The sequence below is a fragment of the Vitis riparia genome, chromosome 4 (assembly GCF_004353265.1).
Source record: "Vitis riparia cultivar Riparia Gloire de Montpellier isolate 1030 chromosome 4, EGFV_Vit.rip_1.0, whole genome shotgun sequence".
Lineage (NCBI taxonomy): Eukaryota > Viridiplantae > Streptophyta > Magnoliopsida > Vitales > Vitaceae > Vitis > Vitis riparia.
The window spans coordinates 17,508,952-17,618,228 of record NC_048434.1 but is presented as its reverse complement, the minus strand read 5'-3'; the positions used below and the strand labels follow the sequence as shown (position 1 = coordinate 17,618,228).

At 33.1% G+C, this 109,277-nt stretch overlaps 7 protein-coding genes and 1 long non-coding RNA gene across 10 annotated transcripts; 1 reads left to right on the top strand and 7 right to left on the bottom strand.

Moving 5' to 3' along the window:
* Positions 1-7,176: 7,176 nt before the first annotated feature.
* On the bottom strand, positions 7,177-9,970 carry LOC117913703. Its single transcript, XM_034828760.1, has 2 exons — positions 9,289-9,970; positions 7,177-7,654 (listed from the first exon to the last, which is right to left on the bottom strand). The coding sequence occupies exons 1-2, from the start codon at positions 9,802-9,804 to the stop codon at positions 7,592-7,594; spliced, it is 579 nt and encodes a 192-aa protein (XP_034684651.1). The 5' UTR covers positions 9,805-9,970; the 3' UTR covers positions 7,177-7,591.
* Positions 9,971-11,726: 1,756 nt separating this feature from the next.
* Positions 11,727-18,841, bottom strand: LOC117913591 (biotin carboxyl carrier protein of acetyl-CoA carboxylase, chloroplastic). Of its 2 annotated transcripts, none has more exons than XM_034828596.1 (7): positions 18,549-18,841; positions 14,558-14,611; positions 14,316-14,482; positions 13,904-14,225; positions 13,707-13,778; positions 12,159-12,224; positions 11,727-12,051 (listed from the first exon to the last, which is right to left on the bottom strand). In XM_034828596.1, exons 1-7 carry the CDS (start codon positions 18,702-18,704, stop codon positions 12,028-12,030), a joined length of 861 nt encoding a protein of 286 aa, XP_034684487.1. In that variant the 5' UTR covers positions 18,705-18,841; the 3' UTR covers positions 11,727-12,027. The 2 variants fall into 2 exon arrangements, with proteins under 2 accessions (XP_034684487.1, XP_034684488.1); XM_034828597.1 differs by having other exon boundaries at positions 14,316-14,464.
* Positions 18,842-22,830: 3,989 nt separating this feature from the next.
* Positions 22,831-28,467, bottom strand: LOC117912930 (protein KRI1 homolog). Of its 2 annotated transcripts, XR_004651064.1 has the most exons (3): positions 26,469-28,467; positions 26,165-26,204; positions 22,831-23,174 (listed from the first exon to the last, which is right to left on the bottom strand). XR_004651064.1 is itself a non-coding variant. In XM_034827741.1 (2 exons), exon 1 carries the CDS (start codon positions 28,421-28,423, stop codon positions 26,504-26,506), a length of 1,920 nt encoding a protein of 639 aa, XP_034683632.1. In that variant the 5' UTR covers positions 28,424-28,467; the 3' UTR covers positions 22,831-23,174; positions 26,469-26,503. The 2 variants fall into 2 exon arrangements, 1 of the variants encoding a protein (XP_034683632.1); XM_034827741.1 differs by lacking the exon at positions 26,165-26,204.
* Positions 28,468-29,144: 677 nt separating this feature from the next.
* LOC117913524 (thioredoxin F, chloroplastic-like) lies at positions 29,145-33,711 on the bottom strand. The gene is made up of 3 exons (XM_034828518.1): positions 33,363-33,711; positions 29,599-29,698; positions 29,145-29,518 (listed from the first exon to the last, which is right to left on the bottom strand). The coding sequence occupies exons 1-3, from the start codon at positions 33,644-33,646 to the stop codon at positions 29,384-29,386; spliced, it is 519 nt and encodes a 172-aa protein (XP_034684409.1). The 5' UTR covers positions 33,647-33,711; the 3' UTR covers positions 29,145-29,383.
* Positions 30,311-33,356, bottom strand: LOC117913525. Its single transcript, XR_004651108.1, has 2 exons — positions 32,607-33,356; positions 30,311-32,452 (listed from the first exon to the last, which is right to left on the bottom strand). It is a non-coding gene; the product is annotated as an uncharacterized LOC117913525 (long non-coding RNA).
* Positions 33,712-52,984: 19,273 nt separating the features above from the next.
* Positions 52,985-65,631, top strand: LOC117912569 (aspartic proteinase-like protein 2). Its single transcript, XM_034827207.1, has 10 exons — positions 52,985-53,411; positions 55,302-55,431; positions 55,609-55,853; positions 57,253-57,477; positions 59,137-59,299; positions 59,389-59,462; positions 60,264-60,354; positions 61,176-61,251; positions 62,995-63,066; positions 65,313-65,631. Exons 1-10 carry the CDS (start codon positions 53,185-53,187, stop codon positions 65,462-65,464), a joined length of 1,455 nt encoding a protein of 484 aa, XP_034683098.1. The 5' UTR covers positions 52,985-53,184; the 3' UTR covers positions 65,465-65,631.
* A 234-nt stretch (positions 65,632-65,865) lies between these two features.
* Positions 65,866-68,651, bottom strand: LOC117912570. Its single transcript, XM_034827208.1, has 5 exons — positions 68,455-68,651; positions 67,851-68,077; positions 67,078-67,158; positions 66,644-66,994; positions 65,866-66,120 (listed from the first exon to the last, which is right to left on the bottom strand). Exons 1-5 carry the CDS (start codon positions 68,597-68,599, stop codon positions 66,019-66,021), a joined length of 906 nt encoding a protein of 301 aa, XP_034683099.1. The 5' UTR covers positions 68,600-68,651; the 3' UTR covers positions 65,866-66,018.
* A 15,645-nt stretch (positions 68,652-84,296) lies between these two features.
* Positions 84,297-85,079, bottom strand: LOC117913288 (F-box protein DOR-like). Its single transcript, XM_034828236.1, has 2 exons — positions 84,751-85,079; positions 84,297-84,696 (listed from the first exon to the last, which is right to left on the bottom strand). The coding sequence occupies exons 1-2, from the start codon at positions 85,077-85,079 to the stop codon at positions 84,297-84,299; spliced, it is 729 nt and encodes a 242-aa protein (XP_034684127.1).
* Positions 85,080-109,277: the final 24,198 nt, after the last annotated feature.

Sequence of the window (109,277 nt, the reverse complement as noted above, 5' to 3'; positions counted from 1 at the left end):
TCTCCGTATTTTTAACAATTTAAGATTCTTTTTTAAGAACTCAATATAAAAAACATGATGAAAGTTTAAAACAAATTTACGAGATTTTTAAGTGTTCTTTTATATATAAAATCCAAAAAAATAAATGGAAATATGGAGAATAGTTAGAGAGTTTTTGTATTTTATATAATTGAATAATATCAAATAGTTTTAAAAATTATTTTTTATATCTAAACTTTCAAACAAAATTTTATTTGGAAATAGCTGTGAAATGTTTTCAAAATTTATTCTTTAAAACTTATTTTAGAAAATTGTTTTAACACAAGTTTTCAACCACTTAAGAGTCTTGACTGTGTGATTTAAAAATAATTTTTTTTTAAAAAAATAGAAATTTGTTTTAAAATTTTTTATCATTTTTTAGTAGTTGTTATTTGAAAACATTGTTTTTTTTTAAATAAATTGAAATACAAAATAATTTTTAGAAATTGAAGTTGTTTTCACTAGTTTTTAAAAATAAAAGGAAAACATGATCCATTTGACCATATATTTTTAAACTTGTTTTTTGTTAAAATAAATTAAATTAAATTAAAGAACAAAAAATAGTTCTTAAAAACAAGGTTAAAAAAACATGGCCAAGGAAACCTAATTTTTGACTAATTCTTTTGCTTCGCAATAATCAAGTACATTGACTCTTTTTCAATTTGCTTTGCACTCTAAAGAGAGAGCATAACTAAAGGTGAATTTTCCTTTTTTTTTTTCCCTACCATCTAAAATGAATTCTTTACATATTTAAAGATTTTAGCATTACAAATGTTTTTTTTATTTTAATAATAAAATTAGAGGGGCATTTATTGATTATATTTTTTCTTAGTGAAAAACTTAATTATATTGTGTTTAAGATAAACTTAGAGTGTGTTTATCAGTAATTTTAGAAGTTATTAATTAAAAAAATTATGATAAAAATTACAAGCTTACAACTCTTAAGGTAAGCATAGCAATCAAGTGAAGTATCTGAAAACCTTGTACATATGAATCTTGGAGGTCATGTAAATAATGTGAGTTATAATTATCTATTGTAATTTTTTTTTATAAAAGAATATTTTCCTTTGATTCGATTCTTGAATCACAATGTATAGTGTGAATTTTTTTTTGGGATCGAAATTTATTAGGGTCTAATTTGGCTTATTCTTAACAAACTTTGTTAGTGATATTTAATGTATGTTTATAGATTTTTGGAGGTCCTGTGCTTCTACCTTTTCCTTTTTGGATTGAAGGAAACCACATAGAATTGGGGAATTAATTTTGACATCCTGAAATTTGATTGGCTTAATTCAAGGAATTTAGCTCTTTGATTTCATCTATTTAATTGCTTAATTTAGAAAATTCATCAATAAGTGGAAATTTTTATTTGTTTTATTTTCATTATTTTTTTAAGAGTTCCTTTTGTAGCCCCTCCAAATTTTGTCACATGTCACTTTTTGAATTTTATGATCCATGTTTAATATATATAACCCATCACTTATCAAACCCAAATTTGTTGAGGTTAAGAGATACTATTTTGATGATAAATTTAATGGTAATTTAATTCATCAAATTTTTATGTTTGCAAACCTACTTTTTAGGAAAACTAATGTTTGTTAAGTATTTTAGCTTGACATTGCTTTAGACCCAATAAGAAGCAAATGACGTCTAAATTAAATTTGAAGATAAAAGTATAGAGATGTAAACAGTATAGGACGAAGTCTGGTATTTGCTAGATCTATATATAAGGGGGTACTAAGGCAATGAAAACATATATGATAATCAACCCCAAAGTTAAAACATTGAAGTTTGTGCCTTTTTCAATTTTGATCTATATGGGTGAGGTTCAACTCCTTACCTTCCACCTCAATCCTATAGAACTAATGTACTTTGATTGTGTGGGCAATCAAACCTTGAGCAAGGAGGGAGAAAAAGAGAATTGGTGGTCGCTATAAGGGTTTCAAGAATGAGAGTGTAGCATAAGAGTGTTTTATGTAAACCTTTGTTTAGTCATGACCTATAGTGAAAGCTTATGCAACATGGTAACTTGGTGAGGTTATGACTACCTGATAACCAATGTCATGACTCATTATAGGTTTTATTATATATATATAACCATAATGTTTGCATACAAGAACATATGAAGAAAGTAAGGAAAAAAAAAATTTTTTTGATACAAATTAGTGGATTTCATTACCAATTTGATACAAGAAGGGAGCCTGGAGTAATTTCTATACATCAGTTCGACAAGGAAATCAAAGTTGCATTGGATTTAGAGAGTTTCACCTTTTATTGAATTCCATTTCGACACCAAAGGGTCATTTCAACAGAACATTTCGATATAAGGAATTGATGTTAAATTAGATGTAATGAGTTTAAGAGATTATTGAAATGAATTTCAATAACATGTCAATGCAATAAAGGTATTGAAATCACTCATTAGAACCATTCCAGAGATACAAGAAGTGTAGAGGATTATTGAAATGAATTTGGACACCAATTCATAGATTTTGATTCCGACTTTAAAGTGGAGGTTCTTAGTTCAATATATTGAAATTCATTTCAATACCACTTTAATATCATTTCAATACAAAATCATGAATTTCAATATCACATTAGAAGTATTTCAAAGGTCCAAAAAGTTTGGACATTTATCGAAATCCATTTCAATACAACGAAAGGTGATTTAGAAATATTTGATACCACAAGGGAGGTATTGAAATATTCAATACCAGTTGCAAGTACCAAAATTTCAAACCAAGACTTTCCCCATTCACCTCTTTCATATATTTTTGGACCTTTTAAGAATGATAATTATGTTTTTATGTTAGTTTTTTGTGATAGTATAAATACCATAGATGATACATGAGAATGGAGGGAGGAACTTTTGAGCTTGACGTAATCTTCGTAATCGTTTGCTTTTGAATAAATCTCTCATAGTTTAATTTAATTTAATGCATAGTGTTAATATGAGCATGAGTAGTTAAATCATCTCATTGGAGATGTAGCAAAGAAGGCAAATGATCTAGGATAGGGAGATGATAAGAAAAGGTGATACCTTTCAATGGTAGTAAGTTATTAATCTTTGAATTTTGTATCCAAGTTAAATTCTTTGTTATTTTGTCCCTGTTAGAGATACATAGAATGCATTGTTAGGAGTCTATTAGTGCATGAAGGATTATGATCAATGGTTGATCTAGTGTGCTCCTATGTGATTAATAATTGAGGAGAATCTACCAAATGAATATTGAGTTTTAAATGTCTTAAAGATTGAAACATTTTTATCAAATTATTTATTGTATGACTGTTAAAGAATGAACTTCAAGTTTTAAAATATGATTCAAGATGTGAATAATTTGTATTGGTGATTCGGTCTTGGAGAAGCAAAAAATTCTTTAATTAGTACTTATTATCTCTCAGTCCTGAGTCCCAAATCGAATTTGTGAAAATCACTAGACTTGTTTATCATTGTTTTCTCAATTAAAAATTTAGTTATCAATCCAATTACATTTTAAATTCAATCAATTTTCCATTTAAAGGTTATTACTTGATTTGATCTAGACAAGACAAGATTAGTTAAATTTTTTTGTTTCCTTAGGAAAATAATCTAGGATACTACAAGTCATGGTGATCTTTTCTCTAACTTTTCTTGACCAGGATTGCTATGTACTTAGGCTTCACATAACAAATAGAGAATTAGAAAACAATTCTAGTTAATCACATGTCCTTAGGATCATCTAAGGGGATATGTTATCTTAAACTCATGAGATATCATGGTGTTTGTATTAAATATACTTGTTGTCACTGACTTCCATCAATACTGACTCAATTTACAGGAAATATATGACCACCTTACGATCTTACTCATAAGTCAAAGTCATTATGGATTTTAGCATAAATTCAATATCTTCTCAAGGTTGAAAATCATACAGTATAGTAACTTGGTAAGATCATGACTACCTAGTAACCAATGTCATGACTCACCATAGGTTCTATTGAATGTGTAATCATACATACTAGTGCACTCATTATGGAAACCTTATTTTTTGACTAAAACAAGTCATTCCTCCAATTAAAAGGTAGTGCACTATAACCTCAAATGGATTACTTAAGTTCATGAACTAGTTATGAACAATTCATCAACTTATAATGAATTCATGACTTGGACCTTTCATGCACCCAAGTACTACCTAATAATCAATGTCATGACTCACCATAGGTTTTATTGAATGTGTAATCATACATACTAGTGCACTCATTATGGAAACCTGATTTCTTGACTAAGACAAGTCATTCCTCCAATTAGAAGGTAGTGCACTATAACCTCAAATGGATTACTTAAGTTCATGAACTAGTTATGAACAATTCATCAACTTACAATGAATTCATGACTTGGACCTTTCATGCACCCAAGTTATATACAATGCAAGTGATGCAAGGCCCGAAGGCATAATATAAATAATGCATGAAAAGGATAGTTAATGAAAAATTAGAATCATATTATAAATAATAACGAAATCCATTTATTATTACACTATGTTATGTTTTTAAGGGTTTTATTCTAATAAAATGAATTATCACCCAAGATCACGACAACATATGATCACTTTACGATCTTACTCTTTTGTGACTCAAAGTGATCATCAACCTAAACCTTAGCTCGATAACACTCAATATTTAGAGCACTTGCAATCAAGTATTTATGAGGTATTGCATGTCTTATTGATAACGTACTTGACATGCATCTGCACAAGTCCTATTCAATGTGTAAAACATGTACACTAACACATCCACCTCAAAGCATCACTCTAATGACTAAGACAAGTAATCTTACCAATTAAAGAGGTGATGTACTATGACCGCTACTAAATTGCCCAAACTCATGAACTGATGTGAATACACTTATTAAACCACATGAATCTTATGGTTGTGTTCTTTATATATCAAAATACAGCCAAACCATGTAAATGTACTTGATTGGGTTGAATACTCATGAAGAAAATATATAAATGAATATATTCACAAATATGTGGATAATAAAACAGAATAAAAATAAATCAATCTTATTCATTATTATTTAAAAAATGTCTTGCTTTCTATGTCTGTTCCAATGAGGTAGGGCTTACCCTGTCCCCACTCATTACTTTTATTCCCATGCTTACTCATTCCCCATCGTGGACTAGGTTGATTAGGACAAGGAATCCTTGTTAGGGGAAAATATATCCTATCCATGCTCTAGTCCTTAATTAAAAATATATCATCCTTACTAAAGTGTTCATTTATTCTTGGATGCCAGGCTAGAACAAATTCATAGTGTGGTCAGTGGTGGCATAAGAAATCAAAGTCCTTAAAACCCATGATTTATATTGTTTCATTTTCTTCTTGGGACCCTACCGGCTACCACTATGGAATTCAAATGGATGTCAAAATTTTAACCCTAGGATTATTCATCTTATTCATAGAGGAGGTTGGTATAACTTTTTTCTCCTACTAATTTGGAATAGCACATCAAAGTTTCATTTTTTTTCTTGATGTAATTAACTTGTCTTTATCTAATGTGGACATGTCACATATTCAAGCCACTCCTCAAGCCTACCCAAACATAATTTACAAACAAAAACAATCAACATGTTTATTTTTATATGATAGTACTTAGCATTTCCTAATAATAATAATAATAATAATTATTATTATTATTATTATTATTATTATAAAATTTATTTATATTTGAGAACTATGTTTTAAAAATACTTATTTTAAGAATGCAAATAATTTTGATATTTTTAAAAATAAGTTCATCAACAATTATGAATTCTCATATTGATGGCATGAAAACTTTAACTATGCTTCTTCTTTCTTTTAGGTTATATTTGGTTTTTTGAAAGTACTGAAAAAAGAAAAAAAAATGTAAAAGAAAATGAATTTCTTATGTTTAGTTTAATTTAAAAAAATAACGAAAGAAAATAAAATATAATTAACATCTATTAGAAATTTATGTATTTTTAAATTATTTAATCTTGATATAATGAAGGAAAATAAGTAAAACGAATTTGGAGAAAAATATAAAATAATTTATTAACTTTGAATCTATTTCTTATTTTCCTTCTTTTGTTCTCTATTTTCTTTTCTTTACATTTTCCTTCAAATTTTTCAACAACCAAACATATTTAGGAAGTTCCATCCCCTCAAAAATGTTCTACAGACAAGTGATCAACTAATTTTTTTCTTCTAAATAAAAAGTGGAATACCATGGAGTGAACTATGAATGGGAGGTTAGAAAAACATAAAAACACCTTAAAATTCTAAAAATTCACAAAAAAATGGGTTTTAGGGAAAAAAAAAAAAAAAAAAAACCTTGTTAAATATATTTCCTAAATTAGGAAACCATTTTCAATTCTAGAGAACAAAACTGTGTTTAGAAATATTTCCAAACAAACCCTAGATTTTCTAGGTTATTTTTCCTTCTCCCTTAACATGTGAACAAGAAATTTGATACCTCCATATTTTCCATTCTCCTTCATTTTCAAATTTCCAGTCCAACACGAAAAAACTACCTAAAAGATCTATAATTTCAATCCAATCCTAGAATTCCACAACCAAGAAAAGAATTTCTTTACGTTTCCACAAACCCCCATCACTACAAATACCAGAGATTCAAGCTCAAAACTTTCACCTCACTGAAGCAAAGCTGAGAAGCCCAGTTCCAGTATCTTAGTCTGATGAATTCCCGGCAAAAACACACCTGTTTCTTCATCTTCATTGCGGTTGCCATCATCGCTTTCAGTCAAGCAGCTGCAGTTGGGGCTGTCAGGGTTCAACCAAAGGAGGATTTCGCGAGGGTGAATCACTTGGCTGTTTATCCATCTGCGGAGTATGCCAAGGCCAGAACCAGTGTAACCACCATGGCCAGCTGGCTTGGCCGATTGTCAACTGGACCGAGTTCGCAAGGCCCTGGACACTAGGTCATAGAAATAAAAGACCCTTCAAATCATATAAGAATTTGAAGAAAGAATAGCAAATGTAACCGAAATCCATACGCTAGTTAAAAGCCTAGAATAATGTCCATGCTTGTATCAGAATGAAGTTCTTATCTGCTAATGTCATGCATAAAAGCTTATGGAACTATATGCATGTGATCCTGGAAAACTAATCCAATGATAGCAGGAAAAACAAGAATCCGGCAATTGCAAAAACCATATATTCATCTCAAACTTATTACAACAATACAGAGATACAAACAGGTTCCTCCATTTACAGAAGCTCAATACAGCAATCATATATCTATATATGTATGGCGATATGGTGACAACAAATAACACAAATTTCTGACAGATTTATTAGCCAAAAACACCGACCTCAAACCCACATCCCATGGCCATTTTCCCTTTTTTTTTTTTCTTCTTTTCTTTTCCTCTTCTCCTCTGTCTCAAAATTGTTCTACTTTTCCCAGCAAACACGAAGCACCTGGTTGAAAAGTCTGTACATAAAGCAATCAAGCACACACAGTCGAAGCATAAGACCAGCCAGACCAGACTCTCTGATGGTATCTAAGGCGGAAGATCTTGAACCTTGAACATCTCAGCCTCATAGTCTATGAAACAGCCCTCAATGCATTTCCTGGTTTGGCTTCATATCCAAGCTTTCCGGGTCGACTCTGAAATGGAAGGGAAACAATTTTTAGCACCTCCATGATTGAATAAAAAGATTTTGAGTGAAGATACAGAGGACAGCAAAATAATATTAGATGCTATAGAATTTGTTTCAAAACCATCAGCAAGTTCAAGACCAGAAACTATAAATGAAACTAGGGGTATTTACTCAGAATTATCACATACAAATTCTGAAAGGCATAATTTGGAGTCTGTTTGGAAACAGTTTATGAAAATAGTTTTTTGTTCTTTGAAATATGGAACAGTTTTCTAACTGAAAAACACTTGTAACAAGTCTTAGACTGAAAACAGTTTTTTTAAGAATTTGTTCTGAAAATATACTGTTTTGTAATCATGTTAACACAAAACTATCATATCTGCACAAGTTTCAGCACTGCTAAGTTTCACATAAGAATTGAAATTTCTCGAACGATAAGCTAAGTTATACTAAGTGAAGGGGTGTGATATAATCTAATAGACTAATCGTGAAACAAAAAGTTTAACACATTCATACAAACCATCACATTCCCATGAGTTGAAGCATTAATAAGTTCCAGGTCAACCTAAATTCTGATTAAAACAAAAGCCAAAGTAGTTCCAAAAAGGGGCATGAAATGAACTAATTGATGGAAGCAAAAGATCATCATACTGACACCAAACAATCAGACTCCATGAATTTATTTTGCACCAAACAATCACAGTCCATCAATTTTGTTTTACTAAATTTCATTATCAGATCAATACTCCCAACAACACCCCACAACCCCCCACAACACCATAATAAATAAATTAATTAAATAAAATAAAACCTAAATTGAACTAAAGGGAGGCATGATAAGAACCAAAAAAAAAAAATTCAGCATGTTCATGAAGAATCATGACTATTTGACGTATCAATACAAATTTCCCACCAAATAAGTTAAATTATACTAAAAAGGCATGGCAAGAACAACTCAAATTCACACAAAACCATCACATTTCCCTGAGTTCCAACATTGTGAAGTTCCATTCGTTAATTGAAACTCTTCAAAAACAATAAGCTAAACTACACTACAATGAATCAAACCCACTGCAATGAGGGGGGAAAAGGAATGACAAAAACTACCAAATTCCCACAAATCAAAATTCTCCTAAACAATAAGCTAGCCCATAAAAAGATGTAATTAAATTTACAAAAACCATCACTTTCCCAAAAGCTTCCTATCAAAATTCTTCAAAAACAACAAGCTAAATCATACTTAGAAAAGGAGCATGACTTGAGCTTAACTGCAAAGCAAAAACGAATCCCCAAAATTACACCGGACCATCACATTCCCACAAATTTCCGCACAGATAAGTTTCAATCATCAACCAAAAATCTCGGAAAACCCAATAAGAAACCCCAATGGCACTTAAAAAAAGCGATGACTTGAACTAAAAATAAATAAAAAGACACACACCAAATTTACAAGGAACCATCACATTACCATGAATTTCAGCATTCTAAGTTCCAAAATAGATCAAAATTTTATAAAGAAGCTAAATTATACTAAAAAAATTGGACAATTATATGAACAAAATTCATCAAATGTATACAAAATAACGACAATTTAGATCAAAATCTTCCAAAAGAAAAAGCCGAAAAATATGATAATCGAACCTGAGAAAGCTCCGAATTCACAATTCTGCCGTCTCTGAACACGAGCTGGGGCGGCGAATCCGTGACCTCAGTGCAATCTGGCGGAGACTCAAACAGAGAAAGAGAAAATTGCTTGTAAATTACGCCAACGTCAAAATAAATCAACCCCGAACTCGGAATATCAACTCGAATCCCCTTCACTGGAAACCACAAAAACAACTCCTGCGCCGACACGCCGGACATGCCCCCGATCTGGCCGTAGGAGAGAGTGCCGGTGACGTTGTAGTCGTAGTGGAGCTGGTTCTCGAACTTGGCATTGCAAGCGCAGCGGAGGAGAAGCTCGAACCGACCGGAGGTGGCGTCAAGGGAGAAATTGAGGACATTGGTGGGGAGCAGCCCGATGGGGAGGCCATTGTGGCGGAGGGCATCGTGGACGGAGACGGAGGATGCCGGAGCCAAGGAGCAGATTGAAAGGAGGAAAGAGAGGGCGAGAAAATACTGGAAAGTGATGGAAAGTGAGTAGTTGATGACAGCCATTTGCAGTAGAACGTGGGTTTTAAGGTGAGAAATTGGGAGAATTTATTAGGGTTGGGGTTTGAGAGGGTGAGAATTTATTAGGGCTAGGGTTTGAGAGAGAGAAAGGCGGACATGTTGTTCGGTCTGTTAGCAACGGGCAATGTTGTCCCCCCTCTCTCTCTCTCTCTATCTCTATCTCTCTCTCTCTCTCTCTCTCTCTATATATATATATATATATTTTAACCTTTCATATCGATAGGGTAACTCAAAATATAAGCATATAATTAAATATATATTTGTATAAACTTTTAAATAATATGTTGGAGTATTTCCAATTTGTTTATATATTTATCATATAAATTTTTTCTCTTAATTTTTAAGAAATCTTTGAAAAAAATTAAAGAATAAATTGAAAAACATGTGAAAGTAAAATGATGGTAAGAAAGGACAAGAATGTACCATTTTTAAAGAGTTTGAATGTGGACTCTTATATCTTTAAATCAATTTCTTAGAAATTTTAAAAATAATTTCTAAATTTAATAACATCTTCCACATAAAATGAAATTTAATATAAAAATAAAAATAAAATTAGGAATTATTTTTATTTGTGGGTTAAACTTTTTTAAACCTTAATAACAATAACATTTTTAGGCATAAAACTCTTGGTTTTTACTTTAGTTAAAAGTTGAAATAAAAATTATAATTTTTAAAAAATAATTTAATATCATAAAAATTTTGTTAAATATAAAATAACTTCTTAAATAGGAAAAAATAAATAAACATTTGACAAGAAACAACATTTTTGTAACTTATATACCAAACTCTTTTATAAATCATAAGTATTTTAAATAAAATTTACCAAACAAGTATAGAAATTCTTACTAAGATTTTTTTTTTAAAAATAAAAATTATTTTCTTAAAAATTGATGTAAATAGGGTCTTAATATTTCAAAAGAGATGTTTTAGAATGTTATTACCATTCACCTTTTCTTTCGTATTGTCGAGGAAAAAAAGCCTCTTTGATCAAAATATACATAATAAATCTCATTTATTGTATCCGATTATATTCGATTGTATTTTTATATTTTAATTTCCTTTATTTATATCCTTATTTAATAACTTATATTTTATCACACACATTTAATAATTTGTATTTAGAGTTGACAGGTACTGTTTCGATATAGACAAAAAAAAAAAAAAGACCTATTTTGCACTTTTTTTTTTTTTTTTTTTTTAATTCAACAATGCTATGATGGTCCCAACACATAAGAAAAAGGTTTATTTTTAAAACATAAGAATTTATCACCTTCCAAATAAATGAGGAAAATCATAATCATGCTTTGCCCCGCACCCCCACATAATGTTTTGGAAATGGCTATTGTCTCAACACCTACCCAACATATCCACTTGCCCATGCCTCCCAAAGGGGAAGATTTTCCTTAATATATCAGCAATGACCCCTCACAAAAGCTGTCCATACCCTAATAAAAATTCACGCATTCCACTCATATCATATCATAGCATATCATTCAAAGCTAGCCCCCATCCAAATATATATATATATTTTTTTTTAAATTAACTCCATTATGAAATTAACATTTTAAAAAAAAAAACACCTAAAAATCCCTCAAATATGAATCTTGATAGTAATTCTAAAAAATGTTTTTAATATTTCTAATATTTTATTGATAAAAATTTTCAAGTGTTAAAAATGCTTCATAAAATCACCGTCGGTTCTAAATTCTCAAAAAACTGTTTTTCAATGTAAAATTTATAAAGCATATTTTAAAGTTGGAAAACAATTTTTCCTCTCTCTATAGAATAAAAAAATTATTTCCAAAAACTGTTTCAAACAAACCCTAAATTCCAACTTTCGGATGTTGTTGGAAATCAAATGATACTTTGGGGTTAATCTTAGGAATCAAGTTGGATATCAATCACCATTAGATATGAAACAATTGGGCACTCAATTATTAAATACTAGTTTAGGTTAAGCATCATCCAGATACCGAAAAAAGGAAAGGAAAAAAATTGAAAAAAAAAAAAAAAAAGTTCCCAATGGGGTCAAGGATTCATCTAAGCCAATATTCTCATGTCCATTCTATACCTACTATCTCATAAAGCAAAACATTCTAACCACAATAAAACAAAGCCGCATCTCACGCTATTACCACTATAAGCACCTGCCTTCGGCTACTCTCCTCTCGTCTCGACCAACAACTTGCCTACCCAACTGCCAGACCTTCAAGGCTCGATCGCAAAAAGAGGCTGTAAAGTGACCAAAAGGGGAGCTCTTAATATATTTAATGTTTGTCTATAGAACAAAGGCAGATATAAATTGAAGTAGTCAAGTTGGGATTTCCGGGAAAACTCACTGTGTCAATGCTGACAGACTTGCCGTCATCTGCAAGGATCTCGACTATTGTTCCTGATTGATCAGCCTGGGGAAAAGAGTATATAAAATTGTAAATTAGCTACTGCAAATCAAATTTCTGAAAGGAAATTAGGTGATGATGGTCTAAATAGTAGAATGTTACAAACCAGAATGGTTTTTCTTTACCTTTATGAGAAAGAGAAAGAGAAAGAAAGAGATAAGCACGCCCTAGCCAACTAGGAATTAACATAATTTAGGTTGAGCACAACTTAGTTTATCATAATCTATGAACAGTTTTAACTTCTTTCCCAGTTTTATGAGAAATTTTATTTTTTTTGCTCTGCTGAATAGAGCTTGGAACAGGTACCTCCTCAATCCCATCCCAACCTTTTGTCACCTGAGCAGGCCACAGGTATAGTTTTAGCTGATTATCACTTCCAGAACACACCTAATCTTCCAGTTTGTTTCTCGTGAATGTTCAGCTAAAAAAGTTCAATTTAGAACTTTCATAATTATGAGAATGAGATTGCATTCCATCAGCTTCCAGGACTAAGTGATGATCGAGGGCTTCAGATTTATTTTACCTATTACTTCCACTGGTAAAGAAGACTTTTATGCTACAAATTTGTAAAAACAGAAATAGAATAGTTATGTGTCTGTTTGGATACACTTCCTATTTTTTGTTTTTAAAATCGCAAACTTCTATAAAGAAGTAAAATATCTTATCACAAAAAGTATAAATTTACCTTATATCTTTAAAAATTATTTTCAAAAATTTTAAAATTTGAGATAATAAAATTTTGTTGATACCTCAATTTTTTAAGCAGTATTTAAAATAGTTACTTTTTAAGTGTAAGCCTCTTGAAGAGTTTTTATATCTTACATAAAAAACAGAAAACAGAAAGTGTATCCAAAATTTAAACGAGAAGACAACAATCTACTTCTCAATCACTAACTCCAAACAGAAACAATCAAATTCTAAGAATTTTGAACTTCAGACTTGACAGAGCTCCAACTCTATTTGTTTCATCATGGCACTGATTTATCGACTCATTATTCTTTTTGAAGGCCCAAAATCTAACTCCATTTACATTCAGTCCTTATTCAGTTCTGGAGGTGAATCTCTTAGAATTTTAACTGTCAAGTTATTGTTATTATTTGAGTTTTTACCCTTATGAGAGTGACTTTAGAGGCCTAAAGATCTATCTTCCAATCTAGATAATAGCTTATTACTTTGTTGCCACTTGAGTCCCAAGCCCAACTATTAGGCATGGACTTCCTACAGAAAAGTTCACTCTTCACCTCATAGGATTGCAGATAACGATTTATATTCCACAAACCAAAGGGAGATCAATGCATAATTCTAGATCAAGTTAACATATCATCTGGTAAAAATAAACATTCAAGAAAGCAAATCTACTCGACCAGGCAAGAATTAACAAACTTCAGTTGAAGAAAGCAAAGATTATCTTGTATAGAAGTAAAACTTTAAATGTGGACTGTTGCAGCACATAATTAGATGGAGAAGAGAAGAAAAGAAAAGCCTTACTTCTATCTCATTCATCAATTTCATGGCCTCAATGATGCACAAGACTTTTCCTTTCTGTACTTTGTCCCCAACCTAAAATGAGAAAGGTCCTCATGTAAGCTGAATAAAAAAGTACTCTGCTGGATTAAATGGCCTATACCAATCATCCTGAAATGATTATTAAGATCGAACTAAATCACTAGCTAGAGAAGAATCACCTTCACAAATGGCGGTTCATTGGGTGCTGGGCTTCGGTAGAATGTGCCTGCCATGGGGCTTTTAAGACGTGGGTGCGATGAATTGGTTGACTTGGCAGCAGGTGCAGAAGGTACTGTTGTTGGGGCTGAAGAAGCTGGGGCAGAAGGCGCAGGAACAGCTGCAGGTGCGCCTACTGGTGCAACTGCTGCTGGGGGAGGGGAATGCATCATAACAACAGGAGCAGCTGATGGTGGTTGGGGCATGGCCTCCTTTTTACGAATTATTAGTTCACAGTCAAGCTGTTTCATCTGCAACTCCACAATATCCCTGGAATCAACAAGCCTGCAAGACAGAAAAACACGATTTGCTCTGACCATGTTTGGGAATAACTGTCAAATAGGCTACAAGGAGTAACAAATTGAGCTTGCTTACTTCACAAGACTTGCAACTTGAGTAATGAACTCAGAGATTGATTCCTCAGAAGCCAAAGCTGCAGGCGAAGGTTTGTTTGATGACTTAACATCCTTTGCTTCCACTACTGGTGCATCTGATTTGGCTGGTGTAGGTGATTCATCGACAACCTTGAATGCAACAGATGGCTTGAAAAGCATGCCCAGTAAGGAACAGAAATTTGAAAACAGATCCTCTAATGAAAACCATTGAAAGAACCCTACCTCATTCAATTGGGCTTTCACCACGGGGGAACGTATCAATCTAGACTGCAAACCCTACAATGTGGACATCAATTCCACTACCACATGTCAAAAGAAGAGCTCTATTGTCCTCAATTAAAAAAGGAAAAAAGAAAAAAATGTGACTAATTTAGCAAATACGCATAAAATAATATGTAAAATTTCATTGCAAAGCACAAATTGCCAAACCAACTAAGAAAGGAAAAATAGTTATGCTATTCAACATGGGCAATCATCCAATAGACAAGTATCTCTAGCAAAGGCTCAAAGAAACTTAATGAACAAATCTCATAGTTGAACAAGAGTGTAAAAAATGAAACTAACTAGGAGAGATAAAGGCTCTGTTTGGTAACTATTTTTTAAAACAATTCTTAAAAACAATTTTTAAGAACGGTTTTTAAAAACTATTATTTGATGTTTTGTTAAAAACAAACGAGAGAGTGTTCAATGACACAAAACAATCCGACCAAGCTTTAAAACCCTCTTTTTTGTACACTTTTGTGAATTGGGGTAGGGTGTATTTAGAGGATCATTCTTTATTCATGATTGATTTTATAGAGTGACTTTTGTCTAGTTAGGTGAAAGGTTTTTGTCTTTCTTTTTGCCTAGCTCTTGGGTGTTGTTTGTATACTTTGTGTGTACTTTTTTCGCCGCTTCTAGGCTTTACTAATACAAACTCTTATTTACCTATCAAAAAAAAAATTTCTTAAAAACAAATATCTTTTTGAGAACTTGAAATGTTTTTAACCTATTTTTTATATTTTTAAATATGTTTTAAAAATAATTTTTATATATATTATTTTATTTTTAATCATTCTCAATATTTGAATAATTATTTTTTAAAAACAACCTTCAGAAAACAAGTGAAAACAACTAAAAAATGTTATATGAAAACACTTTGTTTTCTATTTTTAAGAACAATAAATTGTTTTTTGTTTTCTAGTTTTGAAATGAGTTTTCTTACTTTTTTTGTTCTGAAAAACTAAAAACTGTTTTAATAAATAGTTACCAAACAAATCCTAAATATCTAGACAGAGATATTTTGGTTCCAATGGGCAATGCAACCAAGTCATACATTCTAATCCAAATCCATTTCATACTAGTCAATCCCTACAACTTTTTATTCGCTTCCAACAATTACAAGGGAATTTCTCAAGTGCAATCTAATGCCTAGTTGCTTCATCTCCCTAATCTCCTCCACCATAAGCATAAATCAAACTAATATCCTAAATCAGCTTATGTCCACTTTTGACAGCTACTAAAAGATCCAAGTAGTTGATGAATGCTAAAATAGAGGAAAATGTTTTTTGGTTATTGTTAACACTAGGATCTGTACTGTCAGATGTCAAAAGGGAATGAAATAGAAGGTTGAGTTAAACCAAAAGTCTCAAAGCTGCATTACATAGCAAGAATCACCAATGCAAAGTTGAAGCTTTACAAGGTCCTGAATCATTTATCATTTGTAAGCTTAAGGATCAATGTGTCATTGTAGCAACTAACACTCTGTGACATACTCTTGAAAGGCAACTGTAAGAGACATTGATGCATATACAGATGTGCCAACACTCCATCTTTCATCAGTAGCAAAAGGAGTACACTCTTACTACTGTCAAGGAGTTAAGGTTAAATAAGGGTCTGTTCAAGTTTGCTCATACAGTGGGCTTGTACTCTTGATGGTATTCATCAAGCCATACCCAACTTGCTGGAGTTGAGTGCATTTCACTGGAAAGGGTATACTGATAACATTAAAAAGGGATGTTGCCAATGCTAATAAAAAAAGACACCTCTTTTGTCCAAAGAGATTTCCACAGAAATTGTTTGGACCTTTAGGTGCCAAGTCCTGTATTTTTGAAGTGTTTGGACCTTTAGTTGCCAAGTCTTGGAGTTTATTTTTAATTTTTATATTTAAATAGCTGTTTTTTATAGGCTTGTTCATGTCACTCTAGCAATGACAGGGTTTTGTGTCTTTGAGGATTTCCTTTAAACCAATTCTAATCTATGGTTATAATTAGTTTGGTTCAAGGGCTAGAAGTAGGGCTCATCCATTCTGTGGTGCTTTATTATTATCTATTCAGGCATTTGGTCACTAAAATAAATATTCTGTGATGGAAGTTCTTTACAGGCAAAAGCTTAGCTTAAAACTGATCTGGGAAGCATCAATGCACCTTCCCTGAATGAGATCATGGTTTAACTAATGATGTGTTATCTTTTAGGGTTTTATAACCCATAAAGAGCTCATTTAGATTTTTGCAATGGTTGGACTAGTTTGGTTCAAGGGCTAGGATCAATTGATATTGCGATTTTACAGTTTCTGAACAGCTAATTGATCATCCCTTCCAAAGTCAGTGAACCTTCAACAGAGCTTTTACCGCTTAAAGATTTGTTTGAAGAGTGTAATTGCTTAGTTTCTTGTTCTTCTCTCAACATCTTGTAATTATACACTGATTTTCCATTTTGAAGCCAAAACTAAGCACTAGAACATGCTCATAAACCATATCACTTCCACAAAGTCCTTCTCTAGTAGCTTCTAGTCATCCCTAAACTATTCTACAGCGAAATCTACCCAGACCCTTCATGTGGGCTGAATTTTGAATGTCACGCATCAAAACTATTCTGAGAAGATGGTATATTTCTCATTTGGAGAATAACTCATTTCTTACTGCTTTCCACAAACGATTCCAAGCTTGGGAAAAGTAAGGTGGTTTAGGTTGTGAAGAAAAAACATTTGATTAACAATTGCCGATTTTTGGTTAAACCATCATGAAAAAAATTAGAAGTCCTGACAATTTTAATTCTGCCGTGAACGTTAATAAATTTGATTTCAGAACTGAATTTGGTTTACTCCATTTGCATCTTTCACATGCAAATACAACAAACAAGACACATCATCAGCACCTAACCTTTTCTTAAAAGAGTACACAACAGAACAGTCAACACAAAAATTGAACACCAATCCCAACAAAAAGAATACTGCAAAAGTTCCAAATAGAACAAGCCATGAAATTCAAATAAAACTCCATTCAATTACGAAAAATGCACAAAAGGAAAATAAGAAAGAAGAAGAAGAAGAAAACAAAACAATTTCTGGATCATAGATTTTCCCTTTGCTTGAAATCCAAACAAACAAAAATTTCAATGTTCTGTGCTAAATGCAAATAAGGTGAACATAAACATAAGATTCATGAGTCTTGCACAAATATAGATACATAAGTTTTCTTTCCCCCAATTTACGCAACAAGCAAACAGACAAAACAAAATATTCAGAAAAAAGGAAGATGATTTTGCAGAAATCACTCGTCAAGACAAAAACGAAACTTCAGTTTGGCTGAAGAGGAAATAGCGAAAAGAAAAAGAAAACACAGAAAAAAAAAAAAAAATAGAAGCAAAAATTGTATAAACACCAAATTAAAAAAGAAAAAAAAAAAAAAAGGGAACTTTCAGAACATAAAAGTTTGCCTTTCGTCAATTTACCAAGCAAACAAACATACCAGAAAAAACATTAGCAAAGAACGATCTCATAGAAACAAACCATCCGCTTGGATGCCGAGAAAGTATAGGGAAGAGAAAAATAATAAAACAAACAAACAGACTGAAAATTTGACTGCTGAGGTCCAAATCCAAGGCTAATTTCTTTCCCTCTCATTTCTATTTCGCCACACTTCTTTGGAAATCAAACACGAAGGAAAAAACAAAGGCGAAAACCCGAATCATAAGTGATATTCGAACTCTCAGCCCGAATCCACGTCAAATATTATTTCCCTTTCGTTCCTTCTCCGCCGCGCTTTCTCAAAAAGCAAACAGAAAACAAAGCCAAAAAAAGATCCAAATCCTGAGCGAAACTCGAATCCTAAGCTCCAAATCCAAAAACAATTCAACTGTCTTCCCCTTTCCTCTCCTTACATTCCCTCAGAAAAACCAAACACACGCTTTCACGAGAAGCAGAGACGAAGAGAGACAGAAATCCATATCTCACCTTGGCAGAGAATCGGAGACCAGGCTTACGAGGAAAAAATACTCTGGAGCGAGAGCAGCGCGAGTGGGGGTAAGCGAGCACGGCGGGCGCGGCGGCGGTGTGATTGGCGGCCTTGGTGACAGCAGAGGCAGTGGCAGTGGGAACAGAGGACGCCATTGCTGAGCTTGAAGAAGCTGGTTGGATTGCGAGCAAATGAGAGAAATCTGGGATTTAAAAAGAAGAAAGTTGGAGAGAGAAGGAGAAATAGCTGGTTTTGGTGAATCCGTCTGGGCGGTGCGAAGACACAGAACACGCACTTGAGGCTCGATGAAACCGAAGAGGGGGAGGCGAGTACAGATAAAAGGTGTCTACTCGCCCTTTCTTGCTGACACCTGCCCTCTCCATTTTAGGTTTTTTGGATATTGGAAGGCACAAGTTTGTTTTCTTTCTTTTCTTTTCGTTTTTCCTTTTTTAAGTAAGGAGGAAAAAATGGAAAGAATTTAATTTAATTTTTACTTTTCTTAATTTTACCATGTGAAAGCTTAGGATTTTTTTTCTTTTTTTTTTTTAAACATGGTTTGCAACAAGTAAAAAACATTAATTACATGATATGATGAGATCATAATAAAAATCACATTTTAAAAGAATTTTGAAATCATTATTTTAGCTGATGATATTTCATCCAAAATAATAATTTAAGATATTTTATGAAACTTGAACAACATGTTTAAATTAGTTCACGAGAACCATACTTGAGATATATCTATAAAAAAAAAACATGTATTAGATTTTGATTAAACGTCATTAAAAATCGTTATTTTAGTATAACAATTGACAATATTTTACTGGAAATAACCAAAAATATTCTTTGAAATCTTACAAATAACAGGGATAAAACATAATGGTATTCATCATAACTAGCGAATCATTACTTCAAATGCACTTAGTTAAAATATAGATAGAAAAGACATGCATTATTATGGTTAAAGATGTCATTTTAGTAAACAATATTATCATAACTAACAAATGATGTTACTTTGATGAGGTTATGGGAATCATAGTTAAGACGTAGGCAGAAAAGTCGCGCTTACGATTAAAAATCAGCTTTTAACAAACATTGGTGTTCAATTAGTAATAATCAAGATATTATCTGAAACTTAATAAATGATGTCACCAAAATAGATTAAACGAATCATAATTGAGATATAGATAGAAAAGGCATGTATTAGATTACGGTTAAAGATGATATTCTTTGAAACTTGACAAATAATGTTGTTCCAATTAGGTTAAGGGAATCATAGTTCAAATGTATGTAGAAAAGGCGCATTGGATTACGGTTAAAGATCACCTTTTAATAAACAACAATGTTCAATTAGGAATAACCAAGATATTCTTTGAAACCTAAGGAATGATGTTACTTCGAATAGGTTAAACAAAATTACGTGTTTTATAAGCTCATATGTGATACTTAGACTAAGGTGTTTCCTAAGTTCACAAGCAAGTACTTAGACAACTCAATTCACATGAAGTTGTTAAGTCGGCTTGTGGCTTGACGTTGCTAAGTCAATCTATGGTTTAATGTTGCTAAGTTAGTCTTTTTATGATCCTTAACTTGCTATGCTAAGTAACACACGTGTTACAAGAAATTTTACTTTTCCCATTTGATATGTACTATCATAATAAACATTTACCAATAAATAATCTCAATGCATGATAGTCGAGGAAAGGTATGTTGGCAAAAGTAAATCGATGAGAATTTTTCATCGTCAATAAAAATTTTTTAATGACAAACCATCCAATAGATTTAGTTTGAAATGAATATTTGTGTATTTTATATAATAATTAAATATAAAATAAAATTATCAAACATTTTAAAATAAAAAAAATAATTATACATGTATCATCATTTCTTTTATGTTATTGAATATATTCAAATTAGATAAATTTTTATAAAATGTACTTTTAAATTTTGAATATTATTATTGGATGTCACAAATTATATCACACAAATAGCAATTTCTTTAATATAACAACCTCAAATTTTCCATTGTTACTTTTTATGTCATTTATTTATAATTTTTTTAATATTTTTATGAGTTTTGATCAATTTTCATCTCATTAACATCTTGTGTCAAAATATCTACCAATATTTCTCACATTTTCCTACTCCTACATTGTTCTACTCCATGCTTATCTCCTCTATTTCCTTCATAGTTGGTTATTTATAAAAGGTGAAGTGATGTTGAAGAGTTGTCAACTCAGAAGCAAATGGAATGTCTCTTCCTTGAACAACTTACAATTTGAGGTGACTTCCTAAGATTGTCAATTGGCATGCATGCCATTTGATGACAAGTTTGCATCATTTCTCGAGGCATTGACAATGGTCCTAGCAAGCTTTGCTTGAAGAGGAATGAGAGATGAATGGTGAAAATGACAAGAAGTGAGTGAGATTTGGTGATTTGAAGTTCAAGTCTTCGCTAAGGAGAAGAGATGGAGAGTGAGAAATAAAGAAAGAGGGATTTGGGTAGGTTGCGGGGCTGTTTAGGCTTGAAAAAGTATTGAAAAAGCTTAAAATTGCAAAGAGGAATGTCCTAGCTACTAAACTCTCAACCTGGCGACCATTCAACTTGCTAGGCTAAGCGTAGCAAGATGACTTTTTTTTTGTTTTTTGTTTTTTTTAAGGGGAATTATTAGGAGGCATTGAGTTATCTTCCTTCTATGGTTACTAACCCTTCTAAAGTGCTTCGTCTAAGTCACCTTTTGCTATGTTTTCTTGCAAAACCTATACAAAATGATCAAGACACCTTATATTGAAAAAACATGATAAATTTAGTGTTATTGTGCGTTCAATGCCATGAGTTTACATAATTTAAGTGTGATGATAATGAGCAATTTTGCACTAATCATTAATCATCGAGCTAATTTTATCTTGCAAAAAGAATATGTTGATATAAATTATATGAACTTCAACTTAGAAGCATCAACAAAATAGGAGTGTACCCTACAAGTAATGTTATTATTCCTTCATGGATTTTGTCATTTGATCATTATTTTTTATGAGTTTAAGAGAAAATAATTCTTTTTAACATTGATAATATTAGGGTTGAAAATTACATTTTAAAAGAGTCTAAAATTGTTATCTTAATTGAATATCAACCATCCACAATTCATTGTAACAACCAAAGAATATTATTTGAAATATAATGAAATGTGTCATTTCAAGGAAAATATAATTAATTTTGAGAATTTTAGAAGTCTATTAAGAAACTATTTTTCAAAATATTTTTTAAAATTGAAATTAGTTTTAAACTTAAAAACCATGTCTAACAAAATTCATTATTGGTAATGATTTTTATTTTTTTTGAAAATTTGTTCTAAAAATAAATTATTTTCTAAAACAAATTTGAATCCTTTTAAGATAGTTTTTATAGTGTTTTGAAAAATAATTAAAAATATAAAAAAAAATGTTTTAAAAACTTCTACATTATAAATAAGTGCTTCATAGGAAATAAATCGAGAAAACTATTTTTCATATTTGAGTTTATAAATAAAATTTGATCCTAAAAATTATTTTAAGAAATATTTAAACTAATTTAAAAAATGTTGTCAAAAGACAAGTTAATTATCATTTTCTTTTATAGATTCCCCTCAATTTTAGGGATCATTTTCATGACAAGTCCTCTTATATCTACTATATAAAGTCAATGAGAATCTAAACAAACTCTACCAAATAGTGTAAGACATTTTTGTTGATCAACAACTCAACAACTCTTTTCTCTTATTTTTCAAGAAATAATATTAATGTTTTAAAATGGGCAACATTTCAACACCTAAAAATGACCCAAAAACTTCCATCAATTTTTTTCTTTCTCCCCCTTTTTTATAATAATTTTCTTGGTATAAATACCAAAGGTTTTAATTTTTGACCCACATGAATGTGGAAGCTGATCTATGTTGAATAACATCAATTTGTTCACATTTGAGATAGCTTTTCAACTTTGAGTAGAAGCCAAAACCAAATGTTCTCTTTGATAATTTGATAAAATTTTTGTTTTGAAAAATAATTGATGACTATTTTCAAAAATTGTTTTTATAAAACACAAGTTGTCCAACATATAACTCAATTTGCCATCAAACATATAAGAAAAATGTTAAGATACCGCACTAGTACTTATAGAACAAAATATCCAAACCGATAAATATTTATAGCGAGATCTAAACCGTTGAACGTACCAAAACCTTTTCAATAGATACCAAAAAAGTATATTAGCAAACCCAACATCTAAAATTAAAATGTAAATGATTTGGTTAAGTATATTAGTATATACCCCTATTCGCATTCAAACTCCATCCATCATTCCTTTAGATCATTATCTTCAATCCGTAACATCATCCGATTTGAGGATTAGAGGGCGTAAGGATCAATCTACAAACAAAAACCCATCAAAATATAGACCTCATCACTAAGTTAAGAGAGACATACAGAGAATTACAACAAAATTTGAAGTTCAATCAATGGAAGAAAGAAAAGAAGGTCAAGTAATAGAGGTTTGTTTCTTCCATCATGGACACTTGACTTCTTTCAACTTCCAAGCTTTAAGCCTCTTCTTCGGCAACAAGCTCGGAATTCCTCCTCGGTGAGCGGGTCTGCACATTCAAAGCCATACCACCCATGTTATGTCAATATCAATGGCCAAATGAGCCAACAGGAGCAAAAAGAACTTTGATCAAAATATACACGGAACCCTGTTCATGCCCATACAGGCTTGTACAAAATATTAGGATCAGTATGACAATATTTTTTAAAACAATTCCCATGATAAAGCAGTTCTTAAAGCTTTTAAACAATTGTTTTTAAGAATAAAATTTTATTTGAAAACCCAATCTAGGTTTAGTCTACCAAGCACTTATATGCAATGTAACATTTCCCATTGTTTCTTAAAATATTCTTAGAAAAAAAAAAAAAAAAAAACCAGAAACACCTATTTTCAAAACAAATTCTTGAAAAAATGTTAGGTAAAACATGCTAACTTGTTTTTTTAAATTAGAAAACTATTTTCAATTAGAAAAAATAATTTTTTTTTTTGATAAGTAAAAGAAGTATATTAAACGAAAAGAGGAAACACCAAAAACCGGTGCCCTCTAAGTATACAGGGAGAAAAAATAAAAATTCATTGCTTTGTTTTTAATAATAGTTTCCAAACAGACCCCTAGATATGCATTGTAAACTCAGTCATGGATCTAGAACTTGAGGACTTTCTCAAATTAATTTGTGGACCAAATTGATAAGGCCTAAATCTTAATTATTCTTAATTCAACTACAGGGACAAATATTTAAACTTTTTTCCTTAAAGCCAGCCCTTTAAATGTGTATTCAATACATATTGCATCCTATAAACACACAAAGCTAATGACTTGTTCATATTATAAGCATACAGACATTTTCTCAAGAGTTTCACTTTTCCTTCATTGTCTCTTTCCTATTGTTCTGGACTCCTTGTGTTTTGACTCCTTTTCTAATATGCGCCTCTTTTCCAATGTAAAACATAAGTGCCATAAACCGGCAAATGCTCTATGAACAAAATGGTTGATCAATCCACGGAACCAAGACACATCAAGGAAAACAGTAATAAAAAGTAACAAAAGGAATCCATAATAAACTAACGGCTAAAGCAAGTAATAGGCGATACAGACCAACTACCCAGGGCACCATGCATGAACATATGTAAAGCTAAAGATTCCAAACTGAGCTTGACCAGTGTTAGATGGGTCGAGACAAACCAATCTAGGACTTGTCAAGCTCAGTTCGAAATTAAAAAAACAAAAGTTTTAGATTGGTTGAGCCAGTCTGCAAACCTAACTCAGCATCACCTCATGATCTTATTAAACAAGAGAAAAACCTTTTGATCTCTTAATGTTCTAACTCTACCCCTCAAAAACTGCACTACGATTCTCAAAGGAAAAACAAACCACCCGGATTTTTTGAACCAGCTACTACTTTACCAAGATCGTACTATGTTATTATGGATTTGCAACAATCTAAAACAAAGGTCTTTTTTGATAAAATCCTCAATTTCCTATAAAAAATGAGCTCGATGCCTATGAACTTGGGGCCAGTGCAGCATAGATACTTCAAAAAAGGATTGCTGTCTGTGTCAAACAAGACACCTAGAGTACACCCATGACCTATACCTTTAGGATATGCACCTTATACAGCCTAAATCCAAATAAAACAGGAAGAAAAATCAAACCTGCTTCTGAGATACCTGGCATACATCCATGACCTAATCCCTTTAGGACACAGTATACATTCCAGAACAAATTCAAAAATAAGACTCCTTAACCAAATACAAATCATTTAGATTTTTTGTTCCCTTCAAAAATAATTGATGGGCCATTTATAGAAAATAAAATGCATAAATAAGGGTTTTGATTTTCAAAATTACAAATTATTTTGCCATAGGTTTGAGATAATTCAATCCAAAAATTATGCTTTCTGAAACAACTATGATATAAAATATTACATTTTCTTAATGCTGCATTTCCACCATATCAATATCCTATATTTTTAGAATTTATTGCATCCATGTGTCCATATCATGCTTATTGAGTAATACCAGTAGTTAAATAGACGGGGACACAGTCACCAACTTTCCTAAAAATTGAAGGAAGTACTAGGCCTTATACTTGTCAAATTGCACCTAAAGAGACAAATTAGTAATAACAGTAGTTAAATAGATGGGGACACAGTAGGAGAGCCTTGAACCCAAGACCTTCAATTAATATAGTTCTAATACCATGTTCAACTACCAACTTCCTAAAATTGTAAGCTCTTCACATTCTTGCCTGTAATGTAGACAGGGTAACATGTTGTAAGTTCATACTTATCAAAAAACAAAAAAATGTTGTAAGTTCATGTTTTACAAAACTTTTTCACAAAGGATCACTATTTTCTCCAATGAAAGTAAAGTTGACAAAACTTTGAAATTCCTATAAATGGAAAGTTTCAACCTAAGGAGGTGGAATTTGAAACCCACCCCCAACAATCAACAATAACCCTCCATGCTGCCTAAACCCCCCACCCTACCTCCCAAAACCCAAAATAAGTACACCAAAAAGGTGGATGCTGACAATCTCAATCTAATCAACACCTAAATGTTATTAGCGCTCAAGAATTCTGTGTTTCTGGTCTAAATTTGATCACATTGAGCAAGCCTCAAAAGAAGAGTACAGTCATAATTGACTTAGGACATCAACCCAATTTCTTTTGAAATACATATTTTTACTCCTCTAAAAGCTCAAACAATCTCATTACATATGTAGACTCTAACTAGGAAACTAAGTGACACATAGCCTCTCTGAAAACAAAACTTAGAAGTTACAAGCTTAGACCCCTGAAGCTGAGATAGAGTCTAATGCGATGAGAATTGGAAAACCCAAATAAAAGAAACAATACCCTGGAGCACCAACAATCATAGAGATAACCAAAAGTCATATCAAGGAATATCTTACTTTTTCTGATGAACGGGAATTGAACAACTTAAAGGTGAATGCAAGCAAAGTCAAAATAAGAGTGCAAACAGAAAAGCACTAAGGCCTAAAAGAGTAGACAAACTAGAAAATTATCCGGTGCTTACTGCTCAAGGCTCATCTGAATAATTCACTCCTAACAGTATCCTGTGTATTGACAAATAGAATCATATGGGTCAAAGGCAGATATTAAGCTTAGGAACTGGTAAATCAAACATAAAATGAAAAATCATAACCAGTTGAACAAACTATTCTTCCATGAAAGTTCTAATGCTTCAGGATGGACTTATTTTCCTTATATTTCATACCACAAGTTGACATGTAAATGCAAATCTACCTCAAAAGAATCAAGTCACAAGAAAGAAAAAATGAATCTTCAAATGAGAATTTTAAGTCCATTTGTGGAATTACCATCTCTATGGCCTCTTTGTAATTATCCTTGAGGTTCAGTGCTTTGCTTTACTCTTAGGTTTAGTAGGGATCTTCCCATATGCCATGAGCCTTGAGTGTGATAACTTAAGCTCTGCTTGACGGCGTCTTCTCCTGCTTGCATGGGATACATTGCCCATGTCACCATTTGATGCTTCCACCTGTGCACTCTCATCTTGCTTGGCATCCTTTTCCAAAGCTGATCTCTTCTGATCACCTTTCCACTTCTTCCTTCCAGCATTCTTCTTCCGATTCAATTTTGCTTCTTCAAGGAGAGATTTGTTCCTCGTTTTCTGTTCATACCTCTTCTTATTAGGCACCTTCCATTCCTTCTCCCTATAAGGAGCAAGCTTCTTCAAAGAAACATACTGATTCAAATCTGTGTCATCCATCATTAGAATCTCCTCAGCACTCAAACCAAATCTTTTAGGATTTACAGTAGTGTACTTGAACCGGGTCTTCAGGTCTCCAATTGTATCCTCATACTCCAACTTAGAGGTTTCTTCCAAATATATTTTCTTCCACTCTTTGGAAAGCTCATCCTTCTCCCTATGCTTCCTCTTCCGCTTCCCACCTTCTTCAGGTTCTATCTCTTCTTTCTCACTATCACTATCACTATCACTTTCAACATCCTTCTTTTGTTTCAAAATTTTTTCCCTAGCAGCTAAAAACCCGTCACCAGACTCACACACATCCCAATTTTTCGGAAGTCCAAGCAACTCATCTTCTTTGTCAAAATCGGGTTTCTCAAGTCCACCATCATCCTCATCACTATCACTACCAAACCCAGGGTCTGCATCATCGGCATTGTAGTAATCTTCGTCAAATGCCTCCTTCATCTTCCTATCATACTCCTCTGGATCAAACTCACCTTCTAAATCACCCTCGTTCACAGGTAGAACCCCATTTTCTCCAATACCTGCAATTTCCTTTATCTTATTCATCTTCTCCAGAATCTCCCTCTTCTTCAAATTCTTTAACCTCTTCAACTCCTCCTTCCTCTCCTCCTCTGCCCTCGCCATCCTCTCTTTCTTGCTCTCCCTTTGCGCCTTCCTTGCATTACTCTTCTTCCTCACTGACCCTTCCACAAACCGAGCATGCCCCAACACCCTATCACCCACATTCTCCTCATACCGAAAATTATACTTCTTCTCATACTCCTCTTGCCTCTCTATCTCCTCCTCATCCTCCGACACCCCCTCCGCCTCCTCATCCCCCGCGCCACCCCCAGTGTCTCCATCGCCAATCCACATTTTATTCAAGAAATACTCCTTCAAAAACATGGAATTCTCATCCAATTTGCCATCTTCCCCAAAATACTCATCCAACTTCTTCTGCATCTCACCATCACCACTCTCATCCTTCTCTGTCGCGTTCTCCTTCATAGACAACAACTCCCCGCCGTCGTCTTCCATCACCTCCTCGGCAGCGTCTAAAAACGCCCTTCTCAATTCCTCCTGCTCTTCAGCATAGCTCTTTGGCTTCGGTTTCTCAGTCTCTTCCTCATCGTCGTAGTCAGCTCCCTCCTCTATCAACTGCTTCGCCACCACATCCTTCAAATACATAGCTTTCTTCGATTTCTCACCCTTTACAGCTTTAGTTTCATCTGAATCCTTCACTTCGAACAATCTCGTATCCTTTTGCTTCAGACTCGGATCCTGCTTCTTCACCTTGATCAACGCATCAAAAAACTGCAAATCCTCTTCATCACCGTCCGACTCATCGTCGTCGGCGTCCGAAGATGATTCGGACTCCGACTCATCATCGTCGGAGTCACCGATGCCGGCGAGGCCTTTCTTTTTCAGCTCCTCCAGCTTGTGCAGATCTTCTCGGCGCTTGTTGTGCTCGTACCGGCGAGCGAACTCTTCGTCGATTTCGATCTTCGTATCAATGTCGTTTTGGTCGTCGTCCACGTCGGCGAAAAGGTTCGCGCCCATTTCGCCGGCTCAGTTCAACTGGTTTTCTAGGTTAGGGTTTCTGGAGATTTTTTAGACTAGTCTGTTAAGAGGGATTTGATTTGAGCCCATTGGCGGCCCATTACTTTTGGGCTCAGGCCAACAAATTTCGCACTTAGAGTCGCTTAATTTTATACATTTATGAGTTTATCAAATATTATAATAATCATGAAAATTTGGAAAAATTTTATTAATGTTGAAAATTAAAACAAAGTTTATATTTATTAATTAATCAAAAAATGATTTTAATTTAAAATTTTTTTCATTCGAAATTAATTGTCCACTAAAATTTATTTGTTAAAATTGTTTTAAAAATTATTTTGAAAAATTGAGCATTTTTAGAAAAATATTACTTCAGAAAACTGTTTAAATAATTATGGCCATGATTGAAAATAAATTTTCACATTGAATTTCAAAATGGATTGTGTTCATAAGTGACCATTGCTTTACGGATTATTCTCAAAAATTAATTTTTGAAAGCACAATAAATAATTTCTAAAATAATTAAGAACAACTAAAAGATGTTATCTAAAAACCGCAATAATAAAAATCAAAACCCGAGATATGAAAAAAGCGACTAAGATGTGAATGTCGCGACTAATATGTGAATGTCGCAACTAGACAGGGTACCTCTCGCTATTGTAGAATATCCTAGGAAGATTTCTAATAAAATCACAAATTGAAGAAACAAAAAGAAAAAATATCTCAAGGAAGATGTTGAACCAGGAAATCTTTTTCAACAAGATGAATTCTTACAACAAGAAGCAGATTTAGGGTTCTGCTGTGTTTCCACCATTGTTTATCAGCATTTCTACCCTTTTTCCCTTTCTCAAGTTCAACTGCCCAGAACATCACGAGTATACGTTACGTCTAAGTACAAATCAATTATTCTCTTACATTTTCATGGATCTTTACAGGAGTAACAAGATAGAATTGAGCTCTCTAACTTGATCTAACAGTCTCTATGGCGACAACCAAATCGTCCAATTTGGCCCCTGTAACTTCCTTTACGATCTTGCTGTCCTTCAGGATCTTGAAGGTAGGAACCACCCTGATTCCCAGCTCCTTTGCCAAAGTCTGCCAACAGTTCTCAGATGAATCAGTGTGAGCTCGTGCATTTGTATCAGGGAATTGGGATCAGGTAAAAGATTACAGACCTTGTTGTCTTGGTTGCAGTCCAGCTTTAGAAAGACAACGTCAAGATACTTCCCAGACAATTCTTGGAATTTTGGAGCCATCACTTTGCAGGGACCACACCTGAAGAATTTAAGCAACAATATGACATCAGGTAAATAATGTACCAAAAAAAACTGGATCAACAGATGAGTTGCATTACAAGTAGCATTGGCAGTTCTTGAGTATATGACTCATTTCCACTAGTAAATATGAAGTCTAAAGTTTGTTTTAATTGAGCTTGTCAACAAAATCATGTACTATCTCCATTTGTCCAGATTGAGGATGAGTTCACCATTTGCTATCAAAATCAACAGATCCAACAGCATTCACATAGAAGAAATCATTCTATTTGATCAATTTTTTTATGCACCTAAACAGTTTTACCATGAGTGTCGTATTCCTTCCATGTTGATATTGTTCGATATTGACCAAAGCCTACATAGCTTTAAAAGACTACAAAGCTAAAGTGTCAGAAATTTCTATTCCTACCCATCTGGAATGTTCACGGTTACCATCCCTACAAACAGAAATTTATACCCAATAAAAAAGTTGACATATAATCTATTTCCTATGGTGTTGGCCAGCAAATGATCCAAGGTAGCTAGATTGTTGGATCATAGTGCTGTAAATTCAAATGGCACTTAATGAACCCCAATGAATTTTAAATCCTATCAAGATAGGAATTATGCCCTAGTATATTGGGTGAAATCTAACTCAATTTAGTTCCAGAAAAAATACAGATGATTTATTTTTCTGCATATGAGATATATCTCACTCAAAGAGTGGTCCAGTCTCTGATTCATTTGCCTACACATCCATTCAAACCATCACAATGATTAAATACTTAATAAATCTGGGAAGAATATACGTACAAAAAGTTGAAAGAAGTTGGAAAACACAACTAGCTATCTGAATCTTGACTGTGGGGGAAACAGACACTTCAGTCATTATTTTCAACCTTCAATTATGGGGACCAGAACTAGGACGCCAAAACACGATTCAATGGGCATCAGTACTTCAGATGTCATTCCATCTCAGAGACATTTCCATAAACATAACAAACCACTTCTTATGTGTGTGAAACTGAAAATGGTAAGACTGAACCCAACAACTACATAGATTACTAAGAGGACGCCAAATTTCCAGGAGAATGAAACAGCACAAGTCAGCTCTTAGGAGCCTTAGGATGGTGAATAAGTAAATTAGTATAAAAACTCAAGGGAAAGAAGTACAGAGCATATAGTGATAGAGTCCAAAAACTAACAATTTGTTAACCAGTAACCAATTGAGTACAATTGATGTAAAATAATCTCTAATCTATGAAGCCTAGAGGCAGGTACTACAAAACCAACAAAATGGAGTTGCAAACCACAAGGTTTCTCCAAATTTTGATAAGGAGAAGAAAGATCATCACAATTCATAATTTTAATATTTTAAGGCTCCATGTGGACCACGAAAGTACTAAGGAAGGAATCTCAAATTCTATATTTGGCTTACCGTGATAAATATTAAGAAAAATCAAATATAATGAAATTTTCTTAAAAAGTTAAAGCATTTTCAATATTTATATAGAAGATGAAAGGATAAAAATAAATTTACAGCAACATGTGAGAAAACATGTATTGAATTTAAACTTATTCTGTTTTCCTTCACTTTGTCTTTCCTCTGTTTTCCCCCATATTTTCTTTCTGTACTACTCTCCTTTAAATTCTCCAAGATCCTATGGAATCCAAAGACTTTCAAGACAAAAATAAGACAAATGCGGTATCAAAAATATCCCCAAAACTTGCTGGCCACCACATATTAGTCCACTTGTGACAACTAACATTTTGGGACACAGATACTACAACATACACTGCCAGTGAAAGTGGGACCACAACTAATTGTTTCCCAAAAGATAAGGAAATGTCATATAATGTTTACAAGTTTGGTCTTCCGTCTATATACCAAATACAAAGAAGATTGTATACCCCTATTGTGTTTCTAATAAGATTTTGAAATAAATTCACTACTTTAGTAAGAAAATCAAGAAAAATATAAGTAAACAGAATATAAAATAAAATAATAATAATTCAACGTGAGGTAGTCCATTGGTATTGATAAAAGGTCAAGTCTTCTTTGCCCAATCAAAAACCAGGATTCTAAACCCAACCTAGACTGGTGAAGTGAATAAAATAATAATAAAACAAATAGTAATCAAGCATAGGTCATGACTAAACCCACCAATTCAAGGGATGATAATGAATGGTACCCATGATCAACCAAAATGCTAATAGAATTGGGCTCAGAGAACTCGGAATCAACTCCACAAACAGGTTAAGAGCACTCATTCTTCATACACAAAATCAAAGAAGCTAAAACAAAGCTCATTCCTCAAAAGCCAGGCAAACCAAAATTCAATCCTAAAAATCCTAACATAGAACAAATCCTCAAGGGCCTTGTACACACCGCCCGTCACACTATGGAAGCTGGCCATGCCCGAGGTCGTTACCTTAACCACAAGGAGGGGGATGCCGAAGGCAGGGCTAGTGACTAGAGTGAAGTCGTAAAAAGGTATCCGTACTGGAAGGTGCGGCTGGATCACCTCCCTTATTAGTGTATGGACAGCTATCTCTCGAGCACAAGTTTAGGTTCGGCCTCAATGGGAAAATAAAATGGAGCACCTACAGGGAAGTCTGCTGGTAGGAATTCCTCAGGGCATATTATGGTTTTTCACCTAAGGCTTCCCATTTTGGTCATAATTTCGATAGTAATTGGTTTACTTGTTACCTTACCATCCGTACGCTTATGGAGAGGTTTGATTCTTCCATGTCCGATATGCGATATGCTAGCAAGCTGTAGGAGTTGACAACAGGAGTATCCACAAATTGTATGAGAAAGATGAGAAGAAGGGAAGCATATATGTGTGGTATATATCTCATGTATATTGAATTGCAGATACAGAAATGATAGAATCATTTCTGCCCAACAATCAATGAGTGGATCATACCCTTCTATGCCTTCTTCCCCTAGTCTTGGAGCTAGGAACTGTGAAAGAGTGAGATAGACGTCCTGAAGGCAAAATATATCAAGAGAAGTACCCTGCAAGGATGAAATACCCTAAAGCAAGACAAGGGATAATGGGAACCGAGATTGTGCCCATTCCTCAAAATTAACCATAGGTTTCTTGATCCACAATCAAATATGCTTCACTCCACAGTCTACACGGTATTCATGTAGTTTTAACAATCAACACCAAATAAAATTGTTTCCATTTTAGTATCTAATCAATCACAAAGTATTGAATTCCACCAGAAACTACACCTTCAAACAGAAACCTAACCAATATTTGCATTCTGCATTCAATTAACTCAACCCAGTAAAGAAATTACTACTTTGTAATTAAATTTTCCCAAAAACACTACCTTAACGCAAATCGAATCGGAAATTTGACCTCCATTCTGTACCACATCACTGAGAAGGCAAGTTTTCCGAATCCAAAACAAAATTAAAAAAAAAAAAAACTTTCAAAATATTTACGCTTCTGAATTTAAAAATAAAATAAAATAGAAAAGAAACATTTTCTATTTTTGAAAGCAGAAAAGCTACTAAACAGTTCCCAAAATTTTCGGAATCCAAATCAACAGAAAACACCAAATCAGAAAAAATCATTTCCAGGACAACTTCAATTCACACTTCCAGAAGCAGCAAAAACACTTCCACTACACATTTTCAAAGCAAAAAACGATTCATCACACACACATACCACTGAGTGTACATATCGAGAACAACGGCCTTGTCCCCGGCGGCCTTGACTATAGGCCAGAATGTGTCCTTATTCACCTCGGTCACCTGTCCGACGACCGCCTCGGCAGTGTCGATGCTCGACGACCGCACCACAACCCTAGCCCTCCTCTTCTCCTGCGTCGGGACAGACAGCCCAACCGACGACGAAGAGGAGCAGGAGATCGCGATCGAGTGCGGCGCGGCCCACGATGGGGAGGCGGAGGAGCGAATAGGAGGAGGAGAGAGGGAGAGGCGGAGAGCCATTGTACCGAACCGTAGGGATTCTTTTGAAGGAATTGGCGAGGATCGAAGTGTAGAGTGGTGGAGAGTTCAAAGGGAACCGACTTTAAAGGTGGAAGAGAGAATGTGGGCTTCATATAATTTGGGGTTTGAAAGGACGGGATTACCATTCAGATAATGGAATATTTTGGGATACTTTTCGAAATGCGGGGGTGTTTTGGTCATTTTCGTTTGAAAATGTGTGGAAGGTATGCCAGCAATGTCCAAGATAAAATTTTTGGAATATTGGGGACCCACCCGGATTTTTTCTATTTAATAATAATAATAAATAAATAAATAATATGATGATTATTATTTAAAAACTTTATAGTATTGATTCAAGATAAAATTTATTGTTGCATGATGGTATAAAAAAATTGAATCAAGATATAAAGGTGTGCCATATTCAAAAAATAATATCTTAAATCAAGTTGTATAATTCCCTAAATCAAGCTGCAATATTCCAACATTCTCCCTCGAGTTAGTTCAAAGATGTTTATTAAACCTAACTTGCTAGTGATATTTTCAAACATAGAGCTTGTGACACCTTTAACAAAAATAGTTGCTAATTGTTCTTTAGATGAAATGGATGGTGTATATATTTGTCTTTTCTCCTTCATAAAATATTGAATAACTTTCACATATTTTTTTTTCTTATAAGAAACAAAGACAAAGAGATGGAAGTCGCGTTTGTTTTCCCAAGTTATCCTGATTTGGCCAATGGTATGGATGATTGAAAGATGAAACTATCTATGATGGCGTTGTGGCCTTATGAAGCTGAGAGGGTGACTTCAATGGCTTCAATGGGTTTATTAGATGTTGTTGTTTGGGGAAGTTATGGGCTTGGATATTAAATTGGGTAAGAATACCTACAAGATTATTAAATCTATGAAAGGTGTTTTTGGAATAAAATTGTTGACAAACACCTCGTGGCTTTTATAGTAGTATAAGATTATGATGTATTGGATTATGAACAATGCTAATATAGTCTCGTAGGCTCTTTAACATTCACTTGTAGTTCTTTAATAAGAATCCTTAGCCGCATAAGTTTACATATCCCTTAAGTTATAACTCTAAACTTAGCTTATACGCTAGATCTAGCCACCACTATTTTTTTATTTTTTTATTTCTCTAAGTTACCAAATTTCCACAAATAAATGTACTAAAGAGATGTGGATCCAAAATTAGTAACACTCCCCAATCAACATCAATGAAGGCTTCAACTCTCAAATTATTATTCTAAGATAACATTAACCATTACCAGGAGTTGCTTTTAAATACCTTGGATCCTCTATGCAACTTCTATGTGATTAAAATTATTTCCATTTAGATTTTTCATAACCTCTTGTACATTCTTTGGAATAAAATTTGAACACAAGTGGTGAAAGATTTATGAGCAATATTTCAATGATACAAGGAGATGAACTTAGAAATAGGATGCTAGGTGCAACTCCTTACCCATTTTCAAAGTGCAATGAGATTCTCAAGATCTGTACCAAGTTTTGGATTAGAAGGAAGAGATTCAGACTCACTTAATTCCAAGTTGACCATGAGACACAAAAATAGTTGCCTTAGTTTTATCATGTCTTTTTTTTTTTTTGTCTTGTGTAGAATCAAAGATGAAAATATTGGTTTTGATAGATATATCAATGTTGTAGTTGGGTTTGGGTGCCCAAGTGGGTTGACTCAACCCAACCCAATAAATGGGAGAAATAAGGTGAGCAGTTTTTGGGAGTTTTAAAACTACCTAGAAACTACTACTATTAAAAAAAAAAGTTTTGTTTTTCTCTTTGTGAAAACTCTCTCTTTGTGAGAATTCTCTCTCCATGAAAACTAGAGAGAGAAAGAATACGTTTTTTCCTCTCTCTTTATCTGAAAACAAAAATGAAGAAATATGTTTTCTTCTCTTCTCGTGAAACAAAAGAAAGAATACAATTATTCTTTATGAAGAAACTTTCTTTTAAAGTTATTCGTGTTTTTCTCCATGAAAATGAAGGTCAAGGCTTTTGTGCTGTGAGAAAAGAATGGTTCTCATATTTGTAGTTCCATTTATGACTTGAGACGAGAAAATTGGTTAGTGAAACAACTAATCTGGATATTGGGCATTTCAAAAGTAACCGAGAAGAATATTTTTTTTCTGAAAAAATAAACAAGGAAGATATATATATATATATATATATATATATTTTCTGGTTGTGGTTCCAAAAAAAAAAAACTAAAAAAAAATTGGGATAAATATGATTCTGGATATTGATCCAAGATTAATAATAATAATAATAATTAAAAAAAAAAGAGCAACTTGGAGAAAAAAAAAGTATAAAGTGCACCAACTGCAGGAGCCAAACAAATTGAAATGGATAAAATAAATAAATAAGGAAAAGACAAGAGCCACAAATTTCTGGTTATAGTTTCAGAAAAGCCCATTTCCAAGACAAATAAAGTGAAATATTTTTCTAGAATATTTTTTTTTTTTGAAAAAGTAATAATATGCTCACTTGAGACCCAAGTTCGACCTTTGATGCCCTTATTCCTATTACAATATTTTTTTACTTAGTGTCTAATATAAATTTTTGAGTTGTAGTCAAATTATGTTGATTTGTTCAAATATAATTAGACTATTAAAAAAAGAGGGGTCTTGAATAAGAGTATCCATTACTCATTTAAAAAAAAAAAATTAAAAAGGAATGAGGGATTGCCCATGAAGAGACTTGATCCTTGACCATAAGTGTAAGAGTCTTGTATTCTACCAACTAGGCTAAATGTTTTTTGTTCTCATAAGAAGATTATGGTTATTGAAAACAACATCTAGAGTTATGGAAAACATTGTGAATAATCCTAATATTGTTCATTTTAGCTTCAAAAGAGAAGATTAGTTCTTTTTCTACATGTTATTTTTTTATACTTTGTACATGAAATGTAAATACCTTATATGCAAGATATGACATGAATATTTATCGTTTGATAAATGAGTATATATTTCATTTACATGCATGTCTTCAGTTCTTTTATATATGTTATTGATACATGATAGTTGTATAATACTATTTTATGGAGTGGGAGGTTTTAGGCTAAAAAGAAAATTAAGTAATTTCTTGCCTAAAATTAGAAATACTTGCATAGATTATTTCTAATTTGTAATAATTAAAATTGTATATAGGAGTTGATTGGGAAGTGGACTTTTGTTTCTATTGTAATTTAAGGTTATTACATATTAGAAGATGATTAGAGCAAGTAAAAGTATCAATATCCATAAAAGTACCAATTAATAAGATTGTATAATATCTCTAAGTAGTTGAATATGTTGACTATAAGTAGGAACATCATAGTAGAATTAAACAAGAATGAGAAACTGAATGGAGATAACTACGAGGTTTGGTATCACAAAGTTCAGTATATCTTTGTAAAACAAGAGGTTCTTGATACACTAAATCATATCATGTAAAAACCTAAACAAGGAAACTTTGTTCAACATAGAAGAGATCAGAGTGCTTATATGGTTTAGAAGAAAAAGAGCTTTTTAGCTAGCATTACATTATTAAAATGTATGCAAGATGATCTCTTGATTGAGTATGAGGTTTACTAACTGCTCATGAGATGTGGCAAGCTCTAAAGGAAAAGTATGGTGGAATTTTAGTTACTAAATTGAGAGAACTTGTACTGAAATTTGAAAATTACAAGATGCGACCGAACCATACAATGAAACAACATCTAGGGAGATGAAAAGAATGATAAGAGGCGGTTATCAAATCTTTACCAAAGAGTTGTGAACATATGGTGGTGAATATGACACATGATAAGAGTGTCAAGACCTTTGATGATATAGTTTGCCATCTTGAATTGGAAGTCAAGCGACTTATGGTTGCTAAGCCTAATGAACAAGCTCATGTATCTAAATCCAGTTCTCGTAAAAACTTTCGGCTTTAAGTGTAATAGAAAATTCTTTAAGAAGAATAAGAGATTTGATGATGCTTCAAAGAAAGGAAAGATTGAGACATGCAAGAAGTTTAAGTGTATTAAGAAGGATAAGAGAAAGTTGAAATGTTATAACTGTGGCAACAAAGGTCACTTTATTTGTGAGTGCATTGGGTCAAAGTAGACTCGGTCCCCACTAACCATATAGCTAGAGACCAAGGAACATATGTACAGTTTCGACGAATTAGTTTCGATCCAAGATGAATCTATGTAGGAAACAACTCTAAAGTTAAGGTCAAAGGTATTGGAACATGTAAATTGGAGTTGTATAGAGAATGTACCATATTCCTACATGATGTTTTTTATATTCCGAATATTCAATGAAATTTGGTCTTTGTGTTAGTCCTTCTTGATTTAGGTTTTAGTTTGAATTTTCATGATTCAATAATGGTGTTTTATTTAGGAACAACATAATATGGTTCTAAATTTATTTTGAATGGTTTTATAGTTTTTGACATTTATAACTGTGTGTTGTCTAATACTAATTATAGTTATGATTCGTTGATGACTATTTCTAGAAATGCATGTGATAATGTGATCATATGGCATGCTAGACTCGGGCATATTGGACAAGGAAAAATGAATAGACTAGCTAGAGAAAATCTTCTTGGTCAATTCACTAAAATTGATATGTTAACTTGTGAATATTGTCTCCCCCCACAAGTTCAAGGGTGCTCCTAAACTTACCAACATTGCATTCATCATTTCTTTTAAGGTCTTATTTTTCATTTTTGCTACTTTATTCGACTCAAGGGAATAAAAAGGAGTAGTTTCGTGAATGATCTCATGATCTTCACAAAAAGAATTAAAGGGGTTGACTCATACTCTCCTACCCTATCAGTTCTAAGTTTTTAATTTTCTTACTTAGTTTATTTTCCACTTCATTTTTGTACTTGATGAAAGCATCTCTTGTTTCATCTTTATTTCTAAAAAAATATACCCTTGTATACCTTGAGTAGTCATCTATAAAAGTTATGTAGAATCGTTTACCACCTCCAGTCATTGTATTTTTTAGGTCTCCTAAGTCATTGTGTATTAAACTTAGTAGATTTAATTCTCTTTCAACTGATTTGCAAGATTTCTTTGTGGTTTTAGATTCTACACAAGAATCACATTTTATATGGTTTTCTAAGGACAATTTAAGGATTAAACTCAATTCAACCATTTCCTTCATATATAAAAAGATCACATGTCCTACTCTACCATGCCGAATATCACAAAAATCAACTATGTAAGCAGAAGAAGAAGATGCATTATTATTGATAATATCATAAACATTCAACATAAATAAACCCTGATTACAATAGCTCTTTCCCACAAATGCATCATTCTTGGTTAAAATTATTTTATCAAAGTCAAACAAGATCCTTACTCTTGTTTTTTTTTTTTTTTTTTTTTTAATAGTTGGGTTTTGGACCTATTGTTTTTGGGTTTAGGTTTTTCTTCTACTACATTAGCCTTAGAAGACAATTCCTTAGCTTTCTCAACACTGTCCCTATTTCGGTTTTGTTCCTCAATCCTAATATGGATTATGACATCCTCTAGGCACATCCGTTTCCTTTTATATTTCATATTATTTTTGTAGTCTTTCCAAGACTCTGGAAGAGTCTACTAAATAACCAGCCACAAAAGGTTCGGGCAATTTAATGTCTTCAATAGCTAAGTCATTAATCAACAAGTGGTAGTCATGGATTTGAGATGATACATCTCTATCCTCAGTCATTTGGAAATTTCTAAAATTCCCTATGAAATATTTCTAAGTTCCTGCATCTTCTAAATTTTTTTTTTATTCATTCCATCCCAATTTTTTTTTTTTTTTTTGCAACTTTAAATTGACAATAAATATCAAAAAGTTCATTAGAAAGGGTACTCAGAATAGCATGTCTAACTTGTTTATTTCCAGTTTCCCAGGTTGGTAACAAATGAGAACCATCTTCTGGTTTTGGGTCAGTCAAAATGTGTCCCAAGTTCACTACATCAATTGTAGAGAAAACCATTTCCTGTCATCTCTTAAAGAATGTCCCGTTGAAGGGATCAATTTTAGAGGTGTTAGGACGGGTGTGAACTAGGGCAGCTTCTATTTGGATATATTTCAAGATTGTTAGATTAAGGGTATGAAAACAAAAGACTAACCCAAAAGACACAAACAAAGAACATAATGAATAAGAAGAAAAACTTATCGGCTGAGACGTGACAAGCATTGTCCTTGAAATAGATCCACCCTCCTCGAAGACGAACTCGGTGCACTAGGGTACCAGTGGTCTACCTCCGAGATTCAACAGTCAGATCTCGCCTTGGGTGCACTCTGTAAGCGAGATGTGTACAACTCGATTTTGAAAAAAATCCTCCAGATAGATGTATGAAAGACTTTATGCAAAACTCTCTGAAAAATTGGTATTCGTATATAAAGAGTGAGGGGTGACCTACTTTTATGGGCCACTAACATAGTCCTAATGGGACTCTACTTATAATCAGGACATGACTCAAAGTGGAAGGGGAATCTACTTATAAGTGGAATAGAACTCCACTAGCACAATTCCAAAAGGACTCTTCCCAAAAATATAAAACTAATAGAATAAAATAAAATAAAAATAATTCTTAATAGAACTTTTCCCAAAAATATGAGACTAATAGAATAAAATAAAAATAAAAATTATTTACACTCTTTATACATGCTCTTGTATTGTGAGAAAATAATGGTTCTCGTATTCGTAGTTTCATTCATGACTTGAGGTGAGAAAATTGGTCAATGAAACAACCAATCTAAATCTTGGGCATTTTGGAAGGTAATCAAGAAGCCTTATTTTTCATCAATCAGTAACTTGATTTTATGGATATATCGGGACATATTAGAAAATATTGATAGATATTTTGATATAAAATATCAATAAGATAAAAATTAATCAAAACTCATAGAAATGTGGGAAAACTATAAAAAATGATAAATAAAAATTAATATACATATTTAAGTTTTCTATATATATATATATATATATATATGAATAATATTACTTTTTATATAATATATTTTGTGATATTTAGTAAAACACACTACTCATCCCATATATAAGAATCACTGATATATAAGAAATATTGATGCAATTAATATCATAATATCATAAAAAAAAAAAGATAAAATTTGAAAAATTACTCACCCTAAATTTCCATGCATGTTATCATGTCAAGGTGGGTTGATAAATTGTGACATCTCACTTTTTTTTTTTTTTTTTCAATCAGAAAGTTAGTCTTATATAGAATGATAGGAATAGGAACCTTTTTAGCTTGAGACTCAATCTTACTTAGAATGACAAGAATTAGAACCATCCAAGTCTAATCTTCTTTGTAAATTTTCTCCCCTTGAATATCGGTATGAGAGAAATAAGCTTGATCTTTCCAAAAAATCACATCTAAAGAAATAAACTTCCTTTTTGTTGGGGTGGTAGCATTTGTATCTGTTTTAGTTTGAGGAATACTCTAATAAAAGACACTTAAGAGCTCTAAGATCTAGTTTAGACTTATCTCTTGAATGAACATGTACAAACAAAATATAACATAACCAAAGATACGAAGAGGAATAGATCCTAAGAGATTGGAGTGTGGAAAAACACTCTTTAGAGTGTCAATAGCTAAATTTGATGTTAAGACCTTTGAAAGCATTCAATTTATGGGGTATATAACAATTAGAATAACATCTCCCTAAAAATGTTTCGAAACATTCCTAGAGAACTTCAAGGCACAAGAGACTTCCAGCTAGTGTCTATTTTTCCTCTTTGCTACTCAATTTGGTTGAGGAGTATTGTCATAAGATGTGTGATGAATGATCTCATGTTCAAGAAAATAGGGCCAAGGACATAATTTATTAATGTATTCTTCCCCCATTATCTTACCAAAAATATGAAGATTAACATCAAATTGGGTTTTGATCATTTGATGGAAACTTATAAAGTATACACAATCTCATATTTTTATCTTTAAGAATATGAATCCAAATGACACTAGTACAATCATCAATAAATGTGATAAATCATTTGAATCTTCCTAAAGAAGTAACATGAGAGGGACCTACACATCACCATGAACAATAGAAAAAGGAAATTCAAAATTTTATTTTATTTTTATTTGGAGGAAAGGGTACATGATGGATTTTTGCAAGCTCGTAACTTTCATACTTGAATTTAGACAAGTTTAGAGTAAAACATAACTTAGGATGCAAATTTCTCAATGATAAGAAACTCATATGACTGTCTATAATGTTATAGCCAAATTTCTTTTTCTTGTTTCCCACAAATTTCACTAATAAAGGCTTGAATATATTTTCTTTCTTTTGGATCTAAGAAATATAATCATACTCCTTCGACATTACCAATCATCCTCCCTGTAGTTAGATCTTGAAAAACACAATAATTAGGATGGAATGTGATAGACCAATTCAAAACTTGGTTATCTTGCTATTTGACAATAAATTGCAAGATATTTTTAGGACAAGTGGTATGGAGGAAAGGTTCAATAATGGAGAAAGAAAGATATGTGATAGACACCTGAATTTTCTTTTTGTAACAAGGATTATAAGACAAAAAGGAATTTGACTCAATCATTGGTTATATGATTAGTAGCTCCCAAATTTATGATCCATGAATCTATTGAATTGATCTTAGACGCTAAGAATGTAGAATGGATGTTACCTGATTTTACAAATGCACAAGAAGAAGAAGGAATCTCAAGTTGTTCCTTAGTGAAATGAAGCTTTTCTAATGTTCATGTAGTGTTCACCTTTTCCTTAGTAGCTCTTTTTATATCTACCATTGTGGTGTCTTGAAATGATTCATTGCTCTTCTCCTTTCGTCTATTTTGAGGTTTGCCATGCAACTTCCAACACTGGTCTCTAGTGTGTCTTGGTTTCTTACAATATTCACACCACAAATCATCTTTATCTTCACTCCCTCTTTGTGCAGGCTTAAATAATTAGCTAGGTGGAGTACCATCATGGATAGTCTTCAATGCAGAAACTTCTGGACCGAGGGCCCCATCATGGATAGGCTTGTACCATGGTATCCGGCTTTGTGGGCTTTGGCTTCTTGATGATGCCCAAAATATATCTCATCTTCTTCTAGCTCCTAATGTATAGCTTTGCAGATTGTGAGCACTTAAGAAAATTTGTTCCATTGAGTTTCTCTGTAGTGATCTACATAATTGGATTATCCCCCTTGGATCACCATCCTGTTGTTATCCTTTAAAGCTCTCTTTAGATCCTTTTTGGAACTCCTCTGCCATGTCTTAAAAAGAGAGGAAGATGACAACAAAAGAAATGTTTTCCAGCAATGAAGGTCAAAAAATGAACTCAATAATGAAGGCTGAGGGTGGAGAGAGGTCTAGAAATTTTTTCCAACTTTGATACCATGTCAGTTTTTTAGAGGAAAAATTATTTACATTATTTATATGTCTCCTTATACAAAATATACAACACTACTCTTAATAGAAAATAAAAGTTAGTTATCCTATTGTAATGCCCCAAACTAAATTTTATAGGTAAAATCGTAAATAAAAAAAAAAGAAAAAAAAAAGTGGAAAGTCTTTCCGCGTTAAAATCCCTAGTTATATAAATTAGATTTCTTGAATTCACTATACACATTTTTTGTTTACATGAATATCAGGGAGATCAAAGAACATAATATTGAAGATTTAAGAGTTTATATGATATGTCACATCAGATATGAGAGAAAGTTTATAACATTATATAAATATGAGTTCTTCTTAATTTTATAGACGTGTTTTAAAATTATGAGAGTTCCTTTTCTCAATATCTATACGATTGGGTGTGAGTTTTTACAAAACAAACTATAAGTATCACTTTCAACCATGATTGATCCCCTTGCAATTATATATCTTCTCACATTTTTCGTATAGGTTATGTTTAAATCCTCAAAAATATTATGGAGAGAAAAAAATAATTGATAATAAAAATAATTTTCTTCATATTTCATTATAAAATGAAAATTATGAAAGAAAATAAAATATAATTAAAAATAGTTAATTTTTTATTAAAAAATTAAAATAAGTAAAATAAATTTGAGACATTATTTACAAATAATTCATTAATTTTAAATCTACTTTTAATTTTACTTTACATTTTCTTTTTTCCAATGTTTTTGTCCTTTTGTGTTATTTCCTTGCACTTTCCTTATTCCTATGCCTCACGTGTTGCACCAAGTGCCCACAAGGAAGAATTCTTTACCTTGTAAGCATGTTGAGAATTTTCCTTTTCTTGGCATTGCTAAGGGTCAACTCCACTAAAGAAAGGAATGATTACACATTATTTAATTTAAATCTAAAGTATAGTCTAAAAATATTTTTTCCACATAAATCCATCATTATCATATCTTGACCTAAACCCTAGTTAGAAAACATTTTTCCACAAAAAATATTTCCGTGAAAAGGTGAATTAGGGTAAAAAAAGTAGAGGCCTCTCCCATCTTTTAACATTTTTTTTTCTTTAATTTTTTATGGTAAATATTTCTTAAATTTTTGCTTATTATTTCTAAATATTAAATTGATAATTAAAATTTCAAGATGAATATTCAAGAGGGAATTATTTATTTATTTATTTATGTGGATTGCATCACAAGCATGTTTGGAGCCATTTAATTTAAATATTAAGAAATTTCTAGTTTAGAATCTCACCTCCTCACTTGAAGGGGGATGGGATTTGGTTCCCAAAAACTTGCATTAAATTAAACACTGTGTACATTTTATTATTATTACTTTCCATTTCAAAAAATTCATATTCTTAATTTTTTTTTTCAAAAAGTAAAGTTTTATATTAAAAAAATATGAAGAGAATGGTATCATAAATAGTAAACACATATGCGGATTCTTATTTGTGTATTAATTCATTTATTTTGTTAAAAATAAGTTATATTGAAATTAGATTGACACAAAGATTTGTTCCAAAGTAAATTACTATATATGATTTTTTTTTTCTTTTTTTTGGAGATGTAGAGTCTATTTGATAATGATTTTAGAAAATGTTTTTAATTTTTGAAATACTTGAAAATTTTTATATTTCAAATATTAGAAATGCTAGAAACATATTAAAAAATTATTGTTAAAATCACTTTTAGACTATGTCAATTGAAGCTTTCTCCTACTAGAGTATTTAAAATGTAATTATATTATAAAATATATTCAATCATTTGTTATAATGCCTTTAAATAGTTAAAAATATATATATTTTTTCATTCACCCTTTTTATAGTCTTTTCTCTATATGATTAGATGAGGTGTGGTTGATCTCGATGGTTTGAATCAAATATACAACCATCTTGAATTCAATCTAAATAAAAAAATACTCAATCTGAAAACTCATTAACTCATATCGTTAACTTAAAATACTAAACCTAACATATTTTCAAAGTCGAATTAAGTTTAGATTGGTTGGAATAGATTTGGACTAGTCATATTAGACTTAGGTGCTGTTTATTTTATTTTATTTTTTTTACTTAATTCTAAATAGAACTTAAAACTAAATAGTATTTAATAGGATTAAGTATTAAGTCATTTGTTTTTATAATATTTTATTTATATTAAGTATTAAAAAATAAGGAAAAATCAATATCTTACTTTTCCATTTAGAAAAAATAAAATATTTTAATTTTTTTTATTCGACCAAAACTTTACAACAAATAGTGAAAAAAAAAATCTAAAGCCTAAAAACAAATTATTTTTAGTAAAAAGTTAAAAAAAAACAAACACCCTCTTACATCAATTGTATTAATAAGATTGATAAGGTTGCAAAGGCCAAATTTAGGTTGAATTTGGTTGAGTTGTGGTCAATTTTTTTATTGAGTTTTTTTTAATACATTTATATTATAAAAAGGAATAAATTAGTTTATTTTTCTAATAAAGCGAATCCATATAATAAAAGTATAACAAAGAAACTCTATGATAGAGGTTAGGTTTGAACCAAAGGCTTTAAGTCATAACTATCATTTTGTCATTTGTAGAGTAATCATTTTTCACTTGTTTTTTTTTTTTCTTTGCGAGATGAGAATTCAAGGATAAAAGATAAATAGTTCGAATAAGAATATTTGTAATTACACGAAGAAGAAAGGAAAGTTCAAGAAGAAACAATTACTGAATTTGTCACGCCCTAAAACTCACTCTAAGGGCATGACAGTCATTTCACACTTCAAAGCCCAAAATTTCCAGTTATTTCCAATTACCAAATTATTGTTTAGAGTAGTAGAACAAAAATTTTAAAATCTTCAGATATCAATTTTAAAAACTAACACATTAAACCAAGTGTTATTGTCCAAATAACTCCAAATTCAAATAAGAAATAAATTTTAAAATCTAAATAATACTAAAAATAAAGAGAGTTTTAACAAATGTCCTAACATGCCAATTTCCACTCCTCACCCAAACTGAGGGTACCTAGAAAATTATCAATAAATGGGATGAACTCAAAGCCCAATAAGGAATATTAACACAATTTCATAAATAAAATATTTTTAATTATACTTACAAACATGAAATATAACATATACTCTATTTATAAAATTTTTGAGTTAAACATGTTAATACATTTAAACTGTTCAACAAACATTTTCATATATACAAAAATCATTTCATATCCATTTCAAATCAAATACATTTCAATTGTTTTCACTCCGATTATCAAATAATAAATAATGTCTAGTTAAAAGGGATTTCACAAATGGGTGGCTAGCCTCAAATGTCCTTTTTTAAGGTAGATGGAACCAAACACTACTAATATTAGTAACCTCTAACCAAATCCTAAAGGAAAATCAATTACATTTCTCATCACATAAATGTAAAGGTCAACTGTTATATCTCATTGATAAGGATCGAAAAGTCAACTATTATATCCTGATGACAAGAGTTGAACAAACCATAGTCGAATTCTTTATTTTATTTATTCCAACTTACAAAAGTAGAATATTTCCGAGTGTTTCGTTATAAACAAAATAAATGTTATAACACATTTTTCCATGCAAAAATATATTTGATCCATGTTTAAAAGCAAAAATATCAATTACACATTTCAAACAATATATATAAAATAATTATTTTCTTTTGCAAAATCTATATTAATTTCCTTTACCTTAAAGGAAGTTTTCAAAATCATTGGAGAAAAGTAATTCTAAAAAGTCTACTCTTTATCTAACATAACATAGGAGAGAATAACTATTACTATTTGTCTAAAAATATAGGTTTGATAATCCTACAAATTTTTGGTATTCAAATTAATATTTTTTTAATTATAAAAGATAATTTAATCTATTCATATTTTAAAAGAATTAATAAATTTTTAATTCATATAAAATTTAAAATTTATTTGCAATTTATTTCTTGAGACACAATATAATTTAATTAAATTACTATTTATTTCACTAATTAAATTTTATGCTATTTATTAACTTACATCTATCATTAATATAATTATAATACCAAAAACTTTTCTCCACTTCCTTTTATTAATATATTCTATTCTCTCTCTTTAAATTTTTTCTTTTCACCGACATAACCTATATACACAACAACTCTCCATCATTGTTAATATAATTATATATACATATATTAACCATCAAACACACTCCTTACATGTCTTTATTTATTATTAATATTATATTTATTATTATTATTTATTCCCATCATAATCATTCTTCCCACACGCTCAATGCCATACCCTACATATTATATATATCCACAATCCACAATGCATCAAAACTTTATATGCATATAAATTATAATATACTTAAAGTCACGATTCTTTTTTCTTTTTTTTTTTCATCTAAAAATTTAAAAATTTTCAATTTCTAGAATTTTCCAATTTCCAACAATAAATCAACTCATAATATTAATTTTCCAATATTTTAATCTTAAAAAATAAACTTACATTAATCTAAATTAAAGTTTTTTCAAATAATATCTAACGTGAACTAATTAATGAATATAATATATTAATTCAAGATTAGAATATTACCTAGAAAAATATGAACTTTAAACTAGTCTTACGATCTTCAATTCTCTAATTTTGGTTAATAGGGTTTTCTGAATAAAAAAAAAATTGAAAAATCTAATTTATACCTAGATTATTAATTGTAAATTGATTCTTTCACCTTTAATAAGTTTAATTAATTAATTAATTATTTTGTAATTTATTATTTTGCTCCTAAAGTTAATTTTGGGGTGTTACAAAATTGATTGTAAATGTTACCACTACGGGTATAGATATTAAAGCTATGAAACAAAGGAAATAGCATAATACACTTCTTTTTTTCCCATTATTTTCTTTCTTCAAAACACTTTGAGGAGGTGACATGATTCCCCAAAACACTTTTGTTTTTTTTTTTTTTTTGGTACCATACCAAAACATTTTTTTTTCCATTATCACCGGTATAAAATGGTAAAATTGGGATATCCAAAAAGGAAAAAAAAAAAAAAAAAAAAAAAAAAGGCAAATGAGTTCTTTCTATTCACTTGGTGGATTTTAGAAGAAAATTTTGAAATTATTATAAAAGTAAACAATATATAAAGAAGGAAAATATAGTAAGTTACACTTCAAGTTCTTGACGTGTGAAAGAGAAATAAGTCAAGGAAAATGTATGCTTTTCCACGAAGAGGGACTTGCGAAAGTCAACTTTCTATCATAAATTTTAAAAATTTTCTTTGTACCATAAAAAGGACGCTGGGGGGGGGGGGGGCCGGGGGTGAAGTTGGTTCTCTATTACTTGAATTGCAAGGTATCTTTTGTGGAGCCTCAAAGTTGATATATTTAATACATTATTTAATGCAATACTCCATTTTTATTTGAATTTCCATATTAAATTTTATAGTCAAATAAAAACTATTATGAAACAGATTTTGAGCCTGTTTTTAAAAATAATTTTTTATTCTTTAAAATAAAAAATAAAAAAATAAGTTTGATAACTAAAAACAGTTTTTTATTTTTTATTCTTAAGAATAAAAAATATGATTTTTTTTTTAGTTTTTTTTTTATCATTTTCACTTATTTTCTAATAAATGTTTTAAAAAATAATTATACAAATATATAAAATGATTAAAAATCAAATATTAAATATAAAAATTATTTTAAAAATATTAAAAACATGTTAAAAATATTTGAAATTCTCAATAGATTTTTGTTTTATAAAAAGAATAATTTTCAAAAACTATTTTTTAAAATAATTACCATGACCTTTCTCTCTCATTCATGAACCCTATTATTTATTTATTTATTTATAATAAAATCAAACTGCATTTTGAAAATATAATCACATTATTTTTTTTCAATAATTTAATTTTAAAATGAAAAAAAAAAAAGATAAAAGAAAGGGAGATTTATCAGATAGGGTAAGGTGGATGTAATAATGACTAGGAAAGGTCTTTTACTTTAGTTTCTCTCCATGTCCATTTCGTACAATAAGATATTATTAAAATACCATAAATATTATTCAATTGAAAGCTTTTGAAATTGAAATTTAAAGCATTTAAAACACTTCACTTTTTTATAAGGTGTGGCACTTATTGACACCCAATTTTTATTTCTGAAAAATATTTTCAAAATAATATCTAATGTATATATTATTTTCTTTTTTACATATTTCTATTTTTATTATAATTTTAAATTAGAAAATCATGGTTTTATATTGATTTTGAGTAAGATAGAATGTTTATTTTTTCATCAAAACTATCTAAAAAGAATAAGAAAATGATGAAGAATATTTAATTTTTTATAATAAAATAATTTTTAAAAAATTATATGATTTTTCTATAGTTTTTCTTTTGTATAGTGTTTTTTTTAATGCATTGAATGGGCAATGTTAATATGTACATGTACTACAAAAATATATTATAGGTACAATATTATAAATATACTTACATTACAATACATTATAACAAAACCTGATTGGGAAAATTTTAAACTTTTTTTACAAAAGTGATAGTTTTTATGATCATACTATACTTCATAATATACTTATATTATGAATCATTTTTAAAATAAAATACAGTACTAATTTGAATTTACAAGACTTGTAATTTTATTTTTCTTATATATAAATTATTAAATAATTTGAATACATTAAGTGAATAATGTTAATATATTGATATGATATGTTAATATCAATGCCAATAGGGTATAAATAAGCATTTTTATAATTTTTACTTTTGTCATAAAATATAAGTACACATAAATGTATTATATTTACAATACAAATATATTAACATTAAAATACATTACAACATAATTTAATTTTATTTATTTATTTAAAAAAATTTCACATATTATATTACTAAATGAGTAGTTGTATGATATTCCATTGATGGGTACTTGTGAAAAATGATTGTTTGGTAACAAAGTTTTTAATTATATGTTATATATATAAAACAAAATAATAACCTTATGGTATGATTTTTATTTAAGAGATACTGAAAATTAATTTTTTACAAGTTTTCTAAAAAATCTCAGAATTTTTGAAAAAAAAAAAACTTGAAAAAAATTATATTTCAAAAAATTATTTTCTTATCATAAAATAAGAAAAAATTATATAATTTTTTATTTTATAGTATGATCATACTATAATTCCCTAATATACTTATACTATTTTTTACATATATATATATAAATGATTAAAGAATTCTATGCATTGAGTGAATTATGCTAATATGCTGGCATGATATGTTAATACCAACAACATCAATAACACTAATAGGGTATAAATAGATATTTATAAAATTATTGATTTTGTCATAAAATATAAATATGACACAAATACATTATACTTATAATACAAATATATTAACATTACGATATGGTACAACATAACTTAATTCATTAATTTTTTTTTTCATATACCATACTACCAAGGGAATATTGAGTGATATTTAATTGATTTGCTCATGAAAAATAATTGTATGTTCTATTTAGCTAACAAAGTTTTTATTTGGTCATGAGCAATTGATATGATTATATTTTACATGCGTAGTAATAACTTAAATTTGGTTTTTATTCAAAATATATTAGAAATTAAATTTCTTATTTTAATGGATTCTCCACAAAAATATCAAATTTTTTATTTTTTTATAAAGAGAATATTACAAATAACTTAATTCTTATAATAAAATAAAAATATAATTATTTTATTTTAATTTATTATCATCTTTTCTTTTACCTACTTTTCTTGATAATATACATGCATTTTATTTATTTTTCTTTTTTCTTTTTTACATTTTTTAAAAAATTCAACCCCTCTTAAGCAAAAGAGCAATGAAAAATAAAAAATTATTAAATCATTCTTTACTAATATACTAAATTGGTGTGTTCGTACAAAATAATTTATGATATTAATATAAAAGATTACACTATATTAATAATATACAATTTATTAAATTATTTTCATCCTAAAATATATATATTTTTATTTTTTATCTCTGACCTTTTTTTTTAGAAACTAATCTTATCAACGGTTTCATCCTAAATTATTAAATTTTTTCCTAATAATTCATTTGATGAGTCATCCTTTCTTGTCATTATCATCTTCGAATTATTCTTTTTGATAATTTATGGAATCTATTTCGAAAATCCACAAATTCAATACTTTATTTAACATTTTTTTCTAACCCAAAAGTCAAAACTCAAAATGAATGGAATTGAGAGAGTAAAGGTGTGGGGTTTGGAAGAAGAGGGATAGGGGGGTCAAAAGAAAGACACGTGAAGAGAGAATTATTGATAATGGGGGTGGGAACACGTGAATTATTAAGTGTCAAAACCCAAGTAAACAAAAGGGGAGAGAGAGAGACGCATGAGCCACATGGAACCCACCAATAAACCATTGAGCTGTCTCTCTATGGGGTCCATCTCCATCCTAAAATCCAGCCCCCCTTCTTTCTGGTTGGGTAAGAACTGTTTGAAAGCACAATAAATTCTTTCCATTCTAGGCCTTAAAAACTAATAAATATTTTATTTTGGGAAGGAATTATTGGTAGTATAAATTTATGTCATTTTTAAATTCTAAGTCTTTTTGGGGTTTTACAATTATTACTTTTTACATGGAGAACACTTTTTTTTTTTTTTTTATACTAAAATAATTAAGTGTCCGAATAATACATAAAAATTGTTTCACATTTTTCTTTAAAAGTTTCTTTTTTTAAATCAAAGTTTCACATCTAAGTTAGAAATCAGCTTTAATATTATTTATAATGATACGAACACGATAACCTACATCAAAATTGAGAATCTATTCTAATACAATTTATAAATGATCTATACACGATAGTTTAATTATACAACTTAAAAAATTATCAATATGATTAAGAAGAGTCATAATTTTCATCACGAGTTTGAAAAACAATTTTTTAGAATAATTTAAACTCTCTTTTGATGTTCGTAAAATAAAAATCTGTTTAAAAATCTAAAATATTTCTAATATGCCTTTAATATTTTTAAAAATATTTTTTTTTTTATGTCTAATGTATTATTTTAAATTATTTTATATATTTATATAATTATTAAATAATAAGTGAAAACAATGATAAATAATTTAAAATATTTTTTAAAAATAGAAAATAAGAATAGAAACGGTTTTAAAAAATAGTTGACTAACAGAAATTAAGTTTATATTTTACCATATTTCAAATGTACTTTACTTTTAATTTCGACATTTTTCTAAAAAACAATTATATTCTGGGAATCAAAAGTCAAAACCTTGTAGATTAAGTAAGGAGTAAATTTCCTCACACTAACATGGAGCCTCTATTTGATTGTATTTTTTGTTATTTGTAAGAAAAAAAAATCAATTTCATATCCTCATTTTTTTTCCTTTTGAGCTAAATAATTTTAAAATTAATTTCAAACCATTATATTTAATAATTTTAAATTTAATTAAAGCTTCTAAACACATTTTAAATCTTTTACTAAATATGCTTTTGTGTTTACTAAATATTTTTAAAAATAGTTTTTGGTTATTAAAAATAAAAAAATAATTTTTAATAATAAGAAAACCATTTATAATTTTTTATTAAAAATAGTTTTTAAAATTTATGATAAAAAATATAAAAAATAATAATTATTTAATAAAGATAAATTTTACTTGTCCTATCACCAGCTTTCAAAGTCAGGGTTTCGTGGAAATCAATCTACTTTGTACATTAAATTATTTCATAAAAAACTTTAATAATATAAATTAAAAAAACAAATCTCGAAACATAGAATTTTCGGGGAAAATGGAGATGAATAGTAGGGAAAGAGGGAAAAATTGAAAAAGAAAAAAAACCAGAAACAAACACACCGCAACACGGAAAATGAAGTCCAAACGAGATGTCCTATTTCTAGAGAGAGAAAAAAGCCGACGTGTTATCTAAATAATAACTTGTTATTTGCCGTTGAAAACGCGCAATGCCGACTTCCCCTGCTCAATCTCCCACTTCTCAATTCTTCTCACCATAAAACCCCCACGATTTTCCCAAAATAAAAGTGGGAGAAACTATAAAAGTTTCTATCTTTTTTTGAATTTTTTCAATAAATCTACCGTGATGGTGATGAAGATGGATCTGGGCAGATGGGTGTTGTGCTTTTGCTTATTGGCATTGTTCCTGCCCACAATTGTGTCCGGGAATGCGGTTTTCAGAGTGCAGCACAAGTTCAAGGGTCGTGGGAAGTCGTTGAATGCACTCAGGGCACATGACACTCGCCGTCACGGTAGAATTCTTTCGGCTGTGGATCTACCTTTGGGTGGCAATGGTCATCCTTCCGAAGCTGGGTCTGTTTTTCTTTCGTCAATTGTTGGGTCTTTTGGTTTAATTCTTTTTGACTTTCTTAATGAATTTTGGGTTCTTGTGGCTTTGATTAGTAATGAGTTGTGTTTGTTTTGATGATATATGTACCTAAGATCTCATTCTAGAAAGCTTTTGGTCTTGTAATTGATTTTTGTGGGTTGTACTTCTTTCTTCAATTTATGGGTCCTTTTGGTTTAATTCTTTTTAATTTTCTTAATGAATTTTGGGTTCTTGTGGCTTTGATTAGTAATGGGTTGTGTTTGTTTTGACGATATATGTACCTAAGATCCCATTCTAGAAAGCTTTTGGTCTTGTAATTGATTTTTGTCGGTTGTTCTTCTTTCTTCAATTTATGGGTCCTTTTAATTTAATTCTTTTGAATTTTCTTAATGAATTTTGAGTTCCTGGGCCTTTGATTAGTAATGGAGTGTGTTTGTTTTGATGATAAGAACCTATTTCTCGAAAGTTTTTGGTTTTGTACTCGACTTTTGTGGGTTGTTTTTCTTTCTTCAATCACAGGTCTTTAATTAATTTTTATTTAGTTTTATTTTTCTCATGGTTTTGATTAATATTGGGTTGCGTTTGTTTTGATGATATAGTTTGTTGTTTGATTAGATTGTCTTGATTAAGTCCATTGTTTGTTAGCTAAAACAATTGGTTCTCTTGAGGCGAATTTATGTTGGCTGTTCTTCTTTTTTCAATTATGGGTTAAAATATTTTTTGGAAGTGGGTTTAATTTTAAATGAAATTTATTTTCTTATGTAGTTGTTTGACCTGTTTGGATCAATTTCTTGGTTCTGACATAGACTATTAGCTTGAATTATCTCTTTTGAGGATAATTTGTTTTTATTCTTGAAGATATGAAATTTTTATGATATGTTCTTCTTCTTTGGTGTGTGGAGGTGCATCTTTCACAATCCTTTTAATTTTAGTTTCTTATGGTTTTGATTAATATTCGGTTATGTTTGTTTTGATGGTGTATGCCGTTGTTTGATATGATTGTTTACATTCATTCACTGAAAATTTATGGTTTTGAGAGGAATTTATGTGACTTCTTTTTCTTCCTGATCTTTAAATTTTGGGTGCTTTCGATGAATTTTTATTTTGGAGAGTTTATTTCTTTTTTATTTTAAATCAAAGTTTCTTATGTTTTTTTATTTTTTATTATTTATTTATTTTATCCTTACTTGGTTTTCTTAGTTTTAATGATAATATAGTTGTTTGACTTGATGTTTGGATCCTCTTCTTGGATTGTTAGTTACAGATAGAATTTCATGGCTGCCTGGCAATTTTGGTTTTTGTGACTAATTTTGGATAAAATTATTTATTTTAAGGAAAACTTCTTTCTTTCTTTTAAAAGTCTTGAAATTTGTTGTGATTTTTGATCAATATGAGTACAGTTATCTTTTAATTTTTTGATTCTTGGAGTACAACATGTTTAGTTTTATTTTTTCAAAAGTTTTGTTACGATTTTAATTAGTATCGGTTACCGTTCCTTTAAATGTTATATGATTGTTTTTTACTCAATGCTTAGATCCAATACTGAGTTTTTGCTTTTCTGGTGTTTGAAATTTGGATTTTATTGGTATTTATTTTTCAATTCCTATTTGTCTCCATTACATAAGAAAAGAAAAGAAAGTAAATATTTGAAATTTATATTGTTTTTATTTCCAGAAAATTGAAAACCCAGACTGGTCTAAGTAAGCTATACAAATTTATTAGGGCTTATTTGAGGGGAATTTTCTATGTCTATTTTGGTTTCAATAATGAGACCTTGGAGATGCAAAATTTTGATTTCTTTTATTTTTTCCTTCATTTACTGAATAATTAAAAAGTTTTTGTTGTTTTTCTTATGTTTGGTCTGATTGATATAGGCTCTACTTTGCTAAAATCGGGATTGGAACTCCATCAAAGGACTATTACGTGCAAGTTGATACAGGAAGTGACATATTATGGGTTAATTGTGCTGGATGTGACAGATGTCCCACAAAAAGCGACCTTGGTGTATGCATCTTTAACTTTACGGCTCGAATTTGATCTTTTGATTTTAGATTTGAAGTCAGAACTCTAACATTTACCTATATAATGTTCAAATTTTAATTTACAGTTGTGATATTTTTTCTGAATGATTTCAAAGTTTGATCTTCTCATGATTTTCTTTTGCCCCAAAATGTACTACAGGTTGATCTAACTCTATATGATATGAAAGCCTCTACAACTTCAGATGCAGTTGGTTGTGATGATAATTTTTGTTCCTTATATGATGGTCCACTACCTGGTTGCAAACCGGGGTTGCAATGTCTATACAGTGTTCTTTATGGAGATGGGAGCTCAACCACAGGCTACTTTGTGCAAGATTTTGTACAATACAACAGAATTTCAGGAAACTTTCAAACCACACCAACTAATGGGACTGTAGTATTCGGGTGAGTCATGGTTCTTCTATAAGACACCTCAGTGTCACATTATGAATGAATGTGAGAGGTTCTGTGCATGTCTGAGCTGTAAAGTGGTTCAGTGTTGACAATGTAACTTAAAAGGCATATGATGTGTTTCAAGCAGGGATACCATGATCTGTTTTTGAAAAGAAAAAAAATGAAAGACCAATCATATAAAAAAAAAAATGGAACTGGCAGATAGGGTGCTGGGATAAGAACAATTGTTTTTCAATTGTAATAAGCTTATATCATGCTTAGTATTGGTCTCATGAAAGGGCTTCATCTAGGCTTCAAGTGCCATAGTCGTGGCCATGGATATTACCAAATAAACCACAAAGCAACTCCCTTGAAATGGTTAACTACTCTACACCCATATTGTTGTGTTAGGTGTATTTTTGCTGAGCCAAATAGCATGACTAGCAATGCATGCAAGCTTTACCATATCCTGGAGGCTGTATTCTGTTCATCGTTAAGCTTCTATGCATCTAATCATATCCACTTCTCTAGCCCAGATTATTTAGCTTTGATTATGACTGTTATATATGCTAACATGTAGATTGTACCACTCTGCAAGGGCTTTGTTCCCCCTTTCAGCATTTTTCTTTAGAAATATCCTCTTTGCCTCTTGGAAAAAAAAGGGAAACATTTAGAAGATATGATTTCTGTGAGAAGACAACTAAACTGTTATTTTCTTTGTGGAGGCAGTACTGCTTTTCGTGCCACAAGAACCATCCCTTTTGGATATAACAAGTACTGTAACAAGTAACAGCAAAGATTGCAGCTTCTCTTAAAAAAAAAAAAAAAAAAAAAAAAAAAAACTAGGAAAAAAATAATCCAGGACTTAGAATTTTATTTCCTCGTACTTTTTAAGGGTCATTCTATTTAGTGTTATAATGTACAGATTAAAACTAGGAAGTCCTATATCAATGCAAAAGTTGGATATAATACCTTGTATGAGGTGCTTCCTCTGAAAGACACTTGACAGTGTTTAGTTAAAATGTCTCTAGTTTTTTGTCATTGGAACAAAAATTAATCATCCCCAAAAATTTATCTATTTCAGTGCAGCCTGCATTCTTTCCTTGCATGATCCATAGAAACTACCTTTCCTAGATTCATTGGGTTTTTTCCTCCAGTAGCGAGTAGCTATCATACTGTCACAGTCAACCTAATATTTAAATTTTCAAACACTATCTTTCCTATCCTGAGACCCATGATAATTCTCATGATAATCTTTAAATTTTGCCTTCTTCTCTCACTAAATGTGTTTGCATGCTTCATTACAAGTTTTCAATTTGGCAGTGCCGCACAGAACCTATTTGTTTGCTTTTTTAGATGGCATGAATTATTTTCTGCTTATATTGATTATGTTATCTTTTTTCCAAGTTAGATGTGGAAATAAACAATCTGGGGAGCTAGGCTCATCTTCTGAAGCACTTGATGGAATACTTGGTTTTGGACAATCAAATTCGTCTATGCTTTCACAGCTAGCTTCATCTGGAAAGGTGAAAAAAGTATTTTCACACTGCTTGGATAATGTAGATGGAGGTGGAATTTTTGCTATTGGAGAAGTTGTGGAACCAAAAGTAAACTTAACCCCGTTGGTACAAAATCAGTATGTGATGCTATCTTATTTTTTACTTTTCTTTCAATATTTTGAGTTATTTAAGTAATTGGGTTCATAATGATTTCACTGTAGCTGCCCTGTTCATAGAAAATGTTAGTATCTATGTTGAGAAAAGCTCTAAGTTTGCAGTTCAGTGAACGAATACAATCAAATATCTAGAATAGCTTTTGCCCCCTTTTACTCATTTCCTTCCATTTGTTAATGACATAGGGTGTGAAAATATGCCTTATTCTTTTCCTATCTGCACAGATATGGATGGAGAATGCATTCACGTAGAAGGAAAGCATATTAATCATCCAACCCCTTCGAGTGGTTACCATGATTTTTATGTCAAGTGAACTAATTTTGTAACATGAAATGAATGAGATGGGGACAACCAGATTGAAGCCAAAGGTAAAAAAATACAAGGGATCATGTTTGTGTAGCAGATAGTGTGATGAATAAGATGGTAAAATTACCTAAACCAAATCAAGACCCACTTCAGACGAAACAATCAGGTTCATGTCATTTTGAATGGGTCCATGAGTCATGGCAGCAGATTTGCGATTAACGTTGACCTTATATTTTCCTCTTTTGTAGCCCTGGATGGTTCTACCTTATTAGTGCCATCACTGGGTCGTTCTATTGGACTGTTCCTTTTGTGGGCTGACTCTTAGAGACTTGGACTGCTAGAATTTGGGGTTGACACATATATCTTGAGGGGCTACATAACCAAGACTGGATAAATGTGAAATTGTATGACAACATTTATTCAGAAAAAGGTCAATGAAGTGATAGTTGTAGTTGTCTCCTTAATTTTTCTGTACATGATGCATCTACTTGGAGAAATAACTGATTCTTTCCTTCCTTTGGGTATTAAACCTATGTAGAGGGATTATGGTCACATAAGGTATCCTTGTTCCATCTTGAAATTGACTATTAGCAGATGCCTAGTTACCCATGTTTTTAAGGTTATATCTTTGTAATGCAATTTGAAATAATTAACCACTTAGATTACAAAATTTTTTTCAGCTTCCTTTTTTTTTTTTCCTCTTTTGGATAGAAAATCAGAAAGTGTTGTTGATGAAAGCAAACGGATGAGGATAAAAACAGAAGAATAAGAGATTTTTTTGGAACCATGTACTTGTCCTCCTTCAACTTAACTGATGTCTGCTTATCAGGGTTATCAGCATACTACCCATGTGTCTTAAAATTCCACCACTACTTGGTAGATGAATTGTTTGGAGTGCTTGAAGAGAAATTATGAAAATATGATTAGTAAGATGTGCTTGAAAAGAAAGGAGACATTGGCATTTATTTGTAATACTTTGTCATAAAGTATGTCGAACTGAATCTACCTTTTAGTATTGATCTCATTTTTATTGCTTGTAGTGTTAGTACATGTTTATAAATATTTATAGGATATTTGCCTGGTCCTGGCCTAGTTACCTAAAATGGGCAGTTTAATTTTGAATTGAATTCCTTGTATTTTTTCTATTAGTAATGTGAAGTTCTTTGTCACGTCTTTAAAAGGCTGAATTCATTGTTAATGCATTTAGTAATTTGTTCTAATACCTTTCTTATTGATGCTTTAGTTTTTTTTCACCTCAATTAGGTTGGGTTTTTACTTATGAATTCTGTCATGATTGTAGTTTTATTTCTCTCTAGGGCACATTACAATGTTATTATGAAGGAAATTGAGGTGGGTGGTGATCCTCTTGACGTTCCCTCAGATGCATTTGAATCTGGTGACCGGAAAGGCACAATAATTGACAGTGGCACAACCTTGGCTTATTTCCCACAGGAGGTTTATGTTCCACTAATAGAAAAGGTAGGTGGCATCTTTCAAAGTTCTTTATTAGAATCAAAGCATGAAGTTTGTATTCTGACTTCTTACCATATATATGCTTTCTTTATTAGATTTTGTCTCAGCAGCCTGATTTGAAACTACACACTGTTGAACAAGCATTCACATGCTTTGACTACACTGGAAAGTAAGGACCAAACCAAATTCTTCACTAGTTTTTGTTTTATGATATGCTATCAGTGGTCCAAGTTGGAAATTTATATTAACATCTAGAATATTTTCTTGGTGCTATGCTTGAGGTGTGATAGGGTTTTTAACTTGTTCTCTCTCTCTCTCTCTCTCTCTTTGTTTGATGGTTGAAGAAAATATACTTAAAAAACCTCCTCTAGAGGGGCCACAAGGTCCACAACTATGCACAAAGGAGTATACCTGGATTGCGCCTAAAAATGAGATTTAACAGGAAAGAAAAAGAAAGTAACTAACTTTCCCAAGAGGATATTAGAAATGAGCATAGTGCAACAGTTAATGGAATCTGAAGCTTATAATTCCAAAGAACTCTGTTGGTTGACATAGAACATGCTACTTCAAAGCTTCTGTTCAACTCTCTTTCAATGATTTTAAACATTGTGCTTTTGTTAAATAAAGATGAACTAATTCACCTTGGATATAAAGACTATAATAATGGCCATAAGATTCTTTCTTCACTTAAATAAGAATGTACCTTGTGCTATGTGAATTAAACGAGGACATTTCATTTGAATAGGTTTTCCTACTGGTAGCATTATACATGTACTGTAGTACCAGTACATAAGCAATTAATTTAGTATAATATTCATTTTCATCTTGAAAGTTGCCTTGGTTAAACGGGAGCCAGATGATTTCTGAGTGTATTGTGTGCGTGTGGAGTTACGTAAGCAATTAGTTCAGTTACCACATTGAGAGTATTCCAAGGATCCTACTTATTGATTCTTTTCCAATGCACTTGCAGTGTCGATAACGGATTTCCAACTGTCACCCTTCATTTTGACAAGTCAATTTCTTTGACAGTGTATCCTCATGAGTATCTGTTCCAAGTTAAGGTAAGTGAAATGGGTTCCACAATTTAAGTGAGAATCCTCGACTGTCATGCCTCTTTTTATGATGTGCCTGCAAGGTTGTTTCTCTGAAGTTCTTCACATTCTAATACTGTATAGCATACATATCTTGTGTAAAATTTAGTAGTTGAATATGAACTCAAGCATGTCGCTCTGAAACTGTGCTTACACCAAAGCAAAAATAGGTTCATATTTATTTCTAAAGCTTCTTCTTGTAAAACCTTTGGATTCTGAAGTCTTTCCAGAGTTATGGTTTAAAATTAACCTCTCTGTTAACAAAAGGATTTCCAATTTTGTGACTCAAGTGGAAGATTTCCAGCTTTCTTCAGTCGGGTGGAAGACCAAAAATCCCTCAATGTATACCTTGTTGTGTGTGCATTATTCTTAGAATTGGTTGAGTTGCTTAAAAAATCATGGCATGTGAAGGGCACATGCTTTCTTGGTTCTTGGAAATAATTAGTGTTTGAATTATTAAAATATTTATTTGTCATTGTGATTTGGACCATTACACATACTGGAGAGGCAGACAAACATGTCCTTAACAAACCAACTTGAACACCAGAAGGCAGAGCAAATAGATTGAGAAGCTTGAAGCCATTATCCTGCACTTGAAAGCCTGATACCATGTTAAACAACCACTCCCCCTAAAATCTAAAGCTGTTAGGGAATGCGCCAACAATTTGTATGAAACTAAAATTCTTTATTCTTTGTTTATGATTGTCAAGGACAAGGCATAATCATATTAAACGACAAAGCTTTTCCTTAGTGTTTTTTCAACTAATGTGTTTGTTACAATATTTGCGCAGGAGTTTGAGTGGTGTATTGGTTGGCAGAACAGTGGGGCACAAACAAAGGATGGAAAGGACTTGACTCTTTTGGGAGGTATGAATTTAAAAATTGCATGTTAATTCTAAATTCCAGTAGTGATTTTCTTGATCAATCTTGTTGTGCTAGATGCCTAATATTTAGCCTTATACCATTCATCTGGGATATATTGTATACTTGTTCAGCTATGTTAATATATTCCCTAGGCATGTTCATCTGGGTCATGTAATTGAATCATTGGATTTGTGTTGGGAAAGGTGATCTTATTTATTCTCCAAGATATAGAATTTCTTTGCCTCTCTGGACGCTCCTGAACTTTTCTATAATCCACTGTGACTGGAAAAAGTATGTTAATCTAATAACTAATAATTTGATTAATATCTATACCTGTGTGATGCATTTTATATCTGCACAATAAGTCTGTTGTATTTAAGACTATTTGAAAGTTCTGGATAAGGAAATTATAAAGTTCTGGATAAGAGAAAGCTAGTTATAAACCAGGAATCCAATTTGCTTCCTTGAGAAAGTTACCAAATTTTATAGTATTCAGAATTTGAACAGTTATAGATACAACTACCCATATTTGTTTGTTATTAGGAAAATAAAGGTAGACAAATCATCAGAACAAGATATGTAGAAGCAAAGATTGCTAGGAAGAAAATTAATTCAAATAAGAAGGTATACTCTTGATGCGTACATTGAATTGTGAAGAAATGGAAAAAAATATGACAAGTATTTCTTGTAAAGAAAGTTGGATATTTAATGATACCTCTAGATACTGGATATATTGATGGATAAATTCTTATCAAGCATTTTAAAATCTTTATTTCAACTAGGAACTATGGAACTTTCCTTGTTGACTGAGACTTTGTCTTTGTTGTGCATGAGTAAAGCATCCCTGCTGACTTTATTTCATCATGTCCTATCTCTAATTTGTAATAATTACATCTCACATTTTGTTTTGTGTGCTTTTCAGAAAGTAACATGAAACACTTCACTAATTTGAACCCGATGTCCTTGTTTTGGCTCTATACATGTTTTATGGACATGTGCTTTTCTTATTGCTTTACCATGCTTCCTTAAAACATATTAGAAAACTAACACTCTCCACAATAGTTCTGTACCCATCTGCCTTTTCTATTGGTTGTCCTAACTTTGATTTCCAAAGCTTGCCAGCATGTGGGCCTGTTTGTTTTTGTTAGTTTACACAACATGGTTGTCATCATAGTGTTCACCTGTCATAGTTTTTTTTTTTTTTTTTTTAATTTTTGAATGACAGAAGATGCTCAATGTACCTGCCATTTTGGAAGTTGTATGGGACAATACAAGGTTTTCCCACATCGGGAACTGATATCTCGTCCCCATTGTCCTGTTGAGGAAGATGGGGCAAAAAGTGTTGCCTCATGGTTGCTAGGAAACTTTCAAAGGCAATAATGTGCTAAGCTTGTTTCTAAATATTGTGAGACTGATAGAGGAAACACCTCTATCTCGTTTATTGTATGTGACACAGTACTATTGCCGCTTCATCATCAAAATAAGACAGATTTCTTTTGCAAAGACTTATATCCTAAATTTAATTTTCCAGGATGCTTTCAATATTCTTGTTCATTTGCCTTTTATATAGTATTCATGATGAATCTTATTTGTGTCTGAAAATGGTGGCACCACCTAGTCATAATCCACTGAAACCCAGATTTGATTCAGATGGATTTCCATTTAAAAGGAAAAAGAAATATTATATGTGGCAGGTTGTGTATGTTATTTCATCTATTAATTTTTTCCCATTTTCCTTAAATGCAGATCTTGTACTATCAAATAAGCTTGTTGTATATGATCTTGAAAAGCAAGGAATTGGATGGGTTGAATATAACTGTAAGTATTTTGAACTGTTCCATTACTTTTCATTTATTGTTTGGTTTCATGACCAGCTCCCATCTCCTTTTCTTGTAAGCCATTTTCCTTGCATTTGGGCCATTATTCTCGTGTTTGGGTTTGCATTCGATCCTTTAGAGTTTTGTATGATTGAATATAGGTAATGCTATTGGTGATTTATATTTGCTAATAATGATTTTGACAAAACGAGCTCATCTCTCTAGAAATAAGTTTCCTTTGCCCTTTTTTTTCTTCCCAATGGTGGTCGGTCCTTTGCCTTTTTTTTCCCCCATTATTTTTGCTAGATTTGAACGCAGGTTTGCTTGGACAAAAGAGAGGCTGGTTGGCCACTAGGCTGCGCTGACAATCATAAGACATGTGATTTTAGTTGATAAAATTGATCCGTTCACCAATAACCTGCTTACAACTAATAAAATAAGGTATTATGTATTAGCTTGGCAATTATTAACTATATATGTAAAATGAGAAATTCTAAAATAAATTTATCCACCTTTAGTTATAGCATGTAAACATAATTTTTTTCTTTTGATAAAACAACGTAGTAATTTTTAAGATATAGAATACTAGCTAAATATGGATTAAATTATAAAATTTTATTTCAATTTTGAATAAATATTACTTATCGAAAAAATTTTTTTTGAATAAATATTATACTTTAGTGATTAATAAAATGATAAATATTGGTACATTTAAATTTTATCTTTATCATTATTTAATTTTAATGTTAAAAACAACAAGATGAAAATATCTTTAAGTTTCTTAATTTACATATATATTTTAAACTTATAATTATTTTTAATTTTAATAATATATATAATATATATTTATGATGTTATGGTGATATCATGGTTCGAACACGATTAAACTATGGTTTAATCAATGAATCATGATCCAATAACTTTTTCAGTTCAATGACTAATCCGGTTATGAAAGCATTACTATTATCTCCGGTTATGAAAACATTACTATCATCTCTTTATATATAGTTACAGACTTTGTGTTAAAAGGGTAATGACTCTCTTCCCCACACCTAAACCCAAGCCTCATAATACCTTATATCTAGCCTATCCTAAAGTAGGACATTGCTTCTAGATCTTTTTTTATTTTTATTTTTTTAACACTTGTTAGCACTTGCTAGACACTTTGCTTAAGAATTTAGCAATCATCCAACTGTTTTTAACTTATAAGCATTTGCAAGCCATTTTACTTAAGAATTTAGCTATCATCCAACTCTTCCCACATGAACAAAGGTAGCAAAGTGAGACTGATCTCATAGTTCATCAGTTTCTTCTTTTGGTTTCCTAGATTGGGAAACACATTTTGTGGATTTCTGAGCTTGAGGCTGTGATCTCATTGCAGAATGCTTTTGGTATGCCTTCATTTCAGTGATTTTTTTCTTCTTGTTCTTCCTCTCCTTTTTGTTTTTGTTCCTCTTCCTTTTCTAGGAGGTGCCTAGATGTAGTTTATACTCACTTCCTTTCTCCTTTAGTAACCTTTCATCCTTCAGTAAAAAATAATTTTTTTTTTTTTTTTTTAAGTAGCATACTATTGACACCGACATCATCTCTGACAAAGAAAAGGTTAAAGCTTGGTTGAGAACCATCGTTATAGGAATCTCATTTCTCTACTGCTTTCTCACTTACTGCTTCTTAGATGTGCTTAACTTCCATGTGTGTCAATGGTGCCTCAAATCTCTGCCTGATCTTTAGGCACTGAGATTATATGTTTCAGCCCTCCAAAAATGCTTCTCCTTCTGTCCAAATGACACAGGAAGCCCTTGCTAACTAACATGCTGTGGTTACTTCTGGAATGGGATGATAATATTCATTTAGTTCTGAAATTGGGTTGGAAGAAGTTAGGATCCTTCTGACCCGGTAAAAACTTTTGGTTAAACAAACGGTTTGTATTTCTAACGTTCTCCAGTTTATTCAAAACCTTGTGCAGATTTGTTATTTTCAATTTCTTACCCAGGTCTGTATTCTCCATAGTTTTTGAAGAGGACAGCTTTAATGGTTCTGACCTCCAGTTACTCTGTGTCTCAATCATGTACCAATACCTGTAAAAAGTTTCAAATTAAGTTGGTGGAAAAGAGAGGATTATACTCTTGAACATGAATGACACGGGGGCAACCCATATATTATAAAGAACATGTTGAAGACAGTCAGATAGAGATCCCATTACATGAAATATGCTGCCTCTCTCAACCTTTCTATCATTGACTGCAGGCTCTTCAAGCATCAAAGTGAAGGATGAACGTTCTGGATCTGTATTCCGTGTAGGTGCCCATGATCTTTCTTCCAGTTACAGTCTGACTAGTGGAAGCATTTTGATATCATTGTTATTACCAATTGCTATGCTTCACAGTTTTATATATTGAATCATTGGGATGAGTAAGATGGCATCCATTGATTTTGTTGTACCATAATTTGTTTTTTCAACATGCGTGCTTGATATAATTTTTTGTTTATAACAATGCCTCAGTCATGTGTACTGTGCTTTTCTAATCACAACACGGTCCAAAGGATAGTTTTCTTGCCAAATTTCCATATGGGTTCCTTGGTGTGACTCTTTGAATTTGAGGTCTACTATCCATTTCTTTGTTTTACCTGGGAGTCTACCCTATTTCCAAATTATATGAAAAACAAAACTATAGCTTTCAACCCTCATGCAAATATGGGGAGTCTGGTATATATTGTCAGCCAATTGCCTCACTGACTAAGCTTTTGGGTCGGATTGATAGCTTCACAACAAGAAGAAAAAATGAGTGAGGTTGAGTTGTATTCGACTGGCGAAAAGAATAGTTTCACCAATGTTTAGGATAAAACAGAATCGGTAGGAGAAAAAGGGAATGTGATCCCTATATGTTTATTGTTACAATGTTGTTATACAATGCTGGTTATTACAATTACAGAAGGAGATTATAAGCAGGTTTTACAAGGTTGTCCTCAGGAACTGTACAACAAAATAGAGGACTGCTAGAAACAGTGCGATCTGATAGAAATCTCGTTGAAAACTGTCATCTCTTTGGAAGAACTGAACCAAATCAAAGCAAGCAATGACAAAACCCAGTAAGGATGAATGAAAATAAACATCGTGTTTCAGTTGCAAGTATGCAGATTAAGATGAGATAATGCATTATGTTCCTATCTTACTTTCTGGTTTTCTTCACATCTTTCTGTACAAGAATCATGGATATGTCATATTGATGAATGAAATTGCCATCTTTCTCTGCATAACACTCCCTATTCTTTAGGAGTCTTACACTAAATGTCATTGTTTAGAGTTCTTGTTATAACTTTGATAATATCATAGGATGCACGTAAATTACTTCCAAATCTAGTTTTCTTTTCAGGTTTTTTTTGGGGGAAAAAATGCTTTCGTAATGTTTGGAAGGCATCTGAATTAGAGAAAATATGCCATTTGAGCAGTTCATAGGACATGGATTTTCCCAGAAATTTCAACTTCGTTTCAGAAACAGTTCTCCAAACAGGAAAAGAACCTAGACGCCGCTCAAATGATTCTGATTGATAGTGAAAAAGGGTAGGTGGTTGGTTACCTTTGTGGGATCACCAGAAGGGTCAGGATAGATTTCCAGGTTTTCTTTTTCAGTTGAAAGACGGCTCCCCCAGTTCTTGACAGAGTCGGCAAAATCTTTCCCAGCCTCAGTTGCAGCAAAAAGGCGACGAGAAGCCCAGAAATACGCCTGAGCAATGGTTGATGATGCTGATAAATCCCAGAACTCTTCGTGCTCAATCACCTGGCCACTTATCTGGTTCAGAGTGAACTGGGAGTTGACTCTAATTATCAAATCTCCTCCAATACTAGCCAGTAGAGATTTAGGCTTCCCTTTGATCGTCCACTTGATGCTCAGCACACTCGTCGACAGCATCACCATCTCCTGCACAGTCTGTAACAAAAATCTCATCCAACACAAATCATGAAAGTTGATGATCTTGCAAGACAAAAGCAAACCTAGAATTCATTCCTCACCACAGACGGATCATCTAGAGCATCGGTCACCCATAGCCGTCTCTTGTACTTCTCACGACCCGTAAAACTTCTAACTGGGTCCTGCAATTAGAAAGAAAGTTCCAGTTCCATTCTACTAATAAGCAAACTGGTATATACCATAAATCATTTGAATGGAGCTTAGGAATGATCAGTACTGGACGCCAAGGTCTATGGTAGGTTACATGTTCATGAACCGAAAGAAGTGGGTTTGGAAGTAAAAGCGTTAATGGTGACAGAGTCTTGCATTCAGCACAATATGCAGAGACATGAGGTTGCCTCTGATAGGGAATGTGTCCCATGTATCAACTGAAAATGGAACTTCCCCACATGTAACTTAGGTTTCTCCTCTTGAGTAATTATACTACTAACCGAAAACAAGTACAAAGAAGGATGAGATACTAATCGAAGAAAGCAAGAATAAAAAGTGAAAGGTAAGGCCCTCTCTACTCAAATGACAGCAATACCTAGCTTTGATGCCCCTTAAGGCCACCTGACTTGTTTAAGAAGGAAGATTTCACCCCATTTGAAACAAAATCTGAAGAAAAAGACCCAGTATCCAATCTTAAGGTTCCTAAAGTAGGACAAGGTTAGGTTTCCTTGTTTGAACGAAGAACCCTACGAAAAACAAATGCCTTCTCAAAAACTGTTTTTGAAAACATTATCAAATAAACTAAAAGAAATTTCATGTGAACATAATGCAAATGTGATAAAAGGGACAGGAAGGGGAGGAGAGAGGAGCATTCTAGGGATACCTTGTACTTGACTGAAACCGCAAAGGTTCCCAGGGCGCGGTTGCCTTCACGAAGCTCTAGAATGTCGCGGGCGAGTTGCCTGGCCGTGGATTCCACAAGGGGGCTGCTGATGCATTCAAACTCATTGCAGAGCTCCCCAAAGTCCATTCCATCCACAATCTTATCGGCCTCTGATCTTTCACTTTCTATTGACACCTCTGCTGTCCTCCTATTTGAATCATTTGTAACTGCACATCATTCCAACTATTTAAGTCATTTGGGTGGTTGATGAACCAGTGGCCATTAAAATGGATTTGTGTTCTAGCCATGGCTTCTAACCAACTGCAGCCCAAAAAACAGAGAGACTCAAATTGCTTGGTCGTTGGCTAATTTGAGACGAACCCTTTTCATTTTTCTGAATCATTCAGCCAAATCCAACCCATTTTTCAAACATTTTCAATGGGTATTTATCCAAATTAGAAAAATTACCGGTGCAAAAACATTGATTCATTGGTAACACTGTCCAGATAAATTGAACTCTCATCTTATTCCCACCCATTCTAATCATGTAATAACTCAAACTCATAGAGCAAGATAAAGAAGAAGCACAGAGAGGAAGAAGAACCTTTCAATGGAAATGGGTGGTGGAGGTGGTGATGGTGGTGGTGGAGAAGGAAGGAGGCAGTGGGAGGCTGCTTAGAGAAGAGAATGCAGCTGAATGGCCGGCAGAGGCTGCCGGCGGCGGAGAAGGTGGTTGCAGAAGTGCCCATTCTGCCACCATCATCTGGGTTCACTTGGATGGAACTTTTTCTGTTTTTTTTTTTTTTTTGGGTGATTATTTTTTCTTTGGCGGATAAGGTTTCTGTGATAATGTTTGTGTGAGGTTGGAGATTTTGTGCATGGTCCAATCAGACCTTGCCACGTCAGGTGGGTTCTTGGCACAATTTTAAATTGGAATACTATTTTGCAATTCATCGTTGCATCAAATGTAATTTTATTATATTAAAAAAATAATAATTTAATCTTATTAAATTAAATTTATATTTATAACAAAAAAGGAAAATTCTCAAATGTCTGATTGTTGAGTTACTTAGCGAAAAAAATCGATCACTAATGAAGGCACTAACTTTGGAAAATAAATAAATATATCAAAGAAGCCTAATAACAAAATCTTGGTCAATGTTGAGTTACTTAACACCCAGAAGGATTTGAACCACAAACTACAAGTTAGGTGGGCAAATGTCTGCCATGCATTATAAGACCCACCATCGCATTTAACAAATTTTGGAGTTTATTTGAAAGTGATTTCGGGTTTTTAGCTAAATACAATTAATTTCTATTGGTTTGAAAATTCATCAATTACCTTTTTTTATTTTGAATTAGAAAGGAGGTGGGTGAAAATATCGAATGCAAAAGACACGGGATGCATGTAATGAACTTTTAAACCAATGTGATTTAAATGTATTTCATGAAAGCTTTAGGGGAGGTAAATGAAATTAATTGTTTTTTTGTTTTTATATATATATTTTTTTTAGAAAAACGTGTTTGAATTTTTTTTTTATAAAATAGAGATTCATATGAAATGATTTTTGTATAATCGTAGATGAGATTGGAAAGCATCTAATTAATATAGATTCATTTTAATAAAAAATCTTGTATAAAATATTTATTAAATTAATGTGTTATTATAATATTAGATTTTCTTAAAAATAAAAAAATTATTAATAATATTTTTATAAATATTCTAACTTAATAGAAAAATTCATAAAATGTAGACTTCATAAAACACTATAGGTTATGTTTGGTTCCTAGGAAATTTGAGGTAAAATGCAAAGGAAAGAAAATACAAAGAAAAGTAGGAGGAAAGAAAAAGTGAAGGAAAATAAAAAATAAATTAAAAGTCGATAAATGATTTTTTTTGTTACTTCAAACTCATTTTATTTATTTTAACTCATTAATATAAAGATTAAATAATTTAAAAATACATAAGTTTATAATTAGTTTTAATTATATTTTATTTTCTTTTATATTTTTCATAGTACAACAAAATATGAAAAAATCATTTTCCTTTACATTGTTTTCTTTCTTTAGTATTTTCCGAGAACCAAACATAACCTATACCAAATAGATGAAGTTGACAAAAATGTGAGTTAGGAAACATGAGATGTTCGGAGAATCTAATAATTATATCTGATTTATGTATTCTCTAATATTATCTATAATACTGTTGGATGATTCTTTCTCATCCGAAGACATATTTGACTGAGCTATGTTAGAGCTTTGACCCAAAATACTATGTTTTTTAAAAAAAATCCATAAAGTACCCCCATTTCCAAAATAATGTCCAATCTAATGTGTTTGCGCCACGTAAATTGCCATGTTATAAAACCGTAGTTAGTAACTACGGTTTTACTTTTTAAAAATAGTCAAAACCGTAGTCACAAACCACAGTTTTAACTTTAAGTTTATTGGTGACTACGACTTTGACTGTTTAAAAATAGTCAAAGCCGTAGTCACCAACTATGACTTTAACTTTAATTATATATATATATATATATATATTTAACTTTAATTTTTTAAAATAAAATATTATATTATTTTGATTTTATATTGATTAAAAATATGTAAGTGGTGTAATAAAAATATTTAACTTTAATTGATCTCATTATTTAAAGAATAGTAATATATGAAATTAAATAATTGATGTCTTTAATTTGATATAAAAATATATTTTGATAATTTTATTAAAATATTTGGCACTACACTCAATATAAATATAATTAGTTATAAATATACTATTTTATACCCGCATAATGAAGAATATTATATTACTTTGTAACTTTGTGCAAAAATTAAAGGCAATTATGCACTTGTACAAAATATAATATGACTTCAAGTGGGTAAATAATTGGAAAATTACTTAAATACAACAAAAATAATTTTTTTTTTCCATTTTTCTCCTTTCAAAATGGGATCAAAATGGAATGGAAAGGTTTAAAATGTTAAACTTAAAATGCCAACCTAAAAGAATTTGTTTTTCCACTTCTTAAAATATAAAATTGTAGAAAGAAAATACCTTTGTTTTTCCAATCAATTCACTATTTAGTTTAATTGTTTTGGTAAATAGATGAAAATGCTTTTGGAATATTTTTGTAAATTCATTGATAATAATAAAAATGTTTCTTATTGGGTACTAATGGGAGTTTTGAGCAAAAATGATTTCTTTAAAACAGAAAATTCATAAAATAATTTTATTCTCAAAATAATTTTCAATGTGATGTGTGTCTTATTCATGTGGGTATTCATATTACAAAACTGTAATTGACAATCATGATTTTTTATTTTTTATTTTTAAAAATAGTCAAAATAGTAGTTGGTGATCATAACTTTAAATTTAAACCTAAAACCAATTTTTTAAGTTCAAATTTTAAATCATGTGAATGTTCAATTTTTTTTAAAATTATTTTGATTGGAGGTTTAGATTGTAAATTTTTTTCAATACATTATTTTTTCTATATCATTATAGTGTTGTTGTAACTAATTAGTTATAAATATAATTAGTTTAAATTTAAACCTAAAACCAATTTTTTAGATTGTTAGATTGTTAGATTGCTATATGTAAGTGGTATATATATAAGTTCAATTTAAGTTTAAAATTTATCATATTTTCATTTAAATATATAATAATTTGTTCATAATAAAAAAAAAGTTAACAATATAATGCAAATGAAAATAAACACAAAAACTAAAAAACAGTCCTCAATGAGTGCCACATGATGAAGTCTTCCTCTTTCTCTGCGGACGCCTATGATAAAGAGACATCTCTATGGAATCTATCTGTGCAATCTGCCATGTCTCAGTATGTATAGGTTGAGATGGAGCTGATGGAGGCAAGACTTGACATCTACGTGGACCACGACGTCTCCTAGGTGGACATACATCTAACTGTGTAACATATGTAAGGGTATGATGCATGGTAGTCTCTATGGGAAGACGTGTAGGTGATGGTAAAGTGGTAGATGGTGGGGCGATCTCAGGTACAGTGATATCTGATATGGTAGCATCTAGAAGAGGTGATATAGGAGATGGAAGAATGACATCTGCTGTAATGGTAGCTGGTGCAATAACATCTGGTATAGTGGGCTTGAGCAAAGGAGATATAAGTGATGATGGTGAGGTGACATGTGGTGTAATGGTCTCCTCGAGAGAAGGTAGAGGTGATGGTAGACTAGTAGATAGTGGGGAAGTCTCTAGTATAGTGACATAAGGTATAGTGGCCTCTGTGGTAGGAAATACGGGTGATGGTAGAGTGGTATCTAATACGACATGCCCTAAGGGAGAAGGTCTAGGTGAAGGTGATGGTAGGGGTGAAGGGGGAAGTGTGGAAGCCTCAGGTGCAAATGGGGTAGATGATGTGGATGGTGCTAACATGGTCTAAGGTGGATGCATAGATCGTCGAGGCTGTCGACTAGCTCACCCATCATCTCATCTACTACCTCTCCCTCGGCCTCGAATAGGTTGCATCCTAACTGTAGTGGCTGACACAGGTGGGCTCATGGATAGGTATGATGATGTAGGCGACTGACGGAGTGAATGTATGCGATGCTCATCTCTAATAACATGCAAAATATCAATAGCAATCTGATGAATGTCGCCTAATGCACCTGAAGTAGGCCCAGCAGATTGACTAGCAATCTCAACCATACCAGTGATCTAAAATAATAATAATAAAAAGTTAAACAAACAAAAATGATTTTTAATTAATTATAATTTAATAAACCATTTATAAATTAAAAAATCTTACCAATAACTGACTAGCTGGTACTGTACTATGATACCTCATCTGATCTCTATGGAGAGGGGGGTGTGATCAAACGTCGTGTAATACGTCGGTACCACTCCATATATGGAACATGAAACTGCATAACATCCACCATAGGTGGTGCCGTCGCAATACGCTCCTCACGACTACCCCATAAGGTAATATACTGTGCATGGAATGCTCCCCAATCATACTTATGTTGTCATCGTCTATCCATGGAATGGAGGTCTAGCTCAATGGAACAAGATGGAGGTATCCCTTGTTAAAGGCCAAACTGTAGCAGCACTCGCTCCAGTCGATGCCACTCGACAATGTCAAAGCAAATAAGAGGTGACATCGTCCGCCAAATCTCTTGGTCTGCTAGAGATATCGCCGGAAGATGGGCAACTAAGTCTCCCATGTAAGGCTCCCATAAAACCTGTTAAAATCAACATTTGACATTAATACTGAGTACAGGTTTATATGGTTAACAATAGCACATTACATTTTATATGTACTTGGTCATGGGTCTGTGCATCTAACTGGTCTCGATAAAATGTCAACACACGTGATGGGTTTTGAGCCCATGATAAAGGTACTCTCCACCTACATCCTAACGGATCAACTGGTAAACCCTCGTGTAACAATGCCTCATCCTATAATCCATGGTCTAACTGCTCAGTTGGTAAATCATTGGTTGCATCATGCTGTAAATGATGGGCTGCTGGAGGGGTTGGTGGTCGACCAAAATCAGGGTGATCCACGTGGAGTCTCTCCCAAGACCACAACTGGAAAAAAATGTAACATTAAAATTTTACTTAAATTATAAACTTGAAGCAATTAGAAATTTTAATCTAATGTAAATAATTAATTATACCTATAATAGTGTGACACATCCAACAATATCGGTGGCACCATCCAAACTCGCTCGACACAACTCCCTATATAGGTGTGCTAATACTGCACTGCCCCAACTATACATAGATGTCTAAGTCAAGTCTTTAAGAAGTGGGAGATAACACATATGGATGTGGGTACCCTTCTTGTCTATAAATAGCGCTGAACTTATGAGTCCTAATATGAAAGCTCGTGCATACCACTCTAATGTGGCATCATCTACATCAACTGGTGGATGAGAGAACTGGTGACATAGCCATCGTGTTGATATCGCTGATCCTTTAATATCAGATGTAAGGGGAGTCACTCCTAAAAGTTCATAACATAGCAGTGACCAATCTATGTCACATGTGCCAGTGATGGGAAGCCCACGAATACGAAGTCCTAATATGACAGCAACATCCTGTAAAGTAATGGTCATCTCCCCAACAGGTAAGTGAAATGTGTGTGTCTCAGTACGCCATCTCTCAACTAGACTAGTGATCAATCCCCAATCTAGTGTAATGTGTCCAATACGGTATACACCATAAAATCCAGATTGAATAATATAAGGTCAAAGACGAGAATCCATCTCCCACTCCCACATAAACCTAAATATATGCTGTCGACAAGTCAAGACTGAAGCAAGCTGTAAAAATACAAATATATCAGTTAGATAATAAACTGCAAATATTTCCATTATTTAATGAGATATTATGTGTTTTCATTTTCATATACATACCTGGCCAGAGTCAACTAAATGAGACCTGTGTCTATCCTGTAGAACCAAACAGACATATCTAATGGATCTAGATCAGAACTATGTCCTCTATACTCCATATCTGTAACAAAATTGTGAAGATAAATAAACAATACTTATTGTTTTAAAAAAATAAATTATTTCTAATGGAAAATTTTTAAAAATTTATGGAGTTTTCCTTATTTTAAGTATATATCAATTTTATAAATTTAAGTACATAAATTTATTTATGACCAATAAACAAGTCATACTAGTCTAAATTAAAAATAGAGATACAAATACAATTGAGCATTTTGTTAACATTTTTGATAGAAAATTTCAAAATTTTGACAAAGTATTCCCTATAATATGGACATTATTCCAAATACAAATAACCTGATTATGCAAATAACATCAATATTTATAATCAAACCAAAGCCAATAATTGCATAAAGGTAGTATCAAAGTAGCTTACATCACAATATCCAAGAAAATTACATGCATAAATCACATAGTCTAATCAATTCTATTACTATTTTGACAAGAACGACGATTGTGGCCACTTTGTTTGCATAACCCACCTATAATAGAAGTCTTGCCCTCTCTAACATCCATTTCATTAAGCAAACGATTCGATTTAGGTCGTCCACTTGATGCACGTTTCATCGACTTAGAAGGCACGATAATCGGACCATCATAAGGAGGCCACTCATATACATTGAAAATAGGATGGAAGAAGGGTGCCCAAGAATTATAGTACGATTGTGTACTATAGTAGTGTTGAACAAGTGGTTTAAAATCAATTGAACGAAAATGACATGCTGCTAGAATATGGCTACATGGGAATCCATATATGAGTGTTTTACCACATGTGCATGCATACTCCTGTAAGTTGATGCGATATGTTCGACCACGAGTTGAGCTACTCTTAGTACCCTTATTAGTCTTCACATGGAATTGTCCTCGGATATGATCATATAAAACAATCTCATGAGATCCCGCCTTAACCACATTTGCCTTAATCTTAGCATCGACATATGGAGTGTATTCCTCATTTGAAGCAAGTCGATTAGTACCTTGTTCCTTTCTCACAACAAAGTAACTATTTAGTTGAAAAATGTTAATTAAACCAAAGCAGTTATGGGTAAGCTACGAGCCCCTTTAAGCATACTATTGAACACCTCTGACATGTTTGTAGTCATGATGCCATACCTTCGACCTCCATCATGAGAGAGCGCCCATTTCTCAAAAGAGATTGCTTCCAACCATTGTTGTGCGGCTGCATTAATCCTCCCAATTGTGTTCATATGTTTATTGAATTTTTCAATCTTGGTTGCTAAGGCTGCTCTGCACATCAGATTTTTCAATATTTTATCCTTGAATCGAGTCATAAATTTACTAGCAAGATGACACATACAAACCTTATGATATGCGTATGGCTCAGACCAACCAAGATGAACATCGCTCATTGTAGCCATAATGCCTGGATGTCGATCTGATATAACACAAAGTCCCCTCCTATGAGTTACTCTGGTTCTAATACATGTCAAAAACCAGCTCCAACTATCAATATTCTCACCCTCTGTTAGGGCAAAAGCCAATGGGAATAACTGATTATTTCCATCACAACCCATAGCAATCATTAAAGTGCCTTTATACTTGCCATACAAATGTGTACCATCAATACTGAGTACAGGCTGACAATGCTTGAATCCTTCAATAGATGGATGAAATGTCCAAAAAACTCGCTGAAATATCTCTGTATTCTCCATAATACCAGGAAATGTTTTTGAAATAACAACACATCCTGGATTTGCTTACTTTAAGGCAATGAAAAAATGTGGCAGCTCTGCATATGACTTATAAAAATCACCAAATAAGTTTGTAAGAGCTTTAAGCTTCGTTTAGATGCCTTCTTGTATGATATTTGGTATCTGAATTTCTCCACAATACTTGCTTGAATAGCAGCCACTAACAATGTGAATTGTGCCTTAATCATTCCTTGGATATGAGTAGCAATCAAGTTGGAATCTAATTGTTGATGGTCTCGATTCAAGCAAGGATTTACACATTTGTGCAGACCATTGTATTTATTGATTGCAAATGAAGTTGTACCTTTTACAACCATAGCACGGAGTTTCCATGGACATTGAAATTGCTTAGCCTTCTTGCATCTTAAGACTAACAACTTTGTAGTTGACTCAACAACAACGTACTCTTAATGTGCACTAATAGAGTACAACTTCGTAGCATGTTGTAAATATGCTTTTGAATTAAAAACTTGGCCAACCATGAACTCTCCACCCAAGTTTCCAATATTAGTGTTCTCCCATGGCGTCCAATCACTTGAAACGGCATTACCAATGTTTTCTACATTTTCAAACTGTAATGATGGTGCCGAGTGATACTGAACAGGGGAAAAATCTATTGGGTCCTCAGGATCTGGGTTATTTGACATATCACAACCTTCCCCATCCATAGAGACATATCTCCTTTGTTCAACCTCCATTGCTTCGTGAAGAGCTAAGAAAGATGAAACAACATTAACATTATTATTTTCCTCATCAATAAATTTGAACACCCCATCGCCTTCATGTTGAATATCTTATGCTCTCTCACTTTGATCATCACCTTCTTGGGATTCACATTCTTCTTCATCTTCATCTGCTCTACACTCATAAGTCATTGCAACAGGGGCACTACTAGGTCCACAACCATACTCAAATTCCTCAACATTATCATTTTGTCCGAGTAATAATTGTGTGAAGTTACCCAATAATTGCCCTCTCACCCGTGGTTGTACTGGCACTTGTTCAATATACAATTCAATTTTGTCCATTCCAAATGTGTTAACCAATTTCAACATTTGAGATAAACTATTATCATCCCATATTGGACAAGGTTGAAACCTATTTTCCCTTTTTAAAGGATACCGACAGTTGAGGATTAATTGAAATTGTTTTTTGTCAATGCCAGTTCTCGAGTATATCATAGATAACAAGTGTTCGTAGGTTGAACTAACAGGCACATCCAAAGGCACAATTACAACTTCATCCCCAATATACTTTACATCTGTTTCTGTCCTCAACATTTTTCCTTTATAAAAGCAAATCATAGGAACAATAGATTCAGACATGATTTACCTACAAAAAATACAATATCAAATGGTTTAATAATTAATGAAAATAATAGCAAGAGAAATTATATATAATCTTTTAACATGTGAATACACAAGTATATAATAAAACACCTTCTTACACATTAAGGGGAAAAATATAAATCACTTAATAATAATAAATTTTTTTATTTAAATAGCTATCTATGATACAAATATAATCATGGATAAATGTTTTATAGAAGTTTAATTTAAAACTTAGATAGTGGGTTATAAATCAATAAATTTTGAGTTAAACAATTACAATAATCTTAAAATTAAATAAAAAATAATCCACCAATTTTTTTTAAATAAAATATCATATATTAAAATAAAATTGAATATTATCAAGTATTAAATAATATATAATTTAAATAATTATGTTATTATTCATGAATCACTTGATATTTGATTAAAAATAAAAGTAAAAAAAAAAAATTAAAAACTAAAAATCAAATAAAAGTAACCCACCACAGAAAAATATATTAATAAAATATAAAATACACAATTATAAAAAAAATCATTTATATATATATATATATATAAACATTATTTGAATATTAAAAATGCAAACAAATAAACATTTTATAAATCTATTTAATATTAATTTTAAATATAGGGAAAAAAATCATTTATAAATTAATATTAAACTTAATTTTAATTTATAAATCTTAATTTTAATTTTAATAAAATTGATGCCAACATAAAAGTCGATATTTGATTAATGAAAAAAATGAAATTAATAAAAATAGAAAAATATATTAATGAAAAAAATACTCGGATTTCGAATTCACTAGAAATCAATTTTGACATTAAAAAATCAATAAGATCTATAATTTATCAAGTTAGGTTGAAGACCTTAAAATTTCATCTAAACTGATATTTAATTTTACTTTAAATTTAAATCCATTAAAATATCAAATTATGAATTTTAATTCCTTTGATCAATTATTCACAATTAAACTTAATTTATCTTTAACTACCTTCTAATAGATCTTATAATGAAACTATCTCATCTTATCATTATTAAATATTTGGCGAATTTCTTATAAACCCAATGTTAAGTGGGCATGATCTCATGTTCTATATTCAGAGTTGAACACTAAAAGTAATGACATTAAATCTGCTCATAACTTTCAGTCTTAAAAAATATGCATAGAACTAAACCATTCTATTGATGAATTTCATCATTTGATTGGAAATTAAACTTATGTCCTATATAATATTCTTCATTTCTGTCATTCTTCTCTTTTTTTGGTAAACAGAGTTTTCTAGACAAATAAAGAAAAACCAATTACCCTACAAAGCAGAGAAAAATAAACAATGAATATGTTCCTTCTAAAAGTAGCTTGTCCTTCAAATGGACCAATTAATTTTACAATTAACATAGTTGGCAAGTAGGAAAGTGAACCAAGCTACATTTTAAATTTCAGAAACAAAGGAGCAATGCAATCTGTACAACAATGGACCATCACATTTGTAAACACGTTTATTAATTTTTAACATATAATTTAGAATTCAAGAAATAATCCAATTACCACTAAAAATTACAAACTAAAACTAGTTCAAAATGAATATTATTTATTCTCTACACTTCATTATATATATATATATATATATATATATATATATATATATATATATATATATATATATATTTTTTTTTATCAATTTTTATACTAAACAAATGAACTTCAAATAATGTATTAGATCAATTAATGAGTAAATTTTTAAAAATAATTTGGAACTAAAAAATATGCTCAGTAAATACCAAAAAGTGATTAGACCAAAACTATTTTAGAATGAGTCACAACTTTGGTAGTGCATGTAATTATATTTTTATGAATTTTTTCGTTAAGCAAATAAATTCAAAATGAAGTGAGATTTCATGTTTTATTTTTTATTTTTTAAAAATAAATCTATTAATTTTTAAGAATAATATGAAATATGTAAAATTTATCCAATTACTTACATATTGAATCAATATCAGGCAGCTCCTATATGTTCTAGGTTTGGGACCAGGTCAGGGGAAGGCTTCTACGGACCTGAGTTTTTGACGCCTTGTCAGGTGAAAATTTGGTGAGGGGACCTGGTCAAGAAGAAGAGTCTTCCAAAATTGACGCCTTCACAGAAATCCTTTTCATCACTAGGTTCACGAAGATGCCCAATTGTGAGGAATAAGAAACAATGGGAACCTAACATCCATACCATACCCCTAAAGTCATGGAAGCCTCAAGTATGAGGAATTCATTGATTAATTAAATACTATTAACAAGCATACACAAATTTTTGTTTGATCTTTTATACCGACAAATTTTAAGATATGGGGCTTTGACTAAAAAATCTCAACAACGGGTATGAACATTTGGATACCACAAAATAGAAGGAAAAACTATAGAATATTTAATTAAACATCATTAAAATAAAGCAAAAATATTTTTAATGAGAACTCTGTTTTTATTTTTATTTTTATTTTTTTTGCTGTTATATTTATCCTTTGTTTCTTATTCTCAAATATTTTTATAAAAATACACTACCAACAAAATCAAAATTTTAATATAATTATCTTTTAAGGTTAATTTCACTCACATCATCCCAGGATTTGGCTAAATACACTTTATCCCCATTGATTTGAAATTTCATTAAATAGGAGGAGAGGTGACTGAAAATAATACTTATTTTTTTAATAAGAGAGGAGGTGACTAAAAATAACAAATGAGAAAAATAAGGAAGATATTTGATCAAATTTTAAACCAATAAGGATTAAGTGTACTTAACCAAAACTTCTAAGAAAACTAATGAAATTAACCCTTATCTTTTCAGAAAGTTGAAAATATAAATAAATTAATTAAAATCAAATGACTTGCTTTAAAGCAAAATAGGAGTATCATATAAGGATCTCATACCAACACTCATATCATGTCATGTCCATACAAATACAATGGATGAAACTAGAAGATGCAGGTACCAAAGGAGCACCATATGCAACTTGCTTAGCTTGATTAAGACATCTGAACTTTGCATGTCCTTTACTTGGGCTGGGTGTTTTGGCCACATAAGACTAAGAGAGGGCAAAATTAATAGGGCCATGGAGTTCCAAACAATAACACATCCAAAGGGGTAGCTGAAGTTTGAACATATATATATATATATATATATATATATATATATATAATTTGAGTATTTAATGCAGCCATGGCACACGAAAGTGAATTTTTTAGGGTGTTGAACCACCTGGAAAGGTCTAGCTCTCTATTAAGGAAGGTTGAATTCAACCTAAATATTCATCAGTAGATCCCAGCTTAGAGAAAATACAGATCCATTCTTAATTTTATTTTTGGTTATTTAGGATAAATATTCTCCTGTTTTATTTTCAAGTGGTCCGAAATTTATAGTAAGATTAAATATCTTTTGTAGGATATATATATATATATATATATATATATATATATATATATATATATATATATATATATATATATATATAATTTGAGTATTTAATGCAGCCATGGCACACGAAAGTGAATTTTTTAGGGTGTTGAACCACCTGGAAAGGTCTAGCTCTCTATTAAGGAAGGTTGAATTCAACCCAAATATTCATCAGTAGATCCCAACTTAGAGAAAATACAGATCCATTCTTAATTTTATTTTTGGTTATTTAGGATAAATATTCTCTTGTTTTATTTTCAAGTGGTCCGAAATTTACAGTAAGATTAAATATCTTTTGTAGAAAGCCTTGCAATACGATTAACTCATCTGTGGGAAGTCCTATAACTACTTAATTTCTGTTCGATTCTTTACGTGGTTACTTTACTTTGAAGCTCATGTTGTTGGATTGGGGTGTCAGGTTCTGAGGACCCGGTGCAAGAAGAAGAGTCTTCCAAAATTCAAGCCTTCACAGAAATCCTTTTCATCACTAGGTTCACGAAAATGCCCAATTGTGAGGAATAAGAAATCTCTTAGCTTAAGATAAATCTAACCCTTGAAAAGTGGAGTACTCCTATTTTTTCTATTCCTATAACAAAAATCACCACTCCTCTCGTTCATTTTTGGAGTTTTTTTACAGTGGTTCCCTCCATTTTTGGTATATTTAACAAAAAAAAATCCATGTTGGCCCCCATTCCATATCCGTTTTCTTACTAAAAAACCATTTTTTCTTTCTGATAAGCTCACAATCAAACTAAAAATAAAAATATCAAACACATCTTTACCAAATAGAACCCAAACACATCTATAACAACAACAACAACGTGAAAACCAAACGGATTTACAAAAAAAAATTAAAATTTACGATAAACTGAAAAACTCATAAATCTTACCTGACCAATGACTTCCAAACTTTGAATTTGAGCCAAGGATGCAAGGGAAGGATGAAACTCTAAAGAGACGAAACCCTAAAGGGAAGAAAGGTAACTGGGAAGGAAGAAAGGTAATTGGGAAAATGAATAAACCTAATCGGGAAAGGGGGAAAAGGTAAAGGAAAGTTAAAACCGTAGTTGGTGACTACGACTTTGACTGTTTTTAAAAATAATCAAAGCGGTAGTCACCAACTACGGTTTTAAACTTAAAGTTAAAACCGTGGTTGGTGATTATGATTTTGACTGTTTTTAAAAAATAAAACCGTAGTTACCAACTACAGTTTTATGACGTGGCAATCTACGTGGCACAGACACATTAGATTGGGTATTTTTTTAGAAATGGGGGTACTTTATGAATTTTTTTATTTAAAAAGTAGTCTTTTGGGTCAAAGCTCAAATAAAAGTGTAGACTCCCATTTTGGGGCTTGTTTTTCTCATATTCATGTAGCTCATTTTTGCCAAGTGTCACAATTCTGGGTGGCCACGTGTCAACTCATGGATGACTGCTAGGGAATCACAATAGTGCTTTTGAAAGGCAATGAGAGGTCGACATGTGTCAAGAATATTATGAGAAAAGTTGCAGGCCGTTGCAAGAAATGAGCGTATTATGTTGGCAGAGGGAGGTGATTTTGTTGCTGGGTTGACATAGATATTTTGGGGAAGAGGATTGAGCTTGGAGAGCAAGCTGCTTGAGGGAGGCGTTTTTGGTGGTTGCTTTACAGAGACATTTTTTTTTTTCAGGAGGGAGAGGTAGCTTGGAGAGAAAGTTGGGATTACGAGAGAGAGGGTGAGACTACCAGAGAGATTATAGAGGGAGCAAAGCAAGCTGGAGGAAGAGTTATAGGGGACATTTTCATTTTCTTGGGGAGAAAGCTGGATATTCAGAGTTATAGAGAGGGAGTGAGGGATGATATTTTCTGGAGGGTGACAAAAAGACTGAGAGGGGAGCGTTTGCTGTGAGAATGTGAGAAATGTGTTAGTTGCTGGAGATTTTTGTTACAGAGGAGCCAAATATTCTGGAGGAGAAGGAGTTGAACCATTTTCACTCGAGGAGCTCAGGTATGAACACTACAGACACTTTCGCTTTGGATTTCTTGGTGTTCTTTCCTTGTCATTGTTGATCTTAAGTGTTGATCGTTGGGTTTGTTGTACTTAAGCTCGCATTACATTTGCTCTATTTTGTCCCCTCTCATACTCTTTATTCTTCCCTGTAAATGGCTGGATTCTTTTTTGAGTTTGATGTTTGATAGTTATATTGTAGACTTCCAGTTTGTCTCATCGATTTTGAGCCCATTCATTACTCATGAAATTTTTAGGGTATTGAACCACCTGGAAAGGTCTAGCCTTGCAATACGATTAACTCATCTGTGGGAAGTCCTATAACTACTTAATTTCTGTTCGATTCTTTACGTGGTTACTTTACTTTGAAGCTCATGTTGTTGGATTGGGGTGTCAGGTTCTAAGGACCCAGTGCAAGAAAAAGAGTCTTCCAAAATTCAAGTCTTCACAGAAATCCTTTTCATCACTAGGTTCACAAGGATGCCCAATTGTGAGGAATAAGAAATCTCATAGCTTAAGATAAATCTAACCCTTGAAAAGTGGAGTACTCCTATTTTTTCTATTCCTATAACAAAAATCACCGCTCCTATCGTTCATTTCTGGAGTTTTTTACAGTGGTCTCCTCCATTTTTGGTATCTTTAACAAAAAAGAAAAAAAAATCCATGTTGGCCCCCATTCCATATCATTTTTCTTACAAAAAAACCCTTTTTTCTTTTTGATAAGCTCACAATAAAAAAAATATATATATATATCAAACACATCTTTACCAAATAGAACCCAAACACATCTATAACAACAACAATAACGTGAAAACCAAACGGATTTACAAAAAAAATTAAAATTTACGATAAACTAAAAAACTCATAAATCTTACCTGACCAATGACTTCCAAACTTTGAATTTGAGCCAAGGATGCAACAAGAAGGATGAAACCCTAAAGAGACGAAACCCTAAAGGGAAGAAAGGTAACTGGGAAGGAAGAAAGGTAACTGGGAAAATGAATAAACCTAATTGGGAAAGGGGGAAAAGGTAAAGGAAAGTTAAAGCCGTAGTTGGTGACTACGACTTTGACTGTTTTTAAAAATGGTCAAAGCCGTAGTCACTAACTACGGTTTTAAACTTAAAGTTAAAACTGTGGTTGGTGACTATGATTTTGATTGTTTTTAAAAAATAAAACCGTAGTTATCAACTACGGTTTTATGACGAGGCAATCTACGTGGCGTAGACACATTAGATTGGGCATTATTTTAGAAATGGGGGTACTTTATGGATTTTTTTTTTAAAACATAGTCTTTTGGGTCAAATCTCGCTATGTTAAATATTAATTGCTTTATCTGTGTATTCTTATACTAAGCTAATATTATTTACATCATTAAAGTTTTCGCTACCACAACAATTACCACAATTTTCAATCGAGATTGTAAGTTCTTTAGGCATGAATTGATACCCTGGAAATTTTCTCGTATTAAATACTAAATATTAACTATAATAATCTAAAGTCTGTAAATTTGAAGTCCTGAATGACGCAAGAGATTTGGTAGAGGCAAAACACTTCATCAACCCAGAAGATGAAAATGATCTCACCTTCAAACTCTTTCTCTCAAAATCATAGTCCAACACATAGAACTCAAAATCCGAGGGCAGGTCTGGAATCAGCGCCAACTCCCCGTCATGGGTTGCCTTCAAATCCATGGAATGAAACTGGGACACCATCTGTTTGAAAGTATTCCACTCAGAGGGAAACACAATCCTCATCTCCCTGCTCCAAACCCCATTTTCATCGTCTTCCAATACCCATATGCTCAAGCTGTCACCCTTTCCCTCCAGCAGGCCGTTGAAATCCATCCAGGCCAGACGCTCACCGAATTTCTCCTGCGCGCTACACTGGTCGAAGAGGAAGAGATCATGGCGTAGCGACGGAACAAATCAAAACCTCTCGCTTCCCACACCGAAAGCCACCAGATTGATCTTCTTCCCCCTACGCCAGTACAAGCTTCCACCCATGCAATACCCTTTTTCGGAGAACCGATAAGTGGAATGATCATAGATGACGTCCCTCCATTGTTGGGAGCCCAAGGTCAGGATCTGGCAATTCCTGTTTGGCTTCACTTCGGCATAGATTTGAATCCTTGTTTTGAAGATTTTGTGGGTGTTGGCGCAAGGGTCAAAACCCAGATGGAAAGATGAGTTTTGGAAACGATTGTACTTGGATTGGGGGAGGGTGATGGTCTCTCTGCTGCTCGCATTGCAAACTCGAACCATCTCGCTATTTATCAAGCATATTAATCCATTTACACACTGTATCGCATACGCAAGACTGAAAAGGTGTTGATTGAATGATAATGATCGATTATGCTGTTGCTTCTACTGCTCTTCGGGATAAATTGAGACCAGTATAGTGTTGGGCGCACCGGCCGGAACATACTCCGGGAAGGAGAGGAGGAGGTCGTGGCCACCGGGGTGAGTGGTGGAGTAGAGTTCGGTGCAAATCAATGAAGGATGGATCAGAGATCATAGAACGCCATAGCTTCGAGATACATCGGAATCGGATGAGAGATTTGACGGGAAGTCTAGTGAGAATTTTGATAATCAAATCCAGGGGAATGGTAATTGGAACTTCGCCGTTCATCTTTACTCTGCTGCTGCTGCCTCCTCTTATGTAGAGGAATTTGTCAAAGAAAACCGAAACACAAACTCAGGGGGGAAACCAGGGTTAGGGCTTCAATTTCACAAGCAAATTTTTTGATAGAAAAATGTTGTTCGTCAACTTTTTATTTATATATATATATATATGGAGGAATTCAAACCCTAGCCCATAGTTGTGGGTTTGTGATTCGTTCCGAATGAGTATACATTTAAAAAAAATGTATTTTGTTTGAGATTTCCAAATGGAGTTCACTTTTAGAGCAAGAAAAAGAATGAAAGATAATGCATGTTTGGTTCCTAGGAAAGTAAAAAGTAAAGAAGGAAATGGTAAAGGAACTTTATGTACCTTCATTCATAACCGAATGTTTTCAGAATCGAACTGGTAATTGAACTGGAAAAGTTATTGGTTCACGGTACACCGGTTAGACTGGCGGTCAAACCGGTGACGTCATAAATATACAATTTATAAATGATTAAAATTTAAAATAATTATAAAAATAAAAATAATATTTATATATTATTTTAAAATTAAAATTTTATTTAAAAATTAGAAAATTAGTTTCAAATTAGAAATTTAAATTAAAATCATAATTTTAATTTTAAATTTTAAATTTTAATATTTATTTTTAAATAAAAAACTTATTTTAAAATCAGAAATTTATTTAAAATTGTAATGTTTTTAATTTTACCATTAAATCATATTTCATACCATTCATACCATCCATGTAAATCCATATAAAAAGGTTTCCATCCATGTAAATCCATATAAAATGCATTAATTCATATCTCATACCATACATGTAAATCCATATAGAAGGCATTTTTTACTTTATCCATATAAACTGAACAGTTGTCTTCACCTTGCTCCAATGGTGTCTCGCTATCATTCTCTGTCAAAACCGACCCTATCCCTTCTCAAATCCACCATTACCAAAACCAAGCTCCGCGACCCCACTCATCTTCTTCGCACTCCAGGCGCTTCTCCAACACTTCCAAGGCAAGCCCTAAACCCCACTTCACGAACCCATTTCAGTTTCTTCTATCAACAACATTTTTTAACCATCAGACCATCGAGGGGAGGGGGGTTTGTAGCGTCGGGAGGGGGCTTTGTAGTCTGGGGTCTTACAGCGCGAGGGAAGAAGAAAAGGGGGGATGGTTGCAACGAGTTTTGTGTCAGGGCGTCCGAATGGGTGGGTAGGCGGTGTAACGGTCGGGGAGACCGCCGGTGGGAGCTGGCATGGGTGTCGCAACGCGAGTGACAACTTCTTTACTTTCGGTCCAGATAGAGAATGAGACCTCCAAAACGACGTTTTTTTGATGTCAGAAACATCAAAACGACGTCGTTTTTATATTGTAATTTTTTTTTTAAAAAATATTAATTGAATCGTTCAGTTCGGATAGAACTAGCCGGTTCGTCTAATTTGCTGGTCAGACTATCGGTTCAATTGGTCTGATTTCGGTTCAACCTATTTTCGGGCCAATTGATCGGACCGGACCAGACCAAAACCGTGACTGGCTGGTGGTCAAACCGATCGGTCCGGTCTAGTTTTTAAAACCATGGTTTAGGGCTTAACCCTTTCTTCACATGTTCAACTTCGCTTTTCATGCTTTCTACAAAGTATAGACTTAATAATCACATCACATTCATTTCTTAAGCTCTAATAACTTCAAATTCACACAAACCTTGGAAATTACCAACTCTAAAGTAAGTCGTCTGAAGTTTACTTGAAACCAATGAAATCCTTAAGCTGACGAGATAAATGCATTGAATGAGAAATGCATATCTTGTAGCATGCTTAATGGGATATGTTATGTTATGTTATATTTATATTTAATTTGTGAAATAAATAGAAAAATTATATGGAATTTATTTTACAAAATAAGTAATACTTTAATGAACTGCCAGCAAAACTTTAGTTCTTGGGTGCTAGAATTGTTCAAGTGAGTATTGAGTAGTTAATCATTGTTTAAACAAAAAAAATAAAAAAATAAAATTGATATACAAAGATTCTAGAGACATCACTTTGTTTCTTACTAAAACTATGACTTAAAAAAGTTTTGGCATTTACATCTCAACTAAAGTCTTGACAAATGTTTAGTAGAGAATATTTACAAAGGTATAAATGTGGCTTTATCTGATAAATGAGATGCCAAAAGAATGTCTCCTACTTTGGGACTAAGACCTTGCAAAAAAACATAAATAAAAGTCAAAATTATTATTTTTTATTATAAATAATGGTTAATGTTACTCACTTCCCCTAAGTATTTGACTAAATATACTTGACTCTCGTTAATTTAAAATTGCATCAAATATCTCTCTTATTTCGAGCGAGAGTGAGGTGAATGAAAATAACAAATAAAATGGGTAGGAAGGTATTTGATGAAATTTCAAATTAATGGAGGTAGGTATATTTAGTAAAAAAAGAAAAGGATGCGAATGAAATTATCCCTTGTAAATAATTAAAATAAAATACAAATAAAAATGAAATTTACATATCATGAATGACTAAACTAATATCGTTTCCCTCAGGCAACTCATGAATCAAATAAAAGAATTCAAACCATATTTTCTTCAAATCCTCGACAACTTGCTTTGAGTATCTACAACCCAAGTTTTGGGCTGAGGATTTGTCCATATAATTTGAGGAAAGCTATGTGACACAATGTTTCAAACAAACCTCATTGATATGTGCCACGATATTTCTTCTTTCTTTGAGGAAAGCATGCCCATATGGACTCTTCCCACTTAATCTACAATGACTTTTGGAAATTTGGTCTATTTGGTGTCTTATCTTTTCAATTAAAGGGTTATTTAAATCTGATTGTTAGATTTTTTAAAAAATCATCATTGATATGTCGATCTTTTCTAAGCTCATGTGTGACACTTAGATAATTCACGCCATTTGATGGTGCTAAGTCAACCTTTTCCTAAACTTAGCTTGCTATGCTAAGCAACACTACTCGACTTGAAAGATAGGATGCACAACAAAGATAACACTAGAAGAAAGGAAGCTTTCATTTCACTAGAGCACCTTAAGATGTGTGAATCCTCTCAAGTGCTTAGTGCCTTGAACAAATGATGTCACTCTCCATTTAGAATATCCCACACTTTTCCCACAAAGGTTCCAACCTATCTTAAAATTTTGTAGAATGTCCCATACAAAAGCTATGTACAAGATATCAAACTCTTTAAAATATCCCACACTTTTCCCTTGTCTTGCAACCTTGTGTAAAGATGTGTGGACTTCCCTTGAATCTTCCACTCTCATCAATTAGTGTAGATGACTCCAAATGTTTGCAAAAGTTTTCTGCTCCTTTATATAAGCTCAAGGGAGGTTTTGAGCAGGTTGTGACACTTAGCACTTTTATAGTCCAAAATATTATTAACAATCAACCCATATGTGAGTCTTCCTTTCAACCCAAAGAATACTGGGTGATTGCTTGTGTTTCTTAATCTTACCTTAGGATGATTACTTATATTTCTTAATTTTGTGATGTATACAATCAAAAAATAATTATAATGTGAAAACAAATTGATTTGTAAGAAATTAAGGAATCAATGTCATACCTCATATCATAACAAATTTTCTCAAAAACTAGGGAACAAGTAGAAATCATAGGGGATCGACTCATTTTTGTTGCAAAATATTCCTTTGACCTATTCTACGAAAGCTTGACAATTGTTTACTTTTGGAACAACTCTCAAATGTGTAATAATTGCATGATTTCCCTTGACAACAATGTCCTAAATGCCTAAGTTTTCATGATATATATTTGCCTATGAGAACCTCTGCATAATTTATATTATGTAGAAAAATTAATGATTTTTAAGCTCATATAACTACAAGCTATATTAAGTATGTTTTATATAAAAAATCAAATTTATGGCCCAAAGTTATAAATGTGAAAAAAAGAAAACAACTTATTTTATTCATACTCAAAAGCTATGGAATATGATTTGAAAATTATTCATAGCCAAAGCAATAAAAATAAGAAAATCAATATTTTTTTTCCTGCTAACTAGAAACTATGCTCAAGTTATTATAATAGCTAAAAACTATGCGATTATTTGATTATTTAATTACTAAATTCTTGTATAATTTTTTATTCTCAATTTCTTTAATATAGTTCTTATGAAACTTGAATTTGTTGCTATGATATTTTGAGAAAATTTGTTTCTCTTGGATATATCCTTGATGTCGAGATTCACTTGGATGGTGTGATCTTAGTTTAACCATTAAGAAAATGGAAATCATGTATCCTCATACAATCATGCAAAACCAATAATATTTCTTCACCATCATATTGATATAAGTTTGAAAAGTGAATACCTCATAGTACTAGACCCTTTCATCTTTTGAAGTAGTTTGAAATAAAGAAATGACCATCAAAAGGCTATTATCCTCTTGAAAGCTCATTATGGTTGGATATACTTAAGGCCACAATATTTTAAATTTGTCAATAAATATTGAGAAAATAAAGGCTAATCTTTAAAAGAGAAAACACCCAAGAGGGAGGAGGGTGAATTGGGATTAAAAAAAATCTTTTTAAACACAACAAATTTAAGCACAAGAGAGCAAATAGAAAGAAATAAAGTTAGAGAATTCAAGCTCAGATTTTATAATGGTTCGACACTTTCTTGCCTACGTCCACTCTCCTCAAGCTCCTAACCGAGTGAGGGTTCTACTAACTTGAAACTTCAACCAAGCTTCTAATCACTTTTACACTTGGATTCCGACTCACAATTTCTTCAAGTTTCAACTCACTTGAAGGCTTTAACATTCAATTAGCAATTATGAATCTCTCAACCTAGCTCAACAAAGGCTCAAATACAACTCAAGGCTAGGATGAATCACAAAGGTGCATTAAAGGATATGCAAATGGAGATTTAATGCACCAAGAAAAGAATGAGAGCTTTTAAGGCAAGAACAAGTAGGTAGACAAATTAATGCAGGTGTTATAAATGAAAAGGAGCTTTCTACTTATAGGTTTCTAATCTCAAGAGCAAAAAAAAACAAAAGACAGCCTCAACCGGTTGAGCTGGGGGTTGACTGGTTCACTAGCCGTTGGAGCATTTAATGCTTGGTAGGTGACCGTTACCCTCGATCGGACCTCGATCTGGAAGACAGATCCCTCGACCGGGAAGGAAGGCTACCGGAAGAGAGAGAGAGAGAGAGAGAGAGAGAGAGAGAGAGTTTTTGTACCTCTTGAATGGACCTCAATCGGGAAGAGAGAATCGGTCGACAGGTACCTTGACCGGTTGAGCCGGTTTAGACAGAGCCTTGACCGGTTCACCATTTTTGACCCAAAAACCTATCTTTTTCTAGTATTTTCTCTTCTAAAACTTAGGCAAGGTCTTTAGGTAAATTAATATGCCAATTTTGAAGTGATTTGCCTAAGGTTCATTTGATAAAACTTGGGTTTTGATGAAATTGTAACTTTAAAGAATAAACCGAGTTTTTCAAAGATGCATGAAATGATATGTAAATCCTAAGTGCACTCATGCATTCATCTAACATATGTTTCCTATGACTAAAGGTCTTCCAAAGTTTTGATCTTGCATCCATTAGGTCATTTGATGAATTTCCAAACTAACACATGAAATTCTTTATAATTCAAACCAATTAGTAACTTAACCATCGTTTGTTATCATCAAAACATGATTAGGAGAACCCTTGGGCTAACAATCCCTTTTTTTTGATGATGACAAACCTTGGTTATCTAGGAGAAGAGAAATCTCCCTCTCAAACCAATCATGGGTCAATAATAAAAATTTACAAAGTTAAAACCAAGATAATCAAGACATGCTAGAGAGAATTTGTAATAAGAAACAATGTGAGTCATTAAACATATATGCATATCATATATAAGTCAAATGTATCACAATCCAATATGTACGATCCAAACAATGATATGACAATGATATGCATGTAAGGTGGTGTTAATTTTTTGGCTGAATAAAAAAAGCCAAAATATTTGGTTTTTTCTATTCAACTAAAAGTACCTTATTGATATTAACCAACGTAACTAAAGTGAACTTGTTATTAATAAGTTTAGTTTAATTATATTGGTTGATGTCAATGAGTTATTTTTAGCTGAATAGAAAAAACCAAATATTTTGGTTTTTTCTATTCAACCAAAAAACAAACACCACCTAAGTCTCCCATAGACTCCTAGATCCTAAATATTTCTCCCTTTTGGCAACATAAAAAAAGGAACAAAGGGGGTCTCTAAGAAATCCAGGTTGAGGAGGTGGAGGTGGAAACACAATGCACAAATAAGCCATCATCTCCTCATGTTGACTCTCCAAGCAATCCTCAATACGCTCAATCATCTATTAGAGATTCTCAAACTATGAACTGAAGCCAGCTTGATGCTGATCCATGTGATCCTCAATATGCTCAAACCTCTGTTGGAGATACTCAAACTGAGAAATGAAGCCAGCTTGATATTGATCCATGCGATCCTCCATAAAGTAGAACCATGTATCATTGACTACAACAAGCTCTTTTATATGAATGCCTAGAGAGCTAAATTGAGCAGATAAATCCATCCATGGAGCATGGTCAAGAGTGAGAGGTGTCTGAGGAGGTGGTATCTCAGTATGAGGAGGCTCAGTGAATGCAGGTCTAGAGGAAGACTCAGTGAATGACGACTGAGTAGATGGACCTCCTGTATAACCTCAAATTGAACACCCTCTGATTGGAGTGGAGGAATGTTAAGCTCTGGCTCTCACTACTGATAGTCACTCTGAAGGTCTACTATTCCTTCCATTTCTCGTATCTCGGTCTCTTCCTCAACTTCGAGATGTGTCTGTCCCTATCCTTGGGCTTGTGCATGTTATCTCTCTACTCTCATTACACAAGAACCATATGGGGCCTTCTCAAATTTTATCATCGTCATCGACTGATCATCATATGTATCATAAGTGATGGGGGCCTCAAAATCTGTCTCTCTGCTCAAGTCAACGCCGACATTCTTGAACACTCTAGTGAGGAAGCGATCATAGAGGAGTACACGAGTTGTGCTCTCGCAACATGAGATCATGTGCATCATCATCAAGTACCCCAAGTGGATTCGTTTCCCAGTTAGAATAGAGTCAATAAGGAATGCCTCATAGTAAGAGACCTCATCTCGGTGTCCGTCCCGTGTAAGAAAGATAGAGCACAACATATGGTGTAGCACAACAAATTGGCTCCGAAATAGTGACCACTGGAAACTAACCCATCCTAGTGAATAGACCATCGAATCCAAAATGCTGAAGTTGGGGAAAATTAATATTTCTCCCAATAACTACTCGTTTATGAGCAAAATGCTACTTGTACCACTGGTAGTCCTCCACGAAACGGAACAAGACGGTGTCAAACCTCGCTTTTTAGTGTGCCTCCGATTGAGACGGCTTAGCTGGGCGCTTGCGCTGTGCCCTAGAGGCAGCAGACTCTTGTCTAGGAGCCATATGAAGGAAGAAACAAAGGAGTAGTGATTGGTAGAGAGAGACACACTCACAACTAAAACCCTAGACGTGCGAAAATGGAGATGGAGCAGTGCTGAAGTTGATTGTGACACACAGGATGAAGAGAAGGTGACCCAAATCCAAAACCTTAATTTCCAATCTTCCTAAAAATCCAATCCAAAGCCTTTAATCTGCTGCAATGACCTCAAAAATCACTCATTGACAACTGAATCAGTAGAGTGCTTGAAGAACTAGAGGAAACCAGTGAGAAAATTAAGCGTGGGAGTCCCTTAAAATCCCAAATCCCAATAAACCGATTGACCGATCTTGGTCCGATAGACCGTTTGGTCAATGCGGTCAATATTTTGACTTTCCAATTTTTTGCTCACTTTCTCATTTTGTGATCCTTCCCCTGCCATTTTCAGTTGAAATCCCCAATTTTTGATGCCCAATGCCAAAGGAATTTTGATTTTTAGTTGAAATTTGACCATTATCTAAATATATGTCTATATGATGCATATGCCATGAAATTCATGCAATCAGAAGGTATATTCATTAAGAATTCATTAAGCAAACATTATATCATAAATAAATCACCCCTAGTTGTCTTCTAATATTAACAAAATTTTCTTCACTTAGAGGTTTTGTGAAGATATCAACAATTGATCTTTTGTGCTTACAAATTCAAGTGTTATGTCACCTTTTTGTGCATGATCTCTAAGAAAATGATGTCTAATCATTTTCTTTGGTTTTTATGAAAAGAGTTGTGTCTATTTTTTCCATTTTAAAACCTTTTTTAAAAAGAAATTTACTCAATCTTTCATACCATGCTCTAGGTGCTTGTTTCAAACCATAAAGTGCCTTTTTAAGTTTGAAAACATGGTTAGAAAAGTTGAAACTTTGAAAGCCGGGTGGTTGTTCAACATATACTTCTTTATTTATAAAACCATTAAAAAAAACACTTTTCACATCCATTTGATATAAAACAAAGTCTTTAAAACATGTAAAGGCAAGTAGCATCCTAATTGATTTCAACCTAGCTATGGGGGCAAAGGTTTCTTCATAATATATCATTTCTTCTTGATTAAAACCTTGGGCTACCAACCTTGCTTGTTTCTAACAATTATGCCATTTTCATCAATTTTAGTTCTAAAAACCCATCTAGTTCCAATAACACTTTGATTTGAAGGTCTTGGTACTAATTCCCATACTTCACTTCTTTCAAATTAATTTAACTCCTCTTGCATAGAAATCATCCAATTTTCATCATCTAAAGCATTATTTATATTTTTAGGCTCACTTTGAGAGATAAAAGCTAGATTATTGCAAATGTTTCTAAGAGATGATCTAGTTCTTACCCACTAGATGGATTACCTATAATTTGATCTTGTGGGTAATTGATGACAAACTTCCATTCTTTAGGAAGATCTTGGCTTGATTGACCTTGTACTTGTTGAGGAGGGGGTAGTGCTAATGGTGATCCTTCTTTCTTGGGATCCTCTCCATTTTCTTGTTGTTGTCTTCTATATTCAATTTGCAATATTCCCATGGAGGTTTCCAAACCTAAATCATCATAAACATTCTCTCTTTCTTGGAGAGAATTGTTAGATTCATAAAAAATAACATGGATGGACTCCTTTACAACTATGGTTCTTTTGTTAAAAACTCTAAAAGCTTTACTTGAAGTTGAGTAACCAAGGAAAATTCCAACATCTGATTTTGCATCAAATTTTCCAAGATTGTCTTTGGTGTTTAATATAAAACATTTGCATCCAAAGACTTTGAAATAACTAATGTTGGATTTCTTGTTTTTCCAAAGCTCATAGGGAGTTTTCTTAAGAATGGGCCTCAATGGATGGACTCCTTTACAACCATGGTTCTTTTGTTAAAAACTCTAAAAACTTTACTTGAAGTTGAGTAACCAAGGAAAATTCCAACTTTCGATTTTGCATCAAATTTTCCAAGATTGTCTTTGGTGCTTAATATAAAACATTTGCATCCAAAGACTTTGAAATAGCTAATATTGGGTTTCTTGTTTTTCCAAAGCTCATAGGAAGTTTTTTTAAGAATGGGTCTCAATAATATTCTATTTAAAACATAACAAGAAATGTTAACCGCTTCAGCCCAAAAATATTTTGGTAAGTTATTTTCATTTAGCATGGTTCTTGCCATCTCTTGAAGAATTCTATTTTTCCTTTCAACTACCCCATTTTGTTGAGGAGTTCTAGGAGCCGAAAAATTGTGGTCAATTCCATGCTCATTGCAATATTCTTCAAAATCAATATTTTCAAATTCTCTCCCAGGGTCACTTCTTATACAAGTAATTGCAAAACCTTTTTCATTTTGAACCTTATTGCATAACTTTGAAAACTCATAAAAGGCTTCATTCTTTTGACTTAAAAACAAGACCCATGTGTATCTAGAGAAGTCATCCACAATAACATATGCATAAGATTTTCCTCTAAGACTTGGTGTCCTAGAGGGACCAAATAAATCCATATGCAACAACTCAAGTGGCCTAAATGTGGAAATGAGTTTTTTGTTTTTAAAAGAGTTTTTGATTTGCTTTCCCACTTGACAAGTTTCACAAACTTTATCTTTTTAAAAATTTATTTTGGGAAGGCCTCTATCAAGTTCATCTTTGTTGAGTTGGGAAATGAGGTCCATGTTAGCATGTCCCAACTTCCTATGCCACAACCAACTTTGATCATGCATGCTTGAAAAACATCTATCATAACCATCATATTTTGAAATATTTATAGCGTAAACATTATCACATATATGGCCCATGAAGATGGTTTTATCATTTTGAATATCCTTGATGATGCAATAAGATGTTTCAAAAATCACTTTAAAACCTTTGTCACAAAGTTGACTAATGCTTAAAAGGTTATGTTTTAAACCATCTACTAATAAAACACTTTCAATGAGAGAGGATGTGCCATTACCAATGTTGCCTTGACCAATGATCCTTCATTTTGCATTGTCTCCAAAGGTAACATATCCTCCATTTTTCTTTATAAGAAAAACACACTTGGATTCATCTCCGGTCATGTGTCTTGAGCATCCACTATCCACGAACCACTTATCCTTCTTTGAATCCTACAACATAAAATTCAAGTTGATTTAGGTACCCATATCTTTTTGGGTCCTTAAGGGTTAATGACCTTGGATTTTTCAATCCAAATATTTTTAGCTTTTGCATTTGAATTCTTTTGAGAACCATTTCTTAAAGGGCATTGTAGACTTTCCATTTTGTCCTCCTAACACAAGTCCTTTTACGTGTTTGTTCGGTACTTTACAACAATTCCCTGGTGGCTCATTACTACTTATGTAGCTTACCTTTTCTGAGCCACTTTGGAGACTTTGGTTGAGAGGTTTATCCGGTTTCACATTATGACATTGGTTGCGCTTCAAGTTTAGACTAGGCTTCACTTAGGTGCACTTTAGGTTAGACTCACCCAGTCTTACTATAGGCTCGTATAGGTACACCTAGCCCATTAGGCACCACCTTAGGCCCACTTAGGCACCCTAGGCCCATTTAGGTACACTTGGCCCATTAGACACCTTAGGCCCATCTAGGTTTACTTAGACCCACTTAGGCACACACTTGACCCATTAGACATTCTTAACGTGATTTGTATGGTTGCATGACTCATTTATCTCATTTATTTATTTATTTATTTATTATTTTATTATTATTATCAATCACTTTTAGTTAATCATTTGTCATTATATATATATATATATATATATATATATATATATATATATATATATATATATATATATATATATATATATTTATTTTAATTTATTTTTATTGTTATCAATCATTTTTGTTTATTTAGTTATTTTGTTTTTTTTTTTATTATTTTGTTCATTATCTTGTTATTTATTCATTTATCTATTATTATCTTATCATTCTCCGATTTATTTATTATTTTATTTATTCAGTTATTTAATTTAATAATTTGATGTTTTTATAGGAAAATCTACCAACCGGAGGAAAAAGAATTTTGAAATTGGTAAGACTTTTAAAAGGAAATGAACTCTTCTAGAAAACTAAAATAGGGATGGAGTTTTTGGAAAAGATGGGACTCTTTAGGTGATATGCATGGATTGGTTTTGTTTGAAATTTAAAAGAGTTTTTTCTAGTAGATGAGATAGAATTCAGAAATGGGAAGAGTCCTCAAGTGGGACGACTGTCAATTGTTATAAAAAGCATAGGCTGGTGGTTTTGAAAGGATTCTAGAGAGGGTCTTCATAAGTTGAGGGGAGGAAACATGGCTTTTTGAAGAAGAGCATGACCAATTTTTTTAGGGACACGAATTTTTGAGGAAAAGTATGACCAGATTTTTGAGGGGAGGAAACATGGCTTTTTGAAGAGGAGCATGACCAAATTTTTTAGGGAGGCTACGCGAATTTTTGAGGAAAAGTATGACCAGATTTTTTAGGGGAGGAAACATGGCTTTTTGAAGAGGAGCATGACCAGATTTTTTAGGGAGGCTACACGACTTTTTGAAGAGAAACATGATTAGATTTTTTTAGGAGGACAACGTAGCTTTTTGAAGAAGAACTTCACCAGATTTTTAAGAGGACTCACGACGGATCTTGAAAGCATCATGGCTGAAGAAAAATCAGAGAATACTATGGGTGCATCTTGAAATGGATATGTTATATAATTTATGCTTGTCCTAACCACTTTAGCATTTTTGGAGGAATCTTATAAATTATGCATGCTATCCAGGTACGCTCTCTATCGTTTGTTTTTTGGAATTTTATGAACATGCATGTTGTTGTGAGCCATATCCATGTCTAATTCCATCTTTGGGTGTTTAGATGTATGTTAAATTTGCTTGGATAAAATGCATGTTGCGTACTATATTTTTATACTAACTTTGATGTCTTATGATAGCTCTTGAGAGGAAGTCCAAGTACACATCCTAACCTTCCTTTGCGATTGTGATTGGTTTTCTTGTTTGGCATGCTATTTTTTTGAAATCACCTAGCCTATCTAGGTATCTATAATCAACCAAATTAATTGCCACATTTCCCTTAGCTTAGTTAGTAGAGACCTTTATAGGGCTTAGAGGGGTGCTACCTTTTAGAGGTATCTTCCCAATAGGTAACCTGATCCCCGGACCTAGACTCGGGTTTTTCAAAGACACGTTTTTCCAAAAACTATGGAGTCACTTCTTTAGGGTTTTCTTTCTTATTTTATTTTTCCTTTTAAAATAAAATAAAATAAGTGGCGACTCCGACTTTTCCAAAACTAATTTTTCATAAATGAAAAATGAGGCTCGCCGATTGAGTGAGGGCGCATGTGAAAAATGTGGGTCCATAAATTGGTGACTCCACTAGGGATTTTGAGGATCAAGCTTGAATACTAGTTGAGGAAAATGTGGCGTTTAATTGGTCGATTAGAGAGTACCTTTCTTTTTTAGGCAAGGTGATTCGATTTGCTTGCTTGTTTGGTTTGCTATCTCAACATGTTTGATTGCCTTGAATGATCACTTGATTGTTTGCTCACTTCAGTATGATTCACTCTCACATATGTTAGATAAGACATTGTTTGTATGATATCTATCTACTTGGTATGACTGCTTGTCGCGTGACAACTCTTGCTCCTATATGATTGTATGATTCATTTTCTTTGTTTACCATCTCACTTTATTTCTTAGGTTTTTCGGATGCACCCACATCCTTCACTGTGCACTTTAGATTATCCTTGAGTGTTGAGAAATGGGAGAGACTTCACAGTTAGGAAATACCTTGGGAAAACGAGGAAGTGCATGTGTGGAGGTGATAACCACTTTGCATGGAAGCACCCCATCTCCTTGGAGGTGTGCAGAGGGTTGCGTACTACTGGAGGGTACGATAACTTCTGCTAGGGATTCTTTAACCTATTTTATCTCATAGAGCCACCTCAACGTTGTAGGCTAGCCTAGATCCAATTAAGGTTTCATTCTTACATGTGGGTGCATCTATGGACCTTCAAAGCTGCCAAAGTCATAGTTGGATTCGATTACCATCTCCATAGTCTCCTTTGGTGTGATCAGAGGTGGGTATTAGATTGAGTACATTTGGGCTATGTTTTTACGCACTTATTAGTTGATTTCTACAGAGTCACCTTTGTACCACACCTTATCCAGAGTTTCCATATTTGTAGGAGGCTTTACCGTATCCGATCTGGATTCGCCTTTGTGGATTAGAGTTGGAGGTAGATTGACTAGAGTATCAAACCAGTCAGACCAAAGATTAGATCAGAGAGAGATGAACTCACAGATAGTTACCATTGACCGTTTTGCTGTAGCCATGGCCTCGATCAAGGAGACTATAGCTAACATTGGTTAGAGGATAGATGGGTAGTAGACCCAACAGGTCCCGATTCAGGAGGGTGCCCCGTATGACCCCATAGTACCATTACCCCCTCCACCTAGTCAGTCGACCTCCCAACCTATACCATTTACTTTGCATAGTCAGACCGAGGTTGCCCCACCTCCTGTCATAGTGCCTACCCCGATCTCAGAGGACCCACATGCTCGTATGGATATACTTGAGCAGAGGTTGAGGCAGATGAGGACTTCCGACGGAGTTATTACCTAAGAGGATTTTGATGGAGCACCAGTGGCCAGTTTACCGGCCAAGTTTAGGATGCCTGAGATTGAGAGATACATGGGCATAGGCTGTCCTCGCATCCATTTAAGGCTTTATAGTACGATTATGAGGGCCCATGGACTGGATGAGGCCCAGATGGTTATGCTTTTCCCCATGTCCTTGAGCGGTGTGGCACAATGTTGGTTCGCTTCATTGGATGTATCATGCCGTAGGACTTAGGATGATCTGACCCATGAGTTTTTGAGACAATTTGCAGTTAACAATGTCATTGATGTTTCGACGAGAGAGTTAGAGGCTTTGAGATAGAGGCTAGAGGAGTCAGTTACCTCATTTATCTCTCGTTAGAGGAAGAATATTTCACATATTATTGATCATCCTTTAGAGAAGGATCAGATTAGTATGATTTTGAGGAGCCTACAACCTAGATTTGCTAGACACTTGATGGGATTTCCCCATACAAATTTTGGATCCTTGGTACAAGCTTTGTATGGTATAGAGGAAGGCATTGCTAGAGGATTGTGGCCTGAGTCTTTCCTTAGTGACTCTAAGGGAAGAAGCCTTTAGGAGGACAAAGATCAGGAGATGTTGGTGCTATCAATTCAGTAGGAATGAGACCTCTTAGACGCTATCAGACAGTTGGATAGACTTCTGGATTCTACTACCCACCCTCATATCATGTGCAATATATCTGCTCCCTCCAGACCCATGACTCCTACTTATATACATCCAGTCTCACAACCCGTTTTTGATGCACATGTCACAGAGAGACCCCCTGCCCCATACACTCGACCCCGAGCTCTATAGACCAATACTTATGTACAAAGGCTGACACGACAATTCTCCCAGTTGGGTATGCCTTTGAGTCGAGCTTTTCAGAAGCTCATGGAGGGTGGATTACTGACTTCATTGGCACCTAGGCCAGCACCTTAGCCAATGCCTTTTCGCTTTAGATTATACCTACACTGTTCCTACTATCAGGGTCCAGGGCATGACACGGACCACTATAGTGCTCTGAGACATGCTATTCAGGATTTGATAGACCAGGGTTTGGTTAACTTGGGACAGCCAAGTGTAACCACTAATCCTCTTTTTGCCCATTCTACACATGCAGTGCCACCATCTCCAGGAGATATCCACCACATAGACCTTATAGAGGATGATTGTATACATATGTTGAGTTGGGATGATGGATTACCCGAGCCGATTGTTTTGCATGATAGTTGTAAGGTTGATGGGGTCTCATTGGGTCCTCAAGTTTCTACATCATTCAGTTTGATCCTAGATGGGGCGCCATTCCATATGACTCTTTCTACACCTTTGGTTATCGAACGCCAGGATTCCTTTGTCTCGTTCACTTTGTGGCTAGAGGATGATGATTCAGATGGGAGAGATATACAGATTGTGACTCGTAGTGGGAGGATAGCTTAACCACTACCAACAACAATCAGGCCATTTGAGGGGTCAACCTCTCATGAGAAGGTTAGGAAAGAGGACGATGGGGTTTTGAGACAGTTATAGAGCACCCAGGCTCGTATTTCTATTTGGAGCTTATTAGCATTATCTAGTACTCATAGAGATGCTTTGATTCGAGCCTTGAGTCAGATCAGAGTAGAGACTACCACCACTCAAAAGGGGTTGATTCATATGATGATAGTCGACATGACCGCTTGCATTGTGTTTTCAGATGATGATTTGCCACCTGAGGGTTTAGACCATGTACGCCTCCTATATATCACAGTTGGTTGTTCAGGCCACAAAGTTCTATATGTCCTGTTGGACAATGGCTTAGCCCTGAACATTTGCCTTTTAGCCATTGTCGTAGCCCTTAGTTTCGCACCTTCAGATTTTGGTCCTTTTACTTAGATAGTCAGAGCGTATGATAGCACCAAGAGGAAGGTTATGGGTACCTTAATGATTGATTTACAGATTGGTCCAACCACATTCTCTACTTTGTTCCAGGTTTTGAGGATTCCTACATCCTTTAACCTATTACTAGACCGACCTTGGAATCATAGAGCTGAAGCTATTCCTTTTTCCCTTCATCAAAAGGTGAAGTTCATTCATGGTGGGCAGGTCATCACAATACAGTCTACTAGAGATATGTTTGCCTCTTCTGAGCCAGTACTTCAGATCATCCATAGTGATAATGACCTATTTAGATCATCCATAGTGATAGTGATACAGTCTACTAGAGACTCTTGAGATTGAAGATTTTTGCAGAGATTTTGTAGCTATGTCATTTGATTAGCACAACAGTACAATGGTTCTTGATATGATGAGGGGTATGACTTTTTGACCTGGCATGGGGTTAAGACGACGTCAGTAGGGACCCAGTGAGTTTATAGTTGCTATTGACCATGATATGACATTTGGACTTGGGTTCATTCCTATTGAGGCCGATTATCGATACATGGCGCGACTGCACAAGGAGAGAGTGAGGGCCCGTTTGTCTCACGCACCATTTGATTATCCTATTCGACCCTATATGATGAGTTTGGACGACTACTTTGTTAGATGATCAGAGATTCGACCCCGTCTAGAGGATATTGATAATATGGCTCATACAAATAGAGAGATTGAGCTTCAACATCTATTTCACCAGTTACATTTGAGTGATGGGGTTCATGGCATTTCTGCTTCTATGGAGATTACTCCTCCATCTCTAGATCAAGTTAGTTTGTTGTCCCTATGCTTTCCAGAGAAGGTCACTGATGATGGAGTGGTCGTTGATCCCACTAAGATGATTGATAGAGTTGTTCCCTATGATGAGTACCAAGATGAGATGGACATGATGAACATGAGTCAGATTACTAGCATTGTTCAACTTTAGCCTGTTTCACCATTTGATATGTTTGGGGTGTCTACTATTGAGGTTGTTGAGGAGACCCTGACTATTCCTGTTCCAAAGCTTTTAGAGGATGATGATAGTTTGTTTGAGGGCATTGTTAGTCTAGTTGAGGGAGTATCCGACCTTGTGGACCCACCTATTACCTTTGATGTTTTATCTGGATTTGTTTCCCGCTTTGACGATGTTTCTATTGCTTCATTTATGGATTTGAGTATTTTTGAGTATTCGCCTGTCTCTTGTGTTAATATCTCTATATATGTACCCCACTCACCAACTCCATAGATATTTGATATAGATGATGAGATTGCACAACCCGATTCAAATAGAGACTCTTTTGATCATGCTTCTAATCTCATAGGTGTGAGAGTTTCACCTACTATAGGGGATGTTGAGACTGTTGATTTTGGCATAGAGGATCGGCATAGAGAGTTGAAGATCGGTTTACCCCTATTCATAGGTGAGAGAGATATACTTATTCATTTACTCAGGTCATACTTGCATATCTTTGCATGGTCTTATGAGGACATGCATGGTCTCGATCCCTCTATAGTCCAGCACCACTTGCTTGTTCGGCCACATGCCAGATCGATTAAGCAGAAATTGAGGCGATTGCACCCGCGTTGGAGTCTACAGGTGAAAGAGGAGATTAAAAAACAACTTAGTGTTGGATTTATATCAGTAGTTGAGTATCCAGAGTGGTTGGCTAACGTCGTCCTTGTTCCCAAAAATGATGACAAAGTTAGAGTTTGCGTTGACTTCAGAGACTTTAATAAAGCTAGCCTTAAAGATGACTTTCCTCTCCCACATATTGATTTTTTGGTTGATAACATTGTAGGCCATTCGATGTTGTCTTTCATGGATGGGTTTTCAGGGTATAATAAGATTTTGATGGCTTCAAAGGATATGGAGAAGACAACTTTTATTACTGAGTAGGGTACCTACTGTTACAGGGTCATGCCATTTGGGTTGAAGAATGTCGGAACCACTTATCAAAGGGCCGCTACTACCTTGTTTCATGACATGATTCATAGGGCTGTTGAAGTTTATGTGGATGATATGATTGTGAAATCCCGAAGCAGAGCAGATCGCCTAACAACTCTAGAAAGATTCTTCGAGAGGATCCGAAAATTTAGATTAAGGTTGAATCCCAAGAAGTGCACCTTTGGAGTGACTTATGGGAAATTTTTGGGGCACATGGTTAGTGAGTGGGGCATAGAGGTCAACCCAGATAAGATCAAAGCCATACTTGACATGCCTGTACCGAAGATAGAGAAAGAGATTAGGGGTTTTCTGGGTGGGTTACAGTACATCAATCGTTTCATAGCCAGATTGACTTACATATGTGACCCCATCTTTAGTCTATTGAGGAAGAACCAACCAACAGTTTGGAATGATGATTGCTAACTTGCATTTGTGAAGATTAAGGAGTATTTGATTTCTCTTCCTGTTTTAGTGCCTCCTATGCTGTGACGTCCATTTCTTCTGTATTTGTTAGTTTTAGACATGACCTTAGGATGTATGTAAGCTCAACTTGATGACTCAGGGAAGGAGCGAGCTATTTACTATCTGAGTAAGAGGATGCTAGAGTATGAGATGAGATATGTTATGATTGAGCGCCTTTGCTTAGCACTAGTTTGGTCTACCAGGAGATTGAGGCATTACATGACAGAGTATTCGGTGCACTTGATATCCCGCCTAGATCCGTTGAGATACTTATTTGACAGACTTGCATTGAATGGTAGACTGATGAGATGACTCGTACTTTTGATAGAGTTCGATATTCAATATGTTTCTCAGAAGTCCATTAAGGGAAGTATTGTCACCGATCACTTAGCTTTGCTACCGACATCTAAGGATAGACCAGTTGATGATGATTTTCTAGATGAAGTGTTTGTTGCTATGACTAGCTTATCAGGATGGTGCATGTACTTCGATGGTGTAACTAATTAGTCAGGGTATGGGATAGGTGTTCTGTTGGTATCCCCTCAAGGTGATCATATTCCGAGGTTAGTTTGTTTGGCATTCTCTGATCGAGATCTTGCGACGAATAACATAATTGAGTATGAGGCTTGTATTCTTGGTTTAGAGACTGTATTGGAGTTTGCCATTAGATAGATGAAGGTATTTAGTGACTCCAATCGGTACTCAGATAGATTTAGGAAGATTGGAAGACTAGGGATGTAAAGCTTAGGTTGTATCATGCTTATTTGGAGTTAGTAGTTGGGAGATTTGATGACTTGAGATATGTTCATCTGCCTAGAGCGTAGAACCGGTTTGTCGACGCCTTAGCTACTCTAGTTTCTTCTATACACATTCCGATTGATGTGGTTATACGTCCATTGCTGATTGAGTTAAGGTCTGCACATGCTTACCGTTGTTTGATTAGAGAGACAGAGGTCCAGGATGATCTACCTTGGTATCATGACATTTATCAGTTTCTTAGATTTGGCACATACCTTGAGGTAGCCACAACCAAGGGCCGGAGAGCCCTGAGGTAGTTGGCCACTAGATTTTTTATTTGTGGAGATACCTTATATAGGCAATCAATTGATGGTATGCATCTATTATGTTTAGATCGAGCCTCTGCAGATCGAGTGATGAGAGAGGTTCATGCAGGGGTTTGTGGTCCGCATATGGGAGGACACATGCTAGCCTGTAAGATTATGAGGACGGGTTATTTCTGGTTGACTATGGAGACAGATTGTTGTCAGTTTGTTTAGAAATGCCCAGAGTGTCTCATGGTGATCTCATTCATGCACCTCCATCAGAGGTACACGCTTTGACCTCGCCATGGCCATTCTCAGTATGGGGTATTGATATTATTAGGAAGATTCCACCAAAATCTTTTAGTGGTTATAAGTTCATCCTAGTCGACATAGATTATTTCACCAAGTGGGTGGTAGCTGTATCGTATGCAAGGTTGACATCTGCTAGGGTTGCCAGTTTCATCAGGTCACACATCATTTGCCACTATGGGGTTCCTCATGAGTTGATTTCAGATAGAGGGATGCATTTCTGAGTTGAGGTAGATACTTTGTTATAGATGTATAACATCCAACATCATAGATCATCTGCATACATGCCAAAAACTAATGGGGTAGTAGAGGTAGCAAATAAGAACATTAAGAGGATTTTAAGGAAGATGGTTGAGACTTCCGAGATTGGTCAGAGAAACTCCATTTTGCATTGTGGGCATACCGTACCTCTTTTTGCACCTCTACAAGAGCTACACCTTACTCTCTAGTGTATGGTATGGAGACTGTTTTGCCAGTCGAGACAGTGATGGGTTCATTAAGAGTAGTCCTTGAGCAGTAGATTTTTGAGAGAAAGTGGGCTTAGGCTCGATTTGATCAACTCAACCTTTTAGATGAGAGGAGATTGAGGGTTGCGGATCATGTTCAGGCCTATCAGTGAAAGATGGCTTGTACCTTTAGGAAACGAGTTAACCCCAAACCATTACAGAAATGGGATTTGGTTTTGAGGATTCTTAGAGGTTTGGTTGGAGACCCTAGAGGAAAGTTTAGACCTAGTTAGAGTGGGCCTTATGTTATTCGAAATTTGACTCCAAAAGGGGCTGCATGGTTGACCGACATGGAAACCCGCTTTTAGAGCCTACCAATGTGGATCAATTGAAGAAGTATTATGTTTGAGATTACGGTCGCATGATGGGTGGCCATCATTTTGATTAGCCTTACACCTTATCACCTTTATTGATATATTAGACCATTGCTAGGCCATTGAGCCTCATGTGGTATGCTATAACATTTTCTTTTCTATAGCCTTGCTTATCATTTCTACACCTGGGTTGGGGCCCTTTAATGTATAGTTATGCTTTGCTACGAAAGTCTCATGAGCTTTGGACTTATAAGCTTATCTTCCTCATCTTTGCTATTATCACCTCACTACATTGTCTGTTACATTCCATTATTTTCACATTTTCATTTCAATCATTGCTTTTATCATTGGTTACTCCATTTTTTGTATTTCATTCACTTGGAATGATGATTCTTCACATATTGATGCATATAGGGTAGTCATACCACTCCATTCATTCCATCATTTGACATTGATTCAGAGGTTTTAGCTTGAGAGGTTGTCTTATGGGATAGGGTTTCATGTGTTCATTAGTGATTTGAGAGAGTTTATTCATTCTTTGTAGTTTCTCATTGGAGTATGATTTATTGATGACCAAGGTATGCACATTCATCAAATAAAAATAATAAAATAAAAAGGCGCAGTGATATGTTTGAACTTGATATCCTACTTCAATGATCATATGTTATTAATTGAGGGTTGTTTATTGGGTTTATCATTGAGGGTTTGTACGAGTTTTCCATGAGGACTTTTTTTTGCTCCTTGAGTCACTTTCATTATGCAGTTGGAGGGGTGAGAGATTTGAGTATTGTGAGATCTTTTGTTTCTTGGATCAGAGTTGTTGTACTTTATAGGTATGAGAGTTGAGTAACCTTTCACTAAGGTCTCTGAATCAATGTCTTCTCTACTACTCCATCATGAGTGATATGATTGACCTTTGTTGTATTGATATGCGTTACTCATCATGCCTTCTTACTTTTTCACTACCTTCATTTGATTTCCCATTCATTTATTTCTTACTACTTATCATTTTTTTCGTCCCATTCCGACACCTATACACCTTCCCGATTCGTCACATTTCTTCACATCATTTACATGATTTGTTGATGGCTTGACCACTTCTCTCCCTTTCTCGTTTCATCATCGACATTCTCATCGACCCCTTTTAAGTTCACATGCTCATGAGATTCTCCTATGCATTGTACATTATACACGAGGGTATGGGTTTGATCATTGGGTATTTGAGCCTAGTTTTCTTTCGTTTCTTTGCCTTTTCACCTTAGTCTACGTTATGTCCTGTGTCTTAAGACCACCCTGAGGTTATGAGATCAGACGTTATCTTTGACAATTTTCACTTGGACAGACTTTTGTAGATTGGTTGAAGTATAGTCGTTACTATATTTTCTCTTATGGGAGATACTTTTGGAAGCATTTGGTTTCTCTCTCTTGCTTGGCATATTGATGTTTGATGGATTTTTGAGTTTGAAAATGGTTCATTAATGATATCAGATTCATTCTTTTGTTGTGCATCATATATCCACACTAGGGCATATTACCCATTTTCTCTAAGGTTCCTAGTTGTTGTTGGACGATATCCATACTAGGGCATATTCCTTTTTCCATGATGAAATTGTGTTTGGGTGGCGGTACATAGATGGGTGATCATTGTTGGTTGTTTACCTCACGACTTCGACATCAGATATCATACTAGGGCATATTCCCCTCTCCTTGGTGAGATTTTGTTTGGGTAATGGTATGAAGATGGATGATAGGTGTTGGTTATTTACCTCACGACTTTGATATCGGATCTTATACTGGGGCATATTTTCCCTTTTTCTTTGAGTATCCTTGAGATTGAGATAGTGACCAGGTTGGTTTTAGATTGAGTACTAGTTTGGAGCTTTTGACGATTGACTATATCAGGACCTTTCTACATGGATTTGTTGAGATAAGGATAGATCACATAAGGTTTCACCCGAGGAGCATGGGTGGATCCTTTAGCTAGATGTTCATGAGATAGATTTGTTTTCGCCATTGTTACCTTGCAGATTGGATTATCCAGGTGAGCAATATTTTGTGCACTTTGAGATTTGCTTTTAGATGAGCCACAATATACACACTTTGAGATTTACCTTTTGAGATCCGTCGATAGAGCCACTTTTTAGACATAGAGAGTTCTTTCAGTTTAGACTTTTCAAAGGTTTGTCATGATGCATTGGTTTCTGACCTATTGATTTTAGCGGATGATTGATTTATTGGTTGTTTCAGCAATGTGAGCACCCTGGATACTAGGGCATATTTCCTTTCTTGAGTTCAATAGTCCGACCCTTGGCATTTTGAGTATATGGATTTGAGCCCATTTACTTCATATCCACTTTTGAGTTGGTATTCTTTATTTGTTCTTTTTAGGCCTTGAGCCTCATAGCCCTGAGCTATCTACTCCTTTTAGACCCTAAGTCTTATAACCTTGAGCTATCCTTTCCTTCTAGACCCCGAGTCTTATAGCCTTGAGTGATCCTTCTTCTTTTAGGCCCTGAGCTATAATTTCCTTAAGAGTTGGAGTCTTTCCAGCCCTGAGCTGAGCCTTCATTATTTGGTCGCCCATGAGTGGTTTGACCTAGAGTTTGCATATCACATTCTCTTTTTATTCGATCAATCATAGAGCCTGGAGCTCATAGCCCTGAGCTATTCATTGTAACCCTGAGTTACTCATTGTATCATGACCCAGAGTCATTCATTCCATCCATATCCTTGAATTATTCATCATAACCCTGAGTTACCCATTGCATCATGTCCCAGAGTCATTCATAGCATCCCGAGCCTTAAGCTCACGACCTAGAGTCATTTGCATCATTCACATCCCTAAGATTTTTCGTTTTCATCATTCTAGCCACTTGCGAGTGGCCTCGACTCGACACCATGAGCCAGAAAGCATCCTGATTGACTATCCATTTAGAGTCCTGAGCTCACGACCTAGAGTCGTTCTTCTTATTTATGAACCAGAGTCATTCTTTCCATTTAGAGCCTTGAGCTCACGACCCAAAGTCGTTCTTCTTGTTTATGACCTAGAGTCATTCTTTCCATTTAGAGCCCTGAGCTCATGACCCAGAGTCGTTTTTCTCATTTATGACCCAGAGTCATTTCTTTTCCATTTAAAGCCTTGAGCTCACGACCTAGAGTCATTTTTTCTCATTTATGACCCAGAGTCATTTCTTTTCCATTTAAAGCCTTGAACTCACAACCCAGAGTTGCTTTTCTCATTTATGACCCATAGTCATTTCTTTCCATTTAGAGCCTT

What these genes read in the sequence shown, in the direction of transcription:
- LOC117913703 (XM_034828760.1), bottom strand. Translation starts at nt 9,804, where the DNA reads ATGGCTGTCATCAACTACTCACTTTCCATCACTTTCCAGTATTTTCTC. An exon ending in TGAATTCGGAGCTTTCTCAG is followed by an intron (nt 7,655 to 9,288) that starts GTTCGATTATCA and finishes CTTCCATTTCAG; the next exon opens with AGTCGACCCGGAAAGCTTGG.
- LOC117913591 (XM_034828596.1), bottom strand. Translation starts at nt 18,704, where the DNA reads ATGGCGTCCTCTGTTCCCACTGCCACTGCCTCTGCTGTCACCAAGGCC. An exon ending in TGAAAGCCCAATTGAATGAG is followed by an intron (nt 14,483 to 14,557) that starts GTAGGGTTCTTT and finishes ATGCTTTTCAAG; the next exon opens with CCATCTGTTGCATTCAAGGT. An exon ending in CAAGTTGCAAGTCTTGTGAA is followed by an intron (nt 14,226 to 14,315) that starts GTAAGCAAGCTC and finishes TCTGTCTTGCAG; the next exon opens with GCTTGTTGATTCCAGGGATA.
- LOC117912930 (XM_034827741.1), bottom strand. Translation starts at nt 28,423, where the DNA reads ATGGGCGCGAACCTTTTCGCCGACGTGGACGACGACCAAAACGACATT.
- LOC117913524 (XM_034828518.1), bottom strand. Translation starts at nt 33,646, where the DNA reads ATGGCTCTCCGCCTCTCCCTCTCTCCTCCTCCTATTCGCTCCTCCGCC. An exon ending in CTCGATATGTACACTCAGTG is followed by an intron (nt 29,699 to 33,362) that starts GTATGTGTGTGT and finishes TAAATTCTTCAG; the next exon opens with GTGTGGTCCCTGCAAAGTGA. An exon ending in ACTGCAACCAAGACAACAAG is followed by an intron (nt 29,519 to 29,598) that starts GTCTGTAATCTT and finishes AACTGTTGGCAG; the next exon opens with ACTTTGGCAAAGGAGCTGGG.
- LOC117912569 (XM_034827207.1), top strand. Translation starts at nt 53,185, where the DNA reads ATGGTGATGAAGATGGATCTGGGCAGATGGGTGTTGTGCTTTTGCTTA. An exon ending in AATGGGACTGTAGTATTCGG is followed by an intron (nt 55,854 to 57,252) that starts GTGAGTCATGGT and finishes TTTCCAAGTTAG; the next exon opens with ATGTGGAAATAAACAATCTG. An exon ending in TGGATGGGTTGAATATAACT is followed by an intron (nt 63,067 to 65,312) that starts GTAAGTATTTTG and finishes CATTGACTGCAG; the next exon opens with GCTCTTCAAGCATCAAAGTG.
- LOC117912570 (XM_034827208.1), bottom strand. Translation starts at nt 68,599, where the DNA reads ATGGGCACTTCTGCAACCACCTTCTCCGCCGCCGGCAGCCTCTGCCGG. An exon ending in CGGTTTCAGTCAAGTACAAG is followed by an intron (nt 67,159 to 67,850) that starts GTATCCCTAGAA and finishes TTCTAATTGCAG; the next exon opens with GACCCAGTTAGAAGTTTTAC. An exon ending in CTCTAGATGATCCGTCTGTG is followed by an intron (nt 66,995 to 67,077) that starts GTGAGGAATGAA and finishes TTTTTGTTACAG; the next exon opens with ACTGTGCAGGAGATGGTGAT.
- LOC117913288 (XM_034828236.1), bottom strand. Translation starts at nt 85,079, where the DNA reads ATGGTTCGAGTTTGCAATGCGAGCAGCAGAGAGACCATCACCCTCCCC. An exon ending in TTCGGTGTGGGAAGCGAGAG is followed by an intron (nt 84,697 to 84,750) that starts GTTTTGATTTGT and finishes CGACCAGTGTAG; the next exon opens with CGCGCAGGAGAAATTCGGTG.